The 144,179-nt window shown below is 42.3% G+C and overlaps 1 protein-coding gene across 1 annotated transcript; it reads left to right on the top strand.

Annotated features, from left to right (window-relative positions):
* The first annotated feature begins 41,575 nt into the window (after positions 1-41,575).
* PRICKLE4 (prickle planar cell polarity protein 4) lies at positions 41,576-103,134 on the top strand. Its single transcript, XM_072137342.1, has 7 exons — positions 41,576-41,597; positions 62,678-62,834; positions 64,215-64,316; positions 77,615-77,752; positions 83,754-83,960; positions 89,624-89,810; positions 90,535-103,134. The coding sequence occupies exons 2-7, from the start codon at positions 62,688-62,690 to the stop codon at positions 91,101-91,103; spliced, it is 1,350 nt and encodes a 449-aa protein (XP_071993443.1). The 5' UTR covers positions 41,576-41,597; positions 62,678-62,687; the 3' UTR covers positions 91,104-103,134.
* Positions 103,135-144,179: the final 41,045 nt, after the last annotated feature.

Below are 144,179 nucleotides of genomic sequence, written 5' to 3'. Positions count from 1 at the left end.
TTCTGGAGGGCCACCTACCTGCTCCTCTGGTTTGAAAACTTTTTTGGACTGCCACATACAGGCACTCAATCTATTTCATTTTTCTGGAGGGCCACCTACCTGCTCCTCTGGTTTGAAAACTTTTTTGGACTGCCACATACAGGCACTCAATCTATTTCATTTTTCTGGAGGGCCACCTACCTGCTCCTCTGGTTTGAAAACTTTTTTGGACTGCCACATACAGGCACTATCCAAATTAAATTGTCTCCATAGCAGCCTCCACACGTTGTCTCCATTGCTACCTCCAAAAGTCGTCCATATAGCTGCCTCCATACATCGTCCCCTTATCAAACGAGGTGTGTCAGGCAGAAATTTGGGTTGTTTTCATGGATTCCACATCAAAGTTGTTAACTTTGTCGCCACCCTGCTGTGTTATCCACAAAATATACTGGCAAACTTTTACCATTTACGGATATTATTTCAGCGCTTCTTGCGCATCTGTTTACATTCCCCTCACCCGCCATATCCCAAACTTATAAGAACGCTACTACACTTAACTTGGTGCAAGCTGGGACCGAGTCTGACCCTGGGGCTGGTCATATACTGCCGACGCAGAGGATTGCGGGGCCTACCTCGGTCCAGGTCTCAAAGGCCTACTATACCTCCTCCTCCTCCCACCCCCCTCCACCTCCTCCTCCTCCGAATTACCATCCGTGGCCATGGCGCCATCAGTCGGTAGCTCTAGGCACAGCAGCAGTGCCGTCGCTAAGCGACAGCGGGCGGTGCTCAAACTGCTGAGCCTAGGCGATAAAAGGCACACCGCCCAAGAGCTATTACAGGCCATTCCACATCAAACTTGTTAACTTTGTCGCCACCCTGCTGTGTAATCCACAAAATATACTGGCAAACTTTTATCATTTACCAATATTATTTCAGCGCTTCTTGCGCATCTGTTTACATTCCCCTCACCCGCCATATCCTAAACTTATAAGAACGCTACTACACTTGATCTTATACAAAAGGTTCTTAGAAGTGCTGTTTGGGGAGTAGCCTAGAGACAGGGGCTTGGATTGGCGAAAGCTCGTCTGGCAGCGGAGCGCCAGCTCCATGCCAAGATCCAACTAACATAGTTTTAACTGCAGCACCTTTAATCTACTACTAGTTCACTGCCTCCATACATGGTCCCCTTATCAAACGAGCTGTGTCAGGCAGAATTTTGGGTTGTTTTCATGGCTTCCATGTTAACTTTGTCGCCACCCTGCTGTGTAATCCACAAAATATACTGGCAAACTTTTATCATGTACCGATATTATTTGAGCGCTTCTTGCTCACCTCCTTTGGTTCCTCTCTGCCACCCATTGGTTTGAAGCCTGAGTCCATTTAGGGTATGTCGCCATGCCACTCTCTAGCCTGCCGCTGCTGCCGCTGCCTCTGCATGCCGTCCCCTATAGTGTCAGGGTCAATTATTGGATGTTTTAGATGCTATCTAGCTTCATTCTGTCACTCTGTCATGGCCATGCTGTTGCCCATAATTTTGGCATAATGGTGCGATTAAGCAGCCTCAGAGGCATCCATGCATGCTGCCCCTGCTGTTTCCTGTCCATTTCCGTGGTGTTTCCATCCTTTTCTGAGGTTCCCAGGTGTTTGGCCAAGCTTCCCTGTGCAGAGCCTTGGTCCCCTTGAAAAATGCTCGAGTCTCCCATTGACTTCAATGGGGCTCGTTATTCGAGACGAGCACTCGAGCATCGGGAAAAGTTCGTCTCGAATAACGAGTACCCGAGCATTTTAGTGCTCGCTCATCTCTAATTACACACACAGCTCTGTATTACCAACACCAATACTGTATCTATTACCTACACAGCTCTGTATTACCAGCACCAATGCTGTATCCATTACCCACACAGCTCTGTATTACCAGCACCATACTGTATCTATTACCCATACAGCTCTGTATTACCAGCACCAATACTGTATCCATTACCCACACAGCTCTGTATTACCAGCACCAATACTGTATCTATTTCTCAGACAGCTCTTTATTACCTGTACCAATGCTGTATCCATTACCCACACAGCTCTGTATTACCAGAACCACACTGTATCCATTACTGACACAGCTCTGTATTACCAACACCAATACTGTATCCATTACCCACACAGCTCTGTATTACCAGCACCAATACTGTATCTATTTCCCACACAGCTCTGTATTACCAGCACCAATGCTGTATCCATTACCCACACAGCTCTGTATTACCAGCACCATACTGTATCTATTACCCATACAGCTCTGTATTACCAGCACCAATAATGTATCCATTACCCACGCAGCTCTCTATTACCAGCACCAATACTGTATCTATTACCCACACAGCTCTGTATTACCAACACCAATACTGTATCCATTACCTATACAGCTCTGTATTACCAGCACAACACTGCATCTATTACCTACACAGCTCTGTATTACCAGCACCAACACTGTATCCATTACCCACACAGCTCTGTATTACCAGAACCAATACTGTATCTATTACCTACATAGCTCTGTATTACCAGCACCAATACTGTATATATTACCTACATAGCTCTGTATTACCAGCACCATATTGTATCCATTTCCCACACAGCTCTATATTACCAGCACCACACTGTATCTATTACCTACACAGCTCTGTATTACCAGCACCAACACTGTATCCATTACCCACACAGCTCTGTATTACCAGAACCAATACTGTATCTATTACCTACATAGCTCTGTATTACCAGCACCAATACTGTATATATTACCTACATAGCTCTGTATTACCAGCACCATATTGTATCCATTTCCCACACAGCTCTGTATTACCAGCACCACACTGTATCCATTACCCACACAGCTCTGTATTACCAGCACCAATACTGTATCCATTACCCACACAGCTCTGTATTACCAGCACCAATACTGTATCTATTTCTCAGACAGCTCTTTATTACCTGTACCAATGCTGTATCCATTACCCACACAGCTCTGTATTACCAGAACCACACTGTATCCATTACTGACACAGCTCTGTATTACCAACACCAATACTGTATCCATTACCCACACAGCTCTGTATTACCAGCACCAATACTGTATCTATTTCCCACACAGCTCTGTATTACCAGCACCAATGCTGTATCCATTACCCACACAGCTCTGTATTACCAGCACCATACTGTATCTATTACCCATACAGCTCTGTATTACCAGCACCAATAATGTATCCATTACCCACGCAGCTCTCTATTACCAGCACCAATACTGTATCTATTACCCACACAGCTCTGTATTACCAACACCAATACTGTATCCATTACCTATACAGCTCTGTATTACCAGCACAACACTGCATCTATTACCTACACAGCTCTGTATTACCAGCACCAACACTGTATCCATTACCCACACAGCTCTGTATTACCAGAACCAATACTGTATCTATTACCTACATAGCTCTGTATTACCAGCACCAATACTGTATATATTACCTACATAGCTCTGTATTACCAGCACCATATTGTATCCATTTCCCACACAGCTCTATATTACCAGCACCACACTGTATCTATTACCTACACAGCTCTGTATTACCAGCACCAACACTGTATCCATTACCCACACAGCTCTGTATTACCAGAACCAATACTGTATCTATTACCTACATAGCTCTGTATTACCAGCACCAATACTGTATATATTACCTACATAGCTCTGTATTACCAGCACCATATTGTATCCATTTCCCACACAGCTCTGTATTACCAGCACCACACTGTATCCATTACCCACACAGCTCTGTATTACCAGCACCAATACTGAATCCATTACCCACACAGCTCTGTATTACCAGCACAAGTACTGTATCCATTACCGACACAGCTCTGTGTTACCAGCAACATACTGTATCTATTACCCACACAGCTCTATATTGCCAACACCAATACTGTATCCATTACCCACACAGCTCTGTATTACCAGAACCACACTGTATCCATTAGTGACAAGCTCTGTATTACCAACACCAATACTGTATCCATTACACACATAGCTCTGTATTAACAGAACCACACTGTATCCATTACTGACACAGCTCTGTATTACCAGCACCAATACTGTATCCATTACGCACACAGCTCTGTATTACCAGCACCAATACTGTATCTATTTCCCACACAGCTCTGTATTACCAGCACCAATACTGTATCCATTACCCACACAGCTCTGTATTACCAACAACAATACTGTATCTATTAACCACACAGCTCTGTATTACCAGCACCAATACTGCATCTATTACCCACACAGCTCTGTATTACCAGCAACACACTGCATCTATTACCTACGCAGCTCTGTATTACCAGCACCAATACTGTATCCATTACCCACACAGCTCTGTATTACCAGCACCAATACTGCATCTATTACCTACACAGCTCTGCATTACCAGCACCACACTGTATCTATTACCCACACAGCTATGTATTACCAACACCAATACTGTATCCATTACCCACACAGCTCTGTATTACCAGCACCACACTGTATCCATTACCTACAAAGCTCTGTATTACCAGCACCACACTGCATCTATTACCTACACAGCTCTGTATTACCAGCACCACTACTGTATCTATTACCTAAACAGCTCTGTATTAGCAGCACCCATACTGTATCCATTACCCACACAGCTCTGTATTACCAGCACCACACTGCATCTATTACCTACACAGCTCTGTATTACCAGCACCAATACAGTATCCACTACCCACACAGCTCTGTATTACCAGCACCAATACTGCATCTATTACCTACACAGCTCTGTATTACCAGCACCACACTGCATCTATTACCTACACAGCTCTGTATTACCAGCACCCATACTGTATCTATTACCCACACAGCTCTGTATTACCAGCACCACACTGCATCTATTACCTACACAGCTCTGTATTACCAGCACCAATACAGTATCCATTACCCACAGAGCTCTGTATTACCAGCACCAATACTGCATCTATTACCTACACAGCTCTATATTACCAGCACCAATACTGTATATATTACCTACATAGCTCTGTATTACCAGCACCACACTATATCTATTGCCTACACAGCTCCGTATTACCAGCACCAATTCTGTATATATTACCTACATAGCTCTGTATTACCAGCACCACACTGTATCTATTACCTACACCGCTCTGTATTACCAGCACCATATTGTATCCATTTCCCACACAGCTCTGTATTACCAGCACCAATACTGTATCCATTACCTACACAGCTCTGTATTACCAACACCGATACTCTATCCATTACCCACCCCGCTCTGTATTACCAGCACAGATACTGTTTCCATTACCCACATAGCTCTGTACTACCAGCACCAATACTGTATATATTACCTTCATAGCTCTGTATTACCAGCACCACACTGTATCTATTGCCTACACAGCTCTGTATTACAAGCACCATATTGTATCCATTACCCACCCAGCTCTGTATTACCAGCACAAATACTGTATCCATTACCCACATAGCTCTGTATTACCAGCACCAATACTGTATCTATTACCCACACAGCTCTGTATTAACAACACCAATACTGTATCTATTATCTACACAGCTCTGTATTACCAGCATCAATACTGTATCCATTACCCACACAGCTCTGTATTACCTGCACCACACTGTATCCATTACCTACATAGCTCTGTATTACCAGCACCAATACTGTATCTATTACCTAAACAGCTCTGTATTACCAGCACCAATACTGTATCTATTACCTACACAGCTCGGTATTGCCAGCACCCATACTGTATCCATTACCCACACAGCTCTGTATTACCAGCAGCACACTGCAACTATTACCTACGCAGCTCTGTATTACCAGCACCAATATTGTATCCATTACCCACACAGCTCTGTATTACCAGCACCACACTGTATCTATTACCTACACAGCTCTGTATTACCAGCACCAATACTGTATCCATTACCCACACAGCTCTGTATTACCAGCACCACACTGTATCTATTGCCTACACAGCTCTGTATTACCAGCACCAATACTGTATATATTACCTACATAGCTCTGTATTACCAGCAACACACTGTATCTATTACCTACACAGCTCTGTATTACCAGCACCATATTGTATCCATTACCCACCCAGCTCTGTATTACCAGCACCAGTACTGCATCTATTACCTACACAGCTCTGTATTACCAGCACCAATACTGTATATATTACCTACATAGCTCTGTATTACCAGCACCACACTGTATCTATGACCTAGACAGCTCTGTATTACCTGCACCATATTGTATCCATTTCCCACACAGCTCTGTATTACCAGCACCAATACTGTATCCATTACCCACACAGCCCTGTATTACCAGCACAAGTACTGTATCCATTACCCACACAGCTCTGTATTACCAGCACCATACTGTATCTATTACCCACACAGCTCTGTATTACCAGCACCAATACTGTATATATTACCTACATAGCTCTGTATTACCAGCACCACACTGTATCTATGACCTACACAGCTCTATATTACCAACACCAATACTGTATCCATTACCTCCGCAGCTCTGTATTACCAGCACCACACTGTATCCATTAGTCACAAGCTCTGTATTACCAACACCAATACTGTATCCATTACACACTTAGCTCTGTATTACCAGCACCATACTGTATCTAGTTCTCAGACAGCTCTGTATTACCTGTACCAATGCTGTATCCATTACCCACACAGCTCTGTATTACCAGCACCAATACTGTATCCATTACCCACACAGATCTGTATTACCAGCACCAATACTGTATCTATTTCCCACACAGCTCTGTATTACCAGCACCAATACTGTATCCATTACCCACACAGCTCTGTATTACCAGCAACACACTGCATCTATTACCTATACAGCTCTGTATTACCAGCACCAATACTGTATCCATTACCCACACAGCTCTGTATTACCAGCACCACACTGTATCCATTACCTACAAAGCTCTGTATTACCAGCACCACACTGCATCTATTACCTACACAGCTCTGTATTACCAGCACCAATACTGTATCTATTACCTAAACAGCTCTGTATTACCAGCACCCATACTGTATCCATTACCCACACAGCTCTGTATTACCAGCACCACACTGCATCTATTACCTACGCAGCTCTGTACTACCATCACCAATACAGTATCCATTACCCACACAGCTCTGTATTACCAGCACCAATACTGCATCTATTACCTACACAGCTCTGTATTACCAGCACCCATACTGTATCTATTACCTACACAGCTCTGTATTACCAGCACCAATACTGTATCTATTACCTACACAGCTCTTTATTACCAGCACCAATACTGTATCCATTTCCCACACAGCTCTGTATTACCAGCACCACACTGTATCTATTGCCTACACAGCTCTGTATTACCAGCACCAATACTGTATCCATTACCCACACAGCTCTGTATTACCAGCACCAATACTGTATCCATTACCCACACAGCTCTGTATTACCAGCACCATACTGCATCTATTACCTACACAGCTCTATATTACCAGCACCAATACTGTATATATTACCTACATAGCTCTGTATTACCAGCACCACACTATATCTATTGCCTACACAGCTCCGTATTACCAGCACCAATTCTGTATATATTACCTACATAGCTCTGTATTACCAGCACCAACACTGTATCTATTACCCACCCAGCTCTGTATTACCAGCACCATATTGTATCCATTTCCCACACTGCTCTGTATTACCAGCACCAATACTGTATCTATTACCTACACAGCTCTGTATTACCAACACCGATACTCTATCCATTACCCACCCCGCTCTGTATTACCAGCACAGATACTGTATCCATTACCCACCCCGCTCTGTATTACCAGCAAAGATACTGTATCTATTACCCACATAGCTCTGTACTACCAGCACCAATACTGTATATATTACCTTCATAGCTCTGTATTACCAGCACCACACTGTATCTATTGCCTACACAGCTCTGTATTACAAGCACCATATTGTATCCATTACCCACCCAGCTCTATATTACCAGCACAAATACTGTATCCATTACCCACACAGCTCTGTATTACCAGCACCAATACTGTATCTATTACCCACACAGCTCTGTATTAACAACACCAATACTGTATCTATTATCTATACAGCTCTGTATTACCAGCACCACACTGTATCCATTACCCACACAGCTCCGTATTACCAGCACCACACTGTATCCATTACCTACATAGCTCTGTATTACCAGCACCAATACTGTATCTATTACTTAAACAGCTCTGTATTACCAGCACCCATACTGTAACCATTACCCACACAGCTCTGTATTACCAGCACCACACTGTATCCATTACCTACATAGCTCTGTATTACCAGCACCAATACTGTATCTATTACCTAAACAGCTCTGTATTTCCAGCACCCATACTGTAACCATTACACACACAGCTCTGTATTACCAACACCACACTGCATCTATTACCTACGCAGCTCTGTACTACCAGCACCAATACAGTATCCATTACCCACACAGCTCTGTATTACCAGCACCAATACTGCATCTATTACCTACACAGCTCTGTATTACCAGCACCAATACTGTATCTATTACCTACACAGCTCTGTATTACCAGCATCATACTGTATCTATTACCTACCCAGCTCTTTATTACCAGCACCAATACTGTATCCATTACCCACACAGCTCTTGATTACCAGCACCACACTGTATTTATTGCCTACACAGCTCTGTATTACCAGCACCTATACTGTATCCATTACCCACACAGCTCTGTATTACCAGCACCAATACTGTATCCATTACCCACACAGCTCTGTATTACCAGCACCAATACTGTATCCATTACCCACACAGCTCTGTATTACCAGCACCACACGGCATCTATTACCCACACAGCTCTGTATTACCAGCACCAATACTGCATCTATTACCTACACAGCTCTGTAATACCAGCACCAATACTGTATATATTACCTACATAGCTCTGTATTACCAGCACCAATGCTGTATCTATTACCTACATAGCTCTGTATTACCAGCACCTATACTGTATCCATTACCCACACAGCTCTGTATTACCAGCACCAATACTGTATCCATTACCCACACAGCTCTGTATTACCAGCACCAATACTGTATCCATTACCCACACAGCTCTGTATTACCAGCACCACACGGCATCTATTACCTATGCAGCTCTGTATTACCAGCACCAATACTGTATCCATTACCCACACAGCTCTGTATTACCAGCACCACACTGCATCTATTACCTATGCAGCTCTGTATTACCAGCACCAATACAGTATCCATTACCCACACAGCTCTGTATTACCAGCACCAATACTGCATCTATTACCTACACAGCTCTGTAATACCAGCACCAATACTGTATATATTACCTACATAGCTCTGTATTACCAGCACCAATGCTGTATCTATTACCTACATAGCTCTGTATTACCAGCACCACACTGTATCTATTACCTACACAGCTCTGTATTACCAGCACCATATTGTATCCATTTCCCACACAGTTCTGTATTACAAGCACCAATACTGTATCCATTACCTACACAGCTCTGTATTACCAGCACCGATACTGTATCCATTACCCACCCAGCTCTGTATTACCAGCACCAATACTGTATCCATTACCCACACAGCTCTGTATTACCAGCAATATACTGTATCTATTACCCACACAGCTCTGTACTACCAGCACCAATACTGTATATATTACCTTCATAGCTCTGTATTACCAGCAGCACACTGTATATATTGCCTACACAGCTCTGTATTACCAGCACCAATACTGTATATATTACCCACACAGCTCTGTATTACCAGCACCACACTGTATCTATTGCCTACACAGCTCTGTATTACCAGCACCAATACTGTATCTGCAACATCCCCCACCGGGGCCTAGCCCTTGAGGTGAGGCCTGGAGTCAGCCGAGGCCCGCGGTACCGGAGTGGCTGGCGGTTGCGGCCTAAGCATGCTATTGTCATGGTGCTTGGTACGGGGGAACCGGAGGGCTGTCCTACAGCCTGGCAGGTCTCCAGCAGGGCGGTGTTGGCAAGAAATGATGAGGGAGAGGCTGCTATAGCGGATCTCCCTGGGGCAACCCCTTAATGTCCCGAGTTTGAGTCTCTGGGTGATGGACAGGGTGCCGGTGATGAAGGCAGCCGTATTAGCAGGGACCAGGCGGAGACAGAAGTTGAAGAAAACAACTTACAGTTCTTTATTTGAACCGGCAGGGACCGCAGCAACGTGCCTTTAACAGGTAGATGGAGTGCTGAGATGCTTTTGGAGGGAGCCTCAGGAAATAGTTCACCAGCCTGGATGGATAGGGCAGGCTGGGAGGCAGCTGTGTCCTGATAGGAAGCTTCAGCTTGTTCTGTAGGGCTTCAGGTATCACCTTTAAAGGTAAGATGATACCCCTTTTCCTCACTACACTAACTCTAGTCTTAGACTCCACTCTTCAGAGGCAGGGGCTAGGCTCTTCCTGCTCTGGTATGGGCTAGACAGAGATTGCTCACTCACTCACTGATCTCTAGGATTCTCCTACACTGGAATCTCTCTGAAAGAACTTCTCTCAGAGTCCTCTAGAACATTCCTGTCCAGGGGTTTTATTACCTCCCTTTGGTCAGGTGGTGGCTGCTCCTCCAATCACATCTCAGCTTACAGAGGACAGGATGTAACACAGATCATTGGACAATAGCATCTTGCATCATACAAAATACTTAACTTCTGCCTTGCCAGGCAGGATTCACCACTGCAATATCCCCTATGTCCTATAAGGACCATGTAGTGTAATGTGGGTACATGCAGGTGCGCCATTGCATCGGCGAGGGTGTTGCATACCCCGGGGGCAATTGAAAGAGAATCCTAGAGATCAGTGAGTGAGTGAGCAATCTCTGTCTAGCCCATACCAGAGCAGGAAGAGCCTAGCCCCTGCCTCTGAAGAGTGGAGTCTAAGACTAGAGTTAGTGTAGTGAGGAAAAGGGGTATCATCTTACCTTTAAAGGTGATACCTGAAGCCCTACAGAACAAGCTGAAGCTTCCTATCAGGACACAGCTGCCTCCCAGCCTGCCCTATCCATCCAGGCTGGTGAACTATCTCCTGAGGCTCCCTCCAAAAGCATCTCAGCACTCCATCTACCTGTTAAAGGCACGTTGCTGCGGTCCCTGCCGGTTCAAATAAAGAACTGTAAGTTGTTTTCTTCAACTTCTGTCTCCGTCTGGTCCCTGCTAATACGGCTGCCTTCATCACCGGCACCCTGTCCATCACCCAGAGACTCACACTCGGGACATTAAGGGGTTGCCCCAGGGAGATCCGCTATAGCAGCCTCTCCCTCATCATTTCTTGCCAACACCGCCCTGCTGGAGACCTGCCAGGCTGTAGGACAGCCCTCCGGTTCCCCCGTACCAAGCACCGTGACAATAGCGTGCTTAGGCCGCAACCGCCAGCCACTCCGGTACCACGGGCCTCAGCTGACTCCAGGCCTCACCTCAAGGGCTAGGCCCCGGTGGGGGATGTTGCAAGTGGCGTCACGAACAGGATTGATACTTCTGTGCCTTATTACGGCATTAAAGACTTTCCTTTATTAAAAAGACTGTGCTGCCTAACCCTGCTGCCATCCGGGTTTAGGCCCAAGTAATTGTGTGTTTCTGGATTGAACTGTGTTAATGCTGCCACGTGCTGTCGAGCACCGCTCCAGCACTCCAGAGGTTAATCCCTGCAAGCACTGTACCAGCTCTGCTACATCCGGCGCTGCCGCGCCTGAAGACTTTGCCTCAGAAACTGTGGCGCAGCAAATAATTCAAGCCCGCCAAAACCTTCACTGGCGGGAAACCCAGATGACTCACCAAACTCCGCCCACGCGCGAATGGCGCGAACCCCGCCTCCTGTGGCGCAGGAAAAATTAGAGCCCGCCACAGCTCTTGGCGGGAAGGACTTGGACTCCTCCCACTGGCTCGAGGCGGACTTCCTGCCCCGCCTCAGAGAAGCGCCAGAACTTGTGCTGATCTTGGAGAGTGAGGTCAGCACCATGTGGGGTCCTCCGCCATTCCCCCCTGTGGAGCAGCCGGAGTTCTACGAAATACTGGAGACTATGGTCGTGGTCTCTGCCCAGCCGGTCCGGAGACCCTCCGCTGGACATCGGCTGCACCGAGGACTGACCCGGGCCTTCGTCACCAGGACGTGTTTCCAAACGGTGACGCAGCACCAGGTACCACCCGGGCGGTTCCTCGTGCCTCTCCCGGCTACCATGCTGGTACCGCGGACCCACGTGTAGGCGCCACGTGGGGAGGCCCCGACTCCTGTCGAGCCAACGCCTGGGCCTATTGCTGCCGCTCCACCTGCTCCGAGGCCTGCCAGCCCCGCTGTGATGGTTCCTGATCCTCCGGCAGTTCCTGATCCTCCGGCACCTACCTGTCGCCCAAGGAGATCCGAGCCTGCACCGGAGCCACGAGCCCCAGCACCGGCACCTCCACAGCCTCAAGGCCAAGGTGAGGCCGTCCGCCGGCGACTCCGAGACGCTGTCTCGGAACAGCGACGCCGAGAGAAGGAGGCCCAACGGTATATGGCCGGCCGGTCTACAGCTGGAGCTTGGGTGGAAAAGAACCGCACCACCGGCATGGTCCGGTTCTTCGATAAGCAACGTGGCTACGGCTTCGTCACCCAGGACTACACCGGACGGGAGGTATTTATTCCCCGCCGGTCTGTTAAGAGGCCTGACTTGCCGGAGAGACTGCACAATCTGAAGCCAGGAGAGTGCATCGAGTTCTCCCTGCAGGAGGGGCCCCGAGGACCATGGGCGGCTGGTGTGATCCGGATCCCGGACTCCGATGAGGACCGCTACCCATCGTACGACGAGCTGTATGAGGACGACAAGTGGCCGGAATCCCCGAACACTTCTTCTTCCTCGGCTGCGAGTCCCCGGGCGGTGACCCACGTGAATGCCCCATCCACGGTAATCGTGAGTACGGGTCCCATTGCCATCCATGGGCCGGGCATGATTCAGGGCGCCACCCCCACCGTCTCCCCTGCCGGGAGCATTGCCAGGTCCCGCGGCTCTTCTGTGGGAGATGACATCCAGGCTAGTGAACCTTGTCCGGAGGTTCCAACGAGGCCCACTTCTCCGCTTGCCGGTTACCAATGGGGTGATGACCCGGCCCCAGAAGAACCGGAGCTGGAAGGAGCTGCGGCGCTGCCGCAGGTCCCTGTTTATTTCTTTCTGGACCCCTCCACGGTCCCTGGCTCAGTTGAGCCCCCGGCTGGAACAGCCGACACCCCGGGCGACAGTGCTCCTCCCCCTGAAGGTCCGGAGGATGTTGCTGCACCTGCAGTACCCGCTACTGCCACCGGGTGTCCCAAGCCGGCACCTACTCCCGCTGAGGATGCACAGGATTCCCTGCTGGAGCTGGATCCTGTCTCTGCTGAACCCAGCGATGCAGAGTAACCCCTGAAGGGCTGTAGCCCACTTCAGGTACTGTGCTTATTGTACATATTGTATTTATCTCCATTTTCCCTAAAGAGCAAGAGACTTTCCTGAGACTCTTACCCTTATTTATCTCAGTCAAGAGACATACCTTGAACTGATTATTGTCCTGTGCTATGATAGCACCCCTTCCTCTGCCACCGCAGAGATTTCTTCAAAGGACTCTGTCCCTCTACACAAAGAGGAGACCCTTTGTTTCTTTAGTGCACTTTTCCCCACCTCAAGGGCTGTACCCAGAAGATGGACTTTGCTATTAAAGACCTTCTGTGAGACTTTTGCCAGATACTCCAAGGAAAAGTTGCAATGTAATTTATTATCCTTTTGCACTTAATGCCTTCCTTCTAGGTATGGACATTCTGCTTGCACTCTTTATGCCTTTTCTTTGCAGGAAAAGAGACATTTACTCTCTTGCTACCCTGAGTAGCCTATCTACCTATGTAACGTTTGTAACGTTCAAGATGTGTACCCATTGGGCTCCTAAGCCAATGTGAACTTACCAAATATTTGCACACTGTCATATATGCCAGTAGTTTGCATTAACCCTTTCATAGGCTTTTCAGGTTGTAGTGTGGCTGTGTCGGACCGTCTTTTTTGTAAAACACTGACCGCTACCTGACCTCACAAACTGAGGTTTGCACATGGGGGTAGTCCGTAAACTGCGGGTCTCTAGGGGACCGGGGGTGTTACAGAGTTAGCACCTGGATGCCACCCATACATGGGTAAGGATGCCAGTCAGGAGGTACTCGTGTCGCATATGCTAACGCAATACATATACACATTATATAATTGCCGCCAGGGAAGAAGCGTTGATACAACAAATATACAGGCCTTGGTGCAAGGAGTGGATTACAGGACATGACACCACACCTTTCCTACTGTACAGTTCGGTTTAATAGCGTCAGCGACCAACTGTCATACAGCTACATGTTTTTGTCTTAGTCCGACACCAACCCAGGTGCCTGTCTCCAGGACCATGGGCGGTTTGTCCCTACACCTCACATAGCCTGCACTTCCCAGAAGTGCCTTAGCCCCTCTGTGCCCCAAAACATCTGTAGTCGAGCCGAGGGCGGCTCTTTCAATTGCCCCCGGGGTATGCAACACCCTCGCCGATGCAATGGCGCAGGAGTGTTTGCGAATACGTCCCACCTGCATGTACCCACATTACACTACATGGTCCTTATAGGACATAGGGGATATTGCAGTGGTGAATCCTGCCTGGCAAGGCAGAAGTTAAGTATTTTGTATGATGCAAGATGCTATTGTCCAATGATCTGTGTTACATCCTGTCCTCTGTAAGCTGAGATGTGATTGGAGGAGCAGCCACCACCTGACCAAAGGGAGGTAATAAAACCCCTGGCCAGGAATGTTCTAGAGGACTCTGAGAGAAGTTCTTTCAGAGAGATTCCAGTGTAGGCGAGGGTGTTGCATATCCATTACCCACACAGCTCTGTATTACCAGCACCCATACTGTATCTATTACCTACACAGCTCTGTATTACCAGCACCAATAATATATCTATTATCTACACAGCTCTTTATTACCAGCACCAATACTGTATCCATTACCCACATAGCTCTGTATTACCAGCACCACACTGTATCTATTGCCTACACAGCTCTGTATTACCAGCACCAATACTGTATCCATTGCCCACACAGCTCTGTATTACCAGCACCGATACTGTATCCATTACCCACACAACTCTGTATTACCAGCACCAATACTGTATCCATTACCCACACAGCTCTGTATTACCACCACCACACTGCATCTATTACCTATGCAGCTCTGTATTACCAGCACCAATACAGTATCCATTACCCACACAGCTCTGTATTACCAGCACCAATACAGTATCCATTACCCACACAGCTCTGTATTACCAGCACCAATACTGCATCTATTACCTACACAGCTCTGTAATACCAGCACCAATACTGTATATATTACCTACATAGCTCTGCATTACCAGCACCACACTGTATCTATTACCTACACAGCTCTGTATTACCAGCACCATATTGTATCCATTTCCCACACAGCTCTGTATTACAAGCACCAATACTATATCCATTACCTACACAGCTCTGTATTACCAGCACCAATACTGTATCCATTACCCACACAGCTCTGTATTACCAACACCGATACTGTATCCATTACCCACCCAGCTCTGTATTACCAGCACAGATACTGTATCCATTACCCACACAGCTCTGTATTACCAGCACCAATACTGCATCTATTACCTACACAGCTCTGTATTACCAGCACCACACTGTATCCATTACCCACACAGCTCTGTATTACCAGCACTATACTGTATCTATTACCCACACAGCTCTGTACTACCAGCACCAATACTGTATCTATTACCTTCATAGCTCTGTATTACCAGCACCACACTGTATCTATTGCCTACACAGCTCTGTATTACCAGCACAAATACTGTATCCATTACCCACACGGCTCTGTATTACCAGCACCATTTCTGTATCTCTTAAACACACAGCTCTGTATTACCAACACCAATACTGTATCTATTATCTACACAGCTCTGTATTACCAGCACCAATACTGCATCTATTACCTACACAGCTCTGTTTTACCAGCACCCCACTGTATCCATTACCCACACAGCTCTGTATTACCAGCACTATACTGTATCTATTACCCACACAGCTCTGTACTACCAGCACCAATACTGTATACATTACCTTCATAGCTCTGTATTACCAGCACCACACTGTATCTATTGCCTACACAGCTCTGTATTACCAGCACCACACTGTATCCATTACCCACCCAGCTCTGTATTACCAGCACAAATACTGTATCCATTACCCACAAGCTCTGTATTACCAGCACCAATACTGTATCTATTAAACACACAGCTCTGTATTACCAACACCAATACTGTATGTATTAACCACACAGCTCTGTATTACCAGCACCAATACGTTATCCATTACCACACAGCTCTGTATTACCAGCACCAATACTGAATCCATTACCCACACAGCTCTGTATTACCAGCACCAATAATGTATCTAATTGTCAGACACCTCTGTATTACCTGTACCAATACTGTATCTATTACCTACATAGCTCTGTATTACCAGCACCAGGGCCGGATTAAGGTTGGTGGGGGCCCCTGGGCGCAAAGTCTGGTGGAGGCCCCCATTGAGTGTAGCGTGCATACACGTCCTCCTGCTCACTTTCCACTATCCCAGCTGTAACACAGCTACATACAGCCGCCTCATCCCCAGTAACACAGCTACATACAGCCGCCTCATCCCCAGTAACACAGCTACATACAGCCGCCTCATCCCCAGTAACACAGCTATATACAGCCGCCTCATCCCCAGTAACACAGCTACATACAGCCTCCTCACCCCCAGTAACCCAGCTACATACAGCCGCCTCCCCCCCAGTAACACAGCTACATACAGCCGCCTCACCCCCAGTAACACAGCTACATACAGCCGCCTCACCCCCAGTAACACAGCTACATACAGCCGCCTCACCCCCAGTAACACAGCTACATACAGCCGCCTCACCCCAGTAACACAGCTACATACAGCCGCCTCATCCCCAGTAACACAGCTACATACAGCCGCCTCATCCCCAGTAACACAGCTACATACAGCCGCCTCACCCCCAGTAACACAGCTACATACAGCCGCCTCACCCCAGTAACACAGCTACATACAGCCGCCTCATCCCCAGTAGCACAGCTACATACAGCCGCCTCATCCCCAGTAACACAGCTATATACAGCCGCCTCATCCCCAGTAACACAGCTACATACAGCCGCCTCATCCCCAGTAACACAGCTACATACAGCCGCCTCACCCCCAGTAACACAGCTACATACAGCCGCCTCACCCCAGTAACACAGCTACATACAGCCGCCTCATCCCCAGTAACACAGCTACATACAGCCACCTCATCCCCAGTAACACAGCTATATACAGCCGCCTCATCCCCAGTAACACAGCTACATACAGCCGCCTCATCCCCAGTAACACAGCTATATACAGCCGCCTCATCCCCAGTAACACAGCTACATACAGCCGCCTCGCACCCAGTAACACAACTACATACAGCCACCTCAGCCCTAGTAACAAAGCTACATACAGCTGCCTCGCCCCCAGTAACACATCTTTATATCTACCTTCACCCCTACCAGATATGCAGTTTCATGTAACATACACCTCAGCCCGCACAGCCACACACACACATTCACTGTATAGAGCATATACATACATACCATATACACAGCATATACAAAAACACACATCATATATATACATATATTTTAAGGTGTATATGCTGATATAAATTTATGCGTGTATAAATACAGTATATGCATCTATGCATATATCCACAGCATATACATATATACACAGTAGATTCATATATACACATATATACACATATACACAGCATATACATATATACACATTTATACACAGCATATACACGGTAGATGCATATATACACATTTATACACAGTATATACATATTTAGGGCTCATTTACACGGCCGTCTGGGGGGACGTACATACGGCCGCAAATTTGCGGCCGCATATATGTCCCCATAGAGGGCAATGGCGGGCCGGCAGCGGTAGGGTGCTGATCCGCGCTGTACACCGCAAAAAGATAGAGCATGCTCTATCTTTTTACGAGTGTGCGGCCGTGCGCCGCTGTTTTCTATGGAGGGAGAAGGGATCACCTCCTCCTCCTATCCAGCACATGGCGGTATGTCCGCATGGCGGGCATACCGCGTGTGAATGTACCCATACACAGTATATACACAGTAGATGCACATTTACACAGTATATACGCAGTAGATGCACATATACACAGTATATACGCAGTAGATGCACATATACACAGTATATACGCAGTAGATGCACATATACACAGTATATACGCAGTAGATGCACATATACACAGTATATACGCAGTAGATGCACATATACACAGTATATACGCAGTAGATGCACATATACACAGTATATACGCAGTAGATGCACATATACACAGTATATACGCCGTAGATGCACATATACACAGTATATACACAGTAGATGCACATATACAGAGTATATACACAGTAGATGCACATATACAGAGTATATACACAGTAGATGCACATATACAGAGTATATACACAGTAGATGCACATATACAGAGTATATACACAGTAGATGCACATATACACAGTTTATACACAGTAGATGCACATATACACAGTTTATACACAGTAGATGCACATATACGCAGTATATACACTGTACATACACATATACACTGTATATACACTGTACATACACATATACTCTGTATATACACATATACACTGTATATACATATATATATACACCTACATATACACACACAAATACATTTTTACACACAAATACATATTTATATACTTACATTTCCAGGTGACTGTTCGTGGTAACAGACGGGTGTTCGAGCGGGGGTGGAGGGCGCGGGACGGACTGTTGCTTGTGCGGGGGGGGAGGGGTGGGCCGGACTGCTGCTTGTACCGGCGGGGGGGGGGCGGACTGCTGCTTGTACCGGCGTGGGGGGGGGGGCCGGACTTCTGCTTGTACGGGGGGGGGGGGTTTGGAGATAGGGGCGCGGACCGGACTGTTGCCTGTAAGGGCGCGCGGGGGGAGGGGGGTCGCATGTTTGGCAGGGGAGGAGGGGGCGGGGGGACCGTGTTCGGGTGGGTGGAGTGGCTGAGGGTGGGTGATTTTTCGGGCGGGGGGCGGCGGGAGTTGCGTATTCGGCCGGGGGAGGGGAGCGGTGTTCTTCATCCAGGTGCTTTTTCCGGCGGGGGGGAGTTGCGGAGGGCGGGGGTGGCGCGAGTACTAGCGGGGCTGCTTGGATGGCCATGCGTGTGGGCGGGCGTGGAGGCGGTCAACTTTTCCGGGGGGGCGTGTGGCTCAGCCTTGCAGGGGAATAGGCGGAGGGCTGGCGTGGGGCGGTAGGCTTGAATATGCAAGCAGATGGGAGGGTGGGGAGGCTGTGACCTGTGCCGGGGGGCGGAAAGGTGGCACTAGCAGTCTCCTGTGCCGGGGATGCGGCCCGGCTTCAGGGAGATGTCGGCTCAGGAGGGGAGGCGCAGGGGGTGGCATCTGGTGGGGGCCCCCTGGGGGGGCAATATGGTGGGGGCCCCGGGGCTCGAGCCCCGGGAGCCCCGCCTATAATCCGGCCCTGACCAGCACCACACTGCATCTATTACCTACACAGCTCTGTATTACCAGCACCAATATTGTATCCATTACCCACACAGCTCTGTATTACCAGCACCACTCTGTATCTATTGCCTACGCAGCTCTGTATTACCAGCACCAATACTGTATATATTACCTACATAGCTCTGTATTACCAGCACCACACTGTATCCATTACCTACACAGCTCTGTATTACCAGCACCATATTGTATCCATTACCCACCCAGCTCTGTATTTCCAGCACAAATACTGTATCCATTACCCACACAGCTCTGTATTACCAACACCAATACTGTATCTATTAACCACACAGCTCTGTATTACCAGCACCAATACTGTATCCATTACCCACACAGCTCTGTATTACCAGCACCAATACTGTATATATTACCTACATAGCGCTGTATTACCAGCACCATATTGTATCCATTAGCCACACAGCTCTGTATTACCAATACCTATACTGTATCCATTACCCACTCAGCTCTGTATTACCAGCACCAATACTGTATATATTACCTACAAAGCTCTGTATTACCAGCACCCATACTGTATCCATTACCCACACAGCTCTGTATTACCAGCACCACACTGTATCCATTAACCACACAGCTCTGTATTACCAGCACCAATACTGTATCCATTACCCACACAGCTCTGTATTACCAGTACCACACTGCATTAATTACCTACACAGCTCTGTATAACCAGCACCACACTGTATCCATTACCCACACAGCTCTGTATTACCAGCACCAATACTGTATCCATTACCCACACAGCTCTGTATTAACAGCACTAATACTGTATATATTACCTACATAGCTTTGTATTGCCAGCACCACACTGTATCTATTACCCAAACACCGCTCTGTATTACCAGCACCAATACTGTATCTATTTCCCAGACAGCTCTGTATTACCAGCACCAATACTGTATCCATTACCCACATAGCTCTGTATTATCAGCACCAATACTGTATCCATTACCACACAGCTCTGTATTACCAGCACCAATACTGTATCCATTACCCACACAGCTTTGTATTATCAACACCAATACTGTATCCATTACCCACACAGCTCTGTATTACCAGCACCAATACTGTATCTATTTCCCAAACAGCTCTGTATTACCAGCACCCATACTGTATCCATTACTGACACAGCTCTGTATTACCAGCACAAGTACTGTATCTATTACCCACATAGCTCTGTATTACCAGAACCATACTGTATCCATCACCGACACAGCTCTTTATTACCAGCACCCAGGGCCGGATTATAGGCGGGGCTCCCGGGGCTCGGGCCCCGGGGCCCCCACCATCTTGCCCCCCCCGGCCGCCTATAATCCGGCCCTGACCAGCACCACACTGCATCTATTACCTACACAGCTCTGTATTACCAGCACCAATATTGTATCCATTACCCACACAGCTCTGTATTACCAGCACCACTCTGTATCTATTGCCTACGCAGCTCTGTATTACCAGCACCAATACTGTATATATTACCTACATAGCTCTGTATTACCAGCACCACACTGTATCCATTACCTACACAGCTCTGTATTACCAGCACCATATTGTATCCATTACCCACCCAGCTCTGTATTTCCAGCACAAATACTGTATCCATTACCCACACAGCTCTGTATTACCAACACCAATACTGTATCTATTAACCACACAGCTCTGTATTACCAGCACCAATACTGTATCCATTACCCACACAGCTCTGTATTACCAGCACCAATACTGTATATATTACCTACATAGCGCTGTATTACCAGCACCATATTGTATCCATTAGCCACACAGCTCTGTATTACCAATACCTATACTGTATCCATTACCCACTCAGCTCTGTATTACCAGCACCAATACTGTATATATTACCTACAAAGCTCTGTATTACCAGCACCCATACTGTATCCATTACCCACACAGCTCTGTATTACCAGCACCACACTGTATCCATTAACCACACAGCTCTGTATTACCAGCACCAATACTGTATCCATTACCCACACAGCTCTGTATTACCAGTACCACACTGCATTAATTACCTACACAGCTCTGTATAACCAGCACCACACTGTATCCATTACCCACACAGCTCTGTATTACCAGCACCAATACTGTATCCATTACCCACACAGCTCTGTATTAACAGCACTAATACTGTATATATTACCTACATAGCTTTGTATTGCCAGCACCACACTGTATCTATTACCCAAACACCGCTCTGTATTACCAGCACCAATACTGTATCTATTTCCCAGACAGCTCTGTATTACCAGCACCAATACTGTATCCATTACCCACATAGCTCTGTATTATCAGCACCAATACTGTATCCATTACCACACAGCTCTGTATTACCAGCACCAATACTGTATCCATTACCCACACAGCTTTGTATTATCAACACCAATACTGTATCCATTACCCACACAGCTCTGTATTACCAGCACCAATACTGTATCTATTTCCCAAACAGCTCTGTATTACCAGCACCCATACTGTATCCATTACTGACACAGCTCTGTATTACCAGCACAAGTACTGTATCTATTACCCACATAGCTCTGTATTACCAGAACCATACTGTATCCATCACCGACACAGCTCTTTATTACCAGCACCCAGGGCCGGATTATAGGCGGGGCTCCCGGGGCTCGAGCCCCGGGGCCCCCACCATCTTGCCCCCCCCGGGGGGCCCCCACCAGATGCCACCCCCTGCGCCTCCCCTCCTGAGCCGACATCTCCCTGAAGCCCGGCCGCATCCCCGGCACAGGAGACTGCCAGTGCCACCTTTCCGCCCCCCGGCACAGGTCACAGCCTCCCCACGCGCTCATCTGCTTGCATGTTCATGACTACCGCCCCACGCCAGCCGTCCGCCTATTCCCCTGCAACGCTGAGCCACACGCCCCCCCCGTAAAAGTTCACTGCCTCCACACCCGCCCACACGCACGGCCATCCAAGCAGCCCCGCTAGTACTCGTGCCACCTCCGCAACTCCCCCCGCCGGAAAAAAGCACCTGGCTGAACACCGCTCCCCTCCCCCGGCCGAACAAGCAACTGCCGCCGCCCCCCGTCCGAAAAAGCACCCACCCTCAGCCACTCCACCCACCCAAACACGGTCCCCCCCGCCCCCTCCTAACAAGCGAACCCCCCCCCCCACGCATGGCGGGCATACCGCGTGTGAATGTACCCATACACAGTATTTACACAGTAGATGCACATATACACAGTATATACACAGTAGATGCACATATACACAGTATATACACAGTAGATGCACATATACACAGTATATACACAGTAGATGCACATATACACAGTATATACGCAGTAGATGCTGGATAGGAGGAGGAGGTGATCCCTTCTCCCTCCATAGAAAACAGCGGCGCACGGCCGCACACTCGTAAGAGGATAGAGCATGCTCTATCCTTTTGCGGTGTACAGCGCGGATCAGCACCCTACCGCTTCCGGCCCGCCATTGCCCTCTATGGGGACATATATGCGGCCGCAAATTTGCGGCCATATGTACGTCCCCCCAGATGGCCGTGTAAATGAGCCCTAAATATGTATATACTGTGTATAAATGTGTATATATGCATCTGTTGTGTATATATGTGTATATATGCATCTGTTGTATATATATATATATATATATATATATATATATATATATATATATATGAACTGTGTATATGTGTATATATGAATCTACTGTGTATATATGTATATGCTGTGTATATGTGTATATATGAATCTACTGTTTATATATGTATATGCTGTGGATATGTGTATATATGAATCTACTGTGTATATATGTATATGCTGTGGATATGTGTATATATGAATCTACTGTGTATATATGTATATGCTGTGTATATGTGTATATATGAATCTACTGTTTATATATGTATATGCTGTGGATATGTGTATATATGAATCTACTGTGTATATATGTATATGCTGTGGATATGTGTATATATGAATCTACTGTGTATATACGTATATGCTGTATTTATACGCGCATAAATTTATATCAGCATATACACCTTAAAATATATGTATATATATGTTGTGTGTTTTTGTATATGCTGTGTATATGGTATGTATGTATATGCTCTATACAGTGAATGTGTGTGGCTGTGCGGGCTGAGGTGTATGTTACATGGGACTGCATATCTGGTAGGGGTGAAGGTAGATATAAAGATGTGTTACTGGGGGCGAGGCAGCTGTATGTAGCTGTGTTACTGGGGACGAGGCAGCTGTATGTAGCTGTGTTACTGGGGGCGAGGTGGCTGTATGTAGCTGTGTTACTGGGGGCGAGGCGGCTGTATGTAGCTGTGTTACTGGGGGCGAGGCGGCTGTATGTAGCTGTGTTACTGGGGCGAGGCGGCTGTATGTAGCTGTGTTACTGGGGGCGAGGCGGCTGTATGTAGCTGTGTTACTGGGGACGAGGCGGCTGTATGTAGCTGTGTTACTGGGTGTGAGGCGGCTGTATGTAGCTGTGTTACTGGGGATGAGGTGGCTGTATGTAGCTGTGTTACTGGGGATGAGGCGGCTGTATGTAGCTGTGTTACTGGGGTTGAGGTGGCTGTATGTAGCTGTGTTACTGGGGGGGGCGAGGTGGCTGTATGTAGCTGTGCTACTGGGGGTGAGGCGGCGGAATGTAGCTGTGTTACTGGGGATGAGGCGGCGGTATGTAGCGGTGTTACTGGGGGCGAGGCGGCTGTATTTAGCTGTGTTACTGGGGGTGAGGCGGCTGTATGTAGCTGTGTTACTGGGGATGAGGTGGCTGTATGTAGCTGTGTTACTGGGGGCGAGGCGGCTGTATGTAGCTGTGTTACTGGGGGCGAGGCGGCTGTATGTAGCTGTGTTACTGGTGATGAAGCGGCTGTATGTAGCTGTGTTACTGGGGGAGAGGCAGCTGTATGTAGCTGTGTTACTGGGGGCGAGACGGCTGTATGTAGCTGTGTTACTGGGGGCGAGGCGGCTGTATGTAGCTGTGTTACTGGGGGTGAGGCGGCTGTATGTAGCTGTGTTACTGTGGGCGAGGTGGCTGTATGTAGCTGTGTTACTGGGGATGAGGCAGCTGTATGTAGCTGTGTTACTGGGGGCGAGGCGGCTGTATGTAGCTGTGTTACTGGGGTTGAGGCGGCTGTATGTAGCTGTGTTACTGGGGTTGAAGCGGCTGTATGTAGCTGTGTTACTGGGGATGAGGCGGCTGTATGTAGCTGTGTCACAGCTGGGATAGTGGAAAGTGAGCAGGAGGACGTGTATGTATGCTACACTCAATGGGGGCCACCAGATTTTGCGCCCAGGGGCCCCCACCAACCTTAATCCGGCCCTGCCAGCACCAATACTCTATCTATTACCGACACAGCTCTAAATTACCAGCACCAATACTATATCTATTACCTACGCAGCTCTGTATTACCAGCACCAATACTGTATCCATTATTTACATAGCTCTGTATTACCAGCACCACACTATATCCATTACCTTCACAGCTCTGTAGTATCAACTCCACACTGTATCTATTACCTACAGAGCTCTGTATTACCAGCACCACACTTTATGTATTACGTACACAGCTCTGTATTACCAGCACCAATACTGTATCAATTACCCACACAGCTCTGTATTACCAGCACCAATACTGTATCCATTACCCACACAGCTCTGTATTACCAGCACCAATACTGTATCCATTACCCACACAGCTCTGTATTACCAGCACCAATACTGTATCTATTTCCCACACAGCTCTGCATTACCAGCACCAACACTGTATCCATTACCCACACAGCTCTGAGATATCAGATTTCTCTAAAGACGCCATCTTGTTCACCTAGGCGCCATCTTGTTCAGCCAGATTCCAACCTGTTCACTCTCAGCCATCTCATGGTTCAGACACCACTTTTTGTAGTTTGTTTAGACATCATATTTGTCTCTGACTCTTTGTCTTTCTCTGCAGCTCCTGCCTGAAGATCTTGTTTTGACTCCTGAGGAGCCTTCACAACATTTAGTAATAACGTTCCTTTTCAATTGAGAAGTAATGATTTTCGAAGAAACGAAACCTATAGTTCATTTGGGAAAACAGCTTAAGGGAGGTACTGGTATATTCAAGCTAACCTATAGCATTTAAAGGTTGGACTTGATGGACTTGTGTCTGTTTCCAACCTTATATACAATGATGATTTCAGTATTTTATCACTCTTTCATACCCTCTGCAAAGAATTTTCTGGTTTCTATATACACGACTGTACGCCCTAAATAAAGTGCGATTTGCGTGCACCTTATGACCAACTATCGGAGGCATTAGTAACAACTAATTTGTAGATCACCTTACATTTGTCTATAATTATAGAAGGAGCCCTAGATAAAAATTTGTAACAGAAACAGTAGTGGGTGGGCCACTACTAAAAGTGGACATTTGACCAGTGACCTCCGCAGAAATCTGGATTGGCCAGTGCCCAGAATTTTGACAAAGAGCGCGCCAGGGTAAGATTTATTGTCTTGACTGTCACTTCTGTTTCACTGACTGCATAGATTGGGTAAGGTCATTTCCTTGTGTGATATAATGTACTTTGCCTTTAAATGTTCATTATAGTTCGCTCACAATAATTGTGGCAAAGAACCACTTGTAAGGTGATGGGACAGTCACTGATGACTGACAGTCCACAGTGCCGTCGTTTCTACAATACTGTCTGCCATTAGGGTTGTCCATAGATAGAGATCAAAGTTTTGTGGAGACCTGCCCTGGCCAGGTATGCATACCACTCCTTTGGGAATCTTAACCGCCTCGTGGCACAGTCCCAAGAACTGTTTTTTGTTGTATCTGGTATGTAGAATGAGGGAAAAGTGTAAGTAGACATGATGGAATGTGGAGGCAAGCAGCATTGTGATGGAAAAAGCAGGTGGATGGAAAGAACAAGTGGAGTTTGAAGGACAGTGACCTGGTGGTGTAGGGTCAGTCTGAAGGACAGTGACTTGATGTACAGTCCCATGTGGAGGTCTCAGGTGTCTAGTATTCTTTGGGGTCAGTAAATCAAGGTGTCAGTATCCTTTGTGAAACCCTTTGAGTCTGTGGGGACAGGTTCCTTTGACAGCATTGCTGTTGTGGACACTTATGATGGGTAGTAAACATAGTAAGGCGACTGAAGGGCACTGGGGACCCAGGAAGGCGACTCAGTTAGTAGTGAGTTTTTGAAGATTTTTGATATCTCATATGATCCCTTGAATGTACATAAGTGGGAAATAGAAATCAGGTTTAGCTGTGAACACCTCACCACTGCCAAATTGAGAATGAAAACAGTTAAGGAAGCACCAACAGCCAGACTCAATGGGGCGTGCTTCAACTGCAGGGAGGAGGAACATTACCGAAGTGACTGCCCACACCCTAGGAAACAGAGACAGAGAGGGGGTGGTAACCGACAAGGACCTCAGCAGGCAAACCCTCCCCAATACAGCCCTGCCCTAGGTGAGGCCCCTGCTTTTGTAGACCGACAACCCTGTGTCCCCCCACCCCTGTCCAGGCTGTTGTCACCACATCTGTCACAGCCACAGGCGATCAGGTACTTGATTTAGAACTAAACGGGGAGTTAGTTACTTTTGTTGTAGACATTACTGTTAAAGAAAACCCTGACGAACCTGTCTGAAACCTTATCAGAATTCCAAATAGACACACAGAGCCGCCAGGGTTTTTCGGAAGGACCAGAACAGAGTGACAGAATTCAAGAAGGATGAAGTCCAAGATGTAGCTAACAGAATTTAGGAAAGGCAGTGACCTGTGGGAGAATTGACTTTAAACATGTGTAAAAATATGTTTCAGTATCCCTTGTATTACTTTTGGAGCTTGTAGTCCGGCGTTAAGCAGACTTGGGGGGCCTCTGTGAGCTGCGTTATTATGTCTTATCTGTTATGTCTTATCTGTGCGGACGGTGTAGCCTTGAAAGTGATGGAGGAATGCAGTGTGCCCTGCTCATGCCACCTAACGTCACTCTAAAAAGGTACCCGTTGTCCTCCACATTGAACTTACAGGGGAGCTTGCTCATTTTGGCTTGTGTTTCCAAGTGGCTTGTGAACATAGGTGGAGTTGTGAACAAGTGGATTTTGTGTGTGCTAAGAGTGAATCTGTAGTTTGGGTGAGTAGTGTGGATTGAGTAGATAAGTGTCACAATTTAAATATTTTTTTTCCTTTCTTTGTCTGAGTTGCTAAATGGGAGGAGGGATTAGTTTGCACAGGTGATAAATTAATAAGTATCTGAAAAGGTTTTTTATTTTTCACACATCAATAGCTCTTGGGATATAAGACAACTTTACCTATTATCTTTATTAACTATATGCACTAGTTTGCTTGATGTAGCCCTCACATTACCTCATTGCTGTAATGGCTCTCCTCTCCATATGCTGATAAGCCTTTTATGAATCTGTATGCTGTTTACACTGTTTCTGGTTGGTTTCCTGTGAGAGGAGGAGCTGCTGCTCCCTGCTCACAGGGGAAGAGGTCATGTTTCAGTGAATGCAGCAGAGCTGGGTGTGTATGCAGATGTCTCCTGCACAGAATAGTGATGTTCAAGATCTCCCTGTTCTCTATCAGTCACTCCATCCCAGTATGTGATTCTACAGAACTTTATCTGTCTGTCTCTGCTCTTCTAGCTGCTCACTTCCCCACCTTGTCATCGGCAGTATCAGCTCTGTCCAGATAAGCTATTAGTCCTTAGTGCTCACACAGCACAGGCTGCATGTAACTGGTGTACTAATGATTTCTACCACTTATTACCTGTTGCCTGCTCCTCCATGTGAAGCTTCTTTTTACGATCACCTCCGCGTTTAATGGCTGGGATGTGTTCTATTGCCACAACTGACATATGTTTGGTAAAACCCTTATGGGAATCCTGAAAATGCTTTGATATGCCGGATACATTCCGGGTGCTTGTTATATTACTTGGGATGGCTCCCGTTATATGTCCCGCTAAGCAGACATATAGGCGGGGACAGCAGTGATAATGGGAGACTTTAACTTTCCAAATATAAATTGGAGTCGGGGCTCTTCTTCATCTGTGAAGGGGAGACATTTTATCAACTTTCTGCAGGATAATTTTATGGTGCAGCTTGTAGAAGATCTCACAAGAGATGATGCATTGTTGGACTTGTGATTTCTTACAATGTGGAGATTGTCCAAAATGTCAGTGTTCGGAAAACCCTTGGGGACAGCAATCATAACATAATTATTTTCCTCTTTAACTGTAAAAAGCAAAAACAGGTGGTAAAATCGAAAATATAAAACAAGATTTTGGAAACTAAAGATCAGGCTAGTTGTTCAGAAATGACGGCGCAATGAGAGAAGGGAAGGAATGGGAGTCCAGTATTCCTTATAGTCACAAATTGTCTAAGAAGCTTTTCCCTCTGCATCAACGTCTTTCAGGTATTCAATGTAGATGTGGGACAGTACCTTAAATCTGGTAAGCGATGTAATAACAAGGTAAGATCATCAGGTTCTCCATGTGTCACTGGCTCTGCGATGTTCACGTGGATCCCATGTTTCCACTTGCGGTATGCAGCGGGCGGCTGTGTGAGTTACTATTTCTACCAGATGGAAACTCGATCGCAGCCCTTTTGGTTCCGCTTTACTCCGTAGTGGTCCGTATAGGAAAGAAAGGGATACGGAAAAAATAGTGCAGCAGAGCTTCTATTTAGTGAAGAAAATGTTTTAATATTATACTCACAAAAGTAGATTAAAAAACAGGCCTTAAAAATAGATTGTGGTGCACGTTCGGCGTCAATACCCGACTCGAGTTTCGCCAGTAGCGGCTTCTTCCGCGGTGGCCGTCGTGCACAAGTTAGGATTTTTTATAGTTACCTATACTACACCCTTCCTTAAAGGGGAAGAGACATATATTACTATATACTCTGTGTGGTTACCTATACCACACCCTTCCTTAAAGGGGAAGAGACATATATTACTATATACTCTGTGTAAACCATTTTCGGAATTTCTATACCATTATGTGTAAAGTGTCAAATGCAAAATATATACCACACCCTTCCTTAAAGGGGAAGAGACATATATTACTATATACTCTGTGTAGTTACCTATACCACACCATTCCTTAAAGGGGAAGAGACATATATTACTATATACTCTGTGTAAACCATTTTCGGAATTTCTATACCATTATGTGTAAAGTGTCAAATGCAAAATATATTAATAAAGTGTCAGTGCAGAATATATTAATACAATAGTGCAACAGACAAAAAAATTAAATATATAAAAATGTAGAAAAAACTTCTTGTAATGAAAAACCATATTTAGTTAAAGGAAACACTTAATTTCAAAGTCGGCATTAAGAACATATGGAGATAGTGTTTTTAGTTGGAAAATCCAGAAAGATTCTCGCTGATTTATCTTTTTTTCTATATCCTCTCCTCTCCAATGAGGAGATATGTGTTCTATAGCCATAAATGCGATCCCTTTGGGATTCTTATCATGGACTTTTGCAAAGTGTGCGGATAGAGAATGGTCAGTTTTTCCTTTTTTAATATTTCTGAGATGACTATGGAAAAGAAAAAAACAGAGGGAGAAATCAATATAGAACTAATAGATACATTTATCAAAGAGGCTCTCATCAAAAACACTCTCCTAGGAATTTTGATTCTAGAAACGATAGATCAGATGAACCATTTAATAGATACAACTATAATCAGAGGAATATACCATACCCATTCAATAGACATAATTACAATAACTATCAGAGACCCCGATATGAAAATCAATATAATACACAAAGAAGAAATAAATATGAGTATGATGATAAATATAAACATCAGGGACAACAGTTTACCCCATATGGGAGAAAATACGACACTCAAGAATTTGGAGGCAATTACAGATACAATGGTATTACCACTAATAATAGATATACCCCCAGACTGAAGATAGGCAGCCAGTCCCTACACATGCCAATCCCTCGAATGAACCAAAAAATTTTCCACACCAACGGAGAGGAAATGGCCAAATATTGAGACTACAAGAAATCCCCATAGAGTCCAGCCAGGAGAACAAATCCACACCAATAAAACGGAAACTAGAAAAGTTAGAAGAGGAAGTAAGAAAAATGGAAGTAAATGTCTTAGCTCCAAAGAGACAGAAAGACAAATAGATCCCATTGACAAGGGGATCTTTAACTTAAGTAAAAAAACCCTCTCTACCGCACACGTTAGCCTCCTTTCAAAAAGTTTAAAGTATATCCCTGACAGGAAAATGAACAAATTTGAAGTATTTATAGACATTCAAAAATTTGTAAGATCTATAAATCTGAAAAAATATTTTCTAATGCATCCGTATCAACCGTTAGAAAAAAACACCAAATACATAAACAGTGGTCTAAAAGAAAAATCTACTTTCGTTCCGAATCCTTCAGGTAACGATTGTATTAACACTTTTAAACGAATTGTCACAGAGGAGTTGGAAAAAATTCCACTGCAAACTAATCCCCACCCTAACCTGACCAATAAGGACGGCAAACACTAAAAGACCTTCAGAAGGATCAAACAATAGTGATCAAACCGGCCGATAAGGGGGGGGGGGTGGTAATTATGGATAAGGGGTACTATATGGATGAAATGACTAGGATTCTATCAGATACAAACACATACCATAAATTAAAAAACAATCCAACAGAGACCTATAGAAAAGAACTGGTAGTCATTCTAGATAGAGCTAAAGAAAAGGGGATTATAAAAGATAGGGAATATAATTTCCTAAATCCAAAATTTCCAAAGATTCCTACCATCTACTTTTTGCCAAAATTACACAAGAACAAATAAACCCCACCAGGACGGCCCATAGTAGCCGGCATTGATTCCATATCCAGTAAGACATCAGAATATGTAGATAAGTTTCTCCAACCGTATGTACGTAGTACAGCCGCTTTTTTAAAAGATTCAGGGACCCTTCTGGAAATAATTAATAATGTTATTGTAGATGAAAATACCATCTTATGCACTTGTGACGTTTCATCATTATATACGTGCATACCACATACACAGGGAATAGCCGCAACGTCCGAATTCTTGAAGAAAGATGAAACTATTCTGGAGGAACAGAAAGATTTTATAATAGATCTTATAAAATTTGGGCTGTATCAAAATTATTTCTGGTTTAATGATATGTTCTTTCTTCAGACGTCCGGCACGGCAATGGGGGCTAAATTTGCCCCCTGCTATGCCAATTTGTATATGGCAACCTGGGAGGATGGTTGTATTTTTAATAATAATCCCTATAAAAAATTTCGAAAGCTGTACAAAAGGTACATAGATGATATTGTAATTTTATGGCAGGGCCCTCCAGAGTTGTTAGAAGAATTTATACTATATATAAATAATAATGATTTTAACCTCTCTTTTACTCATAATTTTAGTCAGACAAATATTTGTTTTTTAGACTTGGAATTGATTAAAGAAGGAAATGAAATCTATACAAAAACCTATTTTAAAGAGACTGACTGTAACAGTTACATAGATTTTAATAGTTGTCACTTTACCCCCTGGTTGAAAAATATTCCAAAAGGACAATTCAAAAGAATTAAAAGAAATTGCACTAAAGAAAAAGACTACGAGACACAAGCGACATTACTGAGGAAGAGATTTTTAGAACGTAACTATAGCAGTAAGGATATTGAAAAAGCACGGAGGGAAATAGAATTAGAGACTATCACACCACAGGGAGAAAAAAATGATACCCATGGGAAGAGCAATGAGGAAAAACAGAACAAACTGACCATTCCATTTATCACTAATCACACGTATGATTCACACAAAATAAGGAGGATCATTAAAAAACACTGGCACATCCTACAACATGATCCGATTGTAGGACATTTGTTAGATGAACCAAAAATAGTTCACCGTAGAACAAAAAATCTAAAAGATCACATAGTTCATAGTAGTCTTAATAATCATGCACTGGGATCAGAAATGTCCCACACGGGTTTTTATCACTGCACAAAATGTAAAGCCTGTAGAAGTATAGGCAAATTAAACACAGGAGGCATTCATCAATTTATATCCTCTGATAACAAAAGAGTGTTCAACATCAAACATCTTACCAACTGTGACTCATCTAGGGTTATCTATATGATCATATGCCCGTGCGGTTAGAAATATATTGGCAGGACAGTAAGAAAGCTTAAAACTCGAATAGGAGAACATTTCAGAAATATTAAAAAAGGAAAAACTGACCATTCTCTATCCGCACACTTTGCAAAAGTCCATGATAAGAATCCCAAAGGGATCGCATTTATGGCTATAGAACACATATCTCCTCATTGGAGAGGAGAGGATATAGAAAAAAAGATAAATCAGCGAGAATCTTTCTGGATTTTCCAACTAAAAACACTATCTCCATATGTTCTTAATGCCGACTTTGAAATTAAGTGTTTCCTTTAACTAAATATGGTTTTTCATTACAAGAAGTTTTTTCTACATTTTTATATATTTAATTTTTTTGTCTGTTGCACTATTGTATTAATATATTCTGCACTGACACTTTTTTAATATATTTTGCATTTGACACTTTACACATAATGGTATAGAAATTCCGAAAATGGTTTACACAGAGTATATAGTAATATATGTCTCTTCCCCTTTAAGGAAGGGTGTGGTATAGGTAACTACACAGAGTATATAGTAATATATGTCTCTTCCCCTTTAAGGAAGGGTGTGGTATATATTTTGCATTTGACACTTTACACATAATGGTATAGAAATTCCGAAAATGGTTTACACAGAGTATATAGTAATATATGTCTCTTCCCCTTTAAGGAAGGGTGTGGTATAGGTAACTACACAGAGTATATAGTAATATATGTCTCTTCCCCTTTAAGGAAGGGTGTGGTATATATTTTGCATTTGACACTTTACACATAATGGTATAGAAATTCCGAAAATGGTTTACACAGAGTATATAGTAATATATGTCTCTTCCCCTTTAAGGAAGGGTGTGGTATAGGTAACTATAAAAAATCCTAACTTGTGCACGACGGCCACCCCGGAAGAAGCCGCTACTGGCGAAACTCGAGTCGGGTATTGACGCCGAACGTGCACCACAATCTATTTTTAAGGCCTGTTTTTAATCTACTTTTGTGAGTATAATATTAAAACATTTTCTTCACTAAATAGAAGCTCTGCTGCACTATTTTTTCCGTATCCCTTTCTTTCCTATACGGACCACTACGGAGTAAAGCGGAACCAAAAGGGCTGCGATCGAGTTTCCATCTGGAGGAAATGGTAACTCACACAGCCGCCCGCTGCATACCGCAAGTGGAAACATGGGATCCACGTGAACATCGCAGAGCCAGTGACACATGGAGAACCTGATGATCTTACCTTGTTATTACATCGCTTACCAGATTTAAGGTACTGTCCCACATCTACATTGAATACCTGAAAGACGTTGATGCAGAGGGAAAAGCTTCTTAGACAATTGGTAAAATCGAAAACATTGAATTTTAAGAAGACTAATTTCCAGAAATTCAGGGCTGCACTACAGGATATAGATTGGAACAAAATACTGCCATGTGATGATACTAATGTTAAATGGGAGAAATTCAATCTATCCTGGGTCATTATACTTCTAAATTTATTCCAATGGGTAACATGTATAGACTATCTAGATTACACCCCGCGTGGCTTACAGGTACAAGTAAAAGGACAATTAATGATAAAGAGGGTTTTTTTTTATAAAAATATAAATATGATGGGTCACCTGAGGCTTTCAGTACTTACCAAACACTTACCAAAATCTGTAAGGAAATAAAATCAGCCAAAATACAAAATGAAAGACAGGTGGCCAATGATGCGGGTCATGCATCCTGTAATATACTAGAATGGCTGAATGTAGACATGATCTAATCAAAGCTCAATAAAATACTTGCATAGAAGGCTCCTGGACCAGATGGGTTACACTCCAGAGTTCTTAACCCCTCAACGACCTGGCTCTTTTTAGTTTTTTCACTTCCATTTTTCATTCGCCAACTTCAAAAATCTATAATTTTTTTATTTTTCCACATAAAGAGCTCTGTGCTTATTTTCTGCGTAACAAATTGCACATCATAGTGGTGGTATTTAATATTCCATGCCGTGTACTGGGAAGCAGAAAAAAATTCCAAATGCAGTGAAAATGGTGAAAAAACGCATTTGCAACGTTTTCTTGTGGGCTTGGATTTTACAGCTTTCACTATGCGCCACAAATGACATGTCTAATTTATTCTTTGGGTCTGTACGATTACGTGGATACCAAATTTGTATAGATTCTATAATGTTTTCATACATTTACAAAAATTAAAACCTCCTGTACAAAAAGTTTTTTTTTAATTTTGCCATTTTCTGGCGCCAATAACTTTTTCATACTTTGGTGGAGCTGTGTGTAGTGTCATTTTTTGAGACTTTTAATGGCGTTTTCATTGCTATCCTTTTTAGGACTGTGCGACCTTTTGATCACTTTTTATAAATTTTTTTTATATTTTTCAAAATGGCAAAAAAGTGCCATTTTCAATTTTGGGCGCTATTTTCCGTTGTGGGGTTAAACGCAGTGAAAAACGTTATTATATTTTTATAGATCAGGCATTTTCAGATGCGGCGATACCTAATGTGTTTATGATTGTTACTGTTTATTAATATTTATATCAGTTCTAGGGAAAGCGGGGTGATTTAAATTTTTTTTTGTTATAATTTTTTTTTTAACTTTTTTTATTTTTACTTTTACTATTTTTTAGAATCCCTAAGGTACTTTAACCATAGGTTGTCTGATCGATCTTATCATATACTGCCATACAGCATGGCACTATATGGGGATTTTCCTCCTCATTTGTTACAATGTGCAATTAGCACATTGTAATGAATGGGTTAAAACTAGACAGCCTCGGGTCTTCGTAAGACTCATCGCTTCCCGATGACATCACGGGGAGCGCCACCATCTTTTTGAAGCCGCCGGGAGCTTTGCCAGTGAAGATCAGCGGGAAAACACCCGCGATCGGTGCTAGCACCGATCGATGGGGTTACCGGTACACCTTTGCTGCTGTATGCGCATCGGGAAGGGGTTTAACCCCTTAATGACCGCCGTATCAGCTTTTTACGGCAGTCATTAAGGGTACTTCTTCTGACGCCTACGCCTTTCTACGGCGGCACGTCAGAAGAAGATTTCGGGACATCGGGTACTGCAAGTGCTGGTGTCGGGCTGTGATCTTACGATCCCGGGTGTTTAACCCCTTACATGCTTGACCGCGGCGTGCAAGTGTGTCCCCCGTGGATCGGACCCCCCCGGTGTGCTTACCGGGGGATCCGATCTCTCCTGCCTCAGCCCTGGGTTCCGACGAGTGACCCGAGGCTGTCGGCTCCTCTCTGTGCCGGGTTCCGCCTCCTGGCAGGACCCGGCTGTTTGTAACTGAGCATGCTCAGTTAATAACACTATACACTGCAATACAAGTGCATTGCAGTGTAAGGGCTTGAACAAGCGATCGGATGATCGCTTGATCAAGCCAAGAAGTAGAAAATGTAAAAAAGTTAAAAAAAAAAGATTTAGTCATTTTAGAATATAATTAAATAAATAAAATAAGAATTCCATAATCTCCCCAGTTACACATAAAATGCAAATTTAGTATATAAAACACAAAAACACGTACATATTTGGTATCACCATGTCCGTATTAATCTGTACAATAATGTCCAATATTAAACGCGCTCGGTAAACGACGTAAAAAAAAAACTCGAAAAACTTCCCGTAATATACAATTTTTCATCAAACACTAAACACTAAAAATGTTTTAAAAAGTGATCAAAAAAAGTCTCGTTCCCTAATATGATATGACTGAAAAGAACAACTCTTTTCGCAAAAAATAAGCCCTCAACCAGATCTGACAACCGAAAAATACAGAAGTTATGGCCCTAAAAATTTGTCAATACTAAAAACAATGCGATTTTCTCCAATATTGGTTTTGCTCAGTAAAATTGAGCAAAGATAAGAAAATATATAAATGAGGTATCACCGCAATCGTAGTGAACCAGAGAATAAAGATAAAATATTATTTTTACATTACGGTGAGCGGGGGGAAAAAAAATGCTAAAAATCCAAAATAAAAATTGATGATTTTGTTTGTTTCCCCCTTGAAATAGTTAATAAAATCTCATGAATAAGCTTTAGACTCCCAAAATGAATTATATATACATTGTATATCATCCCGTAAATAATAAGCCTCATATGTTCGCATTACCAAAAAAAATGCTAATTTATACGTTGTACAATGTGACAATACAAATCTGCTGTGAAGGGCGCCTCCATTCATTCTATGCCTGGCCGTGCACCCATACAGCAGTTTACCACCACATATGGGGTATCGCTACACTCGGGAGGAATTGGGCATCAAATGTTGCAGTGCGTTTCATCATTTAATTTATTCAGTTTTGGCCTAAATGAATGTATTTTCCAAAAAAATTCGAAAGTTTCTAAATCGCAGGTCCATATTGTTTTAACCCATTTGAAACACTTAAAGGGTTAATAGACTTAATAGAAGTTGTTTTACATACTTTGAGGGGTCACGTTTCCATAGTGAGGTAATTTATGGGCTTTTGCTATTATTTAGGCCTTTCAAAGTCACTTGGAAGCTGAGTTGTCCCTTAAAATGTGAGTTTTGGCAATTTTCATAAAAATGACAAAAATGGTACCTAAAGTTCTGCACCTCATAACATCCTAGAAAAATGAGAGGACGCATAAAATATCATCCCAACATAAAGCAGACATTCCATAAATGTTAATTATCAAGCTTTTTGGGTAGTTTTACTTTCTGTCTAAAAAAGCAGAACATTTCAAACTTGGAAAATGAAGAATTTTTACAAACTTTTGCCAAATTTTCACTTTTTTTCAGAACGAAACGCAAAACTCATCACTTAAATTTTGTAACTAACATGAAGTACAATGTGTCACAAGAAAGCAATCTCCAAATCACCTGGATATTTTAAAGCGTTCCGAAGTTATAATCAGTTATCGTGAGACATGTCAGATTTGAAAAATCAAGTCTGGTCATTAAGCTGAAAACTAGTGTCGGTGATAAGGGGTTAAAGAACTCAGTTCTGTTATTGATATAGCACTATTTAAAATCTTCAGGGATTCCATAATGTCTAGTGTGGAGCCAAGTGACTGGCGCAAGGCAAATGTTGTGCCAACATTTTAAAAAGGCTATAGAACTTTGCCAGGCAATTACAAGCCTGTAAGCTTAAAGGGGTATTCTCATCTGGGCACTTACATTCAGTTTCATTAATCTTCCATATATAAACATTAGTTCAATTGGATGTTATTAAAAAAAATGTTCCTGTGTGAAGATAATTTCTCATAAATGTAACCATGTTGTCCCTTAGAAACGAGATAGCTTCCTAAGATACGACCACATCTGATAGATTGAGTGCACAAAGAAACAAAAGGTTATTGTATATAAAATGTCCGGGAGTTACTACATGTCGCACAGCCGTCCTGTGGTAATGATTGCTGAATCCTGGTGGTTTGGCAGGACTCTATAGCGCAAGTCTGGCCACTGCTGCCAGAGTATGACGTGGTCGTATCCGAGGAAAGTATCTCGTTTCTAAGGGACAGAATAACTTCATTTATGAGAAATTATCTTCACACAGGAACATTTTTTTTAATAACATCCAATTGAAGAAATGTTTACATAAGGCAAATGCATTTAATTAAATGTAAATGCCCAGATGGGAATACCCCTTTAACTTCCATTGTGGGGAAATATTGGAAGCGTTAGTAAGACTATATACTGGAGTATGTGACATCAAATAGTATAATAAATGACAGCCAGCATGGGTTTCCTAAGGATAGACGTTGTCAGACTAACCTGATTTGCTTCTATGAAGAGGTGAGCAGATGCCTGGATGGAGGAGCTGCTGTGGATATTGTGTTCTTGGACTTTAAAAAGGCATTTAACACTGTCCTAGACGCCTAATGGGTAAAATAAGGTGTATTAGTTTGGCAGGAATTTTTTTGCAAATGGATTGAAAACTGGCTGAAGGATCGCATCCAGAGAGTTGCGGTCAATGATTCCTACTCAGAATGGTCACCAGTTATGAGTGGTGTACCCCAGGGTTCTGTGCTTGGCCCACTATTATTTAATTTATTAATTAATGACAAAGAGGTAGGAATTAATAGCACTGTGTCTATTTTTGCAGATGACATTAAGCTGTGTAGTGTAATACAGTCTATGGAGGATGTTCATAGGCTGCAGGGTGACTTGGACAAACTGAGTGTTTGGTCAGCCATTTGGCAAATGAGGTTCAATGTGAATAAATGTAAGGTTATGCACCTGGGGGCTAATAACCCACAGGCAATCCAGTGGAAGAGTCCCTTGTTGAGAAGCACCTGGGGGTACTAGTAGATCATAAATGAAATAACAGCATGCCATGTCAATCAGCTGTCTCTAAAGCCTGTAGGTTCTTGTCATGTATCAAAAGTGGTATGGACTCTCATGATAGGGATGTAATATTACCACTGTAGAAGGCATTGGTTCAGCCTCACCTAAAATATCCAGTTCTGGGCTCCGGTCCATAAAATGGATGCCCTGGAGCTGGAGAGGGTTCAACAAAGAGCCACAAAAATGATAAAAGGTGTCGAGGGTCTCAGTTATGAGGAAAAATTAGAACAACTAGACATATTTAGTCTGGAAAAGAGACGACTACAAGGGGACATTATTAATTTCTATAAATATATGAATGGTCCATACAAAAAATATAGTATCCCAGATTAAATCAAATCAAAAGACGAGGGACACTTTCTCCATCTGTAGAAATCAAGGTTTAATCACCAGAGGCGACAGGGTTTTTTTTACTATAAGAACTGTCAATCTGTGGAATAGCCTGCCTCAGGCGCCGGTAACAGCAGCGGCAGCAGAGAGCTTCAAGAAGGGTCTTGATGGCTTTTTACATCTTAATAAGATTGATGGCTATAGATGTTATATAGAATTGTTTTCTAAAGATCTCTTCCTCATCCAATCCCTTCCCTTCCTTGGTTGAACTTGATGGACATGTGTCTTTTTTCAACCGTAGAAAATATGATAATATGATACCAGCTTTAGCCCTTATAAACTACAAAATGTACCTTATATGGCTAATTGCATGTGCTATGGTTGGGCAAATTTGGCAAATTTAAAGATACCACCAGAGCACATGCAATTGGCCATATAAGGTACATTTTGTAGTTTATAAGGGCTTTATAAAGCTGGTGACAGGTTCCCTTTAATGACAGAGTAGGAAATGAAGTTCCAAAACTTTTTGTGTAAAAACTAAAACTGGCTCCTCCCCTGTTAGCCCAGTGATGATTAATATGCTGGGATAAGGTCTGCCTCCAGCCTGAAGCAGCCCCTTCATGACTGCATTGCCTCTTCCTCATTTGCCTTTAGTCAATGTCATGGATGCCCCTGCAACCCATATGCCGGGTCGCAGGCATACCTGTGTACTTCCGTATGCTCCAGCCAGCCTGAACGCAAACTCACCTTTTTCGGCTCCAGGGCGGTCTCTGCAATGCCCGCGCTGATAATTGCCTCTGCCTGCCCTGCTGAAATCCAGCCCCTTCCTGTAACCCCTTCGAGATCTTTGTGCCTCATAGCCTTAGAGAAAGCTGTTCCTGATGCCCTGTGCTATTATCCTGATTTGCAGTTGTGACCTCAATTGTGTTCCTGACCTCGCACCTGCGCTACCCGTTCTGACCTTGATCCTTTGCTGTCTGTCTCCACCTCCCACCTGTCCCCAACCACGACCTTGCCTTACGATTCTGTACTTCGTCATGGCTGGCACCACGGACAAAGTTGCGTCTATGGAACAACCTGGTGGAACCAGCAAAAAGTCCAATCTGCTTTGCGGTGGCCTTTGGAGAAAACCAGGTGCCACTTAAACTCCGGTCCCATGTGTCGGCTTACATCATCATCCTCAGTGGTACAGAGGATCCACTACCATTGATCCTGACAGTCAAGAGGCAATTGATGCATTGCACAGCCTTAGGCTGTCAATCCTGTCTGCCCCCGCCCTAGGTACACCCCACTACACTAAACCTTTTGTTTTGTTTTGCACTGAGTATCTAGGCCACACCACAGTTGTCCTAGTTCAGGAACATGGTGGCCTCCCCAGATGTCTAATATTCAGCCCGGTATACTAGACTCGGTAGTGAGGGAAGCCCCTCATGTGTCAGAGCAGTAGCAACAATTAGCACTTCGCACAGCAAGGACAGTGAGTTGATCCTAGATCACCCAGTCACATTGCAAACCCCACATATCTTACATAGTGTCCTCACCCAAGTACAGCCCAAGCATCTGAGCATGGCCAGAGAGCTCAGACTCCAGTATACACTCCTGATGCCCCAGAACGTCACACTGACAAGGTGCACAACTCTGAATCCTGCCATTCTGTTGCCAGCCTTACAAGATTCAGAACGGAGAAGAGAGGGGTCCCCAGACTCCATGTTTGAGTGCTTAACCCAGATGTTAATTTCTTTTTGTAGATGGCTCCAGGTCTACAGACAACGGTGCTACACTGGATATGCAGTGATTAGTGGCACACATGAGGTACTAAAAGCAGAACCACTCCCTCCACGTCGGTCTGCACAGGAGGGTTGAGTTGATGGCTCTAAAGGAAGCTCTACAACCGGCGGAAGGTAAAAGGACAAACCACTGTACCAGCCCTAGGTGTAGTCTTGGGGTGTAAACACGAATATGGACCCATATGGAAGGCTAGAGATTTCCGCACCACTGCAGGGACCCCCTTTAAGCATGGCACATGGATGTTCTCTTACGTCCACAAAAGGTGGGGATAATAAAAGTAAAAGAAGACACAAAATTGCCAACCCCACAAGCCAAGGGCAAGTATGTGGTTGACAGAGCTCTGTCTGATGGAACCCAGTCCCTGGTGGCTTGAGTGTCATCAGATGAGAAGGAGGTGTGGAGGAAAGCTGGGGCCCAGATGCTGATGGGACCAGGATGCTGGGAGAGAGGATTTGTCTGCCCAGAGCCCTGTACCCAGCAGTCAAATAGCCCATGGACACACACACATCCAAAATGGCAATGCTAGCGCTCATAAACCGCCAATGGTTTGCCCTGGGCATTACTACCCCTGTCACTAGACTAGTGAAAGCCTGTATAGTCTGCCCCCGCCACAACCCGGGTAAGGTGGTAAAGACCCCACAGAAGGTGACACCCAAGCCACTGTATTCCTTCCAGAGACTTTAGATGGATTTTATCCGGCTACCAAAAAGTGGTACGTATGAATACATGCTTGTGGACATTGATCTCTTTCCAGGATGGCCAGAAGCTGTGTGGGTAATGGATACAGTATTGGTGCTGGTAATACAGAGCTGTGTGATTAATGAATACAGTATGGTGCTGGTATTACAGAGCTGTGTGGGTAATGGATACAGTATTGGTGCTGATAATACAGAGCTGTGTGGGTAATGGATACAGTATGGGTGCTGGTAATACAGAGCTGTGTAGGTAATAGATACAGTATTTGGTGCTGGTAATACAGAGCTGTGTGGGTAATGGATACAGTATTGGTGCTGGGAATACAGAGCTGTGTGGGTAATGGATACAGTATTGGTGCTGGTAATACAGAGCTGTGTGGTTAATAGATACAGTATTGGTGTTGGTAATACAGAGTTGTGTGGGTAATGGATACAGTATTGGTGCTGGTAATACAGAGCTGTGTGGGTAATGGATACAGTATTGGTGCTGGTAATACAGAGCTGTGTGGTTAATAGATACATTATTGGTGTTGGTAATACAGAGCTGTGTGGGTAATGGATACAGTATTTGTGCTGGTAATACAGAGCTGTGTGGGTAATGGATACAGTATTGGTGCTGGTAATACAGAGCTGTGTGGGTAATAGATACAGTACGGTGCTGGTAATACAGAGCTGTGTGGTTAATAGATACAGTATGGTGTTGGTAATACTCAGCTGTGTGTGTAATGAATATAGTATTGGTGCTGGTAATACTGAGCTGTGTGGGTAAAGAACACAAAAGTACTTTGTTTTGCTCAATAATGTACACTCTACACACAAAATTGACAGAAAAAACAGAAATGTAGTGATTTTTGCCAATTAATAAAACCTTTGCTGGGACACTCATACTTAACTCACCTGCTGTCCAATTCATTCTGATCCTCATTCAGATGTTAGACTCCTGTTATACTCTTTCTGTAAGGCAGAAACCTGTCAATATAAGACCTCACACTGCATTGAGGGAGCTCATGACAATCATGAGGTCCAAGGAACTGCCCAAGGAGCTCAGAGACAGACTTGTGGCAAGCCACAGATCTGGCCAAGGTTACAAAAGAATTTCTGCAGCACTCAATGGGGAATACTTACTAAGAAAGTCGGAAACTGCACTAAAAGGGCTCTGTCTGTGTGTAATGCTGGGTGCGACCGATTCAGTAAGAACATATGCCAGAAATCATGAATCTGTCGCTTCCCTGCACTGGCCCGACAAAGTTCACCAACTTTTTTGTGGTGCACCTTTAACATGTAAACATGCAACAAACTTTGCATGTTAAATACGGAGCTCGGTCTGACCTGTCGCTCGATCTGGCCTAATTTGTGTCGCATGGTGGCTAGAACAGCTGCGCCACAAAAGGGTTGTGTGCGACACAATAATGGCACGGACACTTCTTGAATACCTGTGCAAGCCTTTTTCACCAGAAAACCGGCACAAAACCTTTAGTAAATGTGCCCCAATGTTCCTTAGAGCACAGGGGCCTCCATATTCCTTAAATGGAAAAATTTGGGATGACCACAACTCTTCCTACATCTGGCCATTGACAGGACTGTAAGTCTGTGGACCCTCAAGGACCTCGGGAGATGGTACTAGCCGACACCTGGGACTGGAGTCTAAGTGGCACCTGGTCTTCACCAGAGCTCCGCGCAAAGCAGGATGTACCACCAGGTCGTTCCACAGATTCGACTAGCTTGCGGTGGCAGCCAAGGTAGTAATGCAGGAGACAGTCTGTACCCGGGGTGACAGCAAGAGAACAGCACAGGAAGTCACACTAGGACTCACGTCAGGAAACACAGGTGCTGCCACATGGATCAAAAACACAAGAACGGAGTGGCACACAGGACAGGAACGCAGGCTTGAAGATGAAATGGCTTGAAGATCCAGCAGGGAATGATGGGAGCCGCCGGATTAAATATGGACCTGGAAGTGGCCAGCGCCAATCACCTGTGCGCTGGCCCTTTAAATCCTGAAGTACCTCCTAGTCTGGACTGGAGCGGGAACCAGGAGAAGTAAGTCCACTGGAGCGGGGCCGGCGCAACGGAGAGGCTTCCACCAACGTTTACCATCCAACTTGAGGGAACTGGAGAGGGTCTGCAATGAAAAATGGCAGAGGATCTCTAAATCCAGGTGTGAAAAACTTATTACATCTTTCCTAAGAAGCCTCATGACTGTACTGGCTCAAAAGGTGCTTCTACTCAATACCAAAGAAAAGGTCGAAATACTTATGACCATGTGTATTTCAGTTTTTCTTTTTTAATAAATTAGTAAAAGTGTACATTAATGAGCAAAGAAAAGAACTCATCAATTGGCTGCAATGAAGCAAAGAGTGAAATATTTACAGAGGTATGAAAAACAGTATACATGTACAGTTGAAACCAGAGGTTTACATACACTATTCAATAAGACACTTATTTATGTTTTTCTTACTATCCGGCGTGAATAAACCTTTCCTATAAATGCAAAGAGACAAAGAGTATAGGCAAGCTCCCATCCGACACCATCTCACAGCGCTTACAATGCTGAGAGATAGGGACGGATGGGAGGAGCCGGCCACATCGTGGACCTGAAGCTCCCTGTGTGCGGCTTCTGTCCCCCTGTAAACAAACAGGGGCACGGATCAAAGGGACCATGGTGCGGGACATCGGTGGCGCCGGAGGAGGTAAGTACATGTTTATTATGTTTAACTAGCCCACCCCAGACCGGCCCTAAGTAATTTTTAACAGCCGGATAACCCCTTTAAGGCACTTTTATGACTGTGTGATGAATTTATGTAAAATAGAATAAAGTTTACATACATTAAGACTGCTATGCCTTTAAAGACGACCTGTTACCAGATTTTGATACCCCCTGACTAACAATGCCTGCTGATAATGGGTTACAAGTCACTCCCAATATCACCTAAAATTAGCTGCCAGTGGGGCACTGTACCTTAATTACAGACGTTTTGTTGATATGCAAATTAGCTTTTTTCACACATCTCTGACATATAAGGCTCTATATACAGATGCAAAATATTGGGGCACATTTAATTACCCGGTCCTGCACGTTCCCGATCTGGAGTTCTCCGATGGAGTTCACCATCTTCCTCCCGATGCATGTAAGTGCACAGTTTTAAAGTTAAATCCCACGATCTGTCCGAATTAGTCAGATCGTCCGACAGCTCGCCCCCCGATTTCTGTCGCATGAAAGCTGGCGCCAATGCGCCAAAATCCGATCTCATGTGACAAAATCCCTTTCTAAATCCCTGTCCAAATGTGGCCGTGGGACCCTCAGTAAATAAGACCCTTTGTGTCAATCTTTTTACACAGTGCCTTGTGTTACATTCATGACATGTGACCAGTTACATCATCTCAGGTCTCTCAGCCATCTAATAACAGCAAACAGTACACCATGTATGTGATTACATGGAGGATGGAGAGGAGTAGAAGTCTATGGAGGCTGCTCTGACTTCAACTGGTCAGACACATGCATGGGGTAGAGTTTGCTATTATTAAGAGGCTAAAGGACCTAAGATGATTTCGCCATGGTCACATGACATGAAATGTGACCAGTAAAGAGGCATAAGGCATGGGGAGTATTAGATGAGAGGGGCCGGCGAGCAGGACATGCTCCCCTCTGATGCCAGGTAATAAAAGATAAAATCTGATTTCTGTGGATGTAAGCCAAACAATTTTTAGCTAAAAGAAAGGGGTCGTTCAATGAATAGAGCTCTATAGGAACCTGTCACTGGTTGTATATGTGCAAATGTGATGACAGGTTCCCTTTAAAAAATTTGGGACCGCACATATAATAATGTCATAAAGGCCTGACGCCAGCACCTGCCTTACATGGGCAAATGCCAGGACCAAAGGCTGCTAAAGCGGCTCACTTGGGCGTGTAAAAAAGATTTAGGCCCCTGGATCAAATTTTACCAGTGTCACTTTAAGACACTGCAATAAATGATCACCTTCCGGCTCCTCTTGTTATCTGCCCCTATGCTGCATTTGTTTGGAGCGCAGCATAGAGGCACAGTGCAAAACTGACCTTTTCTCGCTCACCCAAACCGGCGAGCCCAGGTGCACTCGAAGGTTCTAAAGCCGACACACATGATGATGTCATCACATCACATGTGCCGGCTTCAGGGCTGGTGCGTACAGCGTGCGCTTGCTGAAGAGAGAAGGCAGATGCTGGCGCTGCTTCAGGGAAGTGTGGAAAGGTGAGGAATTTCTTTTTTTCCCAGAGTGGGGGTGTAATGTGGCTACTGAGGAAGGGAGGACAACAGTGTGGGGCTTATGGGGAGGGGTGAGGGCAGTGTGGCTACTGGGGAGGGAACAGTGTGGCTACTGGGTATATGGAGGGCAGTATGGCTACTGGGAGGAATGATGTGGCTACTGGGGTAGGGGGAAGAGTGTCGCTACTGGGGAGAGGAGCCAGTGTGGCTACTGAGGGGGTATTGTGTCGCTATTGGGGAAGAGGAGACAGTGTGGCTACAGGGTTAAGGGGGACAGTGTGGCTACTGGGGAAATAGTGTAGCTACTGGGATAGGGTAGAGTGTGGCTACTGCGAGGGGGGGGGGCGTAGACAGTGTGGTGCCGGGACGTCAGTTTACTGAATAGGGGCCCACTAAGGCGCTGTCGCCCAAGGGCCTTCTTAAACCTGGAGCCGGCCTTGATGTCATATCTTTTAAAGTTTCTGAAATTTGTAGTTAATTAAAGACACAATTATGGATGTATTTAAAGGTGCATCTAAAACACACTACTTATTTGTATAAAATCATGGGAAAGTCTAAATAAATCAGCCAATATCAGGAAGAGAATTGTGGACTTGCATGAGTCTGGTTCATCCTTGGGTGCAAGTTACCGAAACTTGAAGTTGCCTTGTTCATCTGTACAAACAATTATACGCAAGTAGAAAAAAGATAGGAATGTCCAGCCATCATACCCCTCAGGAAGGAGTAGGTTTTGTGTCCCAGAGATGAACATGCTTTGGTCCGAAATGTGCACATTATCCCAAGAACAAAAGTAAAAGACCTGTGTGATATGTGTGTTATTATCCACAGTAAAATGAGTACTGCAGAACTTGCATTGCACGCTGACCCATTTTAATCAACAGGCTTTTTCAGGCTTGCATTTTTTGTCATGCATGCTCTTCTTTTGCAGGTCACGCATGTGAAAAACGCACCATGCAAGTCTATGGAGATGCATCAAAAATTCATTGCGTCTGAGAAACATGCAAGTCTATTGCAAGTGCAATGCTTTTTTTAATGCATCGATTGCCATAGAAAAGATAGACCTCAGTCCTGAGTCCTTTTCATGCACGTTACTTGTGCGTGGAAAACGCATTGAAAATGGGCCTGAAAAACTGATTGAACTCTGATGAAAAATGTCAGTTTTTCACTGACCAAACCCTGATCTCACCCTGATCAAACTCTGACGTGATCTGCAACGCAAGTGTGAAAGGGGCCTTATGGAAAAGGGAAAAGCTTGCAAGCCAGAGAACAACATCCCAACTGTGAAACACAAGGGTAGCTATTTAAAGGAAATCAACAACTTTCACAAGGTGTTTTTTTAGCTAGACTTAGCCTGTCAGCAATTGTGATTATTTCTAATAAATGTGCACCATCTCCACACCAGGAAGGCGTAGAGGGACGTGAAGGGGGCTTGGCTGGCTGAATGTGTCAGTGTGGGTCGCTCCTGTCCCCGCGCCCTTGGTGCAGCAAGCAAACTTTTACAAGTGAAAGTAGGACCTGGCATAGAAATAAAGGCTTTGCAGCCCGGACCTCCAGATACATCAAGAGGCATGAGCGTCGGCATACGATAAAGCTCCCCCTTATCTTTATTAATCCCTTGACAGACCCATTGATAGGGATTTTTATGCAGGGCCCCAACAGCCCTCTTGACTTTTGTAAGGTGAGTCCTTTCATAAACTTTAACACAAAACTAAGACACGTCAATCTCTTAGTGTATGTAAAGATCTTCTCCCGTTTTAATATCTCAAAATCATAATATCACAGACAGAAGAGTAGCCGTGAATAGTATACTGTAAAGTTATTGGTCATCAGCACATTCTGGGGGAAAAAAAAAATTAATTGTGCTCAGTTCTCAGAGACCTTGTACACAGATATTGTTTATACTAATGCTGAGAAGAATAAGATAAGTGGACTCCAGAATCATAATATAATCAAGGACAGACAGGCTTCTCATTAAATGTCAAAGGGTATTAGCTGACAGGCAAGCAAACAGGTTACATAAAATGAAGTTTGAATCATGACATTAACTTGACAATGGTCAGGGAACATGGCCTCTGTATCTAAGATGGCGAACAGTACAGGGACGATTCTAGCTCCCTGACACTGTGTGACTGACTACAGGTTCTGGGAGTCATTAGTGGCATCTAGTACCTTATAGATGAATATCTCTTCCATCAGGAGGACTTTATTCCGGGTTCTCCAATCCATGACGTATCACAGGTGAATTCATGGCCAGATATCTTCAGCTCCGTGCAGCATCTCCACCCGGCGTCCCTAAAAATACCAGTCACTTACAGTATAAAGTCTCCTGGATAACAACATTGTGCTCCTAAAAGACATATACCCCTCACAACACAACTGACCACATGATCCACACATATAAAACATCCCTTCATATATATATATATATATATATATATATATATATATATATATATATATATATATATATAGTCTACTGGAATTATAGCATGCACAACCACCAATCAATATACAACACCCATAATTTATTAATACAGATCCCCCATGATGCAAAGTAATTTGTATCCTATAACTAATATATCCCACTCTGTTATTATGTTACATGTGACAGTATAAACAGTATCCGGCCCCATATAAATATACAACCCCCCCCTCCCCCAGGAAAATAAGAATGTGGCCCCATATAAATATATACAGCCCCCCCCCCCCCAGAATAAACAGAATCTGGCCCGATATAAATATATACAGCCCCCCAGAATAAACAGAGTATGGTCCCCCATATAAATATATACAGCCCCCCATATAAATATATACAGCCCCCCTAGAATTAACACAATCTGGCCCCCATATAAATATATACAGCCCCCCAGAATAAACAGAGTATGGTCCCCCATATAAATATATACAGCCCCCCAGAATAAACAGAATATGGCCCACCATATAAATATATACAACCCCCCTAGAATAAACACAATCTGGCCCCCATATAAATATATACAGCCCCCCCATGTAAAATGGGATCTGGCCCCTTATAAATGTACACAGCCTCCCCAGTAAAAAAAAGAAAATCTGGCCTCATATAAGTATATATAGAAGACCCCCCCCCCCCGTTACAGCAGAAATCGCCCCCTAATATATGTATGGCCACATTTGAATAATTGATTGGACATAATAAAAAAAATAATAAAGCTTATACTTGCCCCTCGTGGCAGGGTGCTCATATTGGGCGCGTCTCGCGTCTCCCCGCGGCTCTTCTGGCAGCCGCGGCTACACTGAGTGACACAGGCGGCGTGACGCCATCATCCGGCGCCTGTGTCACTGCATTGTACAGAGCGACGCCAGCAGCTGGAAAGGCGCTGTGTCGCTCCGCATGTAAATCGCACCTGTTTCTTAAAGAGACAGGTGCGATTTATCTGGAGGGCGATTCGGGCGCAGATGTGCGCCCGAATCGCCCACATTGGAGCGGCAAAATGCCGCTTTTAAAGAGGCCCGCATTCTGCCGCCCGAGGCGAGATTTTCATCTCGCCTCATGGCAGATGCGGCCCTGGGACAGTAGTCAAGATAGCGTCCGAAACCAGTGCAACCTCCTTAACACCCATAAACAGCGTTTATCCCAGCAATGGGACCGTCCAGGGAATGATAAAGATCTTACATCAGCACAGATGCAGCATTATGTAAGTTTGCTCACTTTGTGCAACTGGTCGATTTCCATTAACACTTTATCTAAATTCCATTGTGACAGGTTTACATTGGAGCATTATAGTCAGTATTTGGGAACCCAAAGAGGAAATGGAACTATAGCACAGATGATGCACAAATCTTTGTGTTATACTTATAAATATTGAATGGTTGAGGAAAATAAGGTTTTTATGTGCACAGTTCACTGCAACTTCAAATCTGTAATGCACGTAGTGGAGCACAAACATGTAATTTTCACATCCAACCACCACTACAAGGGTAAGTTAGCCATAGCGCCTCACCCTAGCCACTAAACAAAGAGCAGCATACTAAGGAAGGTGAGGGAGCGACAGTGAGGAAGGAAACCAGCACGGTGCTGGCAGCTCCCGCCCTCCGCTACCATTGGCTGGCGGAGTCTCTGTGAGGAGGGGCAGGCAGGTAGCTGTGCTTCCTCATTGTCCCTCATAGAGCTGCCATTCTCCGGTGACAGCAGGGTATCCTGTCAGCACACTGTCTGTGGTATCTTCTGCATTCAGGTCAGTAAATCTTTCTGAAATTGTGAGAGTGTCGACTAGGACCTAGACAGAATTCATCGTGAGGAAGTGGTGAGAGGGGGCACCGAACGCCTGGTAAATACTACCCTTTGTCCTGGCACCACACAGGCTGGCATTGTATGGTATTGTCATGGTCATTAACTTCCCCCTACTGTCATGTAGATCTCACTGATAAGATCAGCCGGTGACCAGTGTGCTGAGCCTGGCAGCATTGCGGGCACCGCTCCTTGTCTCCCTGGTGCTTGTACATTAGGCTATTCTCTTCTACCTGTTTATAGGTCATTGGGCGGTGCAGAGTATCAGGAAGTGGACACTGCAGGACATTACTGTAGGAATAGAGCAGGGGCTGATAATGCCAGGGCTTGTTCTGGGCACTTTACAGGGTAACACAGCCCACTATATAGGGGGGGAAATGATCCCTATAAGACACAGCAGCTCTGTTATGTCAGCATTGCTAAATTGTGATAACTGTAATAGACCAGACCTGCTACAGTACAGGAGAGTTACAGGTAGGTCCAGAAAATGTAACCCCTTAGGGTCCAAGCTCTTTTCAGTTTTTGTGTTTCCAATTTTCACTTCCCATATTTTTTTATTTTTCCACTTACAGAGCCATTAGAGGGCTTGTTATCTGCAGGACAGTTGTCCTTCCTAGTGGTTAATATTCTGCGCAATGTAGAGGGAAGCTGGAAAAAATTACAAGTGCAGTGGAATCAACAGCATCGTTTCTGGGCTTCGTTTTGACCGTGTGGTCCAAATGACACTTCGCCTTTATTATTTGGGCAAGAGATATCAAATTTATATAGCTTTGTTATTTTGCAATACATTTAAAAAAATATCCATTTCTTTTTCATGTAGTTTTCCTTAATATCATATTAGGGTCTGTTTACCCTTTTGATCACTTCATTCAACTTTTGTGATAAAATTTGCATTGATATGGACATTTACATGTCTTTTTTTATATTTGGGTAATGGAACTTTAATTATTTTAGCCAATTTTTGCCATTCCCAGAAAAACTGGGGAACGGGCACTATCATTGTGACATAAACTAATTAGTAAGAACAAGTAGATCCAATAAATGTCAGGTTACTGCTTAATTTAATGAAACTCTTGCGGTTCAGCAGACACACTGTGATATAATGAGACTGTAAGTACCTTGTGACAAACAAACATTGGCTACACTTGCGGTTTAGATGGGAGATAAAGCAAGTATTCTGGAGTATTTTCCTGGAATGCTGTGCACCACATTTAATAAGGGTTTTAGATAATTTTAGGGCAGTTTTCTGACTTGTCCAAAATGAGGCGTGGCCTAGCCCAGGCACTTGAAAATTCTGACAATTACTAGACCAACTGATAGTAGGTCTAAAATAGGAGGCACACGTGGCGTTTTGAACCCGTTTTTAGGCCGTTTAGTCCGTATTTGTCTGTTTTTAATTAAGATAATTGGGAAAACCAGACAAAAACGGATACGTTTTCAAAACCGCATGCTTTTTTAACGCGTTTAAAATGCCACGTGTGCCACCACCCTTCGGCCTGGGAACGTACCTTGTGACCACACCCTAAGGCCCCTTCCACACTTGAAAGTGTGCCTGAACGCTGCAAACCGGAAGTGAACTCAGCATGTCAGTTCAGTTCCAATTTGCAGCGTTCCAAGCCGCGATCCAAGCAGCACTCGCTGTGAGAGTGATGCGAGTTCAGCGCATCACACTCGCAAGTGTGGAAGGGGCCTTAAGGTGGTGGCACACGTGGCGTTTTGAACCCGTTTTTAAGCCGGCATCCTTGATAAGCGCAACATATTTGCGTATTGGCTTTTTCTATGTGTTTGCCTGCGTTTTTGAGCTGCGTTTTTATTGCGTTTTTCAAAACTGTTGCATTTTTGAAACCGCATGCGTTTGTGGTCATGCATTTTGAAACACATGTGATAACATTCACAAATAGCAGGGGGAAGAATGTCACTGCGTTTTTACAAATTCTAAGAGACACAGCTATATGCAATTAACACACATCAAGCATTGCGTTTTTAAGAACGCAAACGCAAGCAAACATTTAAAAAATGCATGCTTTTTCAATTTGTTCAAAATTGCTGAAGAAACGTGACAAAAAAACGTCACGGCCACATATTACTCCAGATAATAAATATAAAATGAGATGTAAATCTCATTCACATGCAGAAAAACGAATTTCTGCTGCAAGTTTTTAAGCTGCAGCGTGTTATTCTTGTGGATTTTGCTGAAAAATCATGACATTGTTCAGATTTGACATAATGCAGTTATAATGGCCCATGTGGTAGCTGATGACATCATAGTATGCGCTGGCCAGGAAGATAACATGGCCGTATCCCTGCCGGCTGTACAGAAGACGGAAGAAAGAAGAGGAGCTGCGGGGAAGACAGAAGAGGAGCCGCACGGACATTGGGGAGCCGCGCTGAGCATCGGGGCTGCCGAAGGGCGAGTAAATAATTTTTTTTTTAAAGTGCTGGCTGTATACTACAGGGGGCAGGCTGGACAGGCTGTAAACTACAGGGGGCAGGCTGGGCTGGCTGCATACCACAGGGAGCAGGCTGGACAGGCTGTAAACTACAGGGGGTAGGCTGGGCTGGCTGTATACCACAGGGGGCAGGCTGGGCTGGCTGTATACCACAGGGGGCAGGCTGGGCTGGCTGTATAGCACAGGGGGAAGACTGGGCTGGCTGTATACTGCAGGGGGAAGGCTGGTTGTATACTACAGGGGCAGGCAGGCTATATACTACTGGGAGTTGTCTGGCTATATACAAGGGGGGCTGTGACCAATGCATTTCCCACCCTCGGCTTATACTCGAGTCAATAGGTTTTTCCCAGTTTTTGGTGGTAAAATGAGGGTCGGCTTATACTCGAGTATATACGGTAAATCTCTGCATTGATCACATATAAATGGACATTTATTTAACATAATGTAGGGAGAAAATCAAATCTGTTTACTACAGAATTATTTCATATTGGGGCAGATTTATCACAGCTCAGGTTTCATTTTACTAGCGCTCATGAATATTTGAAAGGGGAGCTGTGATAGGTTGCTATAGGCAACTAGAAACATTCTGAGTTTCAGACAGCTTGATAAATCTGCCCCAATGTGTGCCAAAATAATGTGTAAAACACCTTTCACCACATTTATGAAGTTTTTGTTCACACGTTTGTGTCTAATGTGGCAAAAGGTATGTGGCTCCGCAAAAGGAGCACCAAAAGTGTGTTAAAATATGGTGTACTTTTCTGGCGTAAGGTAAGCCAAATAGAAGGCTAAACAACTTCAAATTTATCATACAGTATCAGACTCTGATTTCTGGTGCATATTAAGACTTTGTCATACCTTAAGACACTTTTGATCTGCCCCATAGTGTTTAATAGTGTAATTTTCCAGAATAACCTCCATCTTTAGAGGGAAAGAAAACTAATTTATTAGTGTATCTTTGTGTAAAAGTTGCGTTAGGATTTTAAGAAGTGATATGCAGGGGGAAAACTGTTGTGGATCAACAAAAAGCTTTTGTGTAGCCACGGCCTACATGAGAGGCTGTTATGAAATAGTTACTTTACCATCCATCGCTGTCCTAGTTTTTTTTGGGATGGGCACACATTTATTATAATTACATACCTTCGTCTATGCAATGTTGTCATGCAGCAAAAACAAAGAATGCTAGCACTGAAAATAAGTAAAATAATATTTAGACCTAAAAAAAAAATTCTTAGAGAAGGGAATTGTGCCTTCAGGCTGATAAAAATAAATTGAGATGCATATTTTCTGAATATCCTTTATGTTCCTTCTGAATCCGTTCTCATCATTGGCTCAGACAAAGGAAAACAAATGATGGACACATGCAAAGTCGCAGAGGGTTATAGTTGGTTCATGCAGAATCATATACCTGCCGAATCTGATGGTTTCAGACAATTGTGAGTTTCAAGAACCAGGAGTTCATGTGTCTCACAAATTTCCCCTTCTCTCTCGACAACTTATTTTTATGCACAGTGAATAAGCTGAAGGGCGAGGACAGCCTGTATCTCATGAAAACATTGGCTTTCTGGTACTTTTAAACTACCTACAGTTATTTGCTTTTTCTATTGGAGCATCTTGTGCAGCAAGTAATTGGTATAAAAAATGCAGTTATACTGTGAAAACATCATGTGTGGAGCTTTAAACAAAAATGTGGTTTGTCAAGGTTTGTTCTATTAAAAGAAAAAATACAAAGTTTTATGTCATAGAATTATGTTTATGTTACTTTTGTCAATGGCTATTCTAAGAAGAATGTACCTTGTCAGATTGCAGACACAACACAGCTTTAGGTCTGGCAAGGACCAACACGGAAGACTGGTTGGGAATCCATGCTTTTTCTCTTTGGCTAACTAATATGGTAAAGCAGGAAATAAATTATAAACATAAACCATTAACCACTTAAGCATTAACACCCCAACTTATTAAATTTAACATACCAAAGTGTAGGGGCTTGCTCACTGATTCAGGGGCACTTTGTGTTGTGTTCCTCGCCCCCACTGGTACCAAGAAATGTCCACCGTTCTCTGACCATTCAATATACCAGATCGTCATATAGGAGGCGCTGCAGCAGGGGTGGGGGCGTGTGCATATGCTAATCTTCTCTGACACCATCCAATCAGCGGTGACAGTGTCAGAGAAGACATTCCTCAGCCACTGTGAACGAGCATCTCCTCCCTAGATTACTCCTTATGTTCAGAGCATTACAACATAGAACGACAAATAGAACACAGCGTGATATTGCAAAATCACGCTGTGTTCTATGTGCCGAATAAAGCAGCTGCGCCGCACCTGGCAGACAAAATGACACCGTCCGTCGCTGATTGGATGGTTTTGGAAAAGATTACCATATACGCATGCCTTTACCCCTGCTGCAGCATTTCCTCTCTGGGGGCCGTACACTGTACCATAAAAATAATATACTGTATATACTTGAGTATAAGTCGACCCGAGTATAAGCCGAGACCCCTAATTTTAACACAACTGGAAAAACATTTGGGGCACATTTACTTACCTGCCCCTGCACGATCCCCGAGGTGCATTCCCCGACAAGAATGCACATCTGCCGCAATTCACTACCAGCGTGCACCCGATGTCCTGCATGTGTCGGATTATTATTTTGCAGCTTTTTTAAATATATGCTTATACAGTTCACAGTTGGTACTGTTTTGAGATCCATCTGACTTTTTATGGTATATTTTAGGAATCAGGAGGTACTAAAATGGCAATTTTGACATAGTTGTTCTGTACTGTTTTGCGATGTCAGATTTTCACGAATATTGGCCCTGTTAGACTCAGCATCTAGTTGTGCCTATTAGGCTCTAGTACTTGGTAGACATTGTGGCCTCTGGCTGCCTTTTCAACACCCTGGAACCTGTGATTGCCTTTTGGGGCCATGGGGGTGAGAGACCCTCCTTTCCTCCACCTTCCTCCTTAACTGTGGCAATATTAATTGTGGTAAAACTGCCCAGCACTGAGGACCTTTTACACAAGAACAATGACTCACCTTGTATTTTGTAACTTTGTTGTGTATATATATATATATATAATATATTGATATATACAAAGTAAAGTATAAGTTATAGACTTGGAAATAATATAAAATAAACTTTTTTTTTACTATACAATAGTTTTCCTCATAGTAAGTATCTAAAAATGTGTTATTTTTTAATGGAGGTTTTTGTCGGTTCTGCCAAACAGATATGGACAAGTATATTATTATTTATATAAAAGTAAAAGTAGGCCATTTGTTATAACATTTATTGTTCAAGTTATCCCTCTGCAGTTTGTTTCCTTTAAAGGACACCTGTCATCAGGTCTGTGTCACTAGTCCTGTCACTACTACCTGTTGGAGCAGCTCACAAGGATCCCATCCCAGCCTTTATCTAGTTATTTCATACATTATTCATTGTAAAATCATCTATTTTTTATCATGTAAATGAGGCTGGTCACATGGTCAGATGCAGTGATGTCACCCCTGTTACCCCTCCCCTCTCCTCCCCCTGATCATGTCTGTGTGTAATGTATAGTAAAGCATGGCTAGTGTGTGTGCTGCATCTGCTGACATGCTGCATCATCCTAATATACAGGTGAGAGACACAGACATCAGCTACACATGAATCTGACATGTTCTGCTATAACATGGCTGCCTGGAGCTGCTGTATCTCTCCTAAACACACACACACATGCACACACACAGACTGCAGGGGGCGCCAGCACCAGGAAGCACATCATTATACAGCCTCACATCATTATACAGGCTGTCAGTCATGCACTGGGGGTGTGGCTGTGCCTCCCACTCATGAATAAGGTGGACAGCTTGAATATGCCAATGCTTCATTGGACATTTCACAGGTCATTTGCATACAGCTTTAGGACCTCATTGCTTAGGTTTACAGGCATGTAGAGGGACAATGAAGGGATAGAGGCAATGCTCTCGAATGGCAGTTTATGAAAATATATTTAGTTTAGGGGGGTTATTTTGCATGACGGGTTCTCTTTAACAACTGACACTTTATTTTAATATGAAATACATTATGACCCAGATGTACTATGCAGCCTGAGCCAGAATTCTGGCATAGACTGCACATAAATACATGTGTAAACTAGTTGCACATGTATTTATGAAGTGTTTGCGCGAGTATTGTCTTGCGGCTGCACTATGCACGTCGCAACATAATACTGTGCACTTAAAGTGGTGTTCCGGTGTGTATTCGTACCCGCCTCCATATTTATGTCGGCAAGTCCAACAGAAATGTGGCATATGCCCCTTGAACCCAGTTCAGTGTTGCACACATAGTAAATCTGGCCCTTTATATTGTGCTCCAGTCTACTGACCAAATGAAATCTGTTGTAATGTGTAAAATGATATTGCATGAAGGTATACAAGCATTGTCTTTTATGTACATTTCACCTTGATACAACTAATCTGATTTCTTGTAGCTTCTCTCTTATTATTTACAGTGTGTAGAAATGGAATTTACAACTATGCATTGCAATAAAAATTGAGAAAATTAAAATTCATGCTTGGTTGGAAGAGTCTCCTTGTTCAGAGAATCGTGTCGACATTAAGAGTTATTTCCTGAAGAATCATGTTCATACCTGCTCCATTGCTCCAATTAATGTTGTAATTTTGAATGATTAACCACTTAGTGACCAAGCTCATTTGTGCCTTGATGACCAAGGCCTATTTTTCAAAACCAGCATGTGTCACTTTTTTCTGGTAATAAGTTTAGAACACTTTAGCTTACCTAAGTGTTTTGGGTTTTTTTACATGACATTTTGTACTTCAAGTTAGTGGAATATATATATATATATATATATATATGGTTCATATATTTAGCATTTTTTATGAAAAAGGTGAATTTGGTTCTGTTTTTCAAACTGACAGTCTTATTACCTAAATGAGTTACTAACTAATATTTACCTTATCTCAGCTTTGTGTTGGCGTAATTTTAGAAGTCTCCTTTTGTTTTTTTTGTTTTTTTATTATTTGCTTTTATTGGTAGCCAGAATATAAGAAGAAAAACAGGAACACAGTCCTTGTCACATTGATAATATGCTTGAAGAAGGTAGAAAAAAAAGTCCAACAAAAGATCATACATGAATCACAAATGATGGTATATATTACATAAAATCACTTTAGGTGTTACTTCAACGTGTTCACGTTCCAGTCTCCCTTGTTCTCCTGCCTTTTTTTGTAGTGTTAAAGAACAGAACCAGAGGGGAGTCCTGGGACTCTGCAGAGTACCCACAAAGGGCTCCCCAGCCAAATACTAACTATAAGGTAAAGTATGGGAGAATGGAGTAGTAATAAGGTGGTGAGAGGAAGGGGTGAAGGATAGGGCGGGAGCGTAGTCCTTTTGTTTTATTACAATGCTAGAAAAATCAAACCTCGAACAGCATTCTCTTAATTTTTTAAGAAAATATTATAATCAATTATTTTAAGGAACATTTTATTTCTATAGGGGTTTTGGGAGGTCTGTTAATAGAAAACCCCCACATATCACCCCGTTCTATTAACTTCACCACTCAACCTTTTCATTTGGTATTTACTAATATTTATCATTAATACATTCATTAAGCCCTAAAATGTACCCACATAAACTGAATAAAATTATGAAATCCATTTACAAAAATATTGTGCAGTTTCTTCTGAACAAGAGGACACCCTTTATGTGGATGTAACCTACTGTCTGGGCACATGGCGGGCGAGGAAGGGAAGGAGCACTATTGAACTTTTGTAGAGTCAAGAAAACAAACAAACAGTGTACTCACCTTCCGACGCCCCAGGTAGGTCTATTGATCGATGCTACGGTATCGGCTCTGTCTCCCCGCGCGGTCCGTCACAGGCACCATGACGTCAGCAGCTTGCTGACTTCATAGTGTGTGCCAATGTCAGTGCACACACTAGAATGCAAGCATGCGGCTGACGTCATGATGCCTGCGACGGTCCGCGCTGGGACACAGAGCCGATGCCGATATACTGGGGGGGCAGGGGCTGGCAGGCTATATACTAGAGGAGCTGGCAGGCTATATACTAGAGGGGCTGGAAGGCTATATAAAACAGTGGCTGGCTGGCTATATACTACAGGGGCTGGCTGGCTATATACTACAAGGGCTGGTAAAAAATGAACAGTAGTATATCGCATCAAGTATATCTCTTTAGTATACGGATTCATACTAATGCAACTTTAAAATCAGCAAAGCATGTATACACAAGGGCCCTTGTAAAAAAATAAATACATAAAAAATGCATTTCTAGAAAACCAGTAAAAATGCACTTATAAATTGACCATATTGCACATAATTTCTTTCTGATATTATTTCCAAAGATCTGTAGCTGTTGTAAGTACAAAAACATATGGTTACCTCGACGTGGTCTGTCGGCGTCAATTAGTCCGTACTGCGCATGTTGCTGACCTCATCCACCGGAGTTACTCCCAGACCTGGTATGCCACTGCATTGTATTATAGTTATAAGAAAGTTGTGAGTAGTTTGTAAATGCAGACGAACATCAGGTCTTGTATCTAGAATATAGAAATTCTTGAGTTTGTAGATGTTTTTAGACAACTTAATACAAGTGTTTAGGATATTAGAATAGTTCCAACTTCAATGTAGCTGCATTCATAGAGGTAACAGCGGGATTAATAAAATGTTATACGGTATGCTAGAAGAGCTGCTGCTCCTTCCTCAGTGGGTACAAAATTATAAATGTCATTGTCATTTCCTATCTTGTCTCTAAATAGTGTTCAGGTGCGGGAAAAAAGAGCTGGACTGGATGAATGTTGAGGAGATATACTTGATGAGATATACTGGTTTTAAAGTTTAGTTTGTTTTTAGTATTTCAGACAAGTAATTTTATGTAATAAATATCGACTATATATTTTAAAACTATAATGTTACATATCTTTTAAGGATAAAAACTTAAAAAAATAATGGAAAAACAAAGTGCAGGGTAGGTGTCTGCTGCACTATACAACAGACACCTGCTGTTATCCCCTTTTGTTGAGTGCTGGCACCAATCGCTGGTGTTAATTAAGTGTGCCGCCATATTGGCTTGGATCGTGCTGTTAAGGGGATGAATCGTTGCTATGGAAGCTGGGAGTCTCTCCGAGGCTCCCATAACTAACATAATTGGATATTCACAGTAATCATATGCCATTAGTACAAAGCAAAATGCAAGGTTGACCAGAAAGAGAACAAAATTCTTGGGAGTGTGCCGACCATTCTCTAATGGATACCGGCAGTCAGAAATCCAGATAGATCCACGGAACACTATTATCTTAATTTCATCAAGATGGCACCACTGTTGGACATTGTTTCTCGGCTTTAGGTTTAAACCACCCCAGCTTCACAATGTAAAATCCATTAGCTCTGTGATTGATATTCTGCACCTGTCAAATGTGGGAGTGCCTAAAGTGCTTTTAACCAATAAAAATAACACAGTCTTTGTTGGCTACTTAATGTGTGTGTGTACATTAACAATAAACAGTTCAAGTTTCTTGTATTTACAGTTTCTGGTGTGTTTATCTACCCCAGAATATCAGCAAGACAGGATTTGTGGATGCATCCTGAGTCAGGAAGGGAGTGTGCACTGTCAGCTGAGTATTTGAAAGGACATCCAGCAGGGAGAGTGGGCGACTGGGAGAGGTGTAAACAATTGTATGTTGTCTAACCGACAGCTAATTCTGTAATAGGAGGAGCGTCATATAAGATCAAAGCAAACCAATGACATTAGTCATTTATACTTAATTATTTATAATATACCTTTTATTACATTCTAACAAATCTTGTATTGTTGTAAAATGTGTGTGATAGAAAATTGTTAAATGTGATAGAAAGTGTGAGAACAGAAAAACACAATTATATGTTATGTTTGGACATAACAATAAGGTACCGTATGTCCAAATGGAAGATGCTGGAAATCGTCCAAGGCAAAACTTCACAAGTGCCTGAAAAAGACACATCATAAAATCTAGGCAAAGAGAATTTTATATGATGAAACGTTTGCAACCAAGAAGATTTATCCAGATGACTGAACCATCTCTATGATCCTTATTAACAATCAAAAACTATTTTTGGACAGATTTCTACTAATCAGTTGGCATCATCCTTATTTAATAATAAGTAGTAAAACAGTAATAATTATATAGTACAGAATCCCCAGGTACATTTATTAATATATTGTACCGCAAACCCTTCATTAAGTGATATTTAATTGAGTAGTACTCATCATGGCTTCTGCAAAGTGGCAATTGATTAACTGTAAAACAACCACACTAAAATAGAAGACAATGGCGCAAAAAGAAAAAAAAATGGAGCAAAAGTCCAAAAAAGTACTTTATACAGTCCTAGATTAAATAAAATATATTCCTTCCGCTTCAGGATTCTCCTACAATGTGGCAAAGGTAGCACAAGAATAGAGAGAAGATACTGTACCGATTCAGATTCAGAATTTTAGAATAGAGATGTATACTTACTTCTATTGAAAACCCATTGGGGGTCATTTACTAAGGGCCCGATTCGCGTTTTCCCGACGTGTTAGCCGAATATTTCTGATTTGCGCTGATTTCCCCTGAATTGCCCCGGGATTTTCGTGCACGCGATCGGATTGTGGCGCATCAGCGCTGGCATGCACGCGACGGAAATCGGGGTTCCTGGCTGAACGAAAACCCAACGGATTGGGAAAAACCGCCGCATTTAAAAAAAAAAAAATCTGTTGTGGAGCTTGCACTTACCTTCACTCAGCCCAGCTCGTGAACTCCAGTGCGTTCCGATGCTCTTCAGTGCAGCAGCGCCACCTGGTGGACGGCGGAGGAACTACCTTAATGAATCCCGGCCGGGCCCTAATCCAGCGCAGAGAACCCGCCGCTGGATCGCGAATGGACCGGGTAAGTAAATCTGCCCCTGTGTGTCGGAATAATACACTACTAGTTGACCATGTTCATCTGGCTCACAGGATAGCCCTGGAAGAAGCTGAATGTTCGTCATAAGGTTTTTTTGTCTATAACTTTTTTGAGTACAACAAAAGTTTTTATTTGTTCAAAGAAACTCTGTTGCACTATTGCACTTTTATTTTCTTCCAGGAGAAACTAGTGTGACCAAGCAACAGGTGGAACCTGGGCAAGATCATTGTGGTTGTCAAGCTGGAAGATTTCTTTACCTGCACCAGGATTATAAGCCAGATCATTATGGTCAACTAGTAGCATGTTATAAATTTGCAACTTGTCATTTTAAGCTGCAAATTTTCACTGAGAGTTTTATTTCCCGTGATTCAAATCTGCAGCAAATGTGCACAAAAAAAGCCCTAGATGGTTTTTTGCATTTTTTTTTATCAGTGGATTTTACAGGATGGCAACATAGGTAAAAGTCCTGTGAGCGAAAACTCTAAGTGCTCAAGAGTAATTGCTTGTTCATTAAATTTCTGGCTCAATAATCATGGGACATACTTACTGGAGCACTAGATGTAAGTTTTGTATTTTAATGACAAACTTTATTGCTTAACAGGCTTTTGTGGATGGCCCTTTCAGTAGATGAGCATCCTTGTTTGTCTTTCCAAATGACACCAGAAGCTCCAGATCAAAGTGATGCATCTTCATCGTCTACTGTATCCTCTTCTGACAGTGATTCAGGGTGTGCCTTGGAATATTATCTGGATGTTAAGGTAGGAGATGGTCATTATTTATGTAGCTAAGTTTCAGTTTAGAAATAGGATGCAACCAACCATCATAAGAAATGCTTATAATATTTTTCTGAAATGCAGCTTTTGTTTTAATGTACAGTATATACTCAAGTATAAGCTGAGTTTTTCAGCACAAAAAAACTAACTTGGTTTATACTTGAGTCCTTTAAAAAAAAAAAAACTCTGTTCTTACTTTCTGACACCTTCGCACAGGTTCTCTTCTTTCTTGCGATACTCCAGCTCCGTGTCCCTGTGCTTCACACACCCCATGACATCAGCCGCTTGCTGAAATCATAGTGTGTCACCAATGGTAGCGCACCCACCATGATGTCAACAGGCGGCTGACTATTATTTAGTCCCAGGCTGCATTGATCAATTGTAATATTTCTGCTATGAAGCTTTATTGGTAATCCTTACACTTCGAAAATATGCCTATTCTTACTTGCATACACATTCAACATAAAGGGGCTCTCCAGTGACAACAGAACAGCCCCACACAGGAAAGGGGATAACTTGCTCAACGGTGGTGGGTCTCAGCCATGAGAAAATCCTAATATACCCCCAGCCGGCTGCTTTATTTATCTTTAGTGCTGATGGATATAGTTGATCACTCAGTTAATAGAGTGATGAATATAGCAGCGGGTACATGCTCTACTAATTGCTTTATTCATCTGGTTACAACAGGTATACAAATAACCCCCTTTCTCGTGATCCATGGGGGTCTCATCACACAGTGATGAATAGAGGAGATATTCACTGATTCTCATATTCACTCAGACCCCTACCAATCAGCAAGTTATCCACAGGATAGGAACTAACTTGCTGTCACTGGAGAACTTCTTTAAGAACACCCCTACAGAACCTTCTTGTATGTAACTCGGGGACTGCCTGCATTCCAATAGCTTTATAGCAGTCATAGCATTATTTTTCAGATATGCACTTCCAAATCCACTGCATAAACTTAAATATACCATAATATTCCGGTTTGAAACATAAAAACGGAGAGTCAGGTCACCTAATCTGATGCTTTAATTCCCCTTCTGTTTACAAGTAAAACATAGGAAAATGCAATGTTTGTCCAGCTTCAAGGAAACTCCATGGATACCCATAAAACTTGAATTTTATTGTTGCATGGTTAAAACAATTTATCCTCCAACAGGTATCCGTAATGGCAGAAAGCACAAAGCCTACGTGCTTTGGAATAGAGCCTTCATCATGATGAACTATTCAACAATACAATTCAAGTTTTATGGACTTCCATGAAGTTTCCTTGAAGCTGGACAAACAATGCATTTTCCTGTGACATACTTTCACTGTTAGGCAGACATCCCACCTACAGTTTTTGACCCTTTGTCTCATCAGCCCTATTCAAGCTCTAATGGATACATGTTACCGAGCAGTGACACAGAAGAACTGAAGTTTGTCCGAACTTTGCTTCACTTGCTGCCACCACAAGACTGTGATGTAAGTTAACTGACATTATTACCAATTAAAAAGCGGTCTGTAGGATAAGAATATAAGAGTTATAATTCCGTGCTGATCCTCTATCTATATGAAGGATTAGTAGTAGTGCCTCCAATAGATAAATAATGCTTAATGAAGCAGGGACTTTTGATATTTACAAAAACCTGAGGGTGCATTGGTCTGCAGATAAGCCTGTTTAATGGTATCAATTAATGAGGGATTACATAGACAGAAGGAGGTTTAGAGAAAAGAAAGTGAAAGCTACATGCAGTTAGGGGATGTGTGCAAAGGTGAATTCCAAGGGTACGTTTGAAAGTTTAGTACAGGCAGTCCCCGGGTTACGTACCAGATAGGGTCCGGAGGTTTGTTCTTAAGTTGAATTTGTATGTAAGTCGAAAATGTATTATAATTGTAGTTCCAGACAAAAAAATTTTTGGCCCCAGTGACAATTGGAGTTTAAACATTTTTTTGCTGTAATGGGACCAAGGATTATCAATAAAGCCTTAGTACAGACACTTTACAGCTGATTATTACAATTTGGGACTATAGTAAAGCATCCATAGAGCTTCACCAGAGGTCAGAGGAGTCTGTCTGTAACTATGGGTTGTCTGTAAGTCGGGTGTCCTTAAGTAGGGGACCCCCTGTAGTTAGGTATTAGCCTAATGAAGGAAGAGAGGTAGAATCTTCTTCACTGTGTACTCAGCCATTACTTTTTCCTCTGTAGGGCACTGATACATAGACAATGGCCTGATAATATGGACGTCATCCAAAGACATGTTTGAGGAATTTGTGATCAAGCTTGGACTAAGATTCATTTCAAAATCAGGCACACTGCAAATGAATATCCACAAAAAAGAGACAGCAATTAATAACTTCCTCCCCTGGTCAAGTTGTCATTCCCACTGAAATGTGGAAAGGATCAAATTAAACTGAAGGGTTTCCCCTTAGACATCCTTGATAGGAAACCAAATGATGCTGTTACTAGTGGGCAATGTAGCAGCTGTAAAAATGTTGAAATGTTTAAGACCTTTTCAAGTGAGGACTGCAAAGAAGTACATGATCAGGGACTTCATTAATTGGTTTAGCGTTGTCTACCTCTTCACCTGTTCCTGCCCTCAAAACTATGTGGGAAAGACTTTTAGACCCATAAAGAGAATTCAGGAACATGTGGGTGATATTGACAATCGATGGGATACTCCTATCGCAAACCATGTCTGGCAAAAGCATAATGGATACCTAAGATCTTTTTGTTTTCAAGACCAAGAAATAGTGAAACCTCTGTCTAGAGGTGGAAACTGGAATCAATCATTTTACAAAAAGAGGCCCAGTGGACCTTTAGATTGGACACTGTCAATCCATATGGATCAATGATTACATCTCTTATGCCTGCTTCATTGAGTGACCATCCACAGATGAGAAATACATCCAGTCTCGGACAACTTAATTGTGCACCTTACACCACGTAAGAATAACACAATATGTATTGAAAGCCCAGTTTGCCATAAGGATGAGCATACACCAATGGTAACTGTGTAATAGAAGATATTTTCCATCTCTTTTTTTACCCTTATTATGCTCAACCTTCAGATGTATGCATAATGACTAGCTGACATCTGTCTAATTGAGGGACAAGGTGGCTAGCAGCCAACATGTCCGAACGCAACTGAGTGAGCTCCGCTAACTGCCCACAAAATTCTGTCACCATCCTGAGCCATCCAAGTTCTAGGCATGTATAGTGCCTCCCGGAGTACCCCACAGGCCATCCTGCCTTTCCCGGAGAGCTCAGAGTGACCCCAGCCGTCAGCAGATATCGGGTATACGGCCTGGCAGAAAGGTGATGCAGTGGCACTGCACACAGCCACTAGAAAGGTGGCCTGATGCTTACCCACTCGCTACAGATCCCTGTTGCATCAATGTAGCATTTAAATGGTGGTATTAGCACTGCCATGTGGGCATCGCTTGCCAGGTTTGAAAAAATGTTAGTGGTTATATTGCAGGACTGTTGATCTGAGACTTACGTGTCAGCGGTCCGGAAACCAGGTTTAAAATTATTTTATTTTCTTTTTGCATAACTGTGTTACAATGTTAACCTTATTTATGCAACTGTGTACGTATTGCAATAATGTCACTGTGGGCTTATGAACTCATACGCTTTGCCAACTAATATCATTTGGGCAAGGGTATCCCCCAAATATCTAGGGGGACAACATCGAACTCACTGTTCGATTATGTTTTATTGTTTATGTTAAGAGCAGGTTCGTTTTCTAGACTCTGATGCTATGTCACTGTCACAATGCCCATTTCTTGTAATCGTCTTCCATGTCACCTAATAGAGTGCCCTCCTACCCTTAGGCTCCGCCGAGTGTCCTTTTCATTTAACTTTCTTTAGGCGGATATGCCTGATATACAAGTATTTTCTTAGAATGTTTGTGGTTCTTGCGCCCCAAGAAAAGACATCATGGTGTGTGACCAAATTAGAAGTCACAACCCCTCACAGAACTCCACCTTGTCATTAAGAGAGGTCTCCTTAATGGCCATTGAGCTGGGAACCGTTGGCCAGTCAAGTTGTGCGTTAATGGGGTTCCATACAAAATATACAGACTCACTATGGCTTCCAGCAGGGGGTTTGGAAAAAACTGCACTTTTTTAAGCCATCTATCAACATGCCACCACTATATGTATGGGGGACCTGAACTTAGTACATTACCAACAACTCGACAGTCAACATCATGGGATAAGTCCAAGGCTAATCCTCCGGCCACCACCTTGGGGTTATTTCTGGCTAAAAAGGGCTGGGTAGATTAATGGAGACAGGAATTCCTTACATCCCAAGTCTATTCCTGTCAGAGATCCGCACTTTGCTTCCTTTCCCCGATTACATTTTGGGTTCTGCTTCCGAATGCTGTGCCTTATATAAGGACCTACCAGGTCAGTGGTACACAAGATCAGAGTTCATGCCGGCTGGCTTGGCCTTATAGACACACAGGATTGACAGGTTTCCTAGAAGCACACCCAAATATACAAAACATAGGAGGGCAATGGTATACTCTCAAGGGCTTCCTGTGAGAATGCCTCCAATTTCTTTCATTAATAAGGAGTCCAATCGAAAGGTGATCAAACTAGCGATTAGGTCTTGAAACAGCAGTGCATTTCGGATCCTTCAGAAGCCAATCTTAATACAGGCTGATTGTACTTCACAGAGAGAGTAAACTCTAAATTATTATATTATAAACAAACAGCTTTTGAACTAGGGAATCAATCTGCAAACCTTCTAGCCCACATGGCCAAGCAAAACTCTTTGATCGCTTCTTGGTTATAAGATCAGTGACAGAGCTATAATTGACAGATTTAAGCAATTCTATACACACCTACACATCTCCACAATAGACAAATCAACTGCAGAGATACAATCCTATATGGAGGGTATAGACTTCCCCTCCCTCTCTGTGGAGCAAGCAGAGGGTCTAGATGCCCCCATATCCATGAAGGAGGTGGCAGAGGCTCTAATGACCCTAAACAATACAAAAGCCCCAGGATCAGATGGCCTCCCTAAATAGGTTTACAATAGGTATAAAGAATTGCTTCTTCCCAAACGGTTATATATGTGCAATGACTCCTTCCGTGACCGGTCTCTCCCTGAATCCCTAGCAGTAGCTACTATAGTTTTACTCCTTAAGCTCAAAACGGACCCATTGGGCTGTGGCTTTTACAGTCGCATTGTGTATGAAGAGAACTGGACTCTGGCGTCTCTCTACACAGGAAAAGCCTTCAACTCTGTTGAATGGCCTTTCCTTATGGGGTCCCTGCAGAAATTCAAATTCAGTCCTTGCATGTGCCAATCCCCAAAGAGTAAACAATCGTAAACTCTCCCAGAATTCCTTTTACACAGAGGAACCCTCCCTTACCTCTGCGCTCCAGACGCTGACCTATTAAATAGCCGGCCTCTGCCGAATGTTTGTGCCGTAGAGAAAGCTTACTTCTTTATGTCCTGCGCTTATATTGTGATTTCATGTTGTGACGCTGGTTCTGTTCCTGACTACGTTCCTCTGCTGCCTGCCCTAACCTTCTGCTCTACCATTGACTTTGATCCCGTGCTGCTTGTCCTGATCTCCTGCCTGTCCCCAACCACAATTCTGCTTTGTGCCAGGCTCTGGTGAAAACCAGGTACCACTTAGACTCCACTCCCAAGTGTCCGTTTACGTCATCCCTCGCAGTGGTACGGTGGGTCCACTACCCCAGAACCCTGACATCACTGATACGCTACTAATGCTTCACAACAAAATACAAAGCTTGGAAGTTTTTGCCAGTCTTGGTCGCAGGTCGTAAAAACCTAGTCAAATTGATAATCCTCCACAAATGTCTATAAGTGCTTTAACATTCTGCAGTCTCTATTTCCCAGAAGTTTTTCAAAGAGCTACATTCTAACACCGGTAAATTGGTATGGGGCAACGCCAGGCCTAAAATCAGGCCTAAGCGTCCCTTTAGAGCCCCAAAATGCAAACCAGTATGGCACTTCTGAATTTTCATTTATATTACTTAGGGAAATTGCAATATCAATTCCATTGGGTACAAAATGGCCAACTGAGGACATCACCTATGCCATTACTTGCATCTTATGACTTTCTGGTCCATATTAGGCTTCCTGCGACTTCCACTTCCCCTTTACACAGATTAACAATTCATGTCTAGAAAGCGGCCAAAATTGTAGCTCATTTCACTGATACAAAAGCTGATATGCCTCTTTGGAAGAATGCAGTGTTAACCCCTTACCGACATTTGACGTAATAGTACTGCATGGTGGGAGGTGCGTTCCCGCATTATGCAGTAATATTACGTTGCCAGAAGCTGTAATTATAGCTGTAGCTATAGTATACAGCCGACACATGCCTCTAACACCCGTGATCAGAGATCGCGACAGATTTAGCGGGAATCAGACAACCCCCCTTCCCTGCCTGCGCGATCTTCTTACCGGAGCCGGGTCCTGCCGGCTGCAAAACACTAAGCGTGCGCAGCATCTGTATTACACTGTGTAAGGTGAAGAAGAGCTTGAACAAGCTCTTCTTGTTTTAAACATTAAATAAAGGCACATTTAATAAAAAGGATTAATTAAATCAAGTTTAAGTCCCCTAAACACAAACATTCCCTATACACATGTAATAAAGTAAAAAAAAAAAACAAAATCGCCAAAAAACCCACATATTTGGTATCGCTGCTTCCGTAACACTCCCTACAATAACTCAGAAACATTATTGGACCTGCTCGGTGAACGGTGTAAAAACAAAACCCGAGAAACATTTTTCATAAAATCTCTTCACAAAAATGTTCTAAAAAGTGATCGAAAAAAGTTATATGCGCCAAAATGGTACCACTGAAAATGACAACTCAGCACGTAAAAAATAAGCCCTAAACTAGCTCTGTCAACCAAAAAATATTGAAGTTATGTCTCTGAATAGCGATGCAAAAACAAATGAGATTTCCTCTATATTATTTTTTTTCCAGTAAAATTGTAAAAATAAATGAAAAACTATATAAATGAATTATCACCGTAATCGTAGTGATCTATAGAATAAAGATAATATAGTATTCTCAGTGTACGACCCCCAAAAAATACTAAAAGAAAGGGCACCAAAATTGACAATTTTCTTTTCACCCATACATTCAAGAATTAATAAAATCTCATCAATAAGCTAATGACCCACTAAAATGAAATATTTGTAAAGTGCATCTCATGTCGCAAAAAACTATCCCTTATATGTCCAAATTACCAAAAAAATAAAGATTGTTTAGCCAATGCATAATCTGCTCTGAATGGCGCAGCTTCCCTTCGATCCCCTGGCATGTGCCCATACAGCAGGTTACCACCACCTATGGGGTAGTGTTATACGGGGGAGAGATTGGGTTTCAAATTTTGTGGAGCGTTTCGGTATTTTTTCCACCGAGAATTTGTACATTTTATGAAAAACACATTCATTTAAACAAAAAAAAATTTACTTTCAAAATTGCATCTGATTTTGTTTTAACCCCTGTAAAACAATTAAAGGGTTAACAAACTTCATAAAAGTTGTTTTACGTACATTGAGGGATATAGTTTCTATAATAATTATAATAATTTATGGGGTTTTACTTTTATTTAGGCCTCTCAAAGTGACTTGAAACCTGAGCAGGTCCCTCAATAGCAGGATTTTGCTTTTTCTATGAAAATGTGAAAAATCGCACCTAACGTTCAAAGCCCCACAACGTCCTACAAAAATGATAGTATGCATTAAAAAAAAACATATCCACATAAAGTAGACTTTCAGTGAATGTTAGTTATTAAGTTTTTTTATGGAAAGAGTAGAACATTTTGAAGTTCGAAAATAATTTTTCCAAATTTTCACCAAATATCTGATTTTCTCATTAATAAATGCAAAACATACCACCAAAATTTTTCAACTAACACGAAGTACAAGGTGTCACGAGAAAACAATTTCAAAATCACTTGGATATGTTAAAGCGTTTCAAAGTTATAACCATTTATAGTGACATAGGGCAGATTTGAAAAAATGGGCCGTGTCAGGAAGGTGAAAAGTGGCTTTGGCTTTAAAGAGAACCCGTCATGCAAAATAACCCCCCTAAACTAAATATATTTTCATAAACTGCCATTAGAGAGCATTGCCTCTATCCATTCATTGTCCCTCTAAATGCCTGTAAACCTAAGCAATGAGGTCCTAAAGCTGTATGCAAATGACCTGTGAAATGTCCAATGAATCATTAGCATATTCATGCTGTTCAGCTTATTCGTGAGTGGGAGGCACAGCCATACCCCCAGTGACAGCCTGTATAATGGTGACAGCCTGTATAATGGTGTGAGGCTGTATAATGATGTGCTTCCTGGTGCTGGCACCCCCTGCAGCCTGTGTGTGTATAGGAGAGATACAACAGCTCCAGGCAGCCATGTGTATAGCAGAACATGTCAGGTACTTGTGTAGCTGATGTCTGTGTCTCTTACATGTGTATTAGGAGGATGCAGCATGACAGAAGATGCAGCACACACACCAGCAATGCTTTACTATACATTACACACAGACATGAGCAGGGGGATGAGAGGGGAGGGGTCACAGGGGTGACATCACTGCCTCTAACCATGTGACCAGCCTCATTTACATAATAAAGAAAATATGATTGTACAATGATTAATGTATGAATTGACTAGATAAAGGCTGGGATGGATCCTTGTGAGCTGCTCCAACAGGTAGTAGTGACAGGACAAGTGACACAGACCTGATGATAGGTGTCCTTTAATAGGTTAAAATTTGTTTTGATTTTGCCATATTCTGGCGCTAATAACTTTTTCATACTTCGGTGTACGGAGCTGTGGCTAATGTAATTTTTTGCGACTTTTGATGACGTTTTCAATCCTGCCATTTTTAGGACTGTACGACCTTTCGATCACTTTTTATAGAATTTTTAATAGTTTTTAAAATGGCAAAAAAGTGCCATTTTCGATTTTGGGAGCTATTTTCCGTTAAGGTGTTAAAGGTACTGAAAAAACGTTATTATATTTTGATAGATCGGGCATTTTCAGACGCGGCAATAACTATTTTGTTTATTTATATTTATATCAGTTCTAGGGAAAGGGAGTGTGATTTGAATTTTTAGGTTTTTTTATTCATTCATTCATTACAATGAAAGGGTTAAAAGGAGACAGCCTGGGGTCTTCAGAAGACCCGAGGCTGTCATGGTCACAGATCGCCGCTCCCCGATGATGTCACGTTGAGCGACGATCCTCTGCAAGATGGGGGCGCCCATGGCTATCGACGACATAGCACCCGGGATCGCGGGTGCTACCGGTAAGTCTTTGCTGCAATATGCAGCAAAGACTTAACGGCTATGGAGAGGGCTCAGCCCGTGGTTAAACCTCTCTATGGTCCTATTCCTTGAGTTATACAGTGGGGGAAAAAGTATATAGTCAACCACCGATTCTCCCACTTGCAAATAAGAGAGAGGCCTGTAATGGACATCATCTATAAGAGCCAAAATGTGAAAACAAATCTTAGGTCTTATATTCAGATGAATCAAAGTAGAACTGTTGGGTAGAAAAACAACTCGTCATGGTTGCAGAGAAACAGACCCAAATCATAAATTTCCTTTAAAGGGATCAGGACGACTGATCCTACTTCTTCTAACACTTCTTATGCCTTTCTACGGCGGGGCATGAGAAGAAGATGTCGAGCACTAACACCCGGGATCAGAAAAACTTTAATCCCGGGTGATTAACTCCTTACACGCTTACTGCGGGGTGTAAGCGTGTACCACGTGGATCGGACACCCCCCCCCCCCCCGGTGCTTACCGGGGGATCCGATCCCTCCTGCCGCGGGGTCCGACGAGTGCCCCGAGGCTCCCGGCTCCTCTTCTCGGATGATCGCTTGTTCAAGCCAAAGGATGGAAAATGTAAAAAAAAAGATTAAATCATTTTAGAATAATAATTAAATAAATAAGTAAAATAAAAGTCTCATAATCTCCCCTGTTTTACATATATTGCAAATAAAGTATATAAAACACAAAAAAAAGTACACATTTGGTATCACCGCGTATTAATCTTTACAATAAATCTAAATCAATATTGAACGTGCTCGGTGAACAACGTAAATAAAGACGAAAAACTTCCCGTAATATACAATTTTTCATCAAACACCATCACAAAAATTGTTCTTAAAAGTGATCAAAAAAAGCTATGTTCCCTAATATGATACGACTGAATAGAACAACTCTTTTCGCTAAAAATAAGCCCTCAACCAGATCTGACAACAGAAAAACACAGAAGTTATGGCCCTGATAGTAAAAACAATGCGATTTTCTCCAATACAGGCGGTCCCCTACTTAAGGACACCCGACTTACAGACAACCCATAGTTACAGACGGACCCCTCTGCCCACTGTGATCTCTGGTGAAGCTCTCTGGATGTTACTATAGTCCCAGGCTGCACTGATCAGCTGTAAGGTGTCTGTAATGAAGCTTTATTGATAATCCTTGGTCCAATTACACCAAAAATTTTAAAACTCCAATTGTCACTGGGGCAAAAGAAAAAAAATTGTCTGGAACTACAATTATAAAATATACAGTTTCGACTTGCATACAAATTCAACTTAAGAACAAACCTCCAGACCCTATCTTGTACGTAACCCGGGGACTGCCTGTATTGGTTTTGCTCAGTAAAATTGAGCAAAGATAAGAAAAACGATATAAATGAGGTATCACCGCAATCGTAGTGAACCAGAGAATAAAGATAAAATATTATTTTTACGTTACGGTGAGTGGGGGAAAAAGTGCTAAAAATCCCAAATAAAAATTGATTATTTTGTTTGTGCCCCCCTTGAAATAGTTAATAAAATCTCATGAATTAGCTTAAGACCCCTCAAAATGAATTATCTATACATTGCATCTCATCCTGCATATAATAAGCCCTCATATGTTCATATTAATAAAAAAATCAAATTTATAGTTTGTACAATGTGACAATACAAATCTGCTGTGAATAGCGCTGCTTTGATCCTATGCTTGGCCGTGCGCCCATACAGCAGGACACCACCACATATGGGGTATCAGTACACTCGGGAGAAATTGGGCATCAAACGTTGCAGAGCATTTCATCATTTAATTTATTATGAAACTGTCAGTTTTGGCCTAAATTAATGTATTTTCCCCAAAAAATTCAAAAGTTTCTAAATCGCAGCTCCATATTGTTTTAACCCATGTGAAACACTTAAAGGGTTAATAGAATCAATAGAAGTTTTTTTTACATATGTTGAGGGGTGAACTTTTTATATCGGGGTAATTTATTGGGTTTTACTATTATTTAGGCCTTTCAAAGTCACCTGAAAGTCGAGTTGTCCCTCAAAATGTGAGTTTTGGAAATTTTCATGAAAATGAGAAAAATCGCACCTAAAGTTCTGCGCCTCATAACATCCTAGAAAAATGAGAGGACGCCTAGGATATCATCCAAACATAAAGAAGACATTCCGTAAATGTTAATTATCAAGCTTTTTGGGTAGTTTTACTTCCTGTCTGGAAAGCAGAACATTTCAAACTTGGAAAATGAAGAATTTTTACAAACTTTTGCCAAATTTTCATTTTTTTTCAGAACGAAATGCTAAACTTATCACTTAAATTTTACCACTAACATGAAGTACAATGTGTCACGAGAAAACAGTCTCAAAATCACCAGGATATGTTAAAGCGTTCCGAAGTTATAACCAATTATCTTGAGACATGTCAGATTTGAAAAAATCGAGTCTGGTCATTGAGCTGAAAACTAGTGTTGGTGATAAGGGGTTAATTTGTTTAATGTGTTTTTCATACCATACACTCAAAAAGATTTGTCTAACCAAGCTGTGATCCAGACATATACTGACATTTTGGACATTAACAGAATTTGAGGTTTTTGTATTGACCCATCCTCATATTGATATGTGAATAACTCTGTATGGTCTATTGCTCATTGTCATGTTTATCATGCTGACATCACAGTTGTGCGCCGCCCGGGCCATGCGCATAGAGATGTTGCGGACCTGCAGCTGGCAGGAAGAGCTGCAGAGGGAGCTGTTGCAGACCTGCCGCGAACATGAAGATACAAGAGGAGCTCCCCGTCGGAATGGTGAGTATTTAGTTAATACTGGCTGGCTACCTCACTACAGGGGACTGGCTGTATACTACAGGGGCTGGCAGGCTATATTCTGGGGAGGCTGTGACCAATGCCTTTCCCACCCTTGGCTAAATACTCGAGTCAATAGGTTTCTCCAGTTTTTGTGGTAAAATTAGGGGTCTCGGCTTGTACTCGAGTATATACAGTATGCTCCTTGGAAGTGTTAGAGGCAATAATAAGAGCTGAAGGGACTGGAGGTATAATATCTCTCCTATATGCTCCCTTCTTATCCAAGGAGTAGGGAAACCCACTGGTGGTGACTGGGAGAAAATGTGAAGACATTCTGAGGACCTTTACAGATGCAAACTGGGGGGAAGTGACATCTTTTCCTGGGAAATTGGGTCAGATTTATCAAGCTGTCTGTAATTGCTGCCATGGTCAACTCAGAACATTCTTACTTTTAATCTGCTTATTAAATCTGCCCCATTGTCTATTAATGTGGCACAAAAGATCGCAATTAATTTTGATATTCAGGGAGTATAATACACCTAGGGTGCACTGACAAGTGGAACTAAGAATGGATACAAAGTGTACAAGGTGTATGCAGGACAGAGTGGATGACCTAAATATGTTGTGGAGATATAGTGAATTGAGAGTCTTGTGGAGTGAGGCGATTGTATTAATACAAAGGGGCATATTTATCATACACTGGTGCTCGTGCGCCAGCGTATGATAGCCCTGCCGCTGTATGTTCGCAGCAGGATACATCAAGAGGCTTCAGCCTCACGATGTATCGTGGCAGCCGGCTGAGCAGCGTTTATCCTACGCCACATATGAAAAGTCGCCGGCGGCCCTCTCCCGCCCAGCCGCGTCCTTCGCTCAGCCGGCCGCGCCCCCCACCCTTCACGCCCCACTGGCGTGAAGGTGGCGGAACGGGGCAAATAATTGCAAGTGCTAGCATTGAGCTAGAATTTGCAATTATTTCAGGGCCTCTGCTCCACTGGCATTGCTCAGAGGTCCTGATAAATATGCCCCAAAGGGTATATGATGTTAGAATACCAAAGGAACAAGAAATGAGAAATGTATAGCACAGAAATGAAGTGACTTGGATGATGAATCATACAATACGGATAGAAATTAAAGGATAACTGAAAATGGGCTCTGAAAAAAGTTTGTGAAACAATGGGCTAAGTGGATTGAAAGCCCAGGACTGGCAATGGAGGAGCTCCGACAAAGCTGATTTCTACAGGGACATGGGAAAAAGGACAGATAATCCCCATAGCTAAATGCGAATGATATAGAATTTGGCAGGCTGAGGTTAAATGTAAGTGCCAGACCTGAGAGGGATTTTTTTTCCTCGAGGTAGGGGGGCTGGATTCATAAAATGATGGGATTTATAAGACTGGCTATATTTCTGTAAGATCCTACTGTGATCTGCATCTTATTATTTACAATATGTTTTGTATCTTCACCTGTTCATGTGGACAACTGGTAAAATACATTTATCGGATTTAAAAAAAAAAAAAAAAGCTTACAATAACCTTCCGTTGTGAAGCTTATTTTAAATAAATTTTGTAAAAAAAAAATACACTTACACCTTAGTAACAACATCTATAGTAAAAAAGGTTGTATTTTGTTTATAAATAAACTGATGTTTTGGTATCACCATTACTGTAATTATAAATCGAAAAATATTTACAAAAATAAAATTAAAATGCCATATGACCCAGAGGGTTAACACTGTGTAAAAAAGAAAATATCAATAATTCAAATATTAACAAGAGTAGTTTACATTGATTTTGTACAGTAACACAAAATCAAATGATTTTTAAAAAAAAAAATACTATTTTTTATTGTCCAAATGTCACAAAACGTGTGAAAACAACCAGATGCAAGTCAAGATGTTCAAGTCTAGATGCATTTAGTCTTTGTATAGAAGCTAAAAAAAATCTTTACTTTTGCCAGACTATTTTGTGGATAGGTATTGGGAGACCACTTCAATGATTCTCTGTATTTTATAACTACAAAGGCTCCTCCTACTCTTCCTTATAGTAAATATATCAGGAAAGTGAAGAATGTACATTATCTGATAACTTTTATAGAGACGTGTCAATTAACACTAGATGTAACTAGCTGGAGGGCTGATCCTCCTTAATGGTTACATCTATATTGCAATAATCCATCGGGTTGTAATGGCTCCCGCTTATTGTACTAGATTTTCTTGTATTTCTATCTCTACATAATAATATGTGAGACTTTTGTTTTGTTTTTTACTGTAAAAACTCAATAAAACTTTAATATGAAAAAAACAAAATACAGTATTTTTCGGACTATAAGGCGCACTAAATCAATAAATGCCTGCTAAAACATCTAGGTTCATATATAAGCCGCACCGGATTATAAGGCGCTCCTAATTACAAGGATGAATGACCAGCAGGTGGCAGACCTGTGCACAGTTCAAGGCAGCTGTTGACTGTAAGTACGTTTCTTATATAAGGCGCATTGGACTATAAGACGCACCTTTGATTTCTGAGAAAATCAAAGGATTTTTTGTGCGCCGTATAGTCCGAAAAATACGGTATGTAACTAACTGAAACCATCAGTACAAATGTGCCTCTAATAAATTATTGATATATATAAAATGAAATTATATTGCCTTACCTTTATGTATTTCAGGACAGGTTCTGTACTGCTTTGGGAGAATTTGAAAAGAGAGAACTTCAAGAATTCAGCGCACATCGTAGGGTCCATTCCATGAAACACAGGGCCATTGTGCATGTCACTGATGACAGTTCTGAGAGTTGCTGCATGAGGGTAAGCATACAACTAAAATTTTTGTTTTTAAGATGATTTTAGTACAAGCAGTGATGATGTTAGTACAAGCAGTTGCGGGTTACATACAAGATAGGTGCCATAGGTTTGTCCTTAAGTTGAATTTGTATGCAAGTCGAAACTGTATATTTTATAATTGTACTTCCAGATAATTTTTTTTTTACCCCAGTGACAATTGGAGTTTCACTTGACCAAGTGCAAAGCAGGGACATGAACCTTTTCAGATGCACTCCACTGCTGTGCAACTTTCTAGGCGCAATGCACCTTTTTAGGTGCACAGTACTGCCATGTTTGTCCTCTATCAAGTTGGACATGCGTCTGAAAAGTCTCACAGCAGTGCCTTTCACCAAAAAAGTTCCAAAAAGGCAACCAGCAAGCCAGTGATAATAGTGATCCATATCCCCCCCCCCCCCCCACTGTTTTCTGAGATTCTGTATGGCAGAACACAATGAAGGATGATTATCTGGAGTAGTTTCCAAGGACAGTGCTCCTTACAAAGGCTGCACATCAAATCTTTATTTTTTTTAGTTGTTTTGGAGGGATGTTAAATGAAAGATTTCTTTAGTTATATAGCCCAAAAAAATAATATGGGCATTGAAGGGGAGCTGTGGAACTTTGAATAAATGGGACATTTAAAAAAATATTCTATAAAGATCCTGTGAAAAACATATACAGTATGGAAAGAAGTATAACAGAAACAAGAAAAAACAACATGGTTAACAGAAGTAAGGCAGGCAAAAAATGAGAAAGATAAAGCTTTTGAACTACTCAAACAAGAAGGTAGTGGGTCATTACAGTATTATAGAAAGAAAAAAATAATTTTGTAAAAAATCTAAGCCAGCAAAAATGGAGACTGAAAGAAATATTGTCAAGAAAAGTAAAAACAATCCCCGTTACACATATATCAATAATAAACTTAAAACTGAAAATGTTGACCTCCGAGGAATAACCTAGGGGTTATGGTGGAGGTAGATAAGGAAAGGGCCAAGCTATTAACCCCTTACCTTGACGTAATAGTACTGCATGGCGGGAGGTGCGTTCCTGCATTTTGCAGTACTATTACCCCTAAATGGAGGCGGCGCCAGAAGCTGTGGGTGTCAGCTGTATATAATAGGCGACAACCACCTCTAACACCCGCGATCGGAGATCTCTCCGATCGGGGGTGTCAACCCCTATCACGCCACAGTCACACTGACCGCGGCGTGTAAGGGGCATTTAACGCGAATCGAACACCTCCCCTCCCCCCCAGACGCATAAGCATAGCTCTGCCATGCCTCCAGCTTCCTGATTGAAATGGAGCCTTCGTTCTCTCTTTAGCCTAGTGAACTCGGCTCTGCTGCATCAATCAGGAATGAGAGAGACCCTGGCTGTGTGAGAAAGGGGTGAAAGAGAGGATTGAGAGATGTTGGCTGTAAAGAAGTCTCAACCCTCCCATAGGAATTCTCTTCAGCTAAGGGAATGAGCTGAAGACGCAACTGAGTAGGAAGGACACAGCTCAGAGGAAAGAGTATGATGTGACTCAGATGGGGTCATTTGCATAGATGGCTTACATACAGACTATGGAACAATATAGTGATAGTTGTACTACTGTATAATATCAGTTTTCAAAGATATGTTCAGCTTGTATGGGTAATTTTAAGTGACCTTTAAGGACAGGTTCTTCCATTGCAGCAGCAAGGCACAATCTTATTAAGTTTTTGCTGCGATTTGTGGCAAAAATGTAATAAAAGTAAAGTAATGCAAAAATGTAATCACATGACCCTCCAGCTTCTCTTCTATACAGCCTCCTGCGGAACAGAGCTGCTCATTGTGGGGTGAGGGAAACTAGAACAGGAGGCAGCAGTGGGTGGGAGGACTAGAACTGGGGGCAGGAGGGGAAAGGGAAACTAGAACTGGGGTCAGGAGGGGAGACGGAAACTAGAACTGGGGGCAGGAGGGGAGAGGGGAACTAGAACTGGGGGCAGGATGGGGAGAGGGGAACTAGAACTGGGGAAAGGGGGAAGAGGGGCACTAGAACTGGGGGCAGGAAGGGAGAGGGGCACTAGAACTGGGGGGAGGAGGGGAGAGGGGCACTAGAACTGGGGGCAGGAGGGGAGAGGGAAACTAGAACTAGGGCAGGAGGGGAGAGGGAAACTAGAACTGGGGGCAGGAGGGGAGAGGGAAACAAGAACTGGGGGCAGGAGGGGAGATGGAAACTAGAACTGGGGGCAGAGGGAGGGGGATAGAACTGGGGGCAGAAGGGGAGAGGGAAACTAGAACTGGGGGCAGGGGAGAGAGGGGAATAGAACTAGGGACAGCAGGATAGAGGGGAATAGAACTGGGAGCAGGAGGGCAGAGGGAAACTAGAACTAGGGCAGGGGAGAGAGAGGAATAGAACTAGGGACAGCAGGGGAGAGGGGAATAGAACTGGGGGCAGGAGGGGAGAGGGAAACTAGAACTAGGGCAGGGGGATAAAACTGGGGGTAGAAGCGGAGGGGGAATAGAACGGGGGGAGAGGGGAAATAAAACAGGGGGACACTAGAACTGGGGGCAGGAGGGGAGGAGAGGGGGAATATTCTTTTACATAAGGGGCAGTATTATAGTAGTTATATTCTTTTGCATTGGGGGCAGTATTATAGTAGATATATTTTTTTGCATTGGGGGCAGTATTATAATAGTTATATTCCAGTATGTAGGGAGCAGTATTATAATATTTATATTCCAGTATGTTGAGGGCAGTATTATAGTAGTTATATTCTTGTACATAAGGAGCAGTATTATAGTAGTTAAATTCTTGTACAATAGGGGCAGTATTATAATAGTTATACTTTTTTGCATTGGGGGCAGTATTATAGTATACATAATATATAATCGTGTGGCCGTATAGGGTAGTGGTGTGACAATGCGGCCCTTGGACCAAAAAAGGTTGTGCACCCCTGCTCTAGAATAAGGTGGTCATCTATACATAAAGGTTACCAAACTTCCAAGCCATATTGCAAAAACCAGCAGTTCAGATTCTATTAGTAAAATTTGTGATCTACTGTATATACTCAAGTATATAGCCTGCCAGCCCCCTGTAGAATATATCCTGCTAGCCCCTGCCCACCCCCCTAGTATATAGCCTGCAGCCACTGCCCCACTGCCTGTAGGAAAAAAAACACAAAGTGTACTCACTTTCTGACAACCCCCGCACGGTCCTTCCCAGGTACCATGACGGCAACCAGTCGCTGAATCAGTGTGTGCCGATGCCGGCACACATAGTAGAATGTCAGCGTGCGGCTGACGTCATGGTGCCTGCGACGGACCACGCGGGGACACAGAGCAGATGCCGGAGCATCGATGGATAGAAGAGGACATGTCGGGGAACGATACACTTTTTTTTCTTGACTCCGTTATAAGCCAAATTAGGACTTTTTTTCTGATTTTAGCGGTGTGTCTAAATGAGCTTCCCTTCCAAACTCACATAGACAGCTGAAAAAGAAGTTTAATAAAGTTTCTAAAGGCAAAACAGGTTCTTGTTCCTTTTTTTCTCAGAAACTCCTCTGCATTGTTACTATAAAATAACGTTTTGAAATAAACCTGAATATACCTTAACCCCATAACGTATAAGGGATGTATGAAGAGGGCTCACGGGCTGAGTCCTCTTCATACAAAGGTGGGGGTTTTTGCATTTTGCAGAAAACCCCCACCGCTAATAACCGCGGTCGGTGCTTGCACCGATCGCGGCTATTAACCATGTCATTGCTGCCGGCGTTTAAAAAAGCCGCCATCTTTATTGCGATCGCCGTGCCCCCGAACATCATCGGGGGGCGGCGATCGGTTGCCATGGTAGCCTCGGGTCTTCTTTTGACACGAGGCTACATGGCTTCTGCAGTTTCGTTACAATGAGCCAGTGGCTCATTGTAATGAATGTGCTGCAAAAATGCCATACATTGCAATACAGAAGTATTGCAGTATATGGTAGCAGCGATCTGACCATCTAGGGTTAATGTATCCTAGATGGTCTAAAAAATAGTGAAAAAAAAAAGAAAAAAAAAAGTTTAAAAAATAAAAAAAATTAATAAAATATTAAAAGTTCAAATCACCCCCCTTTCCCTAGAACGGATATAAAACATAATAAACAGTAAAAATCACAAATATATTAGGTATCGCCGCGTCCCAAAATGCCTGATCTATCAAAATATAAAACCTGTTACGGGCGGCAGTGACCTCCGAGACGGGAAATGGCGCCCAAATGTCCGAAATGCGACTTTTACACCTTTTTACATAACATAAAAAATGAAATAAAAAATGATCAAAATGTCGCACAGACCTCAAAATGGTAGCAATGAAAACGTTGCCTCATTTCGCAAAAAATGACTCCTCACACATCTCCGTGCGCCAAAGTATGAAAAAGTTATTAGCGTCAGAAGATGGCAAAAATTTATTTTTTCTTTTTTGTACACATTCGTTTAATTTTTGAAAATGTATTAAAACACAATAAAACCTATATAAATTTGGTATCACCGCGAGCGCACCGAACCAAAGAATAAAGCTGAGGTGTTATTTTGAGTGCACAGTCAAAGTCTAAAAAACTGAGACCACAAGAACGTGACGCACGTGCGGGTTTTTTTCAATTTTTCCACATTTGGAATTTTTTTTCAGCTTCGCAGTACAAGGCATGTTAAAATAAATAACATTACGAGAAAGTAAAATTTGTTACGCACAAAATAAGCCCTCACACAGGTCTGTACACGTAAAAATGAAAAAGTTATGGATTTTTGAAGTTGGAGAGCGAGAAATGAGCCGAAAAACCCTGCGTCCTTAAGGGGTTAAAGAATGGCAGCTCCCATAGATTAATACCTGACCTCCGAGAAGCCTTGTGACACGAGTTTGGATAACATGCATAGTTTTTAAGTCTCTGTACACCTACAAACTTCTTAACAAGTTTTATTACCATTCTTGACTTACATGTATGGATTTAAAAAGGCTTTCAGACACTGCTCACTGCTGAAGAAAAGAGAAGAAAAATAGGATAGGAGAGCCCTTTCCCTTATTAAGTATATTCATTTCTGAAAAAAAATGAATCACTAGCTTTAGCTTTAGAACAACTTTTCTATACTCAGTTAAGCATGGCTCTGCAGTAGCTATGTCTCCTTGCTGTGATTACTCCTGTGATTCTATAGAGTTGTCTAGAGGTATTGTTTCACAGAAGGGGAGGGGCTTTTGCTCACTCCAGAGATTGGAAGGGGAAGCAATGTGCAGGAGAGTGTTTGCTGAGGTAAAATATCTTTGCTGTTCCCTATCAGTCCCTCTACCCCAGTCTGTGATTCTGCTTAACTTTCTCTGTCTCTCTCTGCACTTCATGCTGTTTCATACACTCCTCCACACCCCCTTCCCCTTGCTCTCCAGACACTTTCTGCATGGCAAAGAGATGGTAAATCTTAGTGCTCACACACCACAGGCTATATACACCATGTAATTGTTTCATTGAATGGAGGAGAATGTAATAAGAAGTAGAAACCAGCAGTGAAAGCTAAGAGGCTATTGACTATATAGATCCTATATGCACAGTATACAGTTCTCATTGGTCTCATAAGTCAAAGATCCAGGCATCATTCTGTTTGTTTTGAAAGGGAGGACGCATATGACAATATAGTAAAAATGATTATGGAGTTACCCTTTAAAAAAGTTTCAAAGTTAGAGCTAAAAAAGTTACATAAAGCATATAATATATATTAATTTGTTTTACAATCTTTTTATACAGACATACATGGCTAAATAATGAAAACTGTTTACTAAAGTGTTATTATGTCTAGGCAACCTATTTTCTTATGCCCTTTTATAGAAATGAATCTTCTGTCGGTCAGATAGGAAAAAACAGCCATGTAGAACATCTCTCTGTGGAGGACCAATTTTAAATTACATAGACATAGCATTGGTTTCATGCAGTTGTTTATAGACACAATGCTTGGTTTTGTTAATATGTTACTCTTGGTAATCCTACTTATTTTCTTTTTTTTAGTGTAGTGGTAAGATTCTGGCGGGTGACACAGCCGTGTGTACAGAAAGATTTCCAGATGACAATCTTCGCTGGCATCATAAATGTTTTGTCTGTGAGACCTGCCACCTTCCCTTGTCACAGTTCATATACTTTCTGCAGGACAGCAGAATTTATTGTGGCCGTCACCATGCAGAACTTACCAGAGCACGTTGTGCAGCCTGTGACCAGGTAATTAAGGAATTAATACAACCAGTGCAACTAATGCTAATTGGAAATACTGATTTTGTTGTTTTATTGATTTTACTGTTTATCAGACATCTAGGCTAATATCTAGGCTCATTTATTCAAATAATTTTCATTGGTGACCTTATTTTTTATACCAAAGTTGTTGAGTTAGAAAACAAACTAGAAATGAATAGCAGTGAAAGCAATCACATCCCATTTCACTTTTCCTCTGTATCAGTTTGGATTCATCTTCCACTACTATTCTGCACCACCAGATGCAGCTTTGATCATTTAAATTAAAAAAGGATCACAAATCATGTTTAAAAGGGGTATTTATTTCTATATTTTATATGCTTAACCCGTTCACGACCCGTGACGTAATAGCACGTCACGGGTCGGCCGCGGGTGCATGGAGAGGGCTCACGCGCTGAGCCCTCTCCATAGCCGGTAAGTCTTTGCTGCATATTGCAGCAAAGGCTTACCGGTAACACCCGCAATCGGTGCTAGCACCGATCGTGGGTGTTTTCACCTCGATCGCCGCCGGCAATGCTGCCGGCGGCTTCAAAAGGAAGGCGGCGCGTGGGCGCCGGCATCTTTTCGAGGATCGCCACTCCCCGTGACGTCGTCCGTCGCCATGGTAACCTCGGGTCTCACGAAGACCCGAGGCTACTTCGGGTTAACCCATGCATTACATTGTGCTATCAGCACATTGTAATGTATGAGTAGTAAAATCCCCATATACTGCCATACTGTAGTATGGCAGTATATGATAGGATCGTGCAGACACCCTAGGGTTAAAGTACCCTAGGGAGTCTGAAAAGTACTAAAAAAAAAAAAAGTTAAAAAAAAAAATTATAATAAAAAACCCTAAAAATTAAAATCACCCCCCTTTCCCTAGAACTGACATAAATATAAATAAACAGTAAAAATCATAAACACATTAGGTATCGCCGTGTCCGAAAATGCCCGATCTATCAAAATATGATAACGGTTTTTCACTGCCTTTAATCCCGTAACGGAAAATCGCGCCCAAAGTCGAAAATGTCACTTTTTTTGTCATTTAAAAAAATGTAAAAATTCTATAAAAAGTGATCACAAGGTCGAACAGTCTTCAATTGATAACATTGTAAACGTCATCAAAATCCGCAAAAAACGACACCACCCACAGCTCAGTACACCAAAGTATAAAAAAGTTATTAGCGCCAGAAGATGGCAAAATCCCCAAAAAAATTTTTGTACAGGAGGTTTTAATTTTTTTAAATGTATGAAAGCATTATAAAACCTATATAAATTTGGTATCCCCGTAATCGCACAGACCCAAAGAATAAAGTAGACATGTCATTTGGGGCGCACAGTGAAATCCGTAAGATCCAAGCCCACAAGAAGACGGCACAAATGCGTTTTTTTTACCAATTTCACTGCATTTGGAATTTTTTTCCCGCTTCCTAGTACACGGCATGGAATATTCAATTGCATGAAGTGCAATTTGTTACGCAGAAAATAAGCCGTCACACAGCTCTGTACACGGCTGGATTTTTGATCATGGGGAGTAAAAAATGAAAATGAAAAAACAAAAAAGGGCCAGGTCCTGAAAGGGTTAAAGGAAACGTGTCACGAGGAATGTGATTATTAGCTGGTGACAGGTTCCAATAGCCTATGCTATGCTGCTTTTAAAAATGCCTTCATCAGCATTTTGAATCATTTCAGTAGTTTAGGCAAATCACATCACCTGGTTCCCTGCCAGCAGCATGTGGAGAGTCCTCGGGGGAAGGCAGTTGCAGCCTGTGTCAATCTTCTCTCCAAGCTGTTACAGCCCTCCCCACTTCCTGTCATGTGCATTGGCAGTTTCATGCTACGGCCACTCCGTGAAGAAAAAACTGATACTAGGTTATAGACCTGATAATGCACCCACAGTAGATGTAAATGCATTTTTACATACCTTTGTCTTCAGAAAAACAGATTTTGACACCAAATGTCATCAAATGCTTGAGTTGCTTTGGCCACTGGAACGGCCACCTTTTGTTTTGGGTCTCTCCTTGACACAAGTGCCATAAGATTTACCCCTACTGCTATCATTTAGAACAATTCTGCTCTCAGGCACTTCTGATAAATTTACCCCTCAATGGTATATCTTTTGGGGCATCCACTGTATGGACTGCATACATTAATGCACATTGGAATGGAAGGCTGGCCTTGTATTTTTTTCAGCAATATGAGCATTTGTGCGGGTTCATACATGTGATAATATTTAAAAAGGAATGTGTCCCTAAAATGACTTGCTGTATTTATATTTTTGTAGATTAAAAATTGAGTAATCCTGACTGATAGCAGCCCATTCTTGCACAATCAATGCTTTCATTTTGTCACAATTTGTTGGTTTTTGTTTGTCCACCCATCTCTTGATGATTGACCACAAGTTCTCTGGGATTAAGATTTGGGGAGTTTCCAGGCCATGGACCCAAAGTCTGTATGTTTTGTTCCCTGAGCCATTTAGTTATCACCTTTACTTCATGGCAAGGTGCTCCATCATGCTGGAAAAGGCATTGTTGATCACCAAACTGCTCTTGGACGGTTGGGAGAAGTTGCTCTTGGAGGACATTCTGGTACCATTCTTGCTTCATTGATGTGCTTTTAGGTAAGACTGTGAGAGCCGATTCCCTTGGCTGAGAAGCAACCCCACATATGAATGGTTGCAGGATGCGTTATAGTTGGCATGGGACAAGACTGGTGGTATCGCTCACCTTGTCTTCTCCGAACAAGCGGTTTTCCAGATGTTCCAAACAATCGGAAAGGGGATTCATCAGAGAAAATGACTTTACCCCAGTCCTTAGCAGTCCACTCCCAGTACCTTTTACAAAATATCAGTCTGTCCCTGATGTTTTTTCTGGAGAGAGGTGTCTTCTTTGCTGCTCTCTTTGACACCTGGCCTTGCTCCAAGAGTTCTCGTCTCACAGTGCATACAGATGCACTCACACCTGCCTGCTGCCATTCCTGAGCAAGCTCTGCACTGCTGGTAGCCCAATCGCAAAGCTGAAACACTTTTAAGAGACGGTCCTGGCGCTTGCTGGTCTTTCTTGGGTGCCCTGGAGCCTTTTTGGCAACAATGGGACCTCTCTTCTTGAATTCCTTGATGATGCGATAGATTGTTGACTGAGGTTGAATCTTTCTAGCTGCGATACTCTTCCCTATTAAGCCAGTTTTGTGCAGTGCAATGATGACTGTATGTGTTTCTTTAGAGATAACCATGGTTAACAGAAGAGAAACGATGATGCCAAGCACCAGTCTCCTTTTAAAGTGTCCAGTGGTGTGATTCTTACTTAATCATGACAGATTGATCCCCAGCCTTGTCCTCATCAACACCCACACCTGTGTTAATGGAGCAATCACTGAAACAATGTTAACTGCTCCTTTTAAGGCAGGCCTGCAATGAAGTTGAAATGTGTTTTGGAGGAAAAAATAAATTTTCTAGGCGCTGATCACTCATAACATTCTGGAGTATATGCAAATTACCATTATAAAACCTGATGCTGTAGACTTTGTAAAAATTAACATTTGTATCATTCTCAAAACTTTTGGCCATGACTGTACTGAACCGGACTAAAGTACATTTTAATTGCTTAGGAAGCCTTTGCAGGTGTTTTGGGTTAAATAGTCTGAGATAATGACTATTGAGTTTTCCTTGAATAGATAGATTCAAAGAATTCAGCAGCACTCCATGTGGTGACTGAAAAAAACAAGTGGATATATTCCAAATACATCACAGAACGGCGATGTGTTTGAAATAACCTCTTGTTTATTCAATCATTAACTGAAGAGCTGATGGTGGATCGCCATACTCCTTTAGCTTGCACATAGGACAAAAACTTTATTTGTCCCGAGAATGTAAATTGATGTAATCCATAATCATCAACATTAACATAAATAAACATTTCAAAAAGTTCCCTGTTTGTAATGACTAAATAATTTGAGTTTCACTGTTTGAATTAAATTACTGAAAAAATAACTACGGTATTTGCTGATCTTCATTTCATGCACAGAAAATGTAATGAGAAAATCAGCAAAAAGGAAATAAATAGATAGGAATACAAAAGCAATCCCTTCAGAGGTATGTTGTGTTGTGCTGGTTGATTTTTTTTTTGCAAGAAGAGCTGTTCATTTCCATGGAACAATTTTAAGGCATGTAACATTTAATAATGTTTTTGCTAAGAGATTTGATAAAGAAACCATAATTTTTTGGAATCCACATCCCATAATGGTTGAGCTTTATTGGGAAGATTGTTACTGTTGCAGCTGTTTGACCTTTTCCCACACTTTCACCATAAGACTTTAACCGGTTAAGGAACGGACCCTTTCCTGTTTTTTCATTTCCATTTTTCACTCCCCACCTTCAAAAATCTATAACTTTTTTATTTTTACACGTAAAGAGCTGTGTGACGGCTTGTTTTCTGCGTAACAAATTGCACTTCACAGTGATGGTATTGAATATTCCGTGCCATGTACTGGGAAGCGGAAGGAAAATTCCAAATGCAGTGAAAATGGTGAAAAAACGCATTTGCGCCATTTTCTTGTGGGCTTGGATATTACTGCTTTCACTGAGCGCCCAAATGACATGTCTACCTTATTCTTTGGGTCGGTACGATTACAGGGATACTAAATTTGTATATATTTTATAATGTTTTCATACATTTACAAAAAAATTTTATTTTTATTTTGCCATCTTCTGGTGCTAATAACTTTTTTATACTTTTTTGCAACATTTGATAATATTTTCAATGATATCATTTTTAGGACTGTACAACCTTTTTATCACTTTTTATAGATTTTTTTTATATTTTTCAAAGTGGCAAAATAGTGCCATTTTCGACTTTGGGCGCTATTTTCCGTTACGGGGTTTAACACATTGAAAAAACGTTAATATATTTTGATAGATCTGGCATTTTCAGACGCGTCGATACTTAATGTGTTTATGATTTTTACTGTTTATTTATATTTATGTCAGTTCTAGGGAAAGGGGGGTGATTTTAATTTTTAGGGTTTTTTTATTATAATTTTTTTTATTTTTCTTTTTACTATTTTTCAGACTCCCTAGGGTACTTTAACCCTAGGTTGTCTGATCGATACCATCATATACTGCCATACTACAGTATGGCAGTATATGGGGATTTTCCTCATCATTCATTACAATGTGCTATCACCACATTGTAATGAAGGGGTTAAAACGAAATAGCCTCGAGTCTTCGGAAGACCCTGGGCTACCATGGAGATGGATCGTGAATACACGATGGGTGGTCGTGAACCGGTTAAGAACAATTTTAATTTCATTTCAGGTTAGGTTTGCTGGAAAAGTATAATCACTTTACTTTACAAGTATTGTATTACAAGTATGCTGCCTCTAGCATCTTGGTGCAAAATACCACAACACTTCTTGCAGGTCTATAGAGTTAACTCATTAAGTGACAGATACATTTTTGTTCTGACAGCAAAAAAAGAGAACAAAACAATATTGGTTTTAATATAATTGCAGAATCTTAGTCTTGTTTTCTAACAGTGCAAACTACACCACTAATACAATCCTACACTTTGCTGTAAGGTTGGTGGATAAGACACATCTTCTTTGTCTTGGTTAAATACACATGTAATTGATGGATGTTTTCTCTTTGTTGTAGCTGATTATGTCAGAGAGATGTACGATAGCTGAAGGGCTCTGCTGGCACGTGGAACACTTCTGTTGCTGGGAATGCGAAATGGTGTTGGGTGGAAGTCGATATTTTCTGAAAGGTGGAAGACCTTTCTGCAGTGGCTGTTTCCAGCGCTTTCATGCTGAAAGTTGTGAGGCTTGTGGTGAGCCTGTTGGTAAGTTTTTCAGCAAACTATCTGCTATATTAATTATAACTTGTACTGCTAGTTACAGGGAGTCTACTATTTCCCTAAATCATATAAAACCAATGGTGCAGTGTTATAGAGTGCAACATACATAAAAACAAAGGGAGGTTTATCATACGCCGGCGCTCCTGCACGGGGGTATGATAGGAGCCATACATCAAGAGACTAAGCCCTCTTGATGTTTTCGGCAGGTGGCACAGCCTGCTAGCAAAACTACACCAGGTCCGACCCCATCACCTTTGAACACTCCCCTCTACCTGCCCTAAACGCCCAAATGGTGTATTCTCTATTTTAATCGCAAATTCTTGCACTGTGCTAGAAAACTGGTATAGAAACAGTGATAAATTTTCCCAAAACATGAAACATACATTTATTGTGACTATCCACAGCCTGCATTATCTTTAAATCTAATTTGAGGTTATAAGTAAATTTTCTACTTCCTGCATCCCACCAGTCAGTCCTGTACCCATAAGATTTCAGAACCCAGCCGTGGTAGTCTTTTGTAGGCAGAATAAGCAAAGTCCTGTTAGGACCAGTCCTCTTATACTGTTTTAAGCAACAGATGGTAGAATATGATAGCTTGTCACTGTATAAACTAAATTTCCATCATTTCAATTCAATTGTATGACTTCATTAGAATAAAGTAATACAAAACTGAAAAGTTTTATGCTGTCTACTATATTTTCTTTAACAGATCCTGAAGGAGAACTTGTGACATTCAAAGGGCAATACTGGCATACACTACCTTCCTGTTTCTGTTGCTCTAGTTGTAGGACACCTCTCCAAAAGTCCGAATTTATGGCTCACGATGACAATTTTTATTGCTCCCAACATTGTTTGACATTAGGATCTAGGCTGAGCTTTTCATCCAAGTACCATATAAACATGATAGAACCTTCAAGTGCAAAATGCAACTCTTATTTACATTTTTCCTGTCATGTTACTCCAGGTACTCCAAATAGCAAACAAATAAAGCCCTTACCACATGAAACTTGTTCTGCCACAAGGTGTCAAGAAGTTATCCAAAGATTATTTATAGATAGAGATAAGGAGTCAAATAAATCCTGGCTGCCCAAACACAACCAGATCATTGAAGTTGAAGAAGACTCTTCATGTTCATCTTCGGACTCTGAGCCAGAAGGATTTTTCCTTGGCAGGCCTATTCCTAGTTACTCACTTAATAGGGAATCAAATTCATCAGTTCGTGGAAAGAGCATGGACATAAAATCACGTCATAGAGGAAAGAGCTGCAAGGTATCCTGAGGGCCACATTTTATGGACACTCTCCTTAAATATTAATTGTAAAATCTATTTTGTAGCCATAGCAACTACTTTTTTTGTATAATTGAGCACAAACTTACATTTAAAATCTATCAGAACAATGTATCAAATTTTAGTCAAGTAGCCAAAAGCAATGACTGTGGTGCCTTATCTTTATATTAAATGCTAAATACATGAAAAGTAGAAGTGGCAGATGTTTTTCTTCACTGTTAATTGAAATTATTATTTCTAAATCATGCAGGATGAGCTATTGTAAGCCTGCTAGACCTAACCATTTATAAAATTTCAGTTAGGATCTATTCAGGAATAAGGGATATCAGGGATAGGGCTAGTCTATTGAATGTTTCCTTCTCAACTATCTTTACCCAGGAAAATCCCTTGGCGGAAGTCATGATGAGGAATATTGTAAATCATCTATTAATTATCTACTATTTAATGCAAAAAGTGCAACAATGCCTTAAAGCCACTAAAATAGAAATCACCAAGCCCATATGGCAAACATCCCGGTAACTAATGGAATTATGTTCTTTGATAGACTTTTATATTTGATATCAGAAAATTCACCCGTTCCTGACTGCCATACAGCCATATGAATCCTATTTGCACATGCCAGTGCAGAAAGGGCGTTTATAAACGTTATGACAGTGACCGTATTTAAACAGCTACATCAGAATTTTGGTGTCATATTAAACAGGATAATCTCCCCTTTAATCCCTTACCGACATTCGACGTAATAGTACTGCATCGCGAGAGGTGCGTTCTATTACGTCAAACTTCTTGAAACTTCCTGAACGGAGCCGGCGCTAGAAGCTGCGGATGTCGGCTATATATCACCCGCGATCGGAGATTTCTCAGATCGCGGGTTTTAACCCCTAACACGCCGTGGTTGCGCTGACCGCGTCGTGTTAGGGGCATTTAACAAGAATCGGACACCCCCCCTCCTGTGGCGCTTACCGGGGGGGTTCGCTGCTCCGATAGCAGCCCCGGGACTGCCAGTGTCTCAGGGCTGCACAATCTTCTTCCGGGAGCTGGGTCCCTGCCTTCTGGCAGGACCCAGCTGTATTACACTGAGCATGCGCAGCATGCTTAGTGTGTTACATTACACAGTGTAATACATCTGTATTACTCTGTGTAAGGTGAAGAAGAGCTTGAACAAGCGATCAGTGGATTAAAGTAAAATAAACCACAAAATCGCCAAAAAAAACACATATTTAATATCGCCGCGTTCATAACAATCCGTACAATAACTCAGAAACATTATTGGGCCCGCTCAGTGAACACCGTAAAAGCAAAACACGAAAAACGTAAATGTACATTTTTCATAAAATCTCTTCACAAAAATGTTCTTAAAAGTGGGGTATCACTGTAATCGTAGTTATCTATAGAATAAAAATAATATAGTATTTATAACCCCTAAAATATACTAAAAGAAAGGAAACCAAAATTGACAATTTTTTTTTCACCCGTACATTCAAGAGTTAATAAAATCTCATCAATAAGCTAATGACCCACTAAAATGAAGTATTTGTAAAGTGCATCTCATGTCGCAAAAAATAAGCCCTTACATGTCCAAATTGCCCAAAAAATAAAGATTGTATAGCCAATAAAAAGTGACAATGAATGGTGCAGCTTCCCTTCAATGCCCTGGCGTGTGCCTATACAGCAGGTTACCAGCACATATGGGGTATTGTTATATGCGGGAGGGATTGGGTATCAAATTTTGTGGAGCATTTCGGTATTTTATCCACTGAGAACTTGTACATTTTTTGAAAAACACATGTGAATTTTTTGAAAATGTGAAAAATCGCACCTAACTTTAAAAGCCCCATAACATCCTAAAAAATAAGAGTATGTATAAAAAAAAAAAACATTTCCACATAAAGTAGACATTCTGTGAATGTTAGTTATTAAGTATTTTTGTGGTTATGACTATGTATGGAAAAAGTAGAACATTTTGAAGTTCAAAAATCGAGAATTTTTCCAAATTTTCATCAAATATCTGATTTTCTCATAAATAAATGCAAAACATACCACTAAAATTTTTCAACTAACATGAAGTACAATGTGTCACGAGAAATCAATTTTAAAATCACTTGGATATGTTAAAGCGTTCCAAAGTTATAACCACTTACACTCACCGGCCACTTTATTAGGTACCCCATGCTAGTAACGGGTTGGACCCCCTTTTGCCTTCAGAACTGCCTCAATTCTACGTGGCATAGATTCAACAAGATGCTGGAAGCATTCCTCAGAGATTTTGGTCCATATTGACATGATGGCATCACACAGTTGCCGCAGATTTGTCGGCTGCACATCCATGATGCGAATCTCCCGTTCCACCACATCCCAAAGATGCTCTATTGGATTGAGATCTGGTGACTGTGGAGGCCATTTGAGTACAGTGAACTCATTGTCATGTTCAAGAAACCAGTCTGAGATGATTCCAGCTTTATGACATGGTGCATTATTCTGCTGAAAGTAGCCATCAGATGTTGGGTACATTGTGGTCATAAAGGGATGGACATGGCCAGCAACAATACTCAGGTAGGCTGTGACATTGCAACGATGCTCAATTGGTACCAAGGGGCCCAAAGAGTGCCAAGAAAATATTCCCCACACCATGACACCACCACCAACAGCCTAAACCGTTGATACAAGGCAGGATGGATCCATGCTTTCATGTTGTTGACGCCAAATTCTGACCCTACCATCCGAATGTCGCAGCAGAAATCGAGACTCCGCAGACCAGGCAACGTTTTTTCAATCTTCTACTTTCCAATTTCGATGAGCTTGTGCAAATTGTAGGCTCAGTTTCCTGTTCTTAGCTGAAAGAAGTGGCACCCGGTGTGGTCTTCTGCCTCAAAGTTCGATGTACTGTGCGTTCAGAGATGCTCTTCTGCCTACCTTGGTTGTAACGGGTGGCGATTTGAGTCACTGTTGCCTTTCTATCAGCTCGAACCAGTCTGCCCATTCTCCTCTGACCTCTGGCATCAACAAGGCATTTCCGCCCACAGAACTGCCGCTCACTGGATGTTTTTTCTTTTTCGGACCATTCTCTGTAAACCCTAGAGATGGTTGTGCGTGAAAATCCCAGTAGATCAGCAGTTTCTGAAATACTCAAACCAGCCCTTCTGGCACCAACAACCATGCCACGTTCAAAGGCACTCAAATCACCTTTCTTCCCCATACTGATGCTCGGTTTGAACTGCAGGAGATTGTCTTGACCATGTCTACATGCCTAAATGCACTGAGTTGCCGCCATGTGATTGGCTGATTAGAAATTAAGTGTTAACGAGCAGCTGGACAGGTGTACCTAATAAAGTGGCCGGTGAGTGTATAGTGACACAGGGCAGATTTGAAAAAATGGGCCGTGTCAGGAAGGTGAAAAGTGGCTTCGGTGTTAAGGGGTTAATATGACCTATGGATTGTGTATGGATACTTCACAGAGCCGGATATATCCAATCTTAAAGTTACAATCAGACCTCTCGTAAATAGAAGGCCATATATAAAAATTACATCTTTTTACCACAACTTTAAGATATCTCTGGTTCTGTGAAGCATCCATACACAATTCATCTATTATATTAAAGGGAAGATGCAGAAAAGACAACTCAGTTTGCAGAATATGAGAAGTACATGCAGCCTCTGCATTTATAGATGAACTTGTGGAAAGGGTGATGGAATGATGGTGTACATATTTATCACATATAAGTTCATTCAGTGTTACTACTTATTAATAAAAACTTTAATCTGAAAAATGACAAAAAAAAGATTATTTTTTCACTTTTGTAGTCATTTATTAGCTAATTTTATAAAGAAAAACATGTAATTAATAAAACTATCCTATCAAGTTAAAGTCTTACAAGTCATAAAAAAAGGTAAAAATTACTTTGATATGTAAAACGTTTCCAAAGATATCGTAATTTAACCCCTTACCGCCAAAGCCACAGCTGAAGACATTATTTGCACGGACCGAGGAAAGTGGAGTCGGGGTCAGTATGCAGACAAAAGAGAAAATGATCCAGCAAAGGAAATTCCATGGAAATTTTTTTTATAAGGTTAAAAGCATCTTCCTTTATTTCAAAAAAGATAAAAACATCAGGGATCCATTAAAAAAGGTGCTTTTTGAATCGTAAAGATTCTTAGTCATAGCACATAAGTGAGTTTGAACATGTTTTAAATAGAACCCAAGAACCAGAAACACAGGTGTCCCCATTGGAGACACGCCTCTACAGATCACATGACAGCAAGGTAATATTACAAAAGATAGGGGAAAAACAATAACATACTGTATATACATAAAGTGAATTGACATGTAGGCTATATAAAAGTAACCAACACAAGATCATCATGAGAATTCATACCTAGTGGATGACGTGTATTGAGGGTGAGTATCCAATATGCTTCCCTATTCCTAACCTTGCGAAGCCAGTCTCCTCCCTTTTTTGGGCATTTTACTTTCTCAATGGGGATGACTTGCGTACTATGTAGTATACCCAGGTGGCATTCTCTAAAGTGTTTGGAGACTCCCAAAAGGTTTTTCTGTAATGTGAATAAAGAAGGTGATGTAGCACCTTTAATGTGCTCTGCTACTCTTTGTTTTAGTTTATGAATAGTGGTTCGTAAACAGTATTTTACCCAGGGATTGGGAATTTTAAAGAGAAACCAACAACCTTGACTCAAGACCTGTGAAAGAATAGGATATTGAAACAGTAAAGGCAGATGATTCTTTATCATTTCATATTGTAGGGTGTAAGCTGTAACAAATACTGGTATTAGACAAAGCTTTATATCACAAATATGTTATGCTGTTACTAAATGACACAAGCACCTACCATAAATTATCTTTTGATCCCATTCCTCAAATTACACTATGTATGAGTAAATTATTAAATGATGGAGCTATTTTAGGCTTTTTTTTAATAAAGAAATAGAAGATTTTTTACTACCACAATATCCTGAGACACCTATATTTTATGCTCTGCCTAAATCTCAAAAGAATGTCTTTCTCCCTCCATTAAGACGTATTGTAGCAGTAGTGAATTCCCTTATTAGAACACCTGTCAAGTTGGTTGGACAGCATTGTTCATCCCTTTGTAGTTTGGACCCCGGGATATGTAAAGGACAATGTCGAAGTTCTAAAATACATGCAGAATCTTTTCATAGTTTATTTCAAAGACACATGTCCATCAAGTACAACCAAGGAAGGGAAGGGATTGGATGAGGAAGGGATATAGGGGAAACAATTCTATATAGCATAGCCATCAATGTTATTTAGGTGTAAAAAGGCATCTAGACCCTTCTTGAAGCTCTCTGCTGCCCTGCTGTGATACATGACAAGATCCTACTGGCTTTAGAGGGAGCTTATTGACATTGCATGCTGTTATTCAATTTATGATCTACTAGTCCTTCTCAACAAGGGACTCTCCCAGATTTACTCCCCCAAGGACATATTTTGCCTTTCGATTATTAGCCCACAGGGGCATAACCTTACACTTATCCACATTGAACCTCATTTGCCAAGTGGATGACCAAACACTCAGTTTGTCCAAGTCACCCTGCAGCCTATGAACATCCTCCATAGACTGTATTACACTGCACAGCTTGGTGTCATCTGAAAAAAATAGACACAGTGCTATTAATTCCTACCTCTATCACATTAATAAATATATCAAATAGTAATGGGTCAAGCACAGAACCCTGGGGTACACCACTCATAACTGGTGACCATTCCGAGTAGGAATCATTGACCACAACTCTTTGGATACGATCCTTCAGCCAGTTCTCAATCCAATTGCAAATTATTTCTACCAAACCAATAGCCCTAATCTTACCCATCAGGCATCTATGAGGGACAGTGTCAAATGCCTTTGCAAAGTCCAAGAACACAATATCCACAGCAGCTCCTCCATCCAGGCATCTGCTCACTTCTTCATAGAAGCAGATCAGGTTAGTCTGACAACTTCTATCTTTAGTAAACCCATGCCAGCTGTCACTTATTATGCTATTTGATAGTAGTCTTTTACTAACCCTTCCAATATTTTCCTCACAATGGATGTTAAGCTTACAGGCATGTAATTGCCTGGCGATGTTCTAGAGCCCTTTTTATATATTGGCACCACACCAGACATTACGGAATCCCTGAGTATTTTAGACAGCGGTACAGCAATAACAGAACTGAGTTCCTTAAGAACTCTGGGGTGTACCCCATCTGGTCCAGGGACCTTGTACACATTGTATGTATTGAGCTTAGATTGGATCATGTCTACATTCAGCCAGTCTAGTATATTACAGGATGCATGACCCGCACTGGCACCACCCACGTCAGAAGTTCTTTCTTCCATTGTATAAACTATCTCCGCCTTCTCTTGGTCTCTAGTCACCGATGCCCCATTTTCAGAATAAAGGGGTCCAACCTGCTCAGACCCTTAATTTTTGGCATTGATATACTTAAAAAGTTTCTTGGGATATGTTTTGCTATCTTTGTCTTTCATTTTGTATTTTGGCCGATTTGGAGTTTTTGAATGCCCTCTTTTTATCTTTAATTGCCCTTTTAACTGTAGCTGTAAGCCATGGGGGATGTAATCTAGATAGTCTATACATGTTACCTATTGGAATAGTATAATGACCCAGAAAAGAGTTGAATTTCTCCCATTTAACATTAGTATCATCATATGACAGTATTTGATCCTAGTCTATATCCTGTAGTGCAGCCCTGAATTTCGGGAAATTAGCCTTCTTCTTTCTTAAAATTCAAAGTTTTCGATTTTCCCTCCTGTTTTATGCTTTTTACAGTTTTAGAGGAAAATAAGTAAGTTATGATCGCTGTTCCCAAGGGGTTCCCGGACACTGGCATTTTGGACAATCTCTGCATTGCTAGAAATCACAAGGTCCAACAATGCATCATCTCTTGTGGGATTCTCTACAAGTTGATAAAATGGCTCCCCTTCCAAAATGAAGAAGAGCCCTGACCCCAATTTATATTTGGAAAGTTAAAGTCTCCCATTATCACTACAGTCCCCTCCTGAGCAGCCCGTCTATCTGTTTATATGGGTGACCCTCTATTTTCTCAGAGATGTTAGGGGGTCTATAAATTACACCAAAATTATTTTCCCAAAGCTCTCTTGGCTTTGAATTTCAACCCACAAAAATTCAGCCTCCTCCTACTCTGTATTGACCACGGCCTCATTCACAATCGCTTTTGAGTCTCTTCTGACATACAGACATACACCACCTCCCCTCCTATGTGCCCTGTCTTTCTGAAAGAGTGTAAAACCTTGAATATTAACACCCCAATCATGTGCTGCATTGAGCCATGCCTCTGCTACACCAACAACATCTAACTGTTCCTCTAATACCAGAGCCTCAAGCTCACCCATTTTGCCTGTGATACTTCTGGCATTTGTGAACATACACTTTCATTTTCCACAGTTATTTATCTGATTTAAAGTAATTTTACTGGCACATATATCCACAATATTGTTTTGTAACTTGTGGATCTCCTTATCCACTGCCTTAGTGATCTGAAATGGCAGGATGATTCTACTTGGCTCAACTGCCACATAGTATCGTTGTATTCTACTATCCCTCATCATTTGGCTGTCAAAGCAGTGGAACACCATCTAACAAAATACAGCAATTTTTAACAAACTTTAGATGATTACGTATTGGAGGTTCTCTATTTTTTAACAATTTTTTCATGTTTTCAGGTTCACATTTTTTACAGTGTCAAGGTTGCTCTATCAGCTCCAAATTTTCCCATTCCCTGGCCAATATTTATGTAGCATGGCATGAAGAAACATACATTTTTCATTAAAATAATCCTTTTCAACATACATTAATTCCATAGATACATACACGATTGTCTATTGATGGCCAGGACCCACCACAGACATACGTTTGTTCATTCATAACTTACAATTCACATCCTCCTATTCCCACAAATACATTCCTTTTTTGGACTTAAAGTTAATAGGAGACTCCACTACAAACTGCATGCAGTCAGATTTATATAGAAAACACCTTATTATATGCCACCTTTTGTCATCCTCCCCATCTTAAAAATAATTTGCCCAAAGAGGAATTCATTAGAGCCGAAAGGATTTGCTCCACTAAAGAATCATTTAGAGAGGCCTCTCCCTTGATCTTCACACGATTGCAACACAGAGGTTAAAGCCAACATAATACCAGAAGGGTAATGGATAATTTGACACAACAGGAGGATACATCTTTTCTTCATAATAAAAAAACATGTCATATTACCTCCTCAGAAAATAAGTCCATACTAGTTTTTGTAACTGCTTAGATTAATCATTAAGAAACACTGTGCTGTATCAAGATCCTATTCTTTCACAGGTCTTGAGTCAAGGATGTCGGTTTAAATTCCCAATCCTGGGGTAAAATATTGGCTCCGAACCAATTTGCTTGTGAACATGTAGGGAGTGTAAATGGTTAACTACACAAGGTAGTTTTAAAAGTGGAGGCACATATCTAATGAATGTTGAAATATGATACAAATCGGAAGATTTATATGTTGTAATTGTAATCCAAAATGCTTAAAATCCTGTGCCATCCAGACAGTGAAGACTGAAGGGAGGGGAGGTCACTTTATTTCTAAAATGTCTAGAGCTGAATCTAGGATGATATATGAATATTAACCCCCTCGGGGTTAAATGAGGATCATGGAATTTTTGGTTTCTTATAGGTGGTTTTTATGTTACCATTCACACTCCACGTCTGGGTCAGGTCGTATTTCCGACACCCAGACGTGCTCTATGAAGGGCGAAGTATGCTTATGTTTATGTTAATGCTGTAAGTTTTATGATGTTTTTGATGCACATTATGTTTTTGCTGTAAAAGCCTCATTTTAATTTTGTTTTTAACTATTTTTTGCTGTAAGTTTTTACACTTTTGAAGCCCCATTGAATTTCGTTTGCAAAATAATAATTTCTCTATGTACTATTGAGATGGTATTACAGTTGTACAAGTAACTATGAATACAAACCAAAGATCCAGTCCTGTTTTTCCACCAACCATAATCCTCACCACAGTTTTCTAAGACAATGGATAAAAGAGCAACACATCAGCTGAATGGAAGGCCACTGATGAAGAAGACGTAGCCTTTGAAACGTGTATGGTCATCGAAATATCGGACTTTGAATGTTGTATTTTAAAATCTATACCCAAAAAGTTTTATATAAAGCGCTAACCATATGATATATGCAATATGAAATTCTTGATGGACTTTAGGACAACTTATTTTATCAATTTTTTTGTAGAGATTACTATTTTAAGTGCTTGGGCCCAGCACTATATTAATTCGATGTACTATATGTGTATCTGCTACTAATTAGATATTTACATGCTATATTGTAGTACTTTGGTATAACTGTGTTTTACTCTATTAAATAGTTATAAAATTGAGGAAACAGTCTTGATTGGGATAAGAGCGAGTGGTGCACACTGCAATTTTTGTCACATTTGTATACATCCTAATGTACCCAGAATAGCGGGTTTTTTTGCACACCTGCTAATATCCCTTAACTAGTTGATGATGCCTCACTAGATATATTATTATCACAAACATTAGGGTAAAAATTGTGGAGTACTCTCATATGGGATTAATTCTGTATTCCTAGATAAATTATAGTCACTGTACACGAATATACCTACTGAATATGGATTTATGGTAACATTTAGAGTCTAAACAAAAAACATTAGATAATTTTAATTTTGAAACAGAAATTTCACCCAGCCCTAAGGGAACAACACTAACACAAAATGACAACAGAACTCTGGTGGAAAACTTTAGAAAATGAGAAGATTTATTGATGAATAATCAATGGGAAATTAAAACTTTGGTATATTTTATAAATAAAGATGTCTTCCCCAAAGGTTTTAGAATTATCAAGACACTATCTTATGCCCTTAAAAATGAGGATTTTGACACCAAATGGTTTAAGGCATTACATGAGCAGTCTATAATATTGATATAATTAATTATTGATAGGAGAAAAAAACTGTTGAAAACATATGCAGAGGAAATCGAAAATCTAAAAACTATAAATCGACGGTATAAAAAAGATTAAATATATGATAAACTTCAATCCAGTATATGTAGAAATTTAGACAATGTGCAGAAAGAAATTATTGCCAAAAAATGTGGGAAAGCTCAGTGGCAAATGAATAAACCATTGAGTGATAACCCCAAAACACATGTACAAAATTTGGTAGCTCAACATTTGGAGGATGATTATAATGTACCTACCAGCAATAGATTTAATCCCTTGTGAGATTATACTTTTTTAGGACTAGACAGACCACCTATGACAAGTCACTTGAGAATACCTCAGATATCAAAATCACTACACCTGTACAGATCAGAGGAATTAAGCACAACCATTAAACTTACAACAGAACCAGAAATCACAAGAACCGCACACACCTCCATATCAAAGATACCAACAGCACAACAGGACACATCTTCACAAACCGTATACACAGATGTATCACAGACCGCAATCACAATACCCACAAACTCCCAACGGTACAACACAATACACACACGAGCAACAATTCACCACCCCCAAGAGGGGACAACACTCCAAAAGGAGTTGGGAGAATGGAAGAAAAAGATGATTAGACGAGGGAGAAGAGGGGGCGTGGCCAGATGCCTGACTGAGAGGACGTGTGCTGCGGAGCTCCAGGACCCCTAATCCAAATCCCCTTAGTTTAGGCAGCCATCCCTACTTGAACCCCGCTTCCACTTACCCCTCTGTGCTCCGGACATCAACCCCTCCGTGCTGGCGCAGTATTGAAGCACTGACCGCCCGCTCTCCGCACAGTTGCGGTCCGACTCCAGCGGCCTGACACGTGGGCAAAGGGGGACTCCCCCTCTCGCGCCACTGTGCTGGTCTCCATCCTACTAAGCACAAAAACAATCACAAGTAAAAAAAACTTGTAAAATCAGCTCATCAGCTCCGTTCAAACATGGATTAATGGATTCCATTAAAAATGACAAAAATTGTGCATGACACAGCATATGGAGTAAAAATAGCATCAAAGATTACGCGTTTCGGTAATTATACCTTATTCATAGCTATGTAATTCATATGTCCCTGGATTTGACTGACATCTGGCGTAGCAAGCACCTTGGGGAAAAAAAAGTACTTATATTACTCTTCTGTACATAGAAGCTTCTCCAGTATTGACCTAGCCTTTGCCTCCTCAGATATGATGACCCATATAGCTCAAGCCTCATACTGCCCGCTCAGCGCTAGTATTAGAAAGTGTATTTCATCTGAGGAAGAAAGCCCATTTAAGGGGAGAATAGCTAGCAAGTGGGCTAGAGACATAAGGGATAATATTCCGGAAGACGAAGTAGAGTTTAGGATTTTGAAAGGCTGGAGGAATATACAGAATATAACTAGCTCAGAAATATTAAGGGAAATGCAATGGAAAATATCAATAAGGGCATATTGGGCATTTAATGTCCCTTACGGGAAAAATATTTTGGGTTATAAGAATGAATGCCCTAAGTGTGGGGAAATTAATGCAAATGTGATACACTGTTTATGGCACTGCCCAGCAGCCAGGAATTTATGGAATATGGCGGAGCAGTATGTAGGTTACATATTCAGAGAACCAACTAAATTTGATATATGGCAATGTTTATTCCACTACTATAGATCCAAATACACCAAACACAAAGAAGAATTGATACATTTGATGATACTAGCAGTAAAGAGAGTTTTAATGATGGAATGGCTATCAATTCATATACCAACAATGATACAAGTTAAGAGGAAGTGGATGGAATATTTGTATTTCCAATGGTTGAGCAAAAATAGGAAACAAAAAAAAGAAAATGAAACAAAGTGGAAGCGTAACAGGCTGCCAATTGTAAATCGCATATTTTCCCAGGAAGAAAAGGTTGCTTTCTATGATGTAACTTGTTAGGAAAGAGAGGAATGAAGGAGTTTAGTGGGTTCCGGACACCAGAGCAGAATATGGAAAAGAGGGAGGGGGAGGGTATTAGGAGGGGGAAAAAACTATAGAACAACTATAAGAATCTATTGGACTGTTGTTTTTCTTCATGTAATAACAATGTCAATTTTGTACATCCTTTTATATATAAGTAGACACCCAAGAGGGGTCGAAGTTAATGTATTTGTGAAGAATTTAAAATCTTTAATAAAAAAAGAAATAAAAAAAAAAAAAAAGCTTATGCGTTTCGGTAATTATACCTTATTCATAGCTATGTAATTCATATGTCCCTGGATTTGACTGACATCTGGCGTAGCAAGCACCCTGGGGAAAAAAAGAGTACTTATATTACTCTTCTGTACATAGAAGCTTCTCCAGTATTGACCTAGCCTTTGCCTCCTCAGATATGATGACCCATATAACTCAAGCCTCATACTGCCCGCTCAGCGCCTCGGACCACTCCGCTATGCTCATTCAGCTCCTAGTAGGCCCCCCCGGTGACTCCCACCTGTGGCGCTTGCACCCTGCTTGGCTCCAATCCCCAGCGGTTCAGAGCGTAGTTCAGACCGCGCATACGGAGTTCTGGGAAAAGCACTCCGCACATTCTGACCCTCTACTGGTGTGGGACTCCTATAAATCTACAGTTAGGGGTGCGTTCATCTCTGGTGTAGCGGGGCATAGAAAGATGCTGAAAGCGCAAGAGGAGGGACTTTTAGCTACACTGGTAACGGCATAAAAAGAATATTTTGAGAACCCTACCCCAGGGAAAAAAAGAGCTTGGGCACAGGCACAGAGGACCCACTTGGCGGCGGCAAAAGAATGTACCAGCAAGCGCTTAATTGCGAGGGAAGCATCAATATTTGAGTTTGTAGATATTGTTAGCATATCTGTCAAGGGCAAACATCCTTGTGCCTCTGTACCTTCCATCCTAGATGAAAATGGGACCTTGGTCACAGATCCTAGAACTATTAATTCTGTATTCCGCACATTTTATTCCTTTCTCTATAGTTCCAGATTGTTCAACTCTTCTGCTGAGACATCCCAATTCCTTGACAACCTTTCTATATGGAGAGTCACAACGGCGCAGTCGTCTGAGCTCGATGCTCCAATCTCGGCAGAGGAGGTGGAACTAGCGATACAATTGCTCCCCTCTGGTAAGACTCCTGGCCTTGACGGGTTGGGAGCGCAGTGGTACAGGGATAACAGTGAGATTTTAGTTTATTCTCTGATGCGTTGGAAAAGGGTTCCCTCCCTGACTCCATGCGAGAAGCCCTCATTGTTGTCTTGCCTAAACCGGGCAAAGACCCCTTGCTGCCCGACTCATGTCGCCCAATTTCCTTATTAAATTCGGATATCAAAATATTAGCGAATATATTAGCCACAAGACTCAACAAAGTTATAGTATCCCTGATTCACCCTGATCAAACAGGCTTCATGCCTGGTAGGGGAACGGATCTCAATATACAAAGACTTCACCTAAACATTGCAGAGGCAGAGAGCGCATCAAATCCTGGATTTATATTGTCTCTGGACAATTGCAAGGCCTTTGACTCGGTTGAATGGCCATATCTATGGGCCCTCATGCCTAAGCTGGGCATTGGCCCCTCGTTTTACGGCACTAGTTAAACTACTGTATAATGAACCTAAAGCTAGGGTCAGGACTTAACTGAATATCTCTCCCTCATTCCCTATGGCCAGGGGTACTAGACAGGGGTGCCCACATTCCCCACTTCTATTTGCACTCGCTATAGAACCCCTTCCCAGTCCCGGTTCAGATGGTGACCAAATTTAAGTACCTGGGGATTCAGGTGTCAAGTAGGATCCGGGCCTACACTGAGGTAAACATTGACCCTCTGATTACTGCCACTGAATCGCGTCTGAAGGCCTGGTCTTCTCTCTATCTCTATACGGACGAATTAACATTTTCAAGATGATCTTTCTTCCCAAATTTCTATATCTATTTCTCGCCTGACCGATAGTGCTCCCAAAAAGCCTGTTCAAGCGCATAGATGCCATCCTGAGGTCCTTTTACTGGCAGGGAGGGGCTCGGCGCTTTAGTTTAGCCCTGCTCCAGGCTCCCAAATCCTGGGGTGGGCTACCTTTTCCTGACTTGTCTTGTACCTATACTATTTGGCGGCCCAAATGGTTTATACCCAATGGTGGATAGATATTGATAGAGGGAATGCAGCCACTGCGCTAGCCAGTGCATTGGAAGGCTCTTACGAAGCCCTTATGAATCTGTTGTATAGATACAACAGATACAAATCTCAGTATGATACCCCACTTCCTATGCGTACAGTTGCAGTATGTTGGCGCAGAGCACAAATAATGGTAGGGGAAAAGAATTCTCCCCCTATATCACCCAGGACTCCACTCTGGCTCAATCTTTGTCTCCCTCACTTTCTCTCACTCCCAGGCTGGATGATGTGGGGGGCAGCGGGGGTGAAATTCATTGGTCAACTCCTGTCTGCAGATGCGGAATTACTCAGCTTCAATGAGATAAGGGAAAGATATAGGGTGCCCAATACTGCCAATTTCCACTATGCCCAATTACGCCATGCCTTCAGGGCTCAGTTTGGTTCACTCAGCCTGTCAGTAAAATTCTCCAAACTGGAGACGTTGCTGGGTACCCCGGATCTCCCTAAACCCTTGAATGCTGGAGACGTGATATTACTGACCTATCAGATGATGATTAGAGGGAGGTTGAACTATACTATTTTACTTCAGTGGTAAGCGCAAGGGATTTCCTCATACAATCCAAATTCCTCCACCGAGTTTATTTCACCCCTGCTAAATTATTTCGTATGGGGGCAATGTCCAACAATCTATGTTTCCGCTGTCGGGCTGAAGCTGGTACCTTCCTACACTGTGTAAAATCCTTACCGCTATTTCCTGTCATCTCAAAATACTTCTGATTCGTGGTTCTGTACATGTCATAGCTTGGAACCTTGTTACTATGTTTCTGTTTAGTATTTGTTAAAAATTTCAAAAATTGCAAAAATAAAAGCTTTAAAAAAAAAAAAAAAAAGAGGGAGAAGACACACAACTCACACCAAACCCCAAGGCAGTCAGAGTACAATAAATTCAGAAGAGGGGGAATCGACCAGCTTCAACCTGAGCACATTCACATTGGAAGAAAGTCACAAGAAACTATTAAATAAAGGATTAAAGTTTGCCCCAACATGTAAGGTAGACAAATTCCAAACTTATATTGTGGAGTAGAAAAGTACATTAGGAACTTAGGTCTTAAAAAATACCTTTAGAAAAAAAAACAGAAGAAATGCAGATGCGGATAAAGGATAACTATATCCATACTTAACTTAAACCAAAATCAAAATATTTACCCCCGTCAAGAAATTGGTAAAGAAATGGGAGCGTTTAGACTAGCGGTAGATCACGATATTAGAAAATTAAATCAGAAGACACATAGACCAAATTTAACTAGGATAGAAATAAATGCTATGAAAGAACTTCAAACAGATGCAGGTATAACAATTAGACCTGCTGATAAAGGGGGGGGGGGATAGTTATTATGAACACTGAGGATTGCACAAATGAATGCCGTGGAAAGCTAAAAGATATTACGACATATACACCATTAGACCATGACCCCATAGAAAAATATGCAGAAAAGCTTAAATTCCTTTTAGAACCCATATTAGAATGTGGAATGGTTACAGAATCGGAATACAAATATATATTAGGAACTAACCAAAGACTACCTGTATTTTATACTATTCCGAAGGTACATGAAAGGTAAAACAAACCCTCCCAGACGACCTATAATCTCCGAGATAGGGTCTTTAACTTTGAATTTGTCTCAGTGTATAGACAGTGTTTTGTAAAACAAACCCCAAGCTACATTAACCCCTTCACGACCCGTGACGAGCCCTCTCCATAGCCGGTAAGTCTTTGCTGCATATTGCAGCAAAGGCTTACCGGTAACACCTGCGATCGGTGCCAGCACCGATCGCGGGTGTTTTCCCGCTGATCGCCGCCGCATGGGCGCTGCCATCTTTTCGAGGATCGCCGCTCCCCGTGACGTCATTGGAGAGCGGCGATCCGTCGCCATGGTTAACTCATGCATTACAATGTGCTATCAGCACATTGTAATGTATGAGGAGTAAAATCACCATATACTGCCATACTGTAGTATGGGTTAAAGTCCCCTAGGGAGTCTGAAAAATAGTAAAAATAAAAATAAAAAAAAGTTAAAAAAAAATTATAATAAAAAATCCTAAAAACTCAAATCACCCGCCTTACCCTAGAACTGATATAAATATAAATGAACAGTAAAAATCATAAACACATCAGGTATCGCCGCATCCGATCTATCAAAATATGATAACGGTTTTTCACTGCGTTTAATTCCGTAACGGAAAATCGTGCCCAAAGTCGAAAATGGCCCAAAATTCTATAAAAAGTGATCACAAGGTGGTACAGTCCTAAAATTGATAACATTTTAAACGAAATCATCAAAATCCACAAAAAACGACACCACCCACAGCTCCATACACCAAGGTATAAAAAAGTTATTAGCGCCAGAAGATGGCAAAATCCCCCCAAAAATTTTTGTACAGGAGGTTTTAATTTTTTTAAATGTATGATAACATTATAAAACCTATACAAATTTGTTATCCCTGTAATCGTACCGACCCAAAGAATAAAGTAGACATGTCATTTGGGGTGCACAAAGAACCACAAGAAAACGGCACAAATGCGTTTTTTTTACCTATTTCACTGCATTTGGAATTTTTTTCCCGCTTCCCAGTATACGGCATGGAATAATAAATACCATATCTATGAAGTGTAATTTGTTACGCAGAAAACAAGTTGTCACACAGCTCTGGACATGGAAAAATAAAAAAGTTATGGATTTTTGATCATGGGGAGTGAAAAATGAAAATGAAAAAACAAAAAAGGGCCAGGTCCTGAAAGGGTTAAAGTGTAACTGTCATTTCAAAAAACTTTTGATATGTTGTAGGGCAGGTAATTTTAAGCCCTTTTGCAATTGGATTAGTTACCCGAATCTTGCTCCTTCCTCTTGTATTCTGCAGACTTCCCCTAGATGTCAGTGATGTCTCATATAGCTGTTACTATGGACATCCCATCTTCATAAAAAAGGCAGGAGACACGCCCCTCCCCCCTCCTAATGTAGTAACCAAGCACCTGCACTTCTCTCTCCTCAACTTACCGTACACCTGTGTATAACACATAATCCACACTGAAAGAAACTGCAGCCCCCCCTCCTCCCCCCATCACCTCACACAAGGAAGTGGCAGGAGACAATCTCCGAGTCTACAAGCTGTGCCCTCATGTGCTGTGCTGGAGTAATGATGATAGATAGATAGATAGATAGATAGATAGATAAACAAAAAATGGCAGCACTCCCAAGGATTGAAGAAAAAAAGTGAGGTTTTATTCCATCTCTCGCAACGTTTCAGCTGTGGATCAGCCTTTGTCAAGCAATACAACAAGTGTTCAGTCAGTGTTTAAATGGTGGATACACAGTGACGTTTCACATCCATCAATTAAGTGAAAATACAGTTTTACAAATCATCAACTTATCTATATCAAACAGTAATATAAGTGTTATCAGTATCCCAGTGTTGTCAATGTATACATAGTGACATATTACATAAATACAAAACGAGGATATAAAAAAAGAGTAATACAGTGTAAATTGATGCCAAAAATCACCTGTGTGATCCTGTGCCCGCGTTGCGCAGGACGCATTCAGCGTCTCCTACCGGTTACTGCGCATAGCCGGAAGGAGGAGAGGAGACAATGCACTGCTACTGCGCATGTCTGTCAAGTAAATAATGATGTAACTAATTCTCTATATCGTGGAGAATAGCAGCAGTATAATGATGCGCAAATGCGCCTAGTACCCTATTCTGGTGCCTGCTAACACATTAGGACGCATCTGCGCCCAATATTGTGTAGTTCAATTCCGTCATCTGAGCGACTAATAAGGAGATATGTGTGTGCTATTATAGAGGAGCTCGTCTCACATTATGGACAATGAGAAATATGACGGGGTTAGAAAACCTCCAGAGAATAAGTCCACAAATAATGAGGGTCATGGTGTATCCTACATCACCCATTCGGGCGATCAGGATACCCATGTAGGGGGCAAACTACAGTGCGGGCAGGGTGTACATATAATATGCCACACTGTCTCTCACCAGACGATGTCCCCACCTCTAGTGGACCTAGACTAATGTCCTAGAGACGTATATAGCTTCCTCATTGGCTATAGCGCTACGGCAAAGAGAAGTACATTATCGGTACATCGCTAATTGGAACAAATCCACTGTCTCCACTCCTCATTAAAATTAATGAAATAATGGAATAAATATCATTAACTACAAGAAAAAGAAAAAAGAAAAAAGCGGGAAAGTACACACAGAAAAATTGATGATTTTGGCGATCTTCTTTCAGTGCATGTGGTGATTATACGTGAAGATAGTGGTCTGAAAAAAACAGATAAAACAAAAATTAGTATCATGGTATCAAGAACACCAATAACCTTATGGGAAGAAGGAAACAGGTAAGTCATGGGACATACAGGGCAAGCAAGACGTCAAAAGATCCCACTGGTCTTGAAATCCACGTTCAAGCCATTTGGTTTAAGTGTATTTAGTTTATAAATCCACTCCAATTCTCTCTTTTTCAATAATTTCGTTCTATCCCCACCTCTTCTTAGAGGGGGGATCCTGTCGATCAACCTGAACCTCAATTGGCCTTCCCTGTGGTTACACTCCTTAAAATGTTTAGGGACCGGAAGGTCCTTCCTACCACTCCTGATGGTATATCGATGTTGGCTCATACGTATTTTGAAGTCTAAGGTGGTCTCTCCAATATACCAAAGATTGCAAGGACATTGAAGTAAATAAATTACAAAATCAGAGTCGCAAGTTAGGTAATGTTTGATCTGATACTTTTGCTTAGTAATAGGATGTATAAAGCTGTCGCCTTTCAACATCATCGTGCAATTTACACATTTTAGGCACCGAAAACTGCCTTTTTTCTGAGGGGCTAAAAAACTTTGCCTAAGTGTCTTTCCTGATCCAACATCCGCTTTAACCAATCTATCCCTCAGATTGGGAGCACGGCGGTAGGATAAAAGAGGCGGTTTAGAAAATTCTTCAATATTCGGGAAGGCATCTGTTAAGAGATGCCAGTTTCTTAAAATGATTTTACTTATGTTGTTGCTTGACTCTGTGTATGTAGAGACAAACGGGATCCGTTTGTCCGTTCTGGTTTTCGTACGGGATTGTAATAACATATTTCTATCAAGTGTATGTGCCTTATCTCTCTGTTCTGTGATGACAGAGGAGGGGTATCTCCTATTTTTGAACTTTTTAGTGAGCTGCTCAAAATTGTTATCGAGGCAGGAGACATCAGAGACGATGCGTCGAATCCTGATGAATTGACTATAAGGTAACGATTTAATCATTTTCCTAGGGTGGCAACTGCTGTATTCTAGTAGGTTGTTCCTATCTGTCGGTTTCGTGTACAAATTGGTACATATCCTGCCTTCATCAACACTTACATTCACATCCAGAAACTGTACCTCATTTTTGGACCATACCGTGGTGAATTGAACATCTTTGTCGATATCATTCAAGAAGGACTGAAAAGACAATAACTCCTCTGGGGTGCCGCCCCAGATGAGGAAGATGTCATCTATGTATCGCCACCATCTCACCACTTTTGAGAAATGGTGGGATACATAGATGCACCTTTCCTCACAATCACTCATGAAAATGTTCGCGTACGTGGGGGCAACATTGGAGTAAAAAGGGCACGGATACGTTTAAAGAAATTGTATGCAGCGGTGGAAAATTTTGTACAGGAGGTTTTAATTTTTTTAAATGTATGAAAACATTATAAAACCTATACAAATTTGGTATCCACGTGATCGTACCGACCCAAAGAATAAAGTAGACATGTCATTTGGGACGCAGAGTGAAAGCTGTAAAATCCAAGCCCACAAGAAAACGTCACAAATGTGGTTTTTCACCATTTTCACTGCATTTGTAATTTTTTTCCCGCTTCCCAGTACACGCCATAGAATATTAAATACCGTCTCTACGAAGTGCAATTTGTTACGCAGAAAATAAGCCATAACACAGCTCTTTATGTGGAAAAATAAAAAAGTTATAGATTTTTGAAGTTGGTGATTGAAAAATGGAAGTGAAAAAACTAAAAAAGGCCAAGTCGTTAAGGGGTTAAGGGGTTGTGGATAGTGTCATTTTTTGCGAATTTTGATGCCGTTTTCATTACTATAATTTTTGGGACTGTACGACCTTTTGATCACTTTTTATAAATTTTTTTATATTTTTCAAAATGGCAAAAAAATGCCATTTTCGACTTTGGACGCTATTTTCCGTTACGGGGTTAAAGATAGTGAAAAAACATTATCATATTTTGATAGATCGGGCATTTTCGGACGCGGCGATACCTAATGTGTTTATGATTTTTACTGTTTATTTATTTTTATATCAGTTCTAGGGAAAGGGGGGTGATTTGAATTTTTAGGTTTTTTTATTATAATTTTTTTTTTTTTAACTTTTTTTTATTTTTACTTTTACTATTTTTCAGACTCCCTAGGGTACCCTAACCCTAGGTAGTCTGATCGATCCTATCATATACTGCCATACTACAGTATGGCAGTATATGTGGATTTTACTCCCCATGCATTACAATGTGCAATTAGCACATTGTAATGCATGGGTTAAAACGAAGTAGCCTCGGGTGTTCGGAACACCCGAGGTTACCATGGCGACGGATCGCTGCTCCCCGTGACGTCATCGCTAGCACCGATCGCGGGTGTTACCGGTAAGCCTTTGCTGCAATATGCAGCAAAGACTTACCGGCTATGGAGAGGGCTCGGCCCGCGAGCCCTCTCCATGCACCGGGACCCGGCGCGCGCCGTACTAGTACGGCGCGCGTCGGGAAGGGGTTGAGGACATGGCCCTTTTTCATTTTTGTGTTTTCATTTTTCATTGCCCACCTTCAAAAAACTAACTTTTATTTTTCCATGTAAAGAGCTGTGTTTGGGCTTGTTTTCTGTGTAACAAATTGCAATTCATAGTGACAGTATGAATGCAGTGAAAATTTTGAAAGAAAACGCATTTGTGCCATATTCTTGTGGGCTTGGATTTTACAGCTTTCACTGAACGCACCAAATGTCATATCTACTTTATTGTTTGGGTCAGTTTGAACACGATGATACCAAATTTGTATTGGTTTCATAATGTTTTCATACATTTACAAAAATTAAAACCTTCTGTACAAAAAAAAAATCTTCAATTTGCCATGTTCTGGCATTAATAACTTTTTCATATTTCAGTGTACAGAGTTGTGGGTGGTGTCATTTTTGCGACTTTTGATGACATTTTGGGATGCGATGATACCAAACATGTTTATGATTCTTACTGTTTATTTACTTTTATATGTGATCTAGGGAAAGAGTGGGGGGGGGGGAGGTGATTTAAATTTTGTATTAATTTACTATTTGTGTTAGATTTTATATGTATATGTTTCCTATGTAAATTTAACAGGTCATGTGACTGCAGGTAGTTGGGATTTATTCACACCTGCTCACATGCCCAATCAGGTCATGATTAAGGAGTTTTCCGAAACGCGTAGACCATAGCCGTGGCCCTGTGTGTTTCCCTCTGCTTGGCTGTATATCTCCTTTTTGTATTTCAATAAAGAAAATATCACGTTTTTATCTACAACCGGAGTGTCCGTGGAGCTGGATTATTTACATTTTATATAAAGAGAATACCTGGCACGAAAAAGTAGTGAAGAAGAATGCCCAAAATATAAAATCGAAAATCACATGAAAGCAAAGGTAACTATTGTGGAATCCATTCCTGTGTCAACGTAAGCCTGGGGAGAGGGAACTTGGATCAGATGATCCACATCATGTCATATTCTTAGTTTGTAGAAGTTTGCATATTAGTGACCAACAATGAAAGTAATGCCTATAATACACACACACAGCAGCCCTCCGGAGACCAGCATCACTGTGCAGGCAGCAGCTGACCTGTTCTGATGGGTCACCGTCTCCCTCTTTGCTCCCTCCTTAGTCCAGGAAGAAGAGATGGAGTAGACTGCAGGTTAGGAGCGTACAGCACGCAGCGTTCTGCCTAATGAAGATAAGAGGATGCAGTCCCTCACTATGGGGAGGGGAAGTCAGGTACTCTATTATAGGCAGCAACTAAAGTATTAAACAGTTGCCTTTAGTGTTTTAGTGTGCCCTCAACTTCACAACACCCACTTTGCCCCAGAGAGATCTTGCCAAACAGGATTCCCCAATCCCCCCAGTGCCCTGCTAGTTTGTTTTATTTTACCAGATTTGACTTGGACCTCATTTAGTCACCTATCTTGTCACATTCAGTCCCTGCTAGAGATCAGCGAAGACACTCGTCCGAGCTTGATGGTCATTCGAGCATTAGCTTACTCGAAACTGCTCGTTGCTCGGACGAATATTTCGCCAGCTCGAGAAAATGGCATCTCCCGCCGTTTTGATTTTTGGCGGCCAGAAACAGAGCTGTTAGGCAGGAGTGAGTCTCCAAGAACCCAACAGCCCTTGTTAGGGCTAGAATATTTTGTTTTCTTTGCTTGTGGCTGGGCTTGCTGGCACTAGTAGTGCAGCTAGTACCATATTGTGACGAATTTGCAGGGAGACTTGCGAACGTTCTATTTAGCTCTTAGTGACACACCTAAGTGGGACAATTTATTAGGGGTTTGATTGAATTAGGCACAGTCTGACAATTTTTTTTTTTTTTCAAAACTAAAAGTCATCATCACAGGCATAGCACAAAATCCAGTTGTATGCTGTCAGTGTAGGTTAGAAACTAGCGATACAAGAATCCAACAGGCCTTTCTTAGGGCTACAATAGCATTATATATTTAATTTTTTTTTTATTTGCTTGTGGCTGGCCTTGCTGGCACTAGTAGTGCAGCTAGTACCATATTGTGACGAATTTGCAGGGAGACTTGCGAACGTTCTATTTAGCTCTTAGTGACACACATATCCATCTCAAACACCTAAGTGGGACAATTTATTAGGGGTTTGATTGAATTAGGCACAGTCTGCCGATTTTTATTTTTTTTTTTCAAAACTTAAAGTGACAGGCACAGCACAAAATCCAGTTGTGTGCTGTCAGTGTAGGTTAGAAACTAGCCATAGCAATCATCATCATCTTCGGTGGTTGCTGTGTGATTTCTTCTGATTGTTTTGTTAAAAAAAAAACACAAAAAAACACACAAAAAAAATTTACAGTTTACACTTTAATTTTGAAAATGTTTAACCCGAGGGCTAGGGGTAGGGGTAGAGGACGAGGGCATCCAACTACTGCAGGGGTCAAAGGCCGTGGTCCTGGACGGGGTGAGACCCCACCTGCTGATGAGGGAGCAGGGGAACGCCGCAGAGCTACAATCCCTAGGTTCATGTCTCAAGTTACTGGGACTCGGGGTAGAGCACTGTTGAGGCCCGAACAGTGCGAACAGGTGATGTCGTGGATTGCGGACAATGCTTCTAGCCATTTGTCCACCAGTCAGTCTTTCACGCAGTCCACCCATGTCACCGAAATCAGCAATCCTCCAGCTCCTCCACCTCAGCCTCCTTCCCCCCAGTCTGCCCCCTCCAGGAAAATTTGGCATTTGAACCGGCATACTCTGAGGAACTGTTTTCTGGACCCTTCCCAGAGTCACAATCCACTTGTCCGGTTGCTGCTGAGCTCTTTCCCGATGCCCAGGTTTTCCACCGGTCGCAGTCTGTGGGTGATGATGACATTGTTGACGTAGTGGAAGAAGTGTGCAAAGAGGTGTCGGACGATGAGGAGACACGGTTGTCAGACAGTGGTCAAGTTGTTGCCAGGGCAGGAAGTCCGAGGGGGGAGCAGACTGAGGGATCGGAGGATGATGAGGTGACAGACCCAAGCTGGGTTGATAGGCCGGGTGAACACGGTGCTTCTGAGACGGAGGTGAGTCCTCGACGAGAACAGGTTGGGGCCAGACGGAGAGGCAGGGCCAGAGCTGGTGCATCAGCGCCAAATGTTTTACATAGTGAAGCTCCCGTGGCGAGGGCTAGATTTTTGGAAGTCTGGAGGTTCTTTAAAGAAACAGCGGATGACCGACGGACTGTGGTGTGCAACCTGTGCCACACCAGGATCAGCAGGGGTTCCACCACTACCAACTTAACCACCACCAGTATGCGCAGGCATATGAATGCTAAACACCCCACTCAATGGAAACAAGGCCGTTCACCTCCGGCCGGGCACACTACTGCTCCTTCCCCTGTGTCATCTGCTGCCTCTGCTAGTCAGCCCCCTGCGCAGGACCCCGGCCCAAACACCTCCCGTGCGAAAACCACACCTTCGCCTCCACAATCCTCCACAGCATCCACCAATGTCTCCATGCGCAGCGTCCAGCTCTCTATACCCCAGACGCAGGAGCGCAAGAGGAAATACAGTGCAACTCACCCACACGCCCAAGCCCTCAACTTCCACATCTCCAATTACTCAGCCTGGAGATGCTGCCCTATAGGCTGGTAGAGACCGAGGCCTTTCGCAACCTCATGGCGGCGGCCGCCCCTCGGAGTTCAGTCCCCAGCCGCCACTACTTTCCCAGATGTGCCGTCCCAGCCCTGCACCAGCACGTGTCAGACAACATCATTCGTGCCCTGACCAACGCCATTTCTGACAAGGTCCACCTGACCACGGACACGTGGACGAGTGCTGCTGGGCAGGGCCACTCTATATATCGCTGGCGGCACATTGGGTTAACTTGGTGGAGGCTGGGACCGAGTCTGACCCTGGGGCTGGTCATATACTGCCGACGCCGAGGATTGCGGGGCCTACCTCGGTCCAGGTCTCTCAGGCCTAATATGCCTCCTCCTCCTCCCAATTACCATCCGTGGGCATGGCGCCATCAGTCGGTAGCTCTAGGCACAGCAGCAGTGCCGTCGCTAAGCGACAGCAGGCGGTGCTCAAACTGCTGAGCCTAGGCGATAAAAGGCAAACCGCCCAAGAGCTATTACAGGGCATCACGGCGCAGACTGATCTGTGGCTGGCACCGCTGAACCTGAAGCCAGGCATGGTTGTGTGTGACAACGGCCGTAACCTGGTGGCGGCTCTGCAACTCTGCAGACTGACACACGTGCCATGCCTGGCCCATGTGTTAAATCTCATAGTTCAGCGGTTCCTCAAGACATACCCCAATCAGTCTGATTTGCTCACCAAGGTGCGCTGCATTATTTCAGGAAGTCCAGCACAGATGCTGCCACTCTCAGGGCAGCGCAGCGCCGCCTCCAACTGCTCGCTCACTGACTGTTGTGCGATGTGCCCACGAGGTGGAATTCAACATTAACCATGTTATCCAGAGTTTACCAGCAGCGCAGAGCGATTGTAGACTGCCAGATGTCAACTTCCACCAGAACTGGTAATCAGGTCAGTCAGCTTCCTCAAGTCTACAATGAGGAGTGGACGTAGATGTCTGATATCTGTCAGGTGCTGAGTAACTTTGAGGAGTCAACACAGATGGTCAGTGGCGATGCCGCCATCATCTGCCTCACCATCCCGCTGCTTGGCCTGTTGAAAAACTCTCTGGTCAGCATGAAGTCGGAAGCTTTGCGCTCGTCACAAGAGACGGGGGAAGAAGATTCCCTTGTTGATAGCCAAAGCATCCTCAGGTCTGTTTCTCAGCGCATATTGGAGGAGGTGGAGGATGAGGAGGAAGAGGAGGAGAATGTTGGCGAGACAGAAGAGGGGAGCATTGCTCAGTCCTTCACTGTTCAGCGTGTATGGGCAGAAGAAGAGGACTTGGAGGAGTCAGAGGAGGAGGAAATGGACAGTCAGGCCAGTGAGGGAGTGAATTCTTGCGAGTTGGAACTCTGACGCGTATGGCAGATTTCATGCTAGGCTGCCTATCCCGTGACCCTCGCGTTTAAAGAATTTATTCCAGCACCGATTACTGGGTATTCACTCTCCTGGACCCACGGTACAAGCAAAATCTTTCCACTCTCATCCCTGGAGAGGAAACGAGTATGAGAATGCATGAATACCAGCAGGCCCCGGTGCACAAGCTGAAACAGTATTTCCCTTCTGACAGCGCTAGCGGCAGAGGGCGTACTTCTGCGGGACAAGTAGAGAGGGAGAGTAGGCGAGCAGGCAGCTTGTCCAGCACTGGCAGGAGTACGCTTTACAAGGCCTTTGCCAGTTTTATGTCACCCCAGCAAGACACTGTCACCTGTCCCAAGTCTCGGCAGAGTAGGGCTGATCTTTACAGAAAGATGGTGAGGGAGTACGTAGCTGACCATACCATCGTCCTAAATGATCACAAAGCTCCCTACAACTACTGGGTTTCAAAGCTGGACATCAGCACGAACTGGTGCTGTACGCCTTGGAGGTTCTTGCCTGCCCTTCTGCTAGCATGTTGTCTGAGCGGGTTTTCAGTGTAGCTGGTGGCATCATCACCGAAAAGCGTACACGCCTGTCGACTGACAGCGCTGACAGGCTGACGCTTATCAAGATGAATAAAGCCTGGATTTCTCAGGATTTCCATTCTCCACCAGGTGAAAGAAGCTCAACTTGAATAATGTAAGCACTCCTCCCCCTCATTTTCCTCCTTCTTCTCCTGCTGGTTCTAGCTATAGTACTCTATGTATTTAATTTTTCTGGAGGGCCACCTACCCGGTCCTCTGTTTTAAACAATTTTTGGGAGTGCCACATACAGGTACTCTATGTATTTAATTTTTCTGGAGGGCCACCCACCCGGTTCTCTGGTTTGAAAACTTTTTTGGACTGCCACATACAGGCACTATCCAAATTTAATTCTCTACATGGCAGCCTCAACACGTCGTCTTTATAGCTGCCTCCACACGTTGTCTCCATTGCTACCTCCACACATCATCTCCATAGCTGCCTCCCAAAGTCGTCCATATAGCTGCCTCCTTACATCGTCCCCTTAGCAAACGAGCTGTGTCAGGCAGAATTTTGGGTTGTTTTCATGGCTTCCACATCAAACTTGTTAACTTTGTCACCATCCTGCTAAGTTATCCAAAATATACTGGCAAACTTTTATCATTTACCGATATTATTTCAGCGCTTCTTGCGCATCTGTTTACATTCCCCTCACCCGCCATAACCAAGCCAATTACTTATAAGAACAGTACTACACTTGATCTTATACAAAAGGTTCTTAGAAGTGCTGTTTGTAGCCCCCGCCTGCTTTGAAAATTATAATTTTTTCAAAGTAAACGCTTCAGGCCCCCAGGCCCATTTTGGGTGGGGAGGAGCCGAGAGACAGGGGCTTGGACAGGTGAAAGCTCGCCTGCCAGCGGACCGCCAGCTCCATCCCACGATTATGTAGCCTTAGAGGCATCCATGCATACTGCCTCTGCTGTTTCCTGTCCATTTCGCCTCCACGATCCTCCACAGAGTCCACCAATGTCTCCATGCGCAACTTTCAACTGTCTATACCCCAGACGCTGGAGCGCGAGAGGAAATACAGCACATCATCCCCTTATCAAACAAGCTGTGTCAGGCAGAATTTTCAGGTGTTTCACCAGATACATAATGGAACTCGGCGCATCTGTCGCCGCCACGCTGGAGACCTGAAGTTTCAATCATAGCAGCGCAATATGGATGCCCCATACTGTCGCTCTTAATCATGGAAGTCGTCTCCATGGCTGCCTCCACATGTCGTCCCCTTATCAAACGAGCTGTCAGGCTCATTTTTTGGGTGTTTCACCAGATATGTTATGGAACTTGGTCACTATGTCGCCACCATGCTGTGTTATTGACTAAATATACCGTCAACCTTTTGTTCACATAGGAAATCATTTCAGCACTTCTTGCTCACCTCCTTTGGTTCCTCTCTGCCGCCTTAACCAGGCAAAATACTGATACATACAGTGCTACACGTTATCCAAAAGGAATTTTTTTAATTGGTTTGAAGCCTGAGTCCATTTGGGGTCAATTATTGGATGTTTTAGATGCTATCTAGCCTCATTCGGTCACTCTGTCATCACCATGCTGTTGCCCATAATTTTGGCATAATGGTGCGATTAAGCAGCCTCAGAGGCATTCATGCATGCTGCCCCTGCTATTTCCTGTCCATTTCCATGGTGTTACCATCATTTTCTGAGGTTTCCAGGTGTTTGGCCAAGCTTCCCTGTGCAGACCCTTGTTCCCCTTGAAAAATGCTCGAGTCTCCCATTGACGTCAATGGGGTTCGTTATTCGAGACGAGCACTCGAGCATCGGGAAAAGTTCACCTTGTATAACGAGCACCCGAGCATTTTAGTGCTCGCTCATCTCTAGTCCCTGCCTATTTCCCTCTCCCACTGCTCCCCTGCAGCGCTGCTTTCACCTCTGTATCTCCTAAATGAAATGTAAATTCTTGTGATCGAGAATAATCAACACATAAAAGGCACTCGATCTCTAAAAGGTTCGCCATCACTGGTTTAGGCCTTTTAAATTTATAAGGCGGTTTGAGCCATTGGGTTTCTTTACAGTGAACAGGGGAGAGTAGAAACCTGTCCCCCTGTAGAAAGATGTCCCCCAGTTGGAGTAAGGTTTGGATTTCCTGCCAGATGTTGAGAAAGATGGTTTGAAGCATCTTTGTGGCAGAAGGCGAGAAAACTGTATTCTGTATCTATTTTTGGTTATGTTTCGTTCCCAGATATATGATGTAATCTCCTCCCACCGTGATGAGTACATCAGGAGTCTTCACCCAACCTTGGCGCCACGCCTTCTTACTTTTTGAGGGATCACTGTTTGAGGAGAAAAGGAAACTACATCCACTGCCTCCCTTGGGGTAGCTCAAACGGCCTTGCCTACTTTTCCCACAATAGCTATCCTTCTGATCTTTGGGGCCACGGAAAAAATTTTTTTGGAACTAGCCTTGTTTTCAGGAAACCCCATCTTCTTGTCAGCGGCTTTTTTGAAGATGGTTTCAAGATCTGGTCCAAAAATAAACTCGCCCAAGAAAGAAACTCCACACAGCTTGGTCTTGGAACAAACGTCTCCTCCCTACTGTTTCAGCCAAAGAACTATTCTAGAGGCATTAGAAAGGGCCCCATCCTTGGCTGAGAACCTGATAGATTCTGCTGATGCATCTGCTAGGTAAGCTGCCGCCAGCTTTAGGAGGGGAATATTTTCAAAGATTGCTTTTCTTGGTGTGTGTTCTTTAACATGGTTTTCTAATTCTCCAAGCCAGAAAAGTAGAGTTCTGGCCACAAATGTGGCTGTAATATTAGTTTTGAGATTCAACATAGAGGCATCCCAGGCCTTTTTAGGAGGGCGTCGGATTTACAGTCTATGGGGTCTCGAAGCTGTGCCGCATCTTCAAACAATTAATCCATTTTCTTAGAGACTTTAGACACCTGGACTTAGGACATGCTTCCCAAATTTTTGAATCTTCTGGTTCAAATAGTAACCAGAAACTGAAATTTTTAGAAACTGATATCTTTTTTTCAGGGTCTTGCCATTTGGCCTAAATTAATTCTTTTGAGGTTGTGATTAACTGCAGATGTTTGCAGATGTTGACTTGAACCCAGGACCCCAGCGCTGCAAAGCTGTAGTGCTAACCACTAGGCTACTGTTCTGCCCTTTTTACGCTTACTCCTTTAGTCCCTCAAAAATATTTTCTTCTACTGATCTGGGAGAGACAACATCCTCAATATTAAATGTATCTCTTACAGCTCTAAGTAATTTATCCATCTCTTCAACTGGGAATAAGTATCTTCAACTATCATGCGATCGCCGGGAATGGATGTTGGCGCACGGAACGCCCTGCTCTGGTCCCTTACAAGCCGGATGCTCGTGGGATAAATGGGATGGGGATCGGATGGGAAAGTTCAGGTAAGGCCTAAGGGCACGCGAACCCTATCCAGACCGCTTGCCCCAGAGGACCATGCATGCAAGTGTCGATATTCTGCCCCCCACACCTGTAAGATGAGAGGGAAAGAGTTCTCTCCATCCTGACCGCTGTGTGAACAGAAAGGACACTGGTAGAAGGATACAGGGAGGGGACTATTAACCTCCCTCCATCCTGTTCCCACAGAGGTCAAAGGGAAACATCGTTCCTCAGGACTTCTTTTATTATAACTCTATATCCCGTATAGATAAGTGACAATCAGGGCCGTTAGCTCTTTTTTTGGGGGGGGGGGGGGCGTGCATACATTAAAATACTAGCCTCCCTGAGGCACTCTGTGACATAGCTTGAGCGCTCCAGGGCAATTTAGCCTTTTTTTATAACTATATTTTTTCGATCGCGGGATATAGAGTTATAAAAAAGAAACCCTTCTTAATAGGACACATCTACCATCACTAAAGTGATGTCCCTAACTGCATTTAAGTAAATTTAACCCCTTCCTGCACCCTGACACAACTGTACATCATAAAGGTGTGTGTAGTTACTGCACCATGACTTACAGTTACGCCATGGGGATGGGGACATCTTTTTTAGGCATACGGGCCATGCGCCATATATCCCTGTGGAGAGGGGCGGGGGTAAGCGGGGCTCACCTCCTCCTTTTCCTGGCGCCGCCATGTGCCTGCCGTGCTACAGTACGGCGGGCAACAGCAGTGTGCAGGTGCCCTAAAAGTGCTGTTGTTAGCTTATGAAGTATTATACATTAGTATAATACATTATCATTATAAAATTATTATACACATTACACTTTAGTATTGCAGTATATTACACTGAGCAAGCGATCAAATAACAAAGTAAAAAAAAGTCCTTTGATGCCCCATCCCATATAAATATCTAATGCAATAAAGTGAAAATCACAAAAAAAACATAAATATTGGGCATCACCATGTCCGTAACAACTTGTACAATAAAAGAAAATTGTCACTGAACCTGTACAGTGAACACTGTAAAAAAAAGTTTAAAAAAAAACAAAAAACACCTCACAAAAATTGGTATTTTCACATGTGACCTCATTATAAAACAGAATAAAAAGCAAAGTGTAGTTTCTAAAATGGGATGCCGTATTTTTCGGACTAGAAGATGCTACTTACTGTAGGGCGCACCCCAGATTTAGTCATACTAAAAAGGAAAAATATATACAAATATCCCTGTTGGTCGCATACCAGCACAGCACACACAGCTGTACTACATCCATATATTCACACACACAGCTCTACTACACACACAGACATAGGAACACACTTTTCACTGCTATACACAAACAGACGTCGGAACACACTTATCACTGCTGTACACAAACAAACATCGGAACACACTGGGCACTGCTATGCACACACAAACACTGGGCACTGCAATACACAATGGGCTCTTCTACACTCACACACAGGAACAATGACTGGGCCTGCTATGCACACACACATGAACACTGACTGGGCACTGCTATACACAGACACACACACCTATTCTTCTTACCCTGTCCCAGGCCTTAACTTACACCCCCCACATACGAATTCAGAGTTCTGAACCCCCCCTCCTCATACTAATTAATGCAGAGTTCAGACACATGGTTCTGATGTATACATCACAATTCTGCCTTGGACAGTCGGTAAAATTAATGCTTTGCACAAATTTGCTGCTAATGATGTGGAAAGGTGTACAATGCTACTTGCAGGTAGTATGCAATGTGTTGTTACCCTGTATTGGTTTTTTTTGTCTAATGTTTACACAAAAAAACTGTAACTAGTAAGACATAATAAAAAATATCAAAGTATGGTATCCCCGTAATCGTATTGACCCATAAAGATAACATGAATATTGGGCTATAGGGTGAGCACCAAAAAAAAAAAAAATCCAGTACAGAATTGATGCTTTTCTATTCCTGCCCTCTAAAAAAAAGTTGGGGATACCAACCCTAAAATGGTAACACTGGAAAAAGCATCTCATCCGCAAAAAAAATGCCATCATGTGGCCCCAAAAAAGCTAAAAATTTAAAGCGTACAGAAGGGGCCAATGAGAAAAATAAAATCCTTGCAGCTGCAGGGCGCTCCTTCCCTTCTGCGCCTCGCCGTGCGTCCATAAAAAAAGGAACGTCCACCATTTTGATTTACTACCCCGTTTCACCGAAAATAAGACATTGGGGCAGATTTATCAAGCTGTCTGAAAGTCAGAATATTTCTAGTTGCCCATGGCAACCAATCACAGCTCCCGTTTAAAATATTCATGAGCACTGGTAAAATGAAAGCTGAGCTGTGATTGGTTGCAATGGGCAACTAGAAATATTCTGACTTTCAGACAACTTGATAAATCTGCCCCATTGTATCCTAAAGAGGCTCTAGGTCTTATTTTCAGGGGATGTCTTATTTTTCCATGAACAAGAATTTACATTTAACATTGAACAAAATAAAAATCAACTTCTCTAACATTCTTATGACTCTCCAAACTCTGAATTTCATGCTGTATTTCTTGTGACTCCATTTATATTAGAATCATTGGCCCCAATCTCTCATGTTTAGTAGCTGTTGGTATCACATTTGCAGCACAACAGCCAGTGATTTAATTCTTCAACAAGTCACAACTTTCTGCAGCATATAAATGATCTACTAATGCTAATGTATGGTGTGGGGGGAGCTGCTGCAAAGACTGCCGCTAGGTCTTATTTTCGGGGGAGGCCTTATATTTCTAAGACTTAACAAAATTATACTAGGTCTTATTTTCGGGGGATGTCTTATTTTAGGGGAAGAAAGAAAAAATCCACTTGGTCCGCATTGGTAATAGGTAAAAATTCGCAAAATGTATTTAATCCATAATTATATAAAAGAGTACAAAAAGTGTCACCAAAAAATGCAAGCGGTAATGCGTTTGGGACAAGACAATGTGTAAGTCCTTAGTCATACCTAAATAAGCATTACAGTGACTGCATTTAAATAGGAAAGTGGGAAACTCCGAAGAACATTAGCACACTGTCACGGGTGTCCCCGCAATCTATGTTGCGGATCGCGGGTGCACCCGTGCTCCACGCTCCTGCCCTGCTCCCCCTCCTGTTCAATCACCTCTCCAGGCTCCTGGCTCCGCTCGGGTCCCAGCGTTTGGTCCGCGCACCTCCTTCCTTCCCGTCCGCTCGCACCCGCTGCTAGGGCGCGCGCGCGCGCGCGAATTTAAAGGGCCAGCGTCCTCCTTATTGGCGCTGGCATTCCCGGCTCGGCTATATAGCCTGGCTACTCCCAGCATCCCCTGCCGGATCTTCAGCTCATTCTTCTGAGGAGAAAGCCTTCCTGGGCGTTTCCAGACGCCTCCTTGTTCCCGTGTTCCATGGTGTTCCCTTGTTCCGTGGTATCCTATAGTGGTCCTGTTATCCTGTGGCGGTCCTGGTATCCTGTGGCGGTCCTGTTATCCTGTGGCGGTCCTGGTTTCCTGTGGCGGTCCTGGTATCCTGTGGCGGTCCGGTAATCCAGCAGCCATCCGAGGTCCTGCCAGCCATCCGAGGTCCTGCCTGCCATCCGAGGTCCTGCCTGCCATCCGAGGTCCTGCCTGCCATCCGTGGTCCTGCCTGCCATCAGTGGTCCCCGTGTCCCTACCTTGGCTGCCACCACGGGCCTAGTCGCACCCGCGGAGCGACCTGGTGACTCCCGCCGCAGCAAGACCATACCGCTTTGCGGCGGGCTCTGTTGAAGACCAGGAGATCACTTAGACTCCGCTCCCGGGTGCGGCTAAGGTTGTTATCTCCCGTGGTGGTCCAGGGAGTCCACTGTTTATCCCCAGAATTTGTGACACACAGGTGTGTGATGCGGCAGTTAAGTCACAAAGGGGTTAAGGAGTGGGAGGTCCAATTTCACAGCTGATAAACAAAACACTGCCCAGTCCCCCACCCCCTCCATTTTGAAAAACCCTGGAGGAAAATGAGGAGGGAGGGGAAGAGAACGTACAAATCAAGAGTACCAATATGTGACCAGACAGACAAACAAAAAGTAACGAGCGAACGTAGAAACTATATAGTGTGGTCGATATGTCAGCTACTATTCTGGATGCACATCAACTCGCAGTCCTATCCAAGGGACTTGGATTTGCACCTAAGAGAAATGTAACTGTGGAAGGTAAGTAAAAGGCTATTTAGAGGAGAAGCGGATATAATATTAACCCCGAATACGGGGAAAGAAATTGAATGGTATTTATTCCCAAAGGTCTGTATCAGACTTGTCAGGGATATCCAATGACGTGACCGCTATGCTCCAAGCCCTATGAAGACTGTCGTTGGCCAATGTTGTAACTACATGCAAATGAAGTGTGCAAATGACATAGTGAAAATGACAAAAAATGTAGCCTGGCGATAAGAAAAAAGGGAGGCGACTTGGATCAGACATACAGCAGCAAAAATGTGGAAGAGACAGGTGAGAGTCATCCCATTATGGCTTTCTTGATATTCAAGTAATCTGTGGAAACAGAAAAAAGTTTTAATAAACAAATATTGCGTTGATGTATAAAATACGTTGGGTGGTTCTTGTTATTACAAACCTACATCACATAAAAGGAAACAGATGAAGAAACAACTGCAAATCCGAACAAACAATATCAGCATTAAATACCACTCAGTTTGAAATCCAAACCATTCAAACCATTAGGGCGTAAGGTGTTAAGTGTGTGGATCCACTGTAATTCCTTGGTTTAAGAATCTTTTCTCTATCTCCCCACCTGCGTAATGGGGGGTACATGGTCAATTAACTGGAATCTGAGATCCCTTTCAGAATGTCCAATTTCGAAAAAATGTTTGGATACAGGTAGATCTCGTCTATTGTTCCGTATTGTGTAACGGTGTTGGTTAAATCTCGTTTTGAAATCGAGGGTGGTCTCGCCAATGTATAACAGCCCACAAGGACATGTGAGCATGTATATAACAAAACAAATGTCACAGTTAAGGTAATGCTTGATGTGGTACTGTACATTGTTATGGGTGAATAATGAACCCCCCCTATTCATTTGTTTACAATTAATACAGTTCCGACATGGGAAAGAACCTTTATTGAGTTGCCCAAATATTGCAGTTTGTCTGTTTGGGCGCATGGAACCAACATTATTACAAGACATTATTACAAGAGAGATACAGTATATATATATATATATATATATATATATATATAGATAAATAGATAGATAGATAGATAGAGAGAGAGAGAGAGAGAGAGAGAGAGAGATACACTCACCGGCCACTTTATTAGGTACACCATGCTAGTAACGGGTTGGACCCCCTTTTGCCTTCAGAACTGCCTCAATTCTTCGTGGCATAGATTCAACAAGGTGCTGGAAGCATTCCTCAGAGATTTTGGTCCATATTGACATGATGGCATCACACAGTTGCCGCAGATTTGTCGGCTGCACATCCATGATGCGAATCTCCCGTTCCACCACATCCCAAAGATGCTCTATTGGATTGAGATCTGGTGACTGTGGAGGCCATTTGAGTACAGTGAACTCATTGTCATGTTCAAGAAACCAGTCTGAGATGATTCCAGCTTTATGACATGGCGCATTATCCTGCTGAAAGTAGCCATCAGATGTTGGGTACATTGTGGTCATAAAGGGATGGACATGGTCAGCAACAATACTCAGATAGGCTGTGGTGTTGCAACGATGCTCAATTGGTACCAAGGGGCCCAAAGAGTGCCAAGAAAATATTCACATGACCTTAGAAAACACACCTTAGAAAACACACCCATTAAACAATATACATAAAGTGTATCATGAAATAGTGCATAAAAATACATTATATATCCAGTGAGCAGACATAGAGTATTCACAGGTGTATAAAAAACATCTCTTAGTATGACAAATATGCATAATAATGAATGGATATACATAAGAATGTGAATCATTAGTGTTATAATTGATGCCATATTCAAAGTGCTAAGTGCTAAACATTGTTGCCTACCTATGTGCAAACGCATGATCGGTTCCCCACGTCCCTATAACGGCAAAAAATAAGGTAATAGATGTAAATGCGTAACGGGCCTGCGTGGAACGCATCCCTGGAACACAAATACCGGAAGTGATGTGCCGTCACCGGAAGTGACATGTCATCATGTGATCATGCCCCACGTGACATAGATTACTATGGCAACAGTATACACAAAGATAGCAGAAGACCATCGTAATGAAGAACCAAAGAGCATGGTCATCAACTGCTAAGAACCCACTACAAGAGCGGGATATCATCTCCATATATGAGTATGCAATCACATATATAAGTATAAATATTAGACCCGATCGGCCTCATATAGAGGCACATGCAAATTGAATAACCTCCTATATATTGGGGAATCACATGAACGTCCCTAAATAAAGGGATATGGGTACTGTATGGGACATGAATGATACTCTCTATCACAAATTCTGTGACAAGAGATTTCACCCATATCGTCCCCCATTCTAACATGAGCGTAATAACGCCAGAACCCCTGGAGGATAAAATATCATAAGCAACAGGTCTACCAAATATTCAGCATATCACATAGTAAATTTATTATAAATGCAAAGGTACATGCTGCCACAAAAATACTTTTTTGTCACGATAAAAAGGGAACACAAAAAAGAAAATAATTGACAAATTCATGATAGGTTGAAGCCGCTGAAGGTATGGTTCAGTGAGGGGACGACCTTGCGGTGAAAATTCGATTGTAGCATAGTCAATCTAAAAAAGATAAATAAAATAACAATGAGTATAATATAATCAAAACTTTTAACACTATTCAGCTACACCATGAGGAATGAACAGATGTTACGGCAAAAATCTGTTGTGTTATCACATAACTCCTATACTGCATTCATTTTGTAATCGACATTTAAGCCATGAGGGTTTAAAGTGTCCAAAGTGAAAATCCAATAAAGTTCTCTCTTTTTTAATATTCTTTCTCTACCACCACCCCTCCTGAGAGGTGGGACATGATCGATAAGTTGTTTTTCAATGTGTTTGAAATCAAGGAAATGTTTGGAGACAGGAAGGTCCTTTTGACCACTACGGATAGTAAATCTGTGCTGATTGAACCGGGTCTTAAATTTAAGGGTGGTTTCCCCTATGTATAAGAGCCCACAGGGGCAACTAAGTAAATAAACGACAAAGGCGCTGTCACAAGTGAGGAAGTGTTTAATTTGAAATCTATTTCCTCGGTGTTCAAAATATGAGCCTTTGTCCATTTGTGGACAATTAATACAGTGGCAGCATGGAAATGACCCCTTCCTAGTGTGACCAAATAGGCCCATTTGTTTGCTGGTTTTAAAGCTACCCACATCTGAATGAACTACGCGATCCTTAATGCATTGTGCTTTCCTATAGGAAAAGAGTGGAGGGTTTAAAAAAATAGGAATTGGTACCTAACCACCATTCAATTTGGACCAGTGTTTTTTAATGATGTTGGCTATAGCTTCAGATTTGGAGTTAAACGTGGAGACAAAGAGTATTCTCTCATGGGTTCTAATGACCTCATTTTTATGCAAAAGTTCACTCCTATTTTTAATTTCAGTTTTGTCCAAGTTTTTCTGTAGAACTGATTTAGGAAAACCACGTCGTGTGAATTTCTTTGTCATGGTATGCAAATTATTTGTCAACTTCAAAGGGTCACTAGTAATCCTTTTTACCCGTAAAAATTGACTATATGGAAGTGTCTTAACCATAGCTATCGGGTGGCTACTTTCGTATCTCAACAAATTGTTTCTATCCGTCGGCTTTATGAATAAATCAGTCTCAAATCTACCATTCATGAATTTGATAGTGTCGTCCATAGTGTTTAGAAACTCATGAAATAACATAAGTTCTGCCTCACTACCTGTCCATGTCGTCTACGTACCTCCACCACATCAAACAGTGTACGAAGTGTGTGGAGGCATAGACGACATCCTCCTCAAGTACTCTCATAACGATGTTGGCGTAAGTGGGTGCCATGTTGGCCCCCATGGCTACTCCCATGAGCTGTAAAAAGTATTCGTCTCCAAATAAAAAATAATTATTCCTCAACACAAATTCCAGCAGAGTTATAATAAAACACATTGATTCAGCAGAGAAATTCTTTGTGCTCAATTTCTTGCTCACAGCCTGTAAGCCCCTAGTATGGTCAATAGACGTATACAATGAAACAACATCGAAAGACACTAAACGTATGTCTCCCATATGAAATGATTCAATCTCATTCAATTTATTAATGAAGTCAGCTGTATCCCTAATGTAAGACTGTCCAGATGTTGAAAGATCACTCAAAACACAATCTAAAAAAGTAGCTATGTTGGAACAAATGGACCCTGAGCCAGAAACTATAGGCCTCCCTGGCGGAGAAATGAGGCTCTTATGTATCTTCAGCAATATATATATAACAGGAGATATATATCTCTCTATATCTCTCTCTATATATATCTATATTTATATCTCTATATATACATCTATATATATGTATCTATCTCTCTCTCTCTCTCTCTCTATCTATATATATATATATATACACTCACCGGCCACTTTATTAGGTACACCATGCTAGTAAAGGGTTGGACCCCCTTTTGCCTTCAGAACTGCCTCAATTCTTCGTGGCATAGATTCAACAAGGTGCTGGAAGCATTCCTCAGAGATTTTGGTCCATATTGACATGATGGCATCACACAGTTGCCGCCGATTTGTCGGCTGCACATCCATGATGCGAATCTCCCGTTCCACCACATCCCAAAGATGCTCTATTGGATTGAGATCTGGTGACTGTGGAGGCCATTTGAGTACAGTGAACTCATTGTCATGTTCAAGAAACCAGTCTGAGATGATTCCAGCTTTATGACATGGTGCATTATCATGCTGAAAGTAGCCATCAGATGTTGGGTACATTGTGGTCATAAGGGATGGACATGGTCAGCAAAAATACTCAGGTAGGCTTTGGCGTTGTAACGATCCTCAATTGGTACCAAGGGGCCCAAAGAGTGGCAAGAAAATATTCCCCACACCATGACACCACCACCACCAGCCAGAACCGTTGATACAAGGCAGGATGGATCCATGCTTTCATGTTGTTGACGCCAAATTCTGACCCTACCATCCGAATGTCGCAGCAGAAATCGAGACTCATCAGACCAGGCAACGTTTTTCCAATCTTCTACTGTCCAATTTCGATGAGCTTGTGCAAATTGTAGCCTCAGTTTCCTGTTCTTAGCTGAAAGGAGTGGCACCCGGTGTGGTCTTCTGCTGCTGTAGCCCATCTGCCTCAAAGTTCGACGTACTGTGCGTTCAGAGATGCTTATCTGCCTACCTTGGTTGTAACGGGTGGCGATTTGAGTCACTGTTGAGCCTTTCCATCAGCTCGAACCAGTCTGCCCATTTTCCTCTGACCTCTGGCATCAACAAGGCATTTCCGCCCACAGAACTGCCGCTCACTGGATGTTTTTTCTTTTTCGGACCATTCTCTGTAAACCCTAGATAGTTGTGATAGTTGTGCGTGAAAATCCCAGTAGATCAGCAGTTTCTGAAATACTCAGACCACCCCTTCTGGCACCAACAACCATGCCACGTTCAAAGGCACTCAAATCACCTTTCTTCCCCATACTGATGCTCCGTTTGAACTGCAGGAGATTGTCTTGACCATGTCTACATGCCTAAATGTACTGAGTTGCCGCCATGTGATTGGCTGATTAGAAATTAAGTGTTAACGAGCAGTTAATATATATCTCTACATATACACTAGGAAAGAGTCCAAGCAGCATAAACCATAGGTTCAAGATGATGGGTGCAGGTTTTATCAAGACCGGGCCATAGGTCCTCCAAAAATATAAAGACAAAAAAAAAAAAAAAAACTGCACTACAGCAGGCGGTAGTAAAAGAAGTGATTAGAAATTAAGTGTTAACGAGCAGTTGGACAGGTGTACCTAATAAAGTGGCCGGTGAGTGTCTCTCTCTCTCTAATATATATATATATGTAAAATCCAAGTCAGCACAATCTTATAGACTCCTAATAAGGAGGGGTGCAGCGCCCCCAAAGGTTCTGGCTTGATCCTCTTGTAGATAAATAAAGTATAAAGCGGGCAGCACTCCATGGTTCAAATTTCAAAATAAAAGGTGAACTTTATTGAACAAGTGGCGACGTTTCGGTGTGTGACACCTTCATCAAGCAACAGACAAGTGACCCGCATTGGATATATATAGCAAAACATAGTAAGTGATTAGCATAAAGAGGCGTGTCTTAAAGTGCCTGTGCAATGTTGTGTTATTCATCATTGTACAAAAATATATATATGAAAAATACATTCAAAGATAAAGTGCATCGGTTTCAAATACATGTATATAACAATGTCGTTGTTCGCTGTACAATTATACAGTACAAAGTGTAATCATAAAGTGTACAAGTGCAAAGACTGGCGTGTAAAGAAGGGGTTAAAATTACCCAAAAGGCTCTGGAGAGAACTTTCTTGGTGGGAGCTTCTGGTCCACAGCTTATACAATCTTAGCATCTGTGGATCCAACCTGCACATGTGCAGTGGTGCCCCGAGGCTGCCGAGAAGACATCTTGGAAAAGGGTAACCAAGCCCTCAATAAAGTGTGCACTGAGGCCAAGAAAATGAACAACAAATGACCTGTGACAACAGCTTAAAAGGCAAAAATGAGCACATACACATTAACCTAAGTATTGGGGATAAGAGGATCGCTCTCATTACCATGGCGTCAAGATAGTAATATACACCTCAACGCAGTATACATAGACTCAAGAAGATTTGCGCCAGGTGCCCACTATGGTGATGCATCACCTAATGAGAGATGGGTAAAGCACATAAGAATGCGCGCCAGTGGGATATTTAGTGAGTATAATCACATCCCAAGGAGGTGGTAAGATCCCACAGGGGAGATGGAGTATATATCACGCTCACACCCTCCAGCGTGGGCATCCAAAACCACTGCAGCTGGCAACCTACTCAGTCCCACATATATGTGGGTATTTTGTGGCACAATTTGGCGCTTAATCCCGACACAACCATGGATATACTATATGGATATATGTTATAGTTGTCAACCAGCTGGCACAGGGCACAAGATGTAAAAAAGAAACCAACAACAAAAGAAAACATCATAATGGTTCATATAAAAAAATTGACGTAACGTCCACCAAGAGATGTCATCCATCCGATTGGGCAAAGGAATTTTTTCAATATCATCCGAACATATATAGATGGTAAACAAATTAATCTGAAGAAGTAAAGATCAATGCTCACGTTGTATCTCAGTCACTTGTTACATGGATATAGCATCAATCACAAATGGATTATATACATTCCTTATAAAACATTATCCAGGTTAAACTAATGCAGCCTGGAGGGGGTTTAGTCTAAGAATCCAGTTTAGTGTAATTTTTTGGTCTATGAGTCCAGTTAAGTTTGTTTTTTCATAGTTACCACCTCATCTGAGGGGGCTTTATAGTATTACCTCAATGTAACCATGTGCAGTTATAAAATCACTAATCTTTTAGACAATGTTTCAAATCTTCGTTTGAGGTCAATATCACCTGGTTTGTTCACGTCTTTTTCTTCAATTTTCATCAACATGGAGTTTACTCCAGGTGACTATTTGAAAGTGTTCACTTACACGGATGAAGATCAGGAAATGATCATACAGAGATCACAAGGGGATGTTACTTTCCTGAACAAACCAGGTGATATTGACCTCAAATGAAGAATTGAAACCTTGTCTAAAAGATTAGTGACTTTATAACTGCACATGGTTACATTGGGGTAATACTATAAAGCCCCCTCAGATGAGGTGGTAACTATGAAAAAACAAACTTAACTGGACTCATAGACCAAAAACTGGATTCTTAGACTAAACCCCCTCAAGCTGCATTAGTTTAACCTGGATAATGTTTTATAAGGAATGTATATAATCCATTTGTGATTAATGCTATATCCATGTAACAAGTGACTGAGATACAACGTGAGCATTGATCTTTACTTCTTCAGATTAATTTGATTACCATCTATATATGTTCGGATGATATTGAAAAAATTCCTTTGCCCAATCGGATGGATGACATCTCTTGGTGGACGTTACTTCAATTTTTTTATATGAACCATTATGATGTTTTCTTTTGTTGTTGGTTTCATTTTTACATCTTGTGCCCTGTGCCGGCTGGTTGACAACTATAACATATATCCATATAATATATCCATGGTTGTGTCGGCATTAAGCGCCAAATTGTGCCACAAAATACCCACATATATGTGGGACTGAGTAGGTTGCCAGCTGCAGTGGTTTTGGATGCCCACGCTGGAGGGTGTGAGCGTGATATATACTCCATCTCCCCTGTGGGATCTTACCACCTCCTTGGGATGTGATTATACTCACTAAATATCCCACTGGCGCGCATTCTTATGTGCTTTACCCATCTCTCATTAGGTGATGCATCACCATAGTGGGCACCTGGCGCAAATCATCTCGAGTCTATGTGTACTGTGTTGAGGTGTATATTACTATCTTGCCGCCATGGTAATGAGAGCGATCCTCTTATCCCCAATACTTAGGTTAATGTGTATGTGCTCATTTTTCCCTTTTAAGCTGTTGTCACAGGTCATTTGTTGTTCATTTTCTTGGCCTCAGTGCACACTGCATTGAGGGCTTGGTTGCCCTTTTCCAAGATGTCTTCTCGGCAGCCTCAGGGCACCACTGCACATGTGCAAGTTGGATCCACAGATGCTAAGATTGTATCAGCTGTGGACCAGAAGCTCCCACCAAGAAAGTTCTCTCCAGAGCCTTTTGGGTAATTTTAACCCCTTCTTAACACGCCAGTCTTTGCACTTGTACACTTTATGATTACACTTTGTACTGTATAATTGTACAGCGAACAACGACATTGTTATATACATGTATTTGAAACCGATGCACTTTATCTTTGAATGTATTTTTCATATATATATTTTTGTACAATGATGAATAACACAACATTGCACAGGCACTTTAAGACACGCCTCTTTATGCTAATCACTTACTATGTTTTGCTATATATATCCAATGTGGGTCACTTGTCTGTTGCCTGATGAAGGTGTCACACACCGAAACGTCGCCACTTGTTCAATAAAGTTCACCTTTTATTTTGAAATTTGAACCATGGAGTGCTGCCCGCTTTTTACTTTATTTATATATATCTCTATATATCTATATGTATCTATATCTATATATACTGGACAGGAACCCTGGAAGGCACAGCAGGACACAGGAATGGCAGCAACACAGAGGAACACTGGAGACACTGGAGCGTTTTGGACGCTGGGTGTCAATCACTTCTGCAGGAATGGTTTAGGGAAGCCTGACATGAAAACCATAGAAATCCTAGGACAGTGATGGCAAACCTTTTAGACACTGAGAGCCCAAGCTACAACCAAAACCAATGTATTTTTCGCAAAGTGCCAATGTGACAATTTAAGCAGTAACTTATTACCCCCTGCTCTTTCGCAGGTTTGAATTGTATAGGCATCTTAGGACACCAATACAGTAGAAAGAAGGAGAAAAAGTTTGGATTATCATTGTAGCTTCCTTCTAGGGTCCTGGGCTGCAAGAGGCCTTAAGTCCTGTCTGACAAACACTGCCCTTGGGTGATGGCAAGGGTGCCCATAGAGATGGCTCTGAGTGCCACCTCTGGCACCTGTGCCATAGGTTCACCACCACTGTCCTAGGAGAAGATCCAGCAGCGAGTGAAGGGAAGTACTGGATTATAAGGGCGAGACGGATTAGCCAGCGCCAATCAGGAGGAGGCTGGCCCTTTAAGGCTAGACGAGCCGGCGCACGGGTGCCCTAGTCCGCAAGCAGGCGTGTGGCATCGTCGGACCCAAAGCAGAGCCAGGAACTCGAAGAGGCGAGTACGGGCCAGGGGATATAGACGCCACATAGAAGGACAAGGGTGTGCCCACGATCTGAAACATGGATCGCAGGTGCATCCGTGACAGATAGATGATAAATGATAGATATCTATCTATCCATATTCTATGACAGAGATATATATGAGAGAGATAGATATGAGATTAGATATGACTAAATAATAGATACATGTTGCTGACCTCTGGATGGTCTCCTGCTAGTCAGGGACACGGGTCCTTTGTAGGACAGCAGGGTAGTAGAGAGGGATACTCAGTAGTTATGATTTACAGGAGGAGGACTGCAGGACATGTGTGAGATGAAGTGAGATCAGGGCTCAGCTCCTTTACTTGTTTTGACTAATGGTGGATAGAGGGGGAAGGGCTGCTATACTGTAATATGACAGATACAGACATGTTAGGGGCAGACTGTGATCTGTATGGACCCTCTTCATTCCTGGGTGTAGTTACCTTGAATGTGCCCCTGTTTGCACTGGTACAGGCTGGTGTTATCACTGGTACATGTAGTGCAGATCACACTGCACTCGGCTACACAGCTCATTCGGCCCCTCCCCCTCTCTCCTATTGGCTTTTCCCTGTTAGCTGACCTCCTTCAGTGTGAGGCAGTGGAGGAATCTCAGGTCAGAGATGTAAACTGAGAAGCAGAAACTGAATCCTTCTGCGCAGACTCAGCCAGGGGAGAAGGCAGTCAGGACGGGACACAACTACCAGCAGGGAGAGCCAGCAGTCAGCTCACAGCAAGATAACTCACTAAGACTGGATAATTTTTAATAAATGTAAATGGTGAAAATATAGTTTACAGTGCACTGAGCTGAACTCTGTCCAGGTGCTTTGGTGGCACAACCCCTTTAACAGCTTGGGCAATAACACATTTGATCCATCTATGGACTTCAAGAGCCAACATGCTATTTGACAACTTATGAGTTTACAAGAGCCCAATGGAAACAACTCGGAAGATCAAACAACTGTTCATAACACCTCTAGAATCATATACAACCCCCCCCCCCCCACACACACATTTCTATCCAATAAGTTCCAGAACCCGAACAAGACCTCAAAACACTTTATGAAGAATCCATTTCAACAAACTTATTAAGTTCTAATTTAACCCCCAAACAGAAGGCTATTTTCACCCTCAAAAATAATGATCACATAGTCATACGTCCCTCTGACAAAGGGGGTTCCATTGTGATCTTGGAGAAAAATCTTTACTATTCAGAAGCAAATAACATCTTACTAGACAACACCACATATGTACAATTGGAGCGGGACCCTACTCCACGTAGCACCGTGGAACTCGGAAAACTTATAGAGGAAGGAATTCACCTAGGCATTTTTGATCAATCTGCCGCTGAAGACTTAATACCATGAAATCCGGTTGTCCCTGACCTCCATTTACTACCGCCCTTATGCGTTTCGTCCTATAGTCCCAGGCATAGGATCTTTACTAGAACAACTGGGCTCTTGGAAGTGTGCTATGTTCTTTCCTATTGTATACCTGGATTGAGAATCCGACAAAAGCACCTTCCCACAACAATGGAGTGCGGTACCCCTGTTTTCCAAATAATATTCCATCACTACCATAGAACATATATATCTTACAACCAACGAGGGGGAGATCGCAAAAAACACTTACATATGCGAGAAGCTTTTTGGATTATGTATTTGGATACGCATTTCCCCAAGGGCATGAACCATGAAAACTATTTAATGTATATTTACAAGACCAATTTAACATATATTTCAACTGCATATTTCCATATACAATTGGTTTAGTTTATAGTGGGTATCACACTATACATTCATAACTTACCATTCCTCTGGCGCTAGTGTGCCCCTGTTGCTCTGTTTCCTGTTTGCTCTGTTGTCACATAGCAACAGCTCATGTGTCTCCTGGCCACGCCCTTCACTTAAGGTCATGTGATTGTAAGTCTGTACCTTAGACTGTCTTCTAAGGAGAATGTGTAGCTGGCGTCCCATATTGGAGTTTTATATGCACATTTTTATCGCTCTTTTGCGAGTATGTTTTTAACCTAAATAAATCCTGAGTGTTAAACTGTACTATGCTATCTGCGGGTGAATTTCTTCCAGTGATCTACCGTAACATACGTTGCATACGGAGGTGGTCACAGGAAAAACGCAGGAGTCAGGAATTTGTGCTGGAGGAGTGTGAACTACTCTATTTTGTGAGTGACATATTGGAAGAGAAGGACACACGGAAGCAAGAGAATCGGGAGCTCCGGTCAGAACTTATCCTCTAAGGCCCCTTTCACACTTGCGTTTTTCACGCGCGTTTTCTGCGCGTGCTTTTGACGTGCAGAACTTGCATTGCACTCTGACCCATTGTAACCAATGGGTCTTTTCAGACTTGCATTTTTTTTTCACGCACACACGCGCGTTTTTTTAAACGCGCGTTTAAATCTCGACATGCTCTACTTTTGCAAGTCACGCGCATGAAAAACGCACCATACAAGTCTATGGAGATGCATCAAAGACGCATTGCACTCTGAGACACATGCAAGTGCAATGTGTTTTTCACGCATCAATTGCCATAGAAAAGATAGAGCTCAGTCCTGAGTCCATTTCACGCGCATTTTCTGCGCGTGAAAAACGCATTGAAATTGCATCAAAAACGCGCATGAAAAACTGAGACACTGAACAAACACTGACTGAAAACTGATTGCACTCGAGTGTGGAAGGGGCCTAAGGTTTGACTTGTTGCCAGGCAATAATATTTTTACACCGGATGTCCGATCATCAGCTGTACGATTGGATCTCCCACTCCTTAACCCCTTTTTAATTTGTTGCCGCATCACACACCTGCGCTTATGTTCTTAGGGAGTTTCCTTTTTCCTAGTTAAATGCACTCACTCTAATGCTTATTTAGGTATGACTAATGACCAACACATTGGGGCAGATTTACTTAAGATCGCGATCCAGCGGCGCGTTCTCTGCGGTGGATTCGGGCCGGGATTCATCAAGGTAGTTCCTCCGCCGTCCACCAGGTGGCGCTGCTGCGCTGAAAAGCATCTGAACGCACTCAAGTTCACCGAGCCGGACCAAGTGAAGGTAAGCGCGTCCCAAGCCACACTTTTATTGTTTTAAATGCGGCGGTTTTTCCAAATCCGTTGGGTTTTCGCTCGACCACCCCGATTTCCGTCACGTGCATGCCGGCGCCGATGCGACACAGTCCGATCGCGTGCGCCAAAATCCCGGGGCAATACAGGGAAAATCGTCGCAAATCGGAAATATTCGGGTAACACGTCAGGAAAACGCGAATCGGGCCCTTAGTAAATGACCCCCATTGTCTTGTCCGAAATCCGATACAACTTGCATTTTTAGTGCCACTTTTTGTACTCTCTTTTATATTATTATGGATTAAATAAATGTAGCAAATTTTTACCTATTACCAGTGCGGACCAGGTGGATTTTTTTCTCCTTTTTCTTTCTTCATACTATTACCTGGCAACCAGACCAAGCGATATCAATCCTTTATCCAGCACGGCAACATATACGTGATATGCATAGTCATAGTATATAAGGCTGGAAGGAGACGCAAGTCCATCAAGTCCAACCTTTAAGAATTAAATAAATGTTTTATCCCCATAACCCGTGATATTTTTGCTCTCCAGAAAGGCATCCAGGCCTCTCTTGAACATGTACATAGAGTCCGCCATAACAACCTCCTGCGGCAGAGAGTTCCATAGTCTCACTACTCTTACAGTAAAGAACCTTTGTCTATGGTGATGGTAGAATCGCCTCTCCTCTAGGCGTAGAGGATGCCCCCTTGTCCTGGTCACAGGCCGAGGTATAAAAAGTTCTTTGGAGAGATCCTTGTACTGTCCGTTCAGGTATTTGTACATTGTAATGAGGTCTCCCCTCAGTCGTCTTTTTTCTAAACTGAATAATCCCAAATTTTTTAATCTGTCAGTGTATTCTAGTTCCCCCATTCCCCTAATAATCCTGGTTGCTCTCCTCTGCACCCGTTCCAGCTCTACTATATCCTTTTTATACACTGGTGCCCAAAACTGTACACAATATTCCATGTGTGGTCTGACCAGGGATTTGTATAAGGGCAAAACTATGTCTTTATCATGAGAATCTATTCCTCTCTTGATACATCCCATTATTTTATTTGCTTTAGCAGCAGCCTCCTGGCTCTGTTCACTAAAATTAAGTTTACCATCCACCAATACCCCCAAGTCCTTTTCATCTTCAGTTTTACTAAGTAATTGACCGTTTAGAACATAATTATACTTTTTGTTTCCATGGCCCAAGTGCATAACTTTACATTTATCTACATTAAACCTCACCAACCATTTCTCTGCCCACTCCTCAAGCTTCCACAAATCCCTCTGTAATGCTAGACTATCGACCTCAGTATTTATTACTTTACACAGCTTAGTATCATCTGCAAATATTGAAACTTGACTGTGTAAACCCACTACAAGGTCATTAATAAAAATATTAAAAAGAAGTGGCCCCAATACTGACCCCTGTGGCACTCCACTGGTAACATCAACCCAATCTGAGAAGGTGCCATTAATGACGACCCTCTGTTTTCTATCACTAAGCCAATTACTTACCCAAATACACAGATTTTCTCCTATTCCCAGCAGTCTCATTTTATATACCAACCTTTTATGTGGCACGGTGTCAAATGCCTTTGAGAAGTCCAGATATACAACATCCACAGCGTCCCCCAGATCCAGTCTTGAACTTACCTCCTCGTAGTTCAGATTAGTCTGACAGGACCGATCTCTCATAAACCCATGCTGACGCTGGGTTATAAGGTTGTGCACAGTGAGATACTCCAGGATAGCATCTCTGATAAACCCCTCAAATATTTTCCCCACCACAGCAGTTAGACTCACGGGTCTGTAGTTTCCAGGATCGCTATTTGATCCTTTTTTGTATATTGGTACCACATTTGCTATGCGCCATTCCTGTGGAACATAACCAGTCCTAAGTGAATCTTCAAATATTAAAAATAACGGTCTGTCTATCACCGTACATAATTCATGCAGAACCCGGGGGTGTATGCCATCTGGCCCAGGTGATTTATCTATCTTAGCGGTTGCGAGGCGGCGCCGTACCTCTTCCTGGGTTAAACTATTGACATTATAAAAAGAATTAACATTATTCCTCATTGTGTCTTCCACCAGGGGATTTTCCTGGGCAAAGACAGTTGAGAAGGCGACATTCAGTAGATTGGCCCTTTCCTCATCTCCTTCCACCATGACCCCCATGTTAGTTCTAAGGGGACCCACACCCTCTGTTTTTAGTTTCTATGTGCTAATTGCACATTGTAATGCATGGTGAGTAAAATCCACATATACTGCCATAAAGTAGTATGGCAGTATATGATAGGATGAATCAGACTACCTAGGGTTAGAGTACCCTAGGGAGTCTGAAAAATAGTAAAAGTAAAAAAAAAAAAATTTTAAAAAAAATTTATAATAAAAACAAAAAATTCAAATCACCCCCTTTCTCTAGAACTGATATAAATAAACAGTAAAAATCATAAACACATTAGGTATCGCCGCATCTGAAAATGCCTGATCTATCAAAATATAATAACGGTTTTTCACAGCGTTTAACCCCGTAACAGAAAATAGCGTCCAAAAGTCAAAAATGGCATTTTTTTCCCATTTTGAAAAATATAAAAAAATTCATAAAAAGTGATCAAAAGGTCGCACAGTCCCAAAAATTATAGCAATGAAAACGCACAGCTCCGTACACCAGAGTATGAAAAAGTTATTGGCGCCAGAAGATGGCAAAATTAAAAAAAAAAATATTTTGTACAGGTTTTAATTTTTTTAAATGTATGAAAACATTATAAAACCTATACAAATTTGGTATCCACGTGATCGTACCGACCCAAAGAATAAATTAGATATGTCATTTGGGACGCAGAGTGAAAGCTGTAAAATCCAAGCCCACAAGAACACGTCGCAAATGTGCTTTTTCACCATTTTCACTGAATTTGGATTTTTTTTCCCGCTTCCCAGTACACGGCATGGAATATTAAATACCGTCACTATGAAGTGCAATTTGTTTCGCAGAAAATAAGCCATAACACAGCTCTTTATGTGGAAAAATAAAAAAAGTTATAGATTTTTGAAGTTGGTGAGTGAAAAATGGAAAAGAAAAAACTAAAAAAGGCCAAGTCATTAAGGGGTTAAGATGCCGTCACAGACAGCATCTTATAGGCCAGTGGTGGCGAACCTATGGCACGGGTGCCAGAGGCGGCACTCAGAGCCCTTTCTGTGGGCACTCGGGCCATCGCCCCAGCACACCAGACAAGACTCAAAGAATCTTCCTGCAGTTCCAAGCAGCTTAAAAGATGCTGCTTTCAGTCATATTTTGATACTGACTTTGCTACTTGGGACTGTAGGAAGAGGGAGAATTAGACAGGGTCAAATTATTTTTGGAGGACCTCCTGCGTGCCACAGGATTCTCTATGAACAGGGGGATACTGGAAAGAAGCTAAAATGATGAAAATTTTTCATCTTTCTACTGTGTTGCTGTCCTCAGGAGGCCAATATGATTGAAAGTTGTTGAACAGGGAGCAATAAGTTACTGCTTTAATTTTTGGTTGGCACCTCGCGATAAATAAGCAGATTATTGGGTTACAGTTTTGGCACTCGGCCTCTAAAAAGGTTCGCCATCACTGTTATAGGCACTTCCTGTGGACAGCCCTGGGGTCCTGATCGGACTTTGGGGCTGCCATGACAGCGATTGGCGCCCCTCGAAAACGGCACAAGGAGGATGATCATTGGGGAAAGACCCCTGTCAAGCATGTTAAATAAAGAGGCCGCGCCGACAACATTTAACGGGTTAAACACCCGCGATCAGAGCCCACTCCGCGGGTGTTACACAGGGATGTCAGCTATTGGCTGCAGCTGACGTCCAGTGTATTCCGATGCTGGCCCAGCTCCGATCTTGAGCTGAGCCGGCATCATCTCTGCATCCGATATATCAGACACTGGGCGCCAAGTCACTGTGCTCAGCGTCCAATATACGGACACAGAGCATGAACCAGTTAAACCACCACTTAACTAATGGTAAACTGTACCTCACCATTACTAGGATTCAAGCAGGATGTTCCCAGGCAGAAGTGGTCTCTGAGTTAAGAGTATCACAGAGGGTCCTCAGCAGGTTGCAAAAGAGAGAGACTGTGAGAGTCACAGAAAGGCATGAAATTGGATGTCCACTGGTACAGGTAAGAGCCCACACTATTTGAATAATCTAGTCAGAGTGCCTCTTCATGAACATGCAGATTGTAATTCTGTAGCCCAGAACCTCAATGTCTTGTTGGCCCCCCTTCAAGAATTGTGGGATCCAAAGTCTCAAAAGATAAATCGCCAACTTGGGATTAGCACGTGACGTTGCTGTTAAACTGTAATTGATGCTCAAGGTCAAGTTAATGAGATATTGACTTTCTTTGTTCACCATAGTTTCAATAAATTTTATTTAAATTAATTTCACCGTAGCATGAACCTTTTATGGTTTCCATAAATCTGAACCAAAAAACAAATTTCCTCAATTTTTGTGAGTGGCATATATATAAAATAATTGGGATATATATACAAATACATTCAGATAGTTGCCCCTTAGCCAGTCTGCTGTGTGCTTAGTGTAATTGTCTTGTTTTAAGGTAAATCTGGAGACTCAGGATCATCTATTTCATAGCATGAGTAGATGAGATAGAAAATAAGATGTTGGTCCACCAAATCCATCATATAAGTTTTTGATCCAGTGGTATCTAAAATAAATCCTACAAAGCTGATGTCTAATGAACTCAGTAGTTTTGGATTTTTTTTCACCCTTTTTTATCATTAGCACCACACTTGTCAATTGTCAAGTTGAGCAGATAAGTGTTTTTTTTTTGTGTAATATTATACCATTTTCCAATATACCTTTCTGCATCAGTTCCTCATGGTTTTCTAGATCTCTGCTTGCTGTTATTCAATATAAAGCCTCAGGGTGCGTTCACACGTTGCGTTTTGGTCGCGTTTTCATTGCGTTTGAAACGCATATACAACAGCTGATGAGAGGTGATTTGCCTAATTACATTACCGTTTGTAAACGCAATGTTAACACATGCGTTAACAAAACACATGTGTTAACCCGTTGTTAACGCATGCGTTAATATAGCGTTTATGATGCGTTTTGTAAATGGAAATGTTAACAGTGATGTAATTAGGCAAGTCACCCCTCCTCAGCTGTTGTATACACGTTTCAAACGCAATGAAAACGCAGGTCAAAACGCAACGTGTGATTGCGCCCTCAGTGTTTACAGCTTGGGGCATTAAAATCTGTCCGTGGTCATGTGATGTTACACAGGTTCACAGCTCGTTAGGATCACACAGTAATTGGTGCTGCAGCCGCAGAAAGGATATTCTGACACCCAAGCGCAATATTTGCAGATGGCCAAAAGAAGTCACACGCTGTCTGCATTACAGGCAGACCCTCCAAGAGTGTGTGGCGTATATATATTAAAACATAGAAGGGGTGAGATGACATAAGCTAGAGACCCTACAGCTAATAAGCAAAATTGTAAAAGCTGATTTAGGTGAAATTCAGGTTCAGGATATTACCGGATTCACAAAGAAGATGAAAAAACACACATGTGAGTAGTAGTATTGTACCATCAATTTTCCTTTAAGGAATATTCAAATATTAAAAATAAAGGTCTTTCTATAATGGTACTTAATTCCTGCAGTACTTAGGGAGTGTATGCTATTGGGGGCCTGATGATTTGTCTATTTTAGTGGAATTGAGACAGCGCTGCACTTTTTCCTGGCATAAACTGTTTATATGCATTAAAGCATTTACATTATAATTATATTTTCATCAGCCATGTGATATTCCTGTTTATGGACAGTTAAAAAAAAAAGTGTCATTCAATAGTTTGGCTCTTTTTTCATCTACCATGCCCAAGAACATGTTCAGACAAATACTCCTCTTTCATAATCTACTGCAAAAGAACGTGTTGCACATTGAAATTGTTGCGCTCACTTCCACATACCTAAAAGATAACATATAAACCACTGTCAACTTGAATGAGTAAAAAAAAAATGTTCAATTTTTCTTCCCTGGTGACCCATGTGATTGGTAATTACCACATGTTTTGCATATAAACAATGTAAACAAACACAATGCAAGGGGAACATGAGAACACACCCTCAGTGTTATAAAGTCTCAGGTGTGCAAGAGGAGCAAGTGTGTTAAATTTGCTGTT

Source organism: Engystomops pustulosus, chromosome 2 (assembly GCF_040894005.1).
Source record: "Engystomops pustulosus chromosome 2, aEngPut4.maternal, whole genome shotgun sequence".
NCBI lineage: Eukaryota > Metazoa > Chordata > Amphibia > Anura > Leptodactylidae > Engystomops > Engystomops pustulosus.
The sequence above is the reverse complement of the archived record's forward strand: the minus strand, read 5'-3'. Positions and strand labels throughout refer to the sequence as shown.

Coding starts and splice junctions, on each gene's coding strand:
- PRICKLE4 (XM_072137342.1), top strand. CDS start 62,688: ATGGCCCTTTCAGTAGATGAGCATCCTTGTTTGTCTTTCCAAATGACA. Junction 83,961..89,623: donor GTTGTGCAGCCTGTGACCAG/GTAATTAAGGAA, acceptor TCTTTGTTGTAG/CTGATTATGTCAGAGAGATG. Junction 89,811..90,534: donor GGCTTGTGGTGAGCCTGTTG/GTAAGTTTTTCA, acceptor TTTCTTTAACAG/ATCCTGAAGGAGAACTTGTG.